The sequence below is a fragment of the Neltuma alba genome, unplaced genomic scaffold (assembly GCF_004799145.2).
Source record: "Neltuma alba isolate B1F8T4 unplaced genomic scaffold, ASM479914v2 tig00011277_pilon, whole genome shotgun sequence".
Lineage (NCBI taxonomy): Eukaryota > Viridiplantae > Streptophyta > Magnoliopsida > Fabales > Fabaceae > Neltuma > Neltuma alba.
Window position 1 is genome coordinate 53631 of NW_021635987.1, and position 122412 is coordinate 176042.

Genomic DNA, 122412 nt, shown 5'->3' on the forward strand with positions numbered 1-122412 from the left:
ATAATAAACAAGACTGATTTAAAATTTTAAATTTCAAAGATTTTTTTTTTTAGATTCTCTAAAATATAAACCTAGTTAAAGAGTTTATTTTTATTCTAAATATAAGACTTCAATTCATTTTGTCTTCAAAATTTATAATATAAATTTGTTTTAAACTATGCATTTCGATAATATATATTAAAGGTTTACATATGAAAATAATGATTGAATGTAGTCTTTTAAAGATATCAACACGTATTGGTAACAAGTATAACTTAACTAATTTTTTTAATTTTTGATTTTCTAACTCTCATTTAGAATTAAATAAATTATTTCTCTAATTTTTTTATTTGTATATTTACGTTTTGAAGATTCAGCTCTAATTACTACTTACTAGTGCACCTTTAGCTTTCAAACACTTTAATCTAGTCAATTACAAGGTGGGCCTTAGTTGAACAACACGATGGTAAAACAGTTTAATTTCCAAATTACATATTTTAATTTGCATTCAGACTGAAAATCATTCAATCTTAGTCTATTTAATTATAATAATATATATTTATGATGTCCCCCACGAGCCACGGAAAATTTATGCAGGTATGGTCATTGTTCAACTTACTTTCAATATATAATTATATAATACTCTTCCAATCCTTAATATAAGGCCTATTTAACTAATTTGATTAGATTAAGAAAGTTAGGTAAATTAGCTAATTATAAAAAACATGACATGTTTTTTCTAAAATACCATAATCATCTTTCTTAATATTCTCCCTCCCTCACTTACTTGATTATGGTTAAGGAATTATCTATAGGGGTAATTTAGAAAAAAATAATAAAAATGAGAAATAGATCTTATATTTAGAACTAAAATTAACTTAATAATTAGATAGAAAGAGTATAATATATATACATGAGCCATCGATAGATGCTTTGGAATTTCGTCAAAGATCTCAATAAATCTTATATTTTACATTTTATGCACTCTAAGATCAATGTCGTCAACATTTCGTTAGAATGGTAGCTGTGGACTGTGGTCAACAAAACATTTAATGTAAGATTTAAAAAAGACGTTTGATGCATGTATGCATGGGAAATATGATATACTACCTCCAATATTTAATATAAGATCCAATTAACTCATTTTAGAAAATTTAAAAACTAACTAAATTATTTTAAATTTTTAAATTTATCATTTTTTTAAAACTAATTTGTTTTATTTATAAATTGATATATAGGCTAACGTTATATATGAGTATTTTAGAAAGATCATGTAACATATATATTATAATTAAGTAATTTTTTGATTCCACCAAATTAATCAACTAGGTCTTGTATTAAGAACTTGATATAGTTTTTTTTTTTTAAACTTGTTGAGTCATTATAAAAATTATTTACAAAACATATGTTATTGAGTTATTATGTGATCCAATATCTGTAAATATAAGAAGATATGCAATGATATTGAATTTTGATGATGATCAACAGCAAAAGAATAATCAACAAATATCTCATTATTCTGGAAGCTAACATTAATTTAAAATTTTAGTAGGAAAATTGATTATCCTTGATTTTTTTGTTACCTTTGTTTTTCATGTGAAGCATGAAATTGATGAAGAACTTCCTCATTTTCGGATAATTCAAAAGTGACTTATTCATTGGATAAACTTGTAGATTATATTGATCTAAGTTGATCACTGATACACAAAACTTTGTCTTCATTAACTTCGCAAGACCCCTTTGTTTGTACTATTAAATCAAATCTTAAATATTCGCTCAAAAATCTTAAACTTAAATACGTAACATAAAATAAAGCAGATTAGGTCAGAACTCTTCTACACGGTTTGTAAGAGCTTTTATTTAAGTTCACATTGGTCTAAAAAGCAATGCTTTATTGAACTTTGAAGTCAAGTTTGATTACTTCAATGGTTTTTGATATGTGGTCCTATGTTGGTACGGTGCCACTGAATTACCAATGTGGCTCTGGGAATTGGCTTCCTCAAGAGACTTTTCAGAAATTTTTTGCCTCTTTTTTTTTAAAAAAATATATACAAGAGACTTTGTACATTTCTAGAAGTAGTAATAATTACTTGTTTTTTAGTATTTTTAATTATGTAGAGAGAGATAAGACTACACTAGTTTAATAAACTTAAAGGAATGCTAATTTTAGAAAATGACTGAAAATATGAGTGTTCTCTTTTTCACTCAAAAAAGAGAAGAGAATACAATTACAGTGTGTGTCATTTTAAAATAAGTTTTCTTACTTAGGAGTTGTAGTCAATACAATTATTTATATTTTTATAATATATTATTCTAACTTAATTGAAAAGAAAATCAAAGGGTTGCGTATCTTTTTTTTTTCAGCATTATCAAAAAATATTTTTAAAATATCAATCAAGTTCAAACTCTTCGAAATTTGAATAAGTTGCCTATCTTTTTACTTTTAATCTTTTTACTGGTTTGAATAAATTGTCTTTTACATTATAGCTTAGTACTACAAAAGCTCCAATAAGAAAAGGGTAAAAGACTATTTTGCATCTAAAATATTTTTCAAGTAACATTATTCACCTCAAAATACACATTGAGTAAGTATCTCGAGTGTCAAAAGCATTATTTACACCAAACCATACACCATTAACTTTAGCGACCATTTTCTTATGCATAACTTTCTGGATGAGTTAGATTCAAGTATTATTGAGCTTAATTAGAAGTAATTTTTTTAAAAGCATTTTTTGTATTTACACTAATTCGAATTCAAGAGTTCATACCTAGATAATCAAAACTCCTTCCACCAAAACTAACACAATGTTGGTAACTTTTTTTTTTTTTTAAGTTACTCATAGATTTTCTCCTATTGAAAGCAATTCTACTTGAGATATTATTGGATAGTAAATGTGTACACTTCTCCTAATAGAGATTTGAACCTTAGTTTGCAATGTTGTGACTAAACAGTTTGATGATTTCACTATCAGTGGTTTATGTTTATGTTTAAAAAGAAAACAGAGTTTCAGGAAATTCAGGGAAAATATGCCTTTAATAATGCTAATAATAACAAAACGAGAAAAAAAGTAGAAGAAACTTCCCATTTTCTTAAATAATTGTTGCAATTATTCCGATTAAGAAAAATTTAAATATTGCCCTTTTCAGGGTGTGAAGCGTCATGATCTATTATTAAATGTTAATCATCATTTTTTGACCACAATGTGATAATCACCATTTAATTTTTAAATTTCGCAGCTGGGTGTTCGAGTTTTTTTTTTTTTTTGCAGATATATATTTTATATATGCTAAACATTCTCATGTCATTATCTTTTTCAGTTGGTCTCCTACACGTGGCTACATTTAAGAAAGGATTTAAGTTTTTTTTTTAATGATAGACCGACACACAGGTTAAAAAAAGACCCAGGTAAAAATGGGATTAAATAATAGGAAAAATATTTGAAATTTAATTATTCCTCACTTCTCCAAGAAATTAGTCACACCCGTAACATTATGATTCATTTACCCAACAACATCAAAATTTCTACTATAATATAAAAAGACAACAATTTCAAATGATGCATTAGAACGAGTTCTTTTTATTTTTTTTTACCTGACTTGTCATTTTATTTGTCAAACGTGGCATAAGTCTTTGAATAATGATTTTGTTTTTTTTGGGTGAGAATACTGACCTTTTTAAATTTTTGACTGGGGTTGCTTCTGTCATACTGCTCACAACAAAGCAATAACTGATTGATCACTGAGAAGTTTAATTAATGAATAATTTTTAATATTTTACATAAAGCAGCCATCATGGAATATAATAACAACCACTCCAAATTAATTGACAAGTGAAGTTTCACGGAAACAACAAATAAAGCTGAAGAATAAAATAATATCATCAATCACTTTAAACTAAAGTCATTGTACATATACATACATAACCCATGTTCACTGATCTTGTGCTTCTATATGCTAACACCAAATTTTAAATATTATAGCTTCCCAAAATGAACCCTAATTTTTCTCCTGTTGAATCAGTTCAACAATACCTTATTGAAGATGACCCTTCCTTCATGGCTCTCTTGAATGGCTTCTTCATGGACAACCATACTCGGAATCTGAGCTATGACGCTGCTTTGCCGGAGCTGCAGGGTGTTAGTAACTCCAGTGATACGGTGTTTTCTGGCGGGATTAATGATGACAAAATTATGGCTCGGCCAGGTGGTTATGATATGGCTGGTGGTAGTAACCCAGGATCTGTGACGTGTGAAAAGAACGCGCCACCTAGATGGAGGATTTACTGAGGCATGAGGCGGCGGCCATGGGGGAAGTTTGCGGCGGAGATTCGGGAACCGAACAGGAATGGTGCGAGGACATGGCTGGGAACTTATGAGAGGGAGGAGGATGCAGCTTTGGCTTATGATAGAGCTGCTTTCAAGATGAAGGGTAGGAAAGCTAAGCTCAATTTTCCACACCTCATTGGGTCAGAAACACTGCCGGAGCCAGCAAGAGTAGTCGCCGGACAGAAACGGCGCCGCCTTCTGGAAGGAAAGCCAGCAGGCTGGTCTACGGAATAAGTTATAGAAACATGTGTGTGTGTGTGTGTGTGTAGAAGCCATGTCAGACGCTTGAAATCGTGTGAATGAATATTCTTAGGTCTGTTTTATTTCTCTCCTCTCTCTTATCATTATTATGTTTCTTTTCTGCTCCTTTCTTTCTTTCTTTCATGCAAAGAAAGGTATAAGGTAGAATTTGAGTTCGGAAAAAAAAAAAAGGTTCAATATTTTTTAAATCAATAAATTCTGTGCAATATATTTTAATTAAATATGATGGTTGATTTATCTCTCCTTTTGGTTATATCTTGTTAAGGTGTGCCTTGGTTCAAGGGCCTTAGGAAAGAAATTAAATGGAGTGTTAATGTTCGGGATTACTATATTAATCAGGGAATATGATATGGAATTATGGTTATTGAGCATTTGCTCTGGTATATCATTGTATTGATGAATCATGAAATGAAATTCACTTTTTACCCGGAAAAAATAAAAATAACTGTGATAGGAGTTTTTTTTTTTGGTAAATGGAGGGTATAAATGTTGATTCATGGACAGAAAATATGTTTATACGTTAATTCATGTAAATTTAGATTTAGATTATACACAGGTAAAGTTATCAATGAGCCAAAAGAAAACCCTTTCAATGATCTTTTAGCGGCAACTCTATAGATAGTCAGTCATGTTGCAAACCATACTCAATCTTATTGTGGTGACTTTCAATTGCTACTGAAAGCTTGACGAAATCAAACTTTTAATTAGATTTTTCGCTGTAATTCTTAAAAGTTATTGCTAAAAGTGATATTTCTATCAGTGACATTAAAAGTCACAACTAAAAGAAACTTTTAACATAGTGCTGTCAATAAGGGCCGGGTTAAAGAGCTAGTTCTTGAAGGGTCAAGGCCTAAAAGAGGGGACCCTTTAAAACCTGCATACTTTAAAATTATTATATTATTAAAGCCCAGTCCTCAGATGTGTGGACCATGTCTACATTCAGCGGGCTATCTAGGAACTCTGACTAGCAGTAGTAAAGAACACAGACACGCAGAATTTTTTCTAATAAAAAACAAGTCATAAATTAGAATTAATAAGATAAAAACAAAATAAACCCCGGTTTTATAAAATAGGAGCATCAAAGTTGAAAAAGAATATATGAAACATTACCCCAAAAAAAAAGAATATATGAAATTTTATCTACAAAAATACATAAAATGAAAATCAGAAAAAGAATTAGTCAATGTAATAAGATTTTATGCAATGACATGCATTATTAAAGTGGAAAAGAAAGTACAGCTTGTTTTGGTAATGATTTTCAGCTTGAAGCCTACAAGTTTCACCAAGTATCTTGCAAATTCCTTGAATTAATGCATATAATTGAGTAAATTATATACCTTACAATTTTAAATATAATAGCAAGTTTTTTAAATTTATCTTAATTCATTTTTGTTTAAAATTCAGTTTATCTTAATTTATCCCATGTTTGACAAAAGCACAGAAGGGAATTAACAACTATCCCGTTTTTCGGATTCCTAAAAGTTTACCAATGAACAGGCGTATATAAACAACTAAAATTAGCAAATTAACAAGTCATATAAGGGAATCAACAACAATACATTAGCAGGATATAAATTAGGAACATAAGTTTGTTACATATACTACGTTTGCACCACAAGATTAAAAGGATTTAATGGCTTGGTTGCATCATACTTTTTGGAGTGTGAAGAGGCATTTATGAGTTCAAACCCCTGACTACCTATTTCTAAGGCTAGCCGTCAGCATTGGAGTTGATTTTTTTTCTTTTAAAAAATAATATCAAAGTTATTTTGATCATTTTACATAAAATTATAATTTTATTTTTATTCTTAGATACTAAATTGAAATTTCAGAACTATTAGGCATTGATATCAAAATTGCTATAGTAATCCATGAATGAAATTTTAATCCCTTTAAAATATCTCCTTATGCGGAGGAGAATTGTGGTGGCTCTACTTTTATTCTTTCATTTGTTTACTTCCTATGCAGCCTCTTTCTCCTCTCTCATCAATTTTGGCGTTTTCTAATTTCTCACATTTCAGTCCCAATCTAAACCATTATGGGTGTGTTTGGGATAGCAGTGGCAGAAGTAACATTTTTTTAATCTGACTTTTACACAAATCAGATTTAGTAAAAGTCAGATAGGGTAATGTGATTTATGATTGGATTGGGAAAAAAAGTCAGTTTGAGAAGGTGAAACTTATTTGGATGATAAATGTAAAAGTAAGTTTGGATGTAAAATGACTTAAAAGGACATGAATCTTATTAAATAGTAAATATCTAATATTATATATATAATGTGAATACTTTTTAAGAAGTAAGGAAAATAAAATGATTAAAATTACAGAAATTTAATTTATTATTAGAAAGAAATTATATGTATAATGTGACCATTTTAAAAGAAGTAATGAAAATAAAATTATTAAAAATAAGGAAATTTAATTTATTGTTAGAAAGAAATTATATATATACTGTTTTGTTTCTGTTTCAGAGTGTGTTTCAAATGGAGGAGTGTGTGTGTCTTTTTTTTTAACTGAGGTGAGAGAAAATTCATGCAAAGGTTAGGTACGTAAAAAATTTTAACACCCAGTTAATTTTTCAACGGTATTATCCCAACACCCTCCTCACCCAAAAAAAAAAAAGCACCTCGAATCAGCTTCTTGTATAAGTCCATTTGGGCTCCACAAGTCAGATTTCACAAACATAGGGTATGTTTGGATTGGCGTTGGACAAAATTGACTTCTAGCTCAACTGACTTTTGTAACTGAAGTTAGAGTAAAAGTCAGTTAGAGTATGTTTGGATAGGTGCTTTTGAAAAGTCAATTAAAAAAGTTGAAAGTTGTTTGGATGATGAATAAAAAAGTTAGTTTAGTTGTAAAATGACTAAAAAAGGCATGAACTTTATTAAATAGTAGTTTTTGAAATTTTATGTTTTTAATGTGATAATAGGTTAAAAAAACATATAAAATTATTATGATAAAATATAAATAGTTTAATTGTGAAATTATGAAATAAAAATATTTGTGCCAGAGAAAAATTAAAAAATACATTGCAAATAATTAATTAAATATACATAATGGACAAACATGAATATAAATCAAAATTCATTTAGTCTGTAATTAAAGTAAACGAAATAACATAACTAATTAGATAGTAAACTTTACATAATTTAGTCTCTAATTGAGTCACGAACACGATTCATTTGCACAGTAGATGTTAAACTTGACGAGGATGCCTCACCAGTTGCATGATTATTGTCTTCATCTATTACACTTCTATGTTCAGCTTCTATAAAGCGATCATCAGTTGGAGAATTTTGCCTGATAAAATTATGGACAGCCATTGTTGCTCAAACTATGGAGACCTGTATTTGAAACTTGAATCTGGGCATATTTCTTAAGATTGCAAACCTATTCTTCCACACCCCAAAAGTTCTTTCAATAGTGGATCTCAAACTTGAATGATAATAATTGAAGGCCTCATTCTAATTTGTATATCTTGGGTGACGATTAAAGTCTGGAAGGTGATAGCGCTCACGTCTGTACGGGCCAAGGTATCCCACTTGTGATGGATAACCAGCATCAACTAAATAATATTTTCCTAAAAAATCATGACTCAATTATATTGAGGTGAAAATAATACAAATGAAGCTGAATTTAAAAATAATTAATTTGGAAATCAAAGAAATATACCTTCAGGTGGATGAGGAAAATTCAGGGATGGAGTTGAGATAGTAGAATGAAAGACACGACCATCATGTGCACTACCTTTCCAGCCCGCCAACACGAATGTGAAACACATATGCCAATCACATACGGCCATGACATTTGACTAGGAAATCCCTTCCTATTGATATATTTGTCTTGCCTAGCTTGACTAACCTTACATTTTATATGGGTACCATCAATTGCTCTAATTGCATCTCTAAAAAATGAGAAGTATCGTGGATCATTTGCTATTTTTGGGTGACAATAGGAAAATGTAGGATCAGTTGGCCTGATATTTTCTCGAGATAAATTGAGGCAAGCAGCTAACACTCGATGAACATGCCGATTGATAGTTTCTCCTGAATGCTGAAACCTTTCCTGAATCATCCTATTACATTGGCCATGCACAATTATATTCAAGAACATGGCAACAAATTCATGGACACCTATGTACTAAGTATTTTGTAACCCATGTTCAACCAATTTAGAACATAACCGATGGAATGTCTTTGTTTCCATTCGAAACATATCCTTAGACCGTCCTTCATGCCCATCTAAAAGTTCTTGAACCCACAAATAACCAGTTTGTTCACTAGTTCTACATGGGTGTTTGCACAGAAAATGTGTCACATACTGACCCATTAACACACTTAGCTCTGATAATTGTGTTGTGTGTTCATGTAAAGAGGGAAGTAATTGAGACCATTCATCTCCCCTATCATCCTCCCAACCCTCGCCCCAACCCTCCGTTGAATCAGACATAATAGATGTTTGTTACTTGTGAATAGATAAACACTAAATATAAGTAAAATTTTCACAAAAAAGAAAAGAAAAGATAATACACAAATTGTCATTAAACTTTAACATAATAATTAAACATAGTCATGAAACACACGTTAAACTTGGTCATTAAACATAGTCACAAAACACAAAACATTAAACCTAGTAATTAGATACATCGTCATAACACATAACACATAATAGTACATTAAGGTAGAAAAACAGAAGTCATAACAAGTATGTTGGCACAACTCAAGGATTCTTGGGTGCAGCATATGGCAGTGGATTTGCAGCATTGTGCTTCAACCAAGCCACTAATACCTCCCGATTTTCTCTCAGACCAACATATATGTCCCTGAAAGTCTTGTTTGCCAGCAGATTACAACACGACACAAAGATGAGTGTCACTGACAATTTCCTTCGTACTCAGTAGATCAATGATCAGCTTAGTAGTGTTATGAATGTTGGCCAATTTGTTTACTGCCACTACTATACTAATTGAAGCCTTCTCAATTGAGCTTACTGGATCTGCTATTCTTCTTTTCGCTAGCATTTTTTGTTTCTTGTACTTATCCAAACCTCCACCTCTCTTCCTCTTCCCTTGGCTCCTTGAACCAATAGGTATACTAGGTGTAGTGTTTGATGTGTTTGCAGTTAAATTGATGCCGTCCAAATCGTCCGAAACTCCTGCAGGGCGTTCAGTGTCAACACCTAGAAGGCCATCTTCACTGTCCCCTGAACCTTCTTCCCAATCCATTGTTGGTCGGTAATCATTTGACTGATCAGTCCTCTGTGGCTCAGGCTGTGGCACAGGCGGGGTTGAAGAAGGTAACCACATAACTTGTCCTAATGCCATAGTGCCCCTATATAGAGTTTCTAATTCAGTCCAGAATTTTAACCCATGCTGTCTAAACTTTTCATATGCTGGATTTTCCTGTAAAGCCAAAAGTAAACAAAGGTTTCAGAAGTCACTAACTGCTTAAAAATTAACAGAAGTTAGTTCATACCCGCTTCTTTCTCTCCCACCACTCATCAGATGCCACCATTGTGTTCCTTTCAGGGTCCCACCCTATGCCAGTCTCCTTACCAATTAGCTACTCAAATAGCTTCCACTCTTTCCTCAAGTTATCCAATCTATTTTTCAGCTGTTTCTTCTAATATCCTCTCCTTGTCTTTTCATTGAATGTTTTGTGAATGCTGTCCCAGCCTGGCTTTGTAAACGAGGATCCTTGATGATGTTTGTTATAAATTTTGTCCATGCATCTTTTGAGAAAAACACCAGTAGTGCTTACATCCCAATACGCTTTGCCTTTATCATTACTCATTGTTCTTGATGAAATTACATATGTATCAAGTTCACAATAAATTTAGAATCAAGCAGTAACACACACGAATAAACCCACAATTAACAGTGTTTGCTTAAACTTTTTATTTAAAAACAATCAATCGATACATTTTTAAACTAATAATGTTCATATGTGTTATCCACTTTATACGCCATAGGACAACCCAACCACATCCCTATTCACTAAGAGCACAAAATTCTAAATGAATTCCATGAATAATAACTCCCACGTATTCTTAGAAAGATTATATTCCTAGAAGCATTTCAAATGAGGCAGATTTATCAGATACTACCAGCAAATTTATCAGATACTACCAAGACACAAGCAAATTTATCAAATACTACCAGGACACAAAAATCAACAAATTATCAAATACTATCAGGACACAAAAATCAGCAAATTTATCAGATAATACCAGAGAATTAAAACCACAAACCAGGAGCAGATGAGTTCGAAGGACGATGAAGCAATACGGTTGATCTCAACATATATACGTATATATGCATCACACATAAGCGACCTTACCTGCGACTTGAAGCTGCGAGTTTGAAACAGGCCCAAGCAGAAGAGATCACAGAGGGAGAAGTGCCAACACACAGTAAATCAAGTGAAGCAGAACAAAGCTGACGACTTGCTTCTCGGTAGCCACTGTTAATCAAGTGGAGCGGAAATCAAATGAAGCAGAGATGGCTGGATGTACGGGAAGCACAGCTACACATCGATGAAGGACGGTGAAGCTCAACAGATCTGGTGAAGCAAACGCACTGAGGATGCAACAAATAGAAGGGGCAAGCTCGGTCGAACAACCGGAGGACCACATTGATCTGTAACAAATACTCCGGCTAATCTCTGGCACATCCAACGGTGAATAAAGTGGCGAGCTTGGTCGAACAACCGGAGGACCACCTGAAATGGAAGAACAAAATAGGAGAGCGTAAGGGAGAAGAGCAGAGCACAACGCTCGATGGTGTGGGAGAAAATGGATAGAGTGAAGGAAGGAGAAGCACCAGCGACAGTCACGGATAGAGACGCACCGGAGAGAAGGAGGGAGGGAGAGCATTCGGTGATGGTGGAGAAGCTCTACGGAGGGAGTGACTGGCGAATGGATTCGGGGAGAGGGAAAATGTAGGGAGGGTTAAAACTGGTAGGTGATATTTTTATGATCTAATAAATGCCCCATAACGGTAGACTTCAATTTCAGATGCTCCAGAAGTAGCTCTCCTTAGCGTTGCCAACGTTCACCGTTTGCCATAAAAGTCGGTTGGATAAGATATTCTAGCCAAACAACCATTTTTCTTCATTTCAGTTGCAAACGTTGGTTTCACAATTTCCTAGGCTCTTTCAGCGTTTGAAACGGCAATCCAAACGTAGCCATAATTGTTGAGCAGCCTAATGACTTCTCCAATGGGGAAGCACGTTTGGGGACCCAAACGTGATCCCAAACACAGCCTATGTGTAGTGGGACATATCGATTTCGAATCTAAACCTAAATACAATGTTTCTAGTTTGACTATGATATGAAGATAATTAAGTGGAATGATTCTTCTTGAATAGCCTAAATATTTCAGAAATGAATTGAGATTTTATATTTATACTTTACAATATTATTCAAAATGTTTCAAAATAAATAATTAATAACATTTAAGACATTCAAATATTAAAATATACAAAAATAATTTTTTATTTATAGAAGAAAATCCAGTTACACTATTTATGATTTATGAACTGTTAATAAGGTACATTTTTATCATAATTAAATTTTATTGGAAAAATGGCAATTAAATCTATCAGAAATACTAAAATTCAAATTGATACTTATACTTTTAATAAATTCATAACAAGATCATTAACTAGAGATTTCATAATGTAGTTAAATGACCACGTTATTTCTCGTTGTCTTTTTGAAGCCATCTCTTTTTCTTTCCCCAGAACCACCGCTGCTGATGACCGGCTGCAAGGGGGATAGTCACCGGAGCGCAATTGCCAACAAGGCAGCAGTCGCTATCGGCAAAAGTGGCTTCAGGGAAAAAAGAGAGATGAAATTGAGAAGTAATGGGGTCATTTAACAAAAATTTGAAATCCCTAATTAGTCCTCTTCGGCTTGAAAAAGAATATGTTAAAAACACATATTTGAATTTGCATTTTGATATTTCAGCTAAATTTAATTGAAAGTTTCCAATTTTATTTTTGTTATAGTAACAAAAGTTGCTTTTTTTAAAGGAAAAAAGAGGGCTGAAGGAATTTTTTAAAACAGTAATACTCGCACTGGCCCTAAATATTAAAGCTACTTAAAAGTTTATTTTGATTCTAAATATAAAATTACAATTCATTTTATTTCTCAAATTTATAATTTTTTCCTCAAATGTCAATGTCACATATTAAAGAGAGTTTCCATCAGTAATTTAAATATCAATAATTAAAGGGGTATTTTGAAAAACAATAACGCACTTTTTTTAAATAACTAAATTAATTTTCCTAATCTTTTATAAATTAGTTATTTAAATTTTATATCTAATAATCCAAAGGTATGATAAAACTTAACTTAAAACACTCTTTGCTGATCCGTAGGTTCCGAGAACTTTAGCTGTTTAGGTGAAAATTTTGACCATGTGATCTTAGAAAATAATGTTGTTTCTGTTTTGGAGGCCATATGCTATTTTTTCTCGCGGGGTAGCTATTAAATATTAATATTTCTTATATCTTTACACGTATATAATTTTCTTTTTCTTAAAACTTAACTGAATATTTCTCTGTTTTTCTTTTTCTATCCTAGTAAAACTAAATATTCTCATATCTTTATCTTCATAAATAATTTTCTCTCTTTACACGTGATGACGGATGATTTTATCCAAAACTATTAAACACGCACAAAAAATGGGATTAAGCAAAAATAGAAATAAATTATTTTTCTTTAACCTTTCCAGATCTCGGGACACAAATCCGAATAATTGTACTATTTTTCATCACCTTCAACATTCTTTTTTTAATCATGATATAATTAGAAGTTAAAATAATTTCAGCAAACCTCATTCTCTTCCAATAAAAGAGTTCAGATAAAAATAGAAATAAAAATATTACTTTCTCCTATTCTTTATGTAAGTAATATTTTCTCACATGGGATTGGTCTTATATATAAGCAACATTTTATATTTGTCTAAAAATTTAATCCCTTTTTTTTCATTGTTACCCAATTACTAGTTACTCTTCTAGTTCTATTCATAGGACTGAGAGAGAAAACATTTTTTGATCCCATTTATAGGGTATTGAGAGAAATTTTTTTGTATGGATGTACAATTTTACCCTTAATTTATTATTGTGTTGACTTTGTTTGTATGAGGTGTATGTTGAATAGGAATAAAGTTAAAAAATTGTTGAATTTTAAATAAGAGTTAATGAAGTTTAAGGTTTTTCTTAGTTTATGTGAAATATATTGGAAGTGACTTATAAATAGGACTAGAAGAATATATGTTTTATTCATTTATTTTCCTTGTCGTCTTCTCTTTTGCTCGTTATCTTCATAAATAATAATATATTTGAGAAAAAAAATTACATCTCTTATATATTTATTATTTTAAACTAATTTTAATAATCTTAATTTGCTTAATTGCCATTTATATACTGAGGGCGTGAGTGAGTAAATATTAAATAATAACAAACGGTCAGATGCATTCCGCACTTTTCCAAGAAATGACGTCCTTTTTTCGTTTGCTTAAAAGCAGGGCATCCAAATTAACGTGTTCAATGTTTGAATAATGAGGCTTTTGAAACCTTTGTCTGGTGATGATGCTTCTGTCCTACTGCTTAACCAATCAAACCATATTTCTTTAAAATATTCTTATATAATATATTATTGTATATATCATCTTATAATTAAATAAATTAATTTTTTAAAAATAATAAATATGAGAGATAATATGAATTAAAATACTATATTTAAGATTAAAGTCAGTTTTCTAAACAAACTAGTTTTAGCACTCATTGCAGTTATGAGCACTAGTGCTCGCTGCTACAATGAGATCTACATCATCCAAATATTCATTGAAAAAAAGTTTTTAAAAAACAAAAATACAAAAAAATAAATCTGGATTATTCATATTAAATCTAGATGGTCCAGATTTTGTAAAATGAGCACAAAAAGTAATTCTTTTCCTAGCTAGCTCCTATATTTTGGATGGAAATTATTAATATAATTAATATCACATATAAATGATGCCTTTATGCTCGCAGATAAATAATATTTGAATTAAGGCCCGTTTGGATTAGCGAAAGAAAAGGTAACTTATTTTTAATTTGACTTTTAAAAAAGTTAAATTAGGTAAAAGTTAGATTAGGTAATGTGATTTGTATTTGGGTTGATTTTTATAAATAAGTCAGTTTATAAAAAATAAAATTATTTGGATTATTATTAAAAAGTAAGTTTAGTCATAAAATAACAAAAAAAAACATAAATTTCATTAAATAATATATATCATATTCTCTCTCTTATGCTATAATCTTTAGTTACATTTCTTCATATTTTCTTTTATCCCATATGTTATTTATTATAAAAGCATATTTAAAATCAAAAGTACTCCATCTTATCCACAATATAAGTCACTTGACGAATTAGTTAAAACGACTTATATTATGAACCAGATGAAATATATTTATAACACATTTACTACTTTTAATTAATTTTAACTAATTTTTTATTATTTACCAATTAATTAATTGAAACTTATAACAAGAATTAGAGAGAGTAGTAAATTTTTTAAAGGCGGGATGCAACTCTTTTTTAACTTTCTCTCTCTCCTTTTTAAAAGCCAAAAGCCATGATTTATACAAAAGTTAAATTGCCAAATCGTGAATCCAAACATCACATTTTGTTCACACAGCACGTTTAGTCATTCAACCACGTGATGGAAGCATGTAAACGCTTTGACAAACAGAGCCTTCACCAATCAAACGCGACGACGAGAACTCCAAATTAACAATTGAAGCTTCATGGAAACAACGAACACAATAATTAAATGGCACAGTCACTTTGAAAAAAAATCATTATACATATATATTCATCTGATCCTAAATATGAGACCCTTATACACACTGGTATAAACGTTTTATATTTAGGACGGGAGGAGTATATAAATACCCAAGCCAAGTTTCACTAATCCTGTGTTTCTATACTGCCACGAAAACTTAATTAGCTTCTCAAAAATGAACTCTAATCATTCTCCTTTCGAATCACTTCAACAATGCCTAGTCGAAGAAGACGATCCTTCCTCCTCCATGGCTCTCATGATTGGCTTCTTCACTGGCAGCAACCGTACTTCGAATCTGGACTGTGACATGGCTTTGCCGGAGCAGGGAGTTAGCAGCTCCACTGGCACGGTGTTTTCCGGCGAGAATGACAACGCTAGGAAACCAGGTGATGATGACAGAGTGAACGGTAGTGACGCCGGATCTGTGGCGCGTGAACGGAACGCGCCACCAAGATGGAGGAATTACCGAGGTGTGAGGCGGCGGCCTTGGGGGAAGTTCGCTGCTGAGATCCGACACCCGAATGGAAACGGTGCAAGGACGTGGCTGGGAACTTATGAGAAGGAAGAGGATGCAGCTCTGGCTTATGATAGAGCCGCTTTCCAGATGCGTGGTAGAAAAGCCAAGCTCAATTTTCCTCACCTCATTGCGTCGCAGCCACCGCCGGAGCCGGCGGCAAGAGTGGTGGCTGGACAGAAACGGCACAGCTCGCCGGAACCTTCGTCGCCGTCAAACAAGACATCTGAGGATGATGGATCTCAAGGGTCAAGCAAGAAGAAGAGCCTGACTGAACTATTGAACAAGTTAGCAGCAAATAGAAGCCATGTCAGATTGGGTTGATATGATTCATTTAAAGGAACACTATCCTGCTCTGTGCTTGCCCTTTCATCATGTAGTTCTGAAGAAAACTTCAAAAGATGAATTCATTTATAATTTATATTATTCTTTTTTTAACTTATTTGTATGGTCCTTCTATGGTATTACTTATAAGGTAGAAAAAGGACGTTATTAAATTTTTCATATGAATGTATGATTTTATTTTTATAATGTAAATTCTTTTAAAAAGATATGGGTAAAATAAAAAATCATTAAAAATTGGATTAATAAAATTTGATATTTTTCTTGATGTAAATTGAGCCACATGAGTATCATTGCCATAAACCCTAACATTATTATGTCTAATCGAGAATGCTTCTCTCAATGTGATTGATCCAACGTTGATATTGCAAGGCCAAAAAAAGCACATGATTGGGAATAAATGAATTAATGCGCATACACATATAATTAAATTAACAAACAATTTTTTCCTACTCACAAATAGCTTCCTATTAAAATAATCCTGTTTAAGAAACTGTACATTAAACATGAGTCTTTCTTTCTTTCTTTTTTTCCATCAGCAAAGAAACTCTTTTAGAAGTTAGCTTCAGAGAAAACAGAAATGATCATACACATCCACGTGTTGCTGTACAAAAGACTTCAATTATTCAATATAGCTCTTCAACAAAATAAAACAGACAACTGTACAAGCCTGGAATGCAGGACATCGTTCTGTCTCGATTTTCAAATAAAAGCATCTTAATTTTTTTTTGGCCAACAAATAAAAACATCTTAATCATGCTCCTTAATTTTTTTTAGCTCTTATATTATATTATACTACTTCTGATTCTAATTATAAGACTTCATTTATAGACTATAAATATGATCTTATAATTAGGACTCTATAAATGAGGTCTTATAATTAGAACTGGAGGTAATATTATCTACTATCAAAATTTAAATTGAATTGATTTCAAATGAAAAAATATTGACCGGTATAATTTTTTATTGACAAAATTTAAATTCAAAACCTTTATTTAATTTAACGATTATTAAATCTATTAATGTATGTCCATTATGCTTGTTAATTTATTTACATATTTGATCATGAAGGCCCAAAAAAAAAAAAAGAGAGAGTATGAAAAAAGAAAGGAGAAAGGCCTAATGATTCCTCCTAGACTGTACTGGGTAGGAATGAAAATCGGCTAGGTTAAGCTAGACTTTAGCTAAATAGACCTGGGCTTGCAATAAATATCTAGAACTCAAGCTTGAGCCTGAGCCCACATATGGGCTCTTTTTAGGCTTAAGCTTGAGCCTTCAAAGGGCCTAACAAGACTTGAAGCATGTTTAAAGGCCTATTTAAAATATGGGCCTTTAGATAGGCTTAAAAATATATGTTTCCAAATTCATATATAAGCCTTCAAATCTATTTAAAAACTTACATTATATCTTAAAAGTTCAGTGAAAAACACAGATAAGGGGAGAGGAAGTAAGCTATGAGCAATTGAAAAGATGAGAGGTAGAGGGGAATGATTGATAAATGAAGGGAGACTCATGATCTTACGTAGGAGTATTGTGATGTGAAACTCATGATCAAACTAGAGTTTATAATTTTATAAACAATTTATAAAATTAATTTATATTAAAAAAAAACTAAATAGGCCAAGCCTATTTGCCTAAATAAGCCTGTAAATAGATCTGACTATAAACTTGACGTATTTACTAAATAGACTAGGCTAAACTTTATATAGGCTGAACTATAGGTTCCTGATACTTTCATCCCATGGGTGGCCTAGGTGAGGAATATTTTTGGAGGATCTCCAAAACTGCTCGTAGTTTTTTTGTTTTTTTAACCTTTGTTAAGTTGGAAGCTAGGATTTTATCCTAGTTGTATTTTTCTCAAGCTTCAATTTACCTATGTAACTAAAAAAAAAAAATACTTTACAAGATTAAGAGATCAAAGGCCATTTAACTGCCTTTTTTTTAATAGGAGGATACTTATATAAAAAAAAATTCCTCCATAGTCTATACCATATCTTTATTTTTTTGGTTGTTATCGGAAAAAAGTTTTTGGACAAATTTTTTTTGCATAGAATTCTCAACTAGTTCTTATATTAAAAATTTGAAGTAGTAATTAAGTTCACATTGGTCTACGTTCAAAGCATTGTTTCATATACTTTTTTTTTTTAATAGTTGAAGTAATGTTTAACAACACTTTGAAGGCACGGGATCACTTATCTTCACCGATTTGGTTGGTGTAGTAACAAGAATAACACTGTAATAAATGAGGGAAACGTATAATATAAATAGATAAAGAATTAGCTAGAGGTATCCGCAACATATTATAATTTAAAATCTCAAGGCTTAATAATTTATAAGTTATTTCACATTTGTATATTTTATTATAAAACTCAGTTCTATTCGATGAGACGTTTTTAATTTTATTTAAATCTATCTTTAGACATTCTTACAAGAGCATGTCCACCCCAAATTATATTTAGTATTTACCCATTAAAAGCGACAACGGTCAAATCGCAGCTATAGTCAGCAGAAACGTGATTCCAAGCTTGCTATTAATATTTCACGCCTTGTTTAATTTCTTGTTTTGAAGATAATTTTTTGTTTTTAAAAATAAAAAATTATTTGATGGTTGATTATTTCAATTAAATGTTTTATAAAACAGAAACTAGAAATCTTTCAAAATTGAAAAAAAATCAACAACGTTTATATGTTTTTTATTGTTTTCGGTTTTGTTATTTTTCTTAATTTCTCTTCCTCGTCACAGCCACGCTCTCTCGCGCTTGCCTTTTGGGTTGTTTGTTTTTGCCTACGTTGTCTCTCACTCCTCCAACTCTCCATCTGTGATAGCTGTACTCTCCACTCTATTTCTCAACTTCTCTCAACTCTCCAAGTCGATTTTAAAAACAATTGTATCATACAAATTTTATGGTTTTTTTTTTTACAAATATAGCTTTTTTTTAGAAAAATAATCCAAACAGATTTATTTTAATCCCAAAACTTGTTTTAAAAAAACAGTTTTATAAAAATGTTCTAAAAACAGAAAAAAGAACCAAGCTAGACTTTTTTTTCTCTTTGTTATCTTATGTAAGTTCGTTCTTGAAGATTCAACACAATACAAGCGCACCATATAATGTTTAGTAAAACAGTTTCCAAATTAATATACTCTTCTGGTCCTAAATATAGAATCCATTTTGTAATGTAAATTACACTACAAAATCGGTCATATATTTAGAACCAGAGGAATAACATGAATGCCCATCACGAGCCATGGAAGGGGATCGATGCTTTATGTTTGGTCGAACATCTGAATAAAATCGTGTGTTTTGCTTTTATACCAGTTTGACATATTATGTAACTTACCTCACATACCAATGAAGTATTAAATTGATATAATTTTTTAAATTTGTCCTTATTAATTTTTTATTTAAATTTATTAATCATTTTCACCTCTTTCTTCATTTTCTCTCTTCCCAACAAAAATTAAATAGGGGTAAAATTGAAAAATAAAGATTAATAACCCTACAATACAAGTTAATTACTTATGTGTAGTATGTGTACTTGAAAATATGGTGAACATTGCATTAAAATATGATTGTTGTCAACAAAACGTAATCAAAGACAAGGGGATGATATTGTATATAAGTTTTTTTTTGGGCCAGAATATGTAAGTTGTTTAATAATTAGAAAATTATTCAGAAAAATGTTGCTAGGTGATTAATGATCCTAAAATATAAGGAATATTTAATGCCTAAATTTTGAGGACAATCCATTTTATTTTTATTTTTTGGGGGTGGAATAAAATAGTTTTATCAATTTGAATTTCGAATTATGATTCGCTGCGTACGTTTGTGGGAAAATTTGATAATCCTTAATTTTTTTTAGTTTCCGTTTTTATGTTAAAGATGTAATTAATTTAAAACGTCTTCATTTTTAAATAATTCATATGTTATTTATTCATTATTAAAATAATCTCATCAGTGTTTCGCATAGAAAATGAAAAAAAAAGTGACTAAAAATAAATGTTAAAAGTAATTTTGTATTTATATTTTAATGTTGCATGAGATTTTTTGATAGGCCGCATTATTTATAATTTTCTGGTAATTTAGTTTGTTATAAAACTTAAGATAATGAATATTGTAGAAAAAATTAAATAGCTTTCTTTTACACAGTATGTGAGAGCTTTAGCTAAGTTCACATTGGTCTACAAAGTGAGGCTTTATTCAACTTTGAAGTCAAGGGATTCCTCCTCTTCACTGGTTTTATGTATCTTTAGATGTATTTCTCTACACTGACTTGAAAATAAAATTTGTTGTTTTAAATTATATATCATAAGTTGATTTGGATTTTTCTATATATGCTTAACTCGCCCTGAGTGAAGAGTGAAAAATATAAAATAATGAGTATCATTATATTGCATTATTCGTAAATCTTGAAACTACTACCTCTTGCCCTTAATATTAGAACTGATTTGACTTTCAATTTAGTTTAAATATAATATTCCAATCTACTTTGATTTACAAAGAGCAATATTTACCTTAGATTCATGATCAACTTTACTTAAATTAGTTAAAATTAATTAATACTTTCAAGACTTCGAAATTATTCTCCATAAAATTTATTATAATTAGAGGATGTTTTTTAATTGGTTGGAACCTGGAAGGTTGTTCAGTTGATTAAAAAATACAAAAAAAGACATAAAAAACTAATACTACATTTTGTTCTTAATATAAAAGCTAGTTTGACATTTAATATAAGAACCTAATTTATTTTGTCTGTAATATTTATCTATTTTATCCCCAAGAAATCATTATAGTAGTTATATATATTGAGGAGTTACGATCAATAGGTAATTCAAATACACATAATTAATAAGGGTATTTTAGAAAAAATAATATTTATTTATTATAAATAAACAACCCAACTAACATCTTTAGTCTTTCTAAATTAGTCAACTAGATCTTATATTAAAAACTAAAGGTAGTACTTTAGATAAAATGTTATATATATAAACTAATTCTGATGATATTTTCCCCTTAAACATAACATTCTATAATAGATTTAAAAACCTTACAACATGTTTTAGTGTAATCAATTAAAAAAATCATAAATTTAAAATTAGAAACAGTACTTTTTGCTGACCCCTAGGTTCCCAGAAGTTAAGCTGAAGATTTTGACCACATGCTGATATTCATTAAAATTAGAGCGTCATCATCTATATTATTAATTCAGTATTGGAGGTCATATACTATTTTTGTCTCAGGCATGTGGTTATTAATATTTCTTATAAATATCCTATATTTTAAAGTTAATATGTTCATGTCTTTATCTTTTTTTTTTTGGCCCAACTCTATCTTGTTATGTGAGGGATTAAAATATAGTATATTCATTGTCAAAATATACTACTCATCGTGTTCTTAATGTGAGAGTTAATTTGAAAGTTCATGTTAGTGTAAGACTTATTTCGTATATTTATCAATTTTTTTTAAACTAATCTTATTGATATTCTTTTAACAATAATCAAGTAAGAGAGGAAGAGAGAAGATTAAAAAAAGATGATTAGAGTATTTAAAAAAATCATATTAACTAATTTAATTAAGATCCTTAATCTACTTAAATTAGTTAATTATGTCTTATATTAATGACAAAGGAATATATTTTAAAAAGTTGCGGCTTCATTGCTTTTAATTAGAGGGATATGCAAGCTTGAGGTTACATATGAGAGTGAATTCACAATTTGAGAGCGAATTCACAATTTCTTCGTCCTTATTGGAGAGTTCTTGTACTACTTGGCTATAAAAACATTGTCAACACGTTACTTTATTCAAAACTCTTAAACGGACATTAAACAAATAATAACAAAACCTTATCCCGCGAGATAGGAATCACATGATATTATTAAGGTCTATCAACTACGAAATCTAATGATATAATTTTAATCAAAAGATTTTGTTTAATAATTTTATTGAATGTTCTCTTTAACTTTTCTCTTTCCTTTTTTCAGATGATTTTATACTACTCCTCCGATCCTTAATATAAGATCCATTTAACTAATTTAATTAAATTAAGAAAGTTAGGTAAGTTATTTAATTATAAGAAATATGACACGTTTTTTCTAAAATACCATAATCATCTTTCTTAATACCCCTCTTCCTCTTCTATTTGATTATAATTGAGAGAGTATCCATATGGGTAATTTAGAGAAAATTGATAAATATGAGAAATGAGCCTTATATTTAGAATCAAAACTAACTCAACAATTAGGTTATATATTAAGGACCGGAGAAGTATATCAGTTTTGCTCACCGATGCATCCAAACCGACAGAAAAATGGTGATTATTAAAAAAAAACATTGCTAGATCGATGAGAGCAATATAAAAAGACTAAAATTTGAGATGTATATTAAAATGCGTTGCTAATTTTATTTTTCAAAGATTAACTTTGAGGTTTGTGCTGTCCTCGAAGTCAAATTTATCTAATTTTTTTGGCTTAGAAAAAAAAAAGACATCAATAGTTTATCTAACGAGGTTTTCAACCTTTGACTAGTGTTGCTTCTGTCATACCGCTTACACAGCAAAACAACTTATCAGCCAGCAGTTTAATTATTAATATATTTAACATCATATACATAAAGAAGCCATTTATAGCATCCTCATAATTAAGCCTTTTATATTCAAGAATAAATAATATTTGTTTGAATTAGCCAATCACACGCGACGACAACAACTCAAAATTAACAAGTGAAGTTTCATGGAGACAACAAACACAAATAATATCATCACTTTAAACAAAAGTCATTATACATACATGCATGCATGCATGCATGCATGCATACATACATACATCTAAATATATATATATATATAGATATTTTCACAGATCCTGTGCTTCTGCACTATCACCAGACTTAGCTTCCCAAAATGATCCCAAATCATTCTCCTTTTCAATCAGTTCAACAAGCTCTCACGAATGGCTTCTTCACCGGCAATGACCCTACTTTGAATCTTAACTGTGACATGGCTTCGCCGGAGCGGGGTGTTATTAGCCCACTGGCACAGCGAGAATGACAACGCTGTGAAACCAGGTGGTGGTGATGACAGAGTAAATGGTAATAACGACGCAGGATCTGTGGCGCGTGAGGGGAACGTGCAGCCAAGATGGAGGAATTACTGAGGCATGAGGCGGCGGCCGTGGGGGAAGTTTGCTGCTGAGATCCGGCGCCCGAAGAGAAACGGTGCGAGGACATGGTTGGGAACTTATGAGAAGGAAGAAGATGCGGCTTTGGCTTATGATAGAGCTGCTTTCAAGCAAGTGGAGGGGTAGAAAAGCGAAGCTCAAATTTCCACACCTCATCCGATCGGAGCCATTACCGGAGCCGGCGAGAGGGCTGGCTGGACAGAAGCAGCACCGCTCGCCGGAACCTTCATTGCAGTCAAACGCTAATGGAACCCAAGGATCGAGTAAGAAAAAGAGCCTAACTGTTCTATTGGGAAATCTAATGGGAAAAGAAAAACAAAACAAAAAAAAAACAAAACAAAAGTGATAGCTTCTTCATCGTTTTCCTGTTCTCCTTTGGCGTTTTATGAAGGTTTCAAGTTAAAGGGAATCCGTCTGAGTTACACTGTCAGGGTCACCCAAATAGTGAAGAAGCTACAAAATAACACTATATCAACAAATTCTATGACTATTGCTGACTGGAAGACGGTGTCGGTTGGGCGGCAAAGTTGAACGGAAAGCTGAACGGAAAAACGCCAAATGGGGGGCCATCAGAAGAGGTGAACTGGCATGCGTTTCCAAGAAAGATGACACAGCAACGCCACGTGGAGTTGGAAACAAATATTTGCCACATAAGATGAGTTATAGATGATAAGGATAATCATATAAAAATGAGAAAAAATAAGGAGTTGAGTAACAGGCAAGTTAAAAATTCGGTTGTGCTAAATCATAGTTAAAAAATTGAATTATAAGTGAGTTAAAAATTGAAGGTTTAAAAGATTAATTTTCCGTTTGAATAATAATAAAGTTTTTATCAATTACTTTTGTTAAAATATTTAACATTTTGACTCTGGATTTGTCTTTGCATATATACACCATAGTTTAAACGAAGCAAAATAAACCATACTTTAAACAAAAACAAAAATAGTTCGCAAAAAACAAAAGCAAAGACACACAGAGAGAGAGAGAGAGAAGAAAAGAAAAGAAAACGAAAGCAAGTGATCAAAGAGCTCTTAAATAAATGTTAGAGAAAAGAAACTATCATACCATATCATATATACATATATAGTATATATCTATTATATATATATAATTCTTTGTATACAAACTAATCACACGCACGAGGACAACCACTGTATATTAACTTAAAACCCTCTTATACTTGAAGTTTCATGGAAACAACAAATTCAAGAATATTACGGTCAAAACACAAAAACTCAAGAATAAAATAATATATCATCAATCCCTTCAAACGAACGTCATTATTTATACATATAAATAACTCATGTTTCAGTATTGGTCACATCTGTGCTTCTGTTCTCTCACAGCATAAACCTAGCTTCTAAAAATGATCCCTAACAATCTTTCTTCTTTCGAATCAGTTCAGCAAAACGATCATCGTGATCCTTCATCTTTCACTTCTCTCATGACGAATAATTTCTCCTTCACGTCAAGCTCTGCTACTTCAAACCCTAACTGCGACAGTACTGCTTCGCTTGAGCAGTCTCTGAGCAACTCCAGTGGCGCGGTGTTTTCCGGTGAGCACGAAGACACCGTGAAACCATCAGCAGGTGGTGATAGAGCCGATAATAATGTTAGTAGTAATGCAGATTCTGTGGCGCGTGAAAGGAACGCGCCGCCTAGATGGAGGAATTATAGGGGTGTGAGGCGTAGGCCGTGGGGGAAGTTCGCGGCTGAGATCCAGGACCCGAAGAGGAACGGAGCAAGAACGTGGTTAGGGACATATAAGAAGGAAGAGGATGGAGCATTGGCTTATGATATAGCTGCTTTTAAGATGAGGGGTAGAAAAGCCAAGCTCAATTTTCCACATCTCATTGGGTCGGAATCGCCGCCAGAGCTGCCGGAAAGAGTAGTCAGCGAGACGAAGCTGCAGTGCCACTGGCCGGAATCTTCATCGCCGTCAGGGTGTGCATCTGAGGATAACGGTGGATCTCAAGGGTCAAGTAGTAAGAAGAGGCTGACTAGTCTATTGAATAAATTAGCAACAAATAGAAGCCAAGTCAGAAGCTTGAAATAATTATGCATTAATGCTGATCATGATCTATTATTTCTCTTCTCCTACGCGCTTTTTCGTCCAAAACATAATTTCATGTAATTTTCAATTTTGTATGTTAGTGTCTAATTATTTTTGTTTGGTTTTTCAAAAGTCTAGCTGCAGTTTTGAAATTGCCATAAAATAATATTTGGGGTGCACTACTACTAAGATTTTACCCAAAGCAAATCATTGATCATCAAATTATTCTATCTGTTAATAATCATTTTCTCTTATTGAGCTAATTACCATTGTTCACATAATAAATACTACCCCCGGTTCTTAATATAAGAACTAATTTACTAACTTGAGTACATTAAAGAAATTAGTTAAGTTGGTTATTTGTAATAAATGGATATTATCTTTCCTAAAATGTCTTTAATAATCTAGTATATTAGCTAAAACTATAATTATTACAAGAACTACCTTAAAAAAAAATATGAGAGATAAAATGGATTGTAATTTTATATTTAGAACCAAAACAAAAGTCAAACAAGCTTATATTAAAGACCAGAGGTAGTAATATCTAAAATTAGAGGCAGGCTGTTAAGCGAAGAGAGATTAGTTTTTGTTATGGATGATGATGTTTGTGGTTAAAAAAAAAAAAACAGACACGGTTGATGCTGAAATCATTAAAAAAAAAAAAATCTTTCATCCAAAATACCTGTGTGTGTGTGTGTGTGTCTATATACATATTATTTCAGGATCAAATAAGCATATGATTACCTAGAAGCGCGTGGTTGTAAGACTTAAACAACGTTTTATTCTTTTCGTAAAAAACTCGTTGAATATCTACTTAATTACTACTCACTCCAGTTCTAAATATAAATGGAAAATTAAAAAAAAAATACTTCTAAAATTTCTAAATCTCAAATCAGGAAGGACTATAAAAATGTATTGTTATTTGATTTTTAAATATTATCAATTATTATTAAAGTATAGTAAATAAGACTGATTTAGAATTTAGAATTTTAAAAATATTTTTTTGAGATTCTTCGAAATATAAAACCTAGTTAAAGAGGTTATTTTTATTCTAAATACAATATTTCAATCCATTTTGTCTTCCAAATTTATAATATAAATTTTTTTTAAACTATCCATTTTGATCATATATGTTAAAAGTTTACATATGAAAAATAATGATTGAATGTAGTATTTTTTAATATTTGATTTTCTAACTCTTATATTTAGATTTTTTATTTATTTATTTGTGTATGTTCGTTGTTGAAGATTAACACTAATTACCAGCACTAATTACTACTTACTAGTGCACCTTTAGCTTTCAAACACTTTAATCTAGTCAATTACAAGGTGGGTCTTAGTTGAACAATACAATGGTAAAACAGTTTAATTTCCAAATTACATATTTTAATTTGCTTTCAGACTGAAAAGCAGTCAATCTTGGTCTATTTACTTATAATATATATATATATATATATATTTATATGAATGTCCCCCACGAGCCATGGACAAGTTATACAGGTATGGTCATTGTTCAACTTACTTTCAATAAATCTTATGTTTCACACTTTATGTACTTTAAGATCAATGCCGTCGACATTTCGTTAGAATAGCAGTTGTGGGCTGTGGTCAACAAAACATTTAATGTAAGATCAGATTAAGAAAAGACGTTTGATGCATATATAATAAGATATACTATATCTCCTATACTTAATATAAAACTCAATAACTAATTAAAAAAATTAAAAAATTATTTTAAAATATTTAAATTTATCATTTTTTTCAAACTAATTTGTTTTACTTATAAATTGATATATAATCTAACGTTACATATAAGTATTTTAGAAATATCATGTAACATAGTTATAATTAAGTAGTTTTTTAATTCTCCAAATTAATCAACTAAATCTTGTATTAAAGACTGGATGTATTTTTTTTTTTGTGGAAGCTATTTAGTCATTATAAAAATTATTTACAAAATATATGTGATTGAGTTATTATGTGATCAAGTGTCTTTAAAATATAAGAAGATATGTAATGATATTGAATTTTGATGATAATCAAGAGCAAAAGAATAATCAACAAATAGCTCATTATTCTGGAAGATAACATTAATTTAAAACTTTAGTAGGAAAATTGATTATCCATAATTTTTTTGGTTACCTTTGTTTTTTCATGTGAAGCATGAAATTGATGAAGAACTTCCTCATTTTCGGATAATTCAAAAGTGACTTATTCATTGGATAAACTTGTAGATTATATTGACCTAAGTTGATCACTGATACACAAAATTTTATCTTCATTAACTTCACAAGACCCCTTTGTTTTTACTATTAAATCAAATCTTAAACTTAAATATTCGCTCAAAAATCTTAAACTTAAATGCATAACATAAAATAAAGTGGATTAGGTCAGAACTCTTCTACACGGTTTGGGAGAGCTTTTATTTAAAGTTCACATTGGTCTAATAAGCAATGCTCTATTGAACTTTGAAGTCAAGTTTGATTACTTCGATGGTTTTTGATATGAAGTACTATGTTGGTACGGTGCCACTGAATTGCCAATGTGGCTTTGGGAATTAGGGTCCTCAAGAGACTTTTCAGAAATTTTTTTGGTCTTTTTTTTTAATATATAAGAGACTTCGTACATTTCTAGAAGTAGTAATAATTACTTGTTTTTGATTATTTTTAATTATGCAGAGAGAGATAAGACTACACTAATTTAATAAACTTAAAGGAATGCTAATTTTAGAAAATGACTGAAAATATGAGTGTTCTTTTTCTTTTTTTTCCCACTCAAACAAGAGAAGAGAATATAATTACAGTGTGTCTCATTTTCAAATAAGCTTTCTTACTTATGAGTTGTAATCAATACAATTATTTATATTTCTATAATATATTATTCTAACTTAATTGAAAAGAAAATTGAAGGGTTGCGTGTCTTTTTTTTCCAGCATTATCAAAAATATTTTAAAAATATCAATCAAGTTCAAACTCTTCGAAATTTGAACAAATTGCCTATCTTTTTACTTGTAATCTTTTTACTGGTTTGAATAAATTTTGCTTTACATTATAGCTTAGTACTACAAAAGCTCCAATAAGAAAAGGGTAAAAGAATATTTTGCATCTGAAATATTTTTCAAGTAACATTATTCACCTCAAAATACACATTGAGTAATGTTGTATTTGGAGTGTCAAAAGTATTATTTACACTAACCCATACCCCATTAACTTTAACGACCATTTTCTCTTACATAACTATCTGGTTGAGTCAGATTCGAGTATTATTAAGCTTAGTTAGAAGTAATTTTTTTTTAAAAGCATTTTTTGTATTTACACTTATTCGAATTCAAGAGTTCATGCGTAGACAATCAAAACTCCTTTCACCAAAGCTAACACAATGTTGGTAACTTTTTTTTTTAAAGTTATACATAGATATTCTTCTATTAAAAACAATTCTATTTGAGACATTGTTGGATAGTAAATGTGAACACTTATTCCAATAGAGATTTAAACCTTAGTTTGCCACGTTATGACTAGATCAAACCTCGCTAGTGACTATGTTGGTAACTTTAGAGAGACAGTTTGATGATTTCACTAACAGCGGTTTATGTTTATGTTAAAACAAAAAAATGAGTTTAAGGAATTTTGGGGAAAATATGCCTTTAACAACCCTAATAATAACAAAAGGAGAAAAAGTAGAAGAAATTTCTCGTTTTCTTAAATAATTGGAGCTCCAGAGCAGAGGGGGCCAGAGCTTACAAGATGAAGATCCAGAACAGTTGTTGCAATTATTCCGATTAAAAATAAGTTTAAATGTTGCCCTTTTCAGGGTGTGAACCGTCATGATCTATTATTAAATGTTAATCATCATTTTTTGACCACAATGTGATAATCACCATTTAATTTTTAAATTTTGTAGCTGGGTGTTAGAGTGTTTTTGTCTTTCGGCTGATATATATTTTATATATGCTAAACATTCTCATGTCATCATCTTTTCCAGTTGGTCTCCTACGCGTGGCCACATTTAAGAAAGGATTTACGCCCTTTTGTTTTTAATTATAGACCGACAAACAGGTTAAAAAGAGACCCAGGCAAAAATGGGATTAAATAATAGGCAAAAATATTTGAAATTTAATTATTCCTGACTTCTCCAACAAATAAGACACACCCATAACATTATGATTCATTTACCCAACAACATCAAAATTTCTACTATAATATAAAAAGACTCCGATTTCAAATAATGCATTAGAACGAGTTCTTTTTATTTTTTGACCTGACTTGTCATTTTATTTGTCAAACGTGGCATAAGTCTTTGAATAATGATTTTTTTTTTTTGGATGAGAGAATAATGACCTTTTAAATTTTTGACTGGGGTTGCTTCTGTCATACTGCTCCCAACAAAGCAATAACTAATAGATCAGTGAGAAGTTTAATTAATGAATAATTTGTAATATTTTACATAAAGTAGCCGTCATGGAATATAACAACTAAGCCTTTATGCTCGCAAATAAATAATATTTGTTTGAATAAATTAACCAATCACGCTCGATGACAACCACTCCAAATTAATTAACAAGTGAAGCTTCACAGAAACAACAAATAAAACTCAAGAATAAAATAATATCATCATATCGCTTTAAACTAAAGTCATTGCACGTATATATACATAATCCAAGTTCACTGATCTTGTGCTTCTCTATGCTAACACCAAATTTTAATTATTATAGCTTCCCAAAATGAACCCTAATTTTTCTCCTGTTGAATCAGTTCAACAATACCTTATTGAAGATGACCCTTCCTTCATGGCTCTCTTGAATGGCTTCTTCATGGACAACTCTACTCGGAATCTGAGCTATGGCGCTGCTTTGCCGGAGCTGCAGGGTGTTAGTAACACCAGTGGCACGGTGTTTTCTGGCGGGATTAATGATGACAACGTTATGAATCGGCCAGGTGGTTATGATAGGGCTGGTGGTAGTAACCCAGGATCTGTGGCGGGTGAAAAGAACGCGCCACCTAGATGGAGGAATTACCGAGGCGTGAGGCGGCGGCCATGGGGGAAGTTTGCGGCGGAGATTCGGGACCCGAGCAGGAATGGTACGAGGACATGGCTGGGAACTTATGAGAGGGAGGAGGATGCAGCTTTGGCTTATGATAGAGCTGCTTTCAAGATGAAGGGTAGGAAAGCTAAGCTCAATTTTCCACACCTCATTGGGTCAGAAACACTGCCGGAGCCGGCAAGAGTAGTCGCCGGACAGAAGCGGCGCCGCCTTCTGCAAGGAAAACGGGCAGGCTGGTCTACGGAATAAGTTATAGAAACATATATGTGTGCGTGTGCGTGTGTATATATATATATACATATAGAAGCCATGTTAGAAGCTTGAAATCGTGTGAATGAATATTCTTAGGTCTGTTTTATATCTCTCCTCCTCTCTGTTATCATTATTATGTTTTTTTCTGCTCCTTTCTTTCTTTCTTTCCTGCATGCAAAGAAAGATACAAGGCAGAATTTGAATACGAAAAAAAAAAAAATCAAGGTTCAATATGTTGTGAATCAATAAATTCTGTGCAATATATTTTAATTAAATACGATAGTTGGTTTCTCTCTCCTTTTGGTTATATCTTGTTAAAGTGTGCCTTGGTTCAAGGGCCTATTCGGAAAGAAATGGAGTGTAAATGTTAGGGATTACATTAATTAGGGAATATGATATGGAATTATGATTATTGAGCATTGGTACTGGTATATAGATTCCATTGATGAATCATGAAAAGAAATTCACATTTTACCCAGAAAAAAAAAATGTGATAGGAGTTTTTAATAAATGGAGGGTATAAAAGTTGATTCGGGGAGAGAAAATATGTTTATACGTTAATTCATGCAAATTTAAATTTAGATTACACATTGTTAAAGTTATCAATGAGCCAGAAGAAAACCCTCACTATTAAAAATATGACTTTCAGCGACGGTTTTTTATGGCGACTTTTTGTGTTGCTGTCAAAAGTTTTGAAAGTCACCACTAAAAATTTTCACTGTTAATGGCAACGGCAGATATCACCGCTGAAACTAATGACAAAACAAAGTCGACGTTAAAAGTCTTTTTTTTCCTCCCAAAAAAACATCATATTTTTTGCAATAATTTTATTCATGAATGTAATATATTATCAATAAATAAAGTATTTTCACATATCGGTGTTTAGAGCGAGAGAGTTTGAGAAATAATGTGATGTTGTTGCATTATTTTTGTTAGAGAGATGATGTAGAGTGAGAGAGAGAGGATGAGAGGGGATGTGCATAAGAGATAGGAGGTGAAAAAATGGATAATAAATATAAATCATATAATTAAGCCTATAAAAGTTTAATAAATTTATCCTCAAGCCATATGGGATATTTTTTCTTCGCACCTTAATCAAGATATCCTTATAGATAGATTAGATATAATCACATTTTTGTCTAAAAAAAAATATTAAATATATTTATATGATATTATATAATTATTTAATATTATCTTAAAATATTAATATAAATGATGCATTTATTCTATAATTTCTAATAAATTAATAGTTAATATATAAAAATAATAAAAGCTGAAAATATACGTAAAAATTTACCAACAAATTTTTAAAAAATTATACAATTAATTTAGATGAAAAATAAATTTTTCAAGCAATAAAAAAATACATGCGTAATCTGTAAATGACTTTTTTTATTTTTATACAATAATTTTTATTTTTAATTAATATATTTAATAATATTATAAACTGAATATAAATAAAAAATTTATTGAATGTGTTATATTTCATTCACTATATAAATATTTTAATTTATTTAAGAAGAATATTATAAATATTTTATCAATATATATTAACATATAAGATATAATATTAATTAGCTGAAGGCACGCTTTAATATCGCCGTCTATTAGTATTAGCAATAATTGTTACTTGTCGCCGCTAAAAACCTTTAGTGGCAACTTTTTAACTTTTAACAATGATTAAAAGTCAAATTTTGTGTAGTGCAGCAACTCAATAGATAGTCATGTTGCAAACCATACTCAATCTTACAGTAGTGACTTTCAATTGCCATAGAAATAAAGCTCGACGAAATCAAACTTTTAATTAGATTTTTAGCAGTAATTTTTGAAAGTTATTACCAAAAGTGCTACTTCGATCAGTGACATTGAAAGTCGCAACTAAAAGAGACTTTGAACGGCAACGGCTACTGTTAAAAATCTAACTTTTAACAGTGACCCTAGATAATTATTGCTAAAAGTGAAACTTTATTTTTTTCACTGATAGCCAAGCACGATCTTTTTACTCCTTTCATTGTCATCATCATGAAGCTGGGGTCCTTAGTGATGATAATACGGTTTTTTATTTTGCATGATTATATTAGTGTTACTTTGAAAAGACTAATTCTCCCCGTTCTAATTTCTTTCATGTCTCCCCCTCTATGAGGGAATCAGTTTCGGTGCTTATCATTTTTATAAACACTTTAAACTCATCAAATCTGAACTGTTTCTATCTGATTTGAATGGTTCAAATTTAAAATATTTAATTATTTATTTTAAATAGAAAAAATTATTTTTTTAAAAAATGATAATTAAGAGATTATCTTTATTTTAAATTTCATCCATATTAAAATAATTATTTTGAACAAATAAAAAAAATCAAATCATGACCATTCAAATATAATTTGGAACTGATTCCCTTCTATGAGTAGTGTAATTGCATGAGTTCGGATTTTAGGAAGGAGAATTTTCTTATTTTCAAAATCTCTTCATATTTGGAGAGAAAATTGTTGGAGGGAATGTAGTGGGTCACGCTACTCAGTTTTCTACTAAAACTTTTTTTCTCTCATTTAAATAAGAAAAAATTCTAATTCTCCATGTTATAATTTCTCCCCATGTTTGCTTTCCTTGCAACTTTTCCTCCCACTGTTAAAATATACTCCCTCTGATCTTATATATAGATAATTTCATTACTTGTATCTTATATATGAGATCGGGAAAACTATATATGTGTGTGCAAGTAGAGGAGCATAATTAATTATGAAGAGGCGATATATCCAACATGTTGAGCATATTTCGCCATGTAATCCGCACATTATTTTGTTACTCTCTAAGTGTGCGCATCACTTTTTTTCTTTTTGGGAAATAAGACAAAATGATAATCGATTAAGTCAAAAGTTTTACACAGGAAGAAGTTAAAGTACCAATAGGATTGTTAAAAATCCTTAAAAAAAGAAGATAAAGCCACAACTTTAACAAATGTATGAAAAAATGCTGAACTAATGACAATTTTCTGCCACTACTACAAAAAATATCTTTTATGGCAGTTAAAAATGACTTTTCACGATAGTTTTAGATGTGTAGTAAATACTGTCAATGTAAAAAGAATAGCTTTCACGGTGATTACTAACCGCGGTAAAAAATTAACTTTTCATTGTGGTTACTATGAAATAATCGCCATAGAAAGTATTCAATAAACAGTGTTTATGGGCTCACATTCACCGGAGTTATATATTTAACCACTGTGAAAAGTTTCATTTTTTTTAAATATAAATCTTTTCTTAATTTGTGTACAATTTTTTGTAATACCAAACCAAACAAACTAATTCCAGCCAGCAAAACAGACCGGCAGAATGTAAAACTAATTTAAAGTTAAAACACAATTTCCTTTAAACTAAAATCCATTTAAAATTCAATAAATTCAATGCTAAAACTCAAATTTAACACTAAGATAACTAAAATTTTCAATCCTTATTCAACTAAACCTAATAATCAACAACTTAAGCAACTAAAATTTTCAATCCTTATTCAACTAAACCTAATAATCAACAACTTAAGCAATTCATAGTTCAACTAAACCTGATAAACATTGAACTAAAAAATCTATAGTCAACTATTAGTGCCAAAATTTTGAACTTCAAAATGTTTATATATCAACCCATATTCTCAAGTAATGTTCTACAAAGGATCTCTTGTTGAGTTGATTTTATGATGTTATAGAGGATAAATGGAGAGAATCTGCGGGGACACAGATAAGTGAGCATTACATATTTCAACGTAGTGTCCCAATTTTCTCCTCTCTTTGATGACAGAGAGAAGCTCACATGAGTTCTCATTTTATTGGTCTTTCTCTCACTAACAACAGTTCATCTCCTCAACAACATAGCTAGACTAAACACAATGAAGTCATATATCCGTGTCCCCCCTCTCTCTACATGTGTATATCGTGTCTACATTCAGGGGTCCATCTAGAACCTCTGACTAGCAGCAGTAAAGAACACAGACACCCAGATTTTTCCTGATACAAATCAAGTAATAAATTAGAATTAATAAGATAAAAACAAAATAAACCCCAGTTTTATAAAATAGGAGCATCAAAGTTCAAAAAGAATATATGAAATGCTATCTAAAAATAATGCATAAAATGAAAATCAGAAAAAAGAATTAGTAAATGTCATAAGATTTTATGCAATGACATTATTAAAGTGGAAGAAATTACAGCTTGTTTTGGTAAGGATTTTTAGCTTGAAGCCTATAAGTTTCACCAAGTATCTTGGCAAATTCCTTGAATTAATACATATAATTGATTAAATTATATAACTTACAATTTTAAATATAATAGCAAGTTTTTTAAATTTATCTTAATTCATTTTTGTTTTATTTATCCCATGTTTAACAAAAGCACATAACCATCCCTTTTTTCAGATTCCTAAAAGTTCACCAATGAACATTCGTGTATAAACAACTACAATTAGCAAATTAACAAGTCATATGAGAGAATTAACATCAAGACATTAGCAGGATATAAATTATGAACATAAGCTTGTTACATATACTATGTTTGCACCACAAGATTAAAAGGATTTAATGGCTTGGTAATTGCATCATACTTTTTGGAGTGTGAAGAGGCATTTATGAGTTCAAACCCCTGACTACCTATTTCTACGGCCAGCCGTCAGCATTGGAGTTGATTTTTTTCTTTTAAAAAATAATATCAAAGGCATTTTGATCATTTTACATAAAATTATAATTTTATTTTTATTCTTAAGTACTAAGCTGAAATTTCAGAACTATTAGGCGTCGATATCAAAATTGCTATAGTAATCCATGAATGAAATTTTAATCCCTTTAAAATATCCCCTTATTATGTGGACGAGAATTGCGGTGGCTCTACTTTTATTCTTTCTTTCCTTTGTTTACTTCCTGTTCAGCCTCTCTCTCCTATTTCATCAGTTTTGGCGTTTTCTAATTTTTTCACATTTCAGTCCCAATCTAGACCACTATGTGTAGTGGGACATATCGATTTCAAATCTAAACCTAAATACAATGTTTTTAGTTTGATTATGATAGACTAAACCTAATTAAGTCGAATGATTCTTCTTGAATAGACTAAACATTTCAGAAATGAATTGAGACTTTATATTTGTACTTTACAATATTATTCAAAATGTTTCAAAATAAATAATTAATAACATTTAAGACATTCAAATATTAAAATATCCAAAAATAAGTTTTTATTTATAGAAGAAAATCCAGTCACCCTATTTATGAACTGTTAATAGGGTACATTTTTATCATAATTAAATTTTATTGGAAAAATCGCAATTAAATCTATCAGAAATACTAAAATTCAAATTGATGCTTATATTTTTAATAAATTCATAATAAGATCATTACCGGGAGACTTCACAATCTGGTTGAATGACCACGTTACTTTTCATTGTCTTGCTCCCCTTTTTGAAGCCATCTCTTTTTCTTTCCCCAAAACCACCGCTATTGATCGATGATCGCCCGCAAGTGAGATAGTCACCGGAGCGCCAATTGCGACAGCTATTGGCAGAGGTGGCTTCAGGAAAAAAATGAGATGAAATTGAGAAGTAATGTGGTCATTTAACAAAATTTTGAAATCCCTAATTAGTCCTCTTTGGCTTGAAAAGTAATATGTTAAAAATACATATTTGAATTTGAATTTCGATAACAAAAGTTGCTTTTTTTAAAGGAAAAAGAAGGGCTGAAGGAATTTTTTTAAAAAATTAATACTCGTATTGGTCCTAAATATTAAAGCTACTAAAAAGTTTGTTTTAATTCTAAATATAAAATTACAATTCACTTTATTTCTCAAGTTTATAATTTTTTCCTCAAATATCAATTTCACTTATTAAAGAGAGTTTCCATCAGTAATTTAAATATAAATAATTAAAGGGTATTTTGAAAAACAATAGCACACTTTTTTAAAATAATTAAATTAATTTTCCTAATCTTTTATAAATTAGTTATTTAAATTTTATATCTAATATCCCATAGGAATAATAAAACTTAACGTAAAACACTCTTTGCTGATCCGAAGGTTCCGAGAAGTTTCGCTGTCTAGGTGAAAATTTTGACCACGTGATGTTAGAAAATTATGCTGGGGAAATTTCAATTAGATCTCACCCAAGAGAATTAAATACAAAAAAGTCTCTTGAAATCATAAAATTATTCTGAAGTTCCAAAGTACCTTATTGTAATAAATTTTATTTGTTTAATTGCCAAATTACCTTCTTTTTTTTTTTTAGTTTGCATTGATAACTGAAAGAGTAACAGTTAACAACTTAGAGTGTAAGGATTGACAACTATCACAATAGATATTGACAACTCATACATTAGATTTTGTGATGTGCTGAGAAAATGTGTTATCAATACTTACTGCGATAGTTGTCAATCCTTACATCATAAGTTGTCAACCACTACTCTTTTAGTTGTTAATGCAAATTTTTTTTAAAAAAAAAGCAATTTGATAATTAAACAAATAAAATTTATTATAAAAAGGTTCATTGAGATTTTAGGATAAGTTCATGATTTTAAGAAACCTTTTTGTATTTAATTCTCTTAAATGGGATCTAATTGTAATTTTCCCAATTATGTTTTTTCCGTTTTGGAGGTCAATTGCTATTTTGTCTCGCAGGGTAGCTATTAAATACTACCCGTACCTCCGATCTTAATTATAAGAGTTAGTTGATTAATTTAAAGAAATTAAAAAAATAAGTTGAGTTAGTTATTTATAATAAATAAATATTGTCTTTTCTAAACTATTCTTAATAATCAAGTATATTAGCTAGAACTACTTTTATTAAAAGAACTATTTTGAAAAAATATATATAAATATGAGAGACAAAGTGGATTGGGGTCTTATATTTAGAATCAAAATAAAAATCAAATCAAATCTTATATTAAGGATGGGAGATAGTATTAATATTTCTTATAGTAACAAATATATGGCATACTTAACTAAAGCTAAATATTCTCTGTTTTTCTTTTTCTATCCAAGTAAAACTAAGTATTCTCGTATCTTTGTCTTCATGTATAATTTTCTCTCTTTACACGTGATGACGGATGAGTTTATTCAAAACTATTAAACATACACAAAAGATGGGATTAAGCAAAAATAAAAATAAATCATTTTTCTTTAACCTTTCCAGATTTCGGGACACAAATTCGAATAATAGTACTATTTTTCATCACCTTCAACATTCTTTTTTGAACGATGATAGAAGTTAAAATAATTTCAGAAAGCCTCATTCTCTTCCAATAAAAAAAAGTTCAGATAAAATTAGTAGTAAAAATATTACTTTCTCTTATTCTTTATGTAAGTAATATTTTGTCACATGCGATTGGTCTTATATATAAGCAACATTTTATATTTTTCTACAAATTTAATCCCTTTTTTTCATTATTTAACAATTACTCATTACTTCTATAATCCTGTTTATAGAGTACAGAGAAAAAATATTTTTTTGTTCTATTTATAAGGTACTGAGAGAAATTTTATGTATGGATGTATAATTTTACCCTTCATTTATTATTATGTCGACTTTGTTTACATAAAGTATAATGTATGTTGAATAGAGATAAAATTAAAAACTTGTTACATTTTAAATGAGAATTAATAAAATTTAAAATTTTTCTTAGTTTATGCAAAACGTGTTGGAAGTAATTTATAAACATAACAAAATAAATATATGTTTTACTCATTTCTTTTCCTTTTCGTCTTCTCTATTATCTTCATAAATAATAATGTATTTGAGAAAAAATTACATGTCTTATATATTTATTATTTTTAATTAATTTTAATAACCGTAATTTACTTAATTGCTATTTATATACAGAGGACGTGAGCGAGTAAATATTGAATAATCACAAACAGTCAGATGCATTCCGGATTTTTCCAAGAAATGACGTCCTGAAAGACGGGTGTCCTAACGTGTAAAAGCTGGATTCTAAGAATTTAGTCTATCTTTTTTCCTTGCTTTAATGTGTGAAAAATGAGGCTTTTAAAACCTTTGACTGGTGATAATGCTGCCGTCATACTGCTTAACTAATAAAACCAAATATTTCTTTAAAATACTATTTATAATATATTATTTAAATATGAGAAATAAAATAAATTAAAATATTATATTTAAACTTAAAACCAACTTTCGAAACGAAGTAGTTTTGATCCTCATTACAGTTCACCGCTACAACAAGACCTACACAATCTAAATATCCATTAAAAAAAGTTTTAAAAAGTAAGAGTACAAAAAATTAAATCTGAATCATTCATAATAATTCTAGATGGTTCAGATTTTGTGATCACCGAAAGCAGTTCCTTCCCTAGCTAGCTTCAATATTTTGGATCAGAATTATTAATATAATTAATATCACAAATAAAGAAACCATCACAGCACGTAATAATTAAGCCTTTATGCTCACAAATAAATAAATAATGTTTGAGTTCACCAATCAGAGGCGTCGACAACGCCAAATTAACAATCGAAGCTTCATAGAAACAACGAACACAATAATTAAAGGGAGAATTTCACCGAAGGGGACCGTAGAACACAATTAATATCGAAGAGCCTCCAAAACTTTTTGAAACCTCACTGCAGGACTAAGGGACCAAATTAAAATTAAAATTTAGAGTAAGATTACAATAATGTCTCTCCCTTTTTATTTTATTAAAAAATAAATATTAACCGGAGATACTGTTTCGGCCACCGGCGTTCAGGTGGCCGCCGCCAGGAGTCCCGCCACCGGTGGCAAGAATTTTTTTTTTGTTAAAACAAGGTGGCCAAGGAGAGTTTGAACCCATGACCCCTTGGCACACCAAAAGATTTACAACTACCAAGCCAAGCAACCCATTCAAATATTAGATGCAAATAAAAATATCTATAACAAAACAAACGCAACTGTTTGAGTATAAGTGAACAAATGAAATTAGACGATTTACAAGTAGAATTCATCAATTTATAACAAAAATTGGGCAATCTACAAATAACATAATAGAAGTCATGATCCTAAATGCAAGTGTTTAAGTGCAAATGAGCAAATGAAATTTGAAGATTTACAACAAAAGTTTATGGATTTACAACCCAAATTTGGCAAACACAAGAGAATTCACAACCCAAAATGTAAGTGTTTGAGTGTAAGTGAACAAGTGAAATTAGACGATTTACAAGTGGAATTCATTAATTTATAACAAAAATTAGGCAATTTACAAATAACATAATCGAAGTCATAACCTCAAATGCAAGTATTTAAATGCAAATGAGCAAGTGAATTCTCCTGTGTTTGTCAAATTTGGGTTGTAAATCCATAAACTTTTGTGGTAAATCTTCAAATGTCACAAATTTGGGTTGTGAATTCTCCTGTGTTTGTCAAATTTGGGTTGTAAATCCATAAACTTTTATGGTAAATCTTCAAATTTCACTTACTCATTTGCACTTAAACACTTGCATTTGGGGTTATGACTTTGATTATGTTATTTGTAAATTGCCTAATTTTTGTTGTAAATTTCTGAATCCTACTTGTAAATCGTCGAATTTCACTTGTTTACTTACACTCAAACACTTACATTTTGGGTTGTGAATTCTCGTGTTTGCCAAATTTGGGTTGTAAATCCATAAATTTTTACTGTAAATCTTCAAATTTCACTTGCTCATTTACACTTAAACACTTGCATTTGGGATTATGATTTTTATTATGTTATTTGTATATTACCTAATTTTTGTTGTAAATTTCTGAATCCTACTTGTAAATCGTCGAATTTCACTTGTTTACTTACACTCAAACACTTACATTTTGGGCTGTGAATTCTCCTGTGTTTGCCAAATTTGGGTTGTAAATCCATAAACTATTGTGATAAATCTTCAAATTTCACTTGCTCATTTGCACTTAAACGCTTGAATTTGGGGTTATGACTTCAATTATGTTATTTGTAAATTGCCTAATTTTTGTTGTAAATTACTGAATTCCACTTGTAAATCGTCAAATTTCACTTGTTCACTTACACTCAAACACTTACATTTTGGGTTGTGCATTCTCTTGTGTTTGCCAAATTTGGGTTGTAAATTCATAAACTTTTGTTGTAAATCTTTAAATTTTACTTGCTCATTTACACTTAAACATTTGTATTTGGGGTTATAACTTTGATTATGTTATTTGTAAATTACCTAATTATTGTTGTAAATTGTTGAATTCCACTTATAAATCGTCGAATTTCACTTGTTCACTTACACTCAAACACTTACATTTTGGATTGTGCATTCTCTTGTGTTTGCCAAATTTGGGTTGTAAATTCATAAACTTTTGTTGTAAATCTTCAAATTTTACTTGCTCATTTGCACTTAAACACTTGCATTTGGGATTATGACTTATATTATGTTATTTGTAGATTGCCTAATTTTTGTTGTAAATTGATGAATTCCACTTGTAAATCGTCTAATTTCACTTGTTCACTTATACTCAAACAGTTGCGTTTGTTTTGTTATAAATATTTTTATTTGCATTTTATGTGTGATTGTGTTGCTTAGTTTAGTGGTTGTAAACTTTTTGGTGTGCCAAGGAGTTATGGGTTTAAACCCTCCTTTGGCCACCTTATTTTAAACAAAAAAAATTCTGGCCACCGGAAGCCGGCCGGAGCTACTGTTCCAGCCACTGGTAGCCGGACTCCCGGCGGCGGCCACCTGAGTGCCGGTGGCTAGACCTCCGACCTCCGGTGGCCAGAACAGTATCTCCGGTGAATATTTATTTTTTAATAAAATAAAAAGGGAGGGGTATTATTGTAACCTCACTCTAAATTTTAATTTCAATTTGGTCCTTTGGTTCTGCAGTGAGGTTTCAGAAAGTTTTGGAGATTCTTTGACATTAATTGTGTTACGCGGTCCTTCAGTGAAAAAAATTCACCATGCATACATATATAAATATCCAAGCCAAGTTTCACTAATCCTGTGTGTCTATACTACCGCGAAAGCTTAATTAGCTTCTCAAAAATGAACTCTCATTATTCTCCTTTCGAATCATCGGTTCAACAATACCTGATCGAAGAAGACGATCCTTCCTCCTCCATGGCTCTCATGAATGGCGTCTTCACTGGCAGCAACCGTACTTCGAATCTGGACTGTGACATGGCTTCGCCGGAGCAGGGAGTTAGCAGCTCCAGTGGCACGGTGTTTTCCGGCGAGGATGACAACGCTACGAAACCAGATGATGATTACAGAGTGAACGGTAGTGATCCGGAATCTGCGGCGCGTGAAGGGAACGCGCCCCCAAGATGGAGGAATTACCGAGGTGTGAGGCGGCGGCCGTGGGGGAAGTTCGCTGCTGAGATCCGGGACCCGAATAGAAACGGTGCAAGGACGTGGCTGGGAACTTATGAGAAGGAAGAGGATGCAGCTCTGGCTTATGATAGAGCCGCTTTCAAGATGCATGGTAGAAGAGCCAAGCTCAATTTTCCTCACCTCGTTGGGTCGGAGACACCGCGGGAGCCGGCAGCAAGAGTGGTGGCTGGACAGAAACGGCACAGCTCGCCGGAACCTTCGTCGCCGTCAAACAAGACATCTGAGGATGACGGATCTCAAGGATCAAGCAAGAAGAAGAGCCTGACCGAACTATTGAACAAGTTAGCAGCAAATAGAAGCCATGTCAGATTGGGTTGATATGATTCATTTAGGGTGTGTTTGGATACCTTAAAAAGTATTTTTCTGCAAATTGAGATAAACTTCTCCACATATTTACTTCGTAGATCGTAAAATTATTTCTGAAACCATGGTTTGGTTTTTATCCAAACACCCTTTTAAAGGAACACTATCCTACTCTGTGCTTGCCCTTTCATCATGTAGTTCTGAAGAAAACGTCAAAAGATGAATTCATTTATAATTTATATTATTCTTTTTTAACTTATTTTTATGGTCCTTTTATGGTACTCCTCCGGTCCTAGATATAAAATCCTTATACACACTATAAAAAAGGTCTTATATTTAGAACATGAGAAATATTACTTATAAGGTAGAAAAAGGACTTTTCGGGTCTTATTCATAATTTACATTATTAAATTTTTCATATGCATGTATAATTTTATTTGTGTAATGCAAATTTTTTTAAAAAATATGGGTAAAATAAAAAATCATTAGAAATTGGATTAATAAAATTTAATATTTTTCTTGAATTAAATTGAGCCGCATGAGTATCATTGCCATACACTCTAACATTATTAGGTCTAATTGAAAATGCTTGTCAATGTGATTGATCCAACGTGGATATTGCAAGGACAAAAAAAGCACATGATTGTGAATAAAGGAACTAATGGTCATACACATATAATTAAATTAACAAATAATTTTTTTTTACTCACAAATATCCTCCTATTAAAACAATCATGTTTAAGACACTGTTTCACGTTAAACATGAGTTTTTTTTTTTTTTAACCCATCTGCAAAGCAACTCTTTTAGAAGTTAGCTTCAGAGAAAACAGAAATGGTTGTACACATGCACATGTTGCTATGCAAAAGATTTCGATTATTCAATATAGCTCTTCAACAAAATAAAAAAGACAAATAATAAAAATAATGCATAGGCGCATTTACATGTGATGTAACTGTACTGTAGGGACAAAAACATTGTTTAATATAATCATTACAGCAGCAGACAACTGTGCAACGCTGGGACGCAGGACACCGCCCCGTCTCGATTTTCAAATAAAAGCATCTTAACTTTTTTTTTGCCAACAAATAAAAGCATCTTAATTATTCGTAGGGCGACCAACATGGGAGAAATTAGATTTTATTCCTCGCACGCTCCTTAATTTTTTTGTTAGCTCTTATGCTATATCATCTACCCCCGGTCCTAATTATAATTAGAACTCTATAAACAAGCTCTTATAATTAGAAATGAAGGTAGTATTATCCACTAATCCGAATTTAAATTGAATTGATTTCAAATGAAAAAAATTATTGACCGGCATAATATTTTATTGACAAAATTTAAATTCAAAACCTTTATTTAATTTAAGGATTATGAAATCTCTTAATGTATGTCCATTATGCTTGTTAATTCATTTACTTATTTGATCACGAAGGCAACAAAACAAAAAAAGAGCATGAAAAAAGAAAAGAGAAAGGCCCAATCATTCATATTAGACTGTACTGGATAGGAATAAAAATAAGCTAGGTTAAGTTAAACTTTAGCTTAATAGGTCTCGGCTTGTAATAAATACGTAAAACCTAAGTCTGAACCTACATATTGACTCTTTTTAGACTTGAGCCTGAGCCCTCAAAAGCCTAACAAGACTTGAAGATAAGCTACGAGAAAGGCCCAATCAAGGAGAAAGGCAGAAAGAGCATGCTTGTTAATTCATTTACTTATTTCATCATGAAGGCCAAAAAAAAAAAGAAGAGAGCACCAAAAAGAGAAGAGAAAGGCCCAATCATTCATATTAGACTGTACTGGATAGGAATGAAAATAAGTTATTAACTTGAGCTTAATAGGTTTGAGCTTGTAATATCTAAAACCAAAGCCTGAGCTTACATATAGGCTCTTTTTAGACTTGAGCTTGAGCCTTCAAAAGGCCTAACAAGACTTGAAGCATATTTAAAGGTCTACTTAAAATGTGAGCTTTTAGGGTTTAGATAAGCTTAAAAATTATATCTCAAAATTCATATATAAGCCTTCCAATCTATTTAAAAACTTACGTTAAATTTTAAAAGTCTAGAATTTATTCTCACTTGTAATATAATAGTAGTTCAGTAAAAAAAAAAAAAAACATAGATCAAGGGAGAGGAAGTAAGCTATGAGCAATTGAAAAGATGAGAGGTAGAGATGAATGATTGATAAAAGAAAGGAGGCTGATCTTATGTAGGAGTACTGTGATGTGAAACTCATGATCAAACAAGAGTTTATAATTTTATAAATAAATAATAAAATTAATTTATATAAAAAAAAAATAGGCTAGGCCTTATGCCTGGTTGCCTAAATAAGCCTATAAATAGATCTAAATATAAACTTGACCTATTTACTAAATAGACTAGGCTAAGTGTTATATAGGCTAAACTATAGGTTCCTGATAAGGGTCTAGCCTACTTTTATCTCCTGGCTAGCCCAGATGAGGAATATTTTTGAAGGATCTCCAAAAGTGCTCCTAGTTTTTTTTTTTTTTAAACCTTTGTGAAGTTGGAAGCTAGGATTTTATTCTGGTTGTATTTTTCTCAAGCTTCAATTTACCTGTGTAACTAAAAAAAATAATTTATAAGATTAAGAGATTAAAGGAAATTTAACTGCCTATTATTTTAATAGGAGGATACTTACACATAGGAAAAAAATTTTCCTCCATAGTCTATACCATATCTTTATTTTTTGGTTGTTATCAGGGAAAAAAAAGTTTTTGGATAAATTTTTTTTGCGTAAAATTCTCAACTGACTCTTATATTAAAATCTAAAAGTAATAATTACGTTCACATTGTCGTACGTTCAAAGCAATGTTTCATATATATATATATATATATATATATTTATATTTTAATAGTTGAAGTAATGTTTAACAAAACTTTGGAGGCACGAAATCACTTTTCTTGACCGATTTGGTTGGTGTAGTAACAAGAATAACACTGTAATAGATGAGGGAAACGTATAATATAAATAGATGAGGAATTAGTGGTATTCGCACCATATTATAATTTTAAATCTCAAGGCTTAATAATTTATAAGTTCTTTCACATTTGTATATTTTATTATAAAACTCAGTTCTATTCGATGAGACTTTTTTAATTTTATTTAAATCTATCTTTAGACATTCTAACAAGAGCATGTCCACCCCAAATTATATTTAGTATTTACCCATTAAAAGCGACAACGGTCAAATCGCAGCTAAAGTCAACAGAAACGTGATCCCAATTCCCAAGCCAGCTATTAATATTTCACGCTTTGTTTAATTTCTTGTTTTGAAGATAATTTTTTGTTTTTAAAAAATAATAAAACTTATTTGATGTTTGATTATTTCAATTAAGTATTTTATAAAACAAAAACTAGAAATTTGTTTTCAAAATTGAAAAAAACTCAACAATGTTTATAGTTCTTTTTATTGTTTTCGGTTTTGTTATTTTTCTTAATTTCCTTTCCTGGTCACAGCCATGCTCTCCATTCTCTCTCTTGCACTTGCCTTCTGGGTTGTTTGTCTTTGTCTCCGTTTTCTCTCACTCCTTCAACTCTCCATCTGTGATTGCTGCACCCTCCACTCAATTTCTCAACTTCTATCAACTCTCCAAGGAGATTTTAAAAACAATTGTATCAGACAAATCTTATGTTTTTTTGTTTACAAATGTAAGTTTTTAGAACAATCATGCAAATTTTTTTTTGTTTTTTCATCCCAAAACTTGTTTTAAAAAAAAGTTTTATAAAAGTGTTCTAAAGACAGAAAACAGAATCAAGCTATGCTTTTTTTTTTTCTTTTTAACTTGTTATCTTATGTAAGTTCTTTGTTGAAGATTCAACACAATATAAGTGCATCATATAATTTTCAAACAAGTAACTATGTAGTGGAGTTGTACTCCTCTAGTTCTAAATATAAAATTCTTATACACACTAGTATAAGAGTCTTATATTTAGGACCAGAGAAGTAGTTCACACATAATGTTTCGGAAAACAGTTTCCAAATTAATTAAAACACGTTATTTCTTTACAGAATGAAAAAGTAGTCAATCTTAGTCTATTTGTAATATGAATGCCCATCACGAGCCATGGAAGATATGTCTGGTCAACTCACTTTCAATATTATATATATATATATGTATAGACACAGAGAGAGAGAGAGAGAGAGAGAGAGAGAGAGAGTAGGTGATCGATGCTTTAAGTTCGGTCGAACATCTGAATAAAATCATGTGTTTTGCTTTTATACCAGTTTAACATACTTATTATGTAACTTACTTTACATATCAATGAATGTTACTAAACTGATATAATTTTTCAAATTTGTTTTTATTAAAAAATTTTCTCTATTTGCATTTATTAATCATTTTCACCTCTTTCTTCACTTTCTCTCTTCCCAACAAAAATTAAATAGAAGTAAAATTGAAAAATGAAGATTAATAACCCTACAATACAAGTTACTTATGTGTAGTATGTGTACTCGAGAATGTGGTGAACATTGCAGTAAAATATAATTGTTGTCAGCAAAATGTGGATAAAAAACAAGGGGATGATTTGGCCACCCAAAAAAAAAAAAAAGATAGGGGGATGATATTCTATATGATTTTTTTTTTTTGCCAGAATATGCAAGTTGATTAATAATTAGAAAATTATTTAGAAAAATGTTGCTGGATGGTTGATGATCCTAAAATACAAGAAATATTAAATGCCTAAATTTTGATGACAATCCATTCTCTCTTTGTTGGGGATGGAGTAAAACAGTTTTATCAATTTAAATTTGGAATTATGACTTCGCTGCGTAAAGTTTGTAGGAAAATTTGATAATCTTTAATTTTTTTTATTTTCCGTTTTTATGTTAAAGATGTAATTGATAAAAAACGTCTTCATTTTTAAATAAATCATATGTTATTTATTCATTATTAAAATAATCTCATCAGTGTTTTGCATAGAAAATGAGAAAAAAAAGTGATAAAAAAATAAAGGTTAAAAGTAATCTTGTATTTATACTTTAATAACAATAACATTTTTTTTTTCATGTGTTGCATGAAAGTTTTTTGACAAGTCACATTATTTATAATTTTTTAGTAATTTAGTTTGTTATAAAATTTAAGATAATGAATATTATAGAAAAAAATTGAATAGCTTTCTTTTACGCACACAGTTTGTGAGAGCTTTAGCTAAGTTCACGTTGGTCTACAAAGTGATGCTTTATTCAACTTTGAAGTCAAGTGATTCCTTCTCTTCACTGTTTTTATGTATCTTTAGATGTATTTCTCTACACTGACTTGAAAATAAAGTTTATTGTTTTAAATTGTATATCATACTCCTTCCGGTCCTAAATATAATACTTATTTTATACTAATAAGTCTTTTCTTTAGGACCAGAGGAATATGTTAATTTGAAATTTTCTACACAGGCTTAACTCGCCCTCAAGCGAAGAGTGAAAAATATAAGGGAGAATTAATATGCGGGTCCTTATTCTTTTTGTTAGTTTTTAATTAGGTCCTTATAATTCTTTTTTCATTTTATTGAATCCTTATTATTTTAAACGTTAAAGGCGTTAGTCCTTCTGTCTAAAATCTGTCAGACTAAGTTAGAGCATCGCTGTAAGAAGTTGATGTGGCTTCTAGTTGGATCAAACATGGTAAGATTGACTTGGAGTGAAGCCATATTTGTTGGTGTCTTTATTTTATTTAAAAAAAAGTAGAAGAGATGAGCGTTGAGGACGAGCTTTGGTGCAAGAGTTTTGTCCTTGGAGTGAATAAAACAGTAACAAGCTTTCAAAATGACATTGCTCATAGTCTCTAAGTCTAACAATCAGGTGAGAGAAATTGCTTCTATCCGTTGAGTATCTGAGCTTCGTCCATTAGGAATTATTTGTAGTTTACTGGTTATATTCTGGGTATATATTAAAACCCGGCACGATGTAGATTAAGTTGAGTAAGGTGATATTAAGGTATTTGAAGATAGTGAATTAGTGATTAAGGAGAGTTGGGTGATGATTATTCTCATGTATTGATGTCGATATATGAAACATTCAAGAAGAATTTTTCAAGCCGAATAATGTCTTTGCGGTTGTGAACAAGGCTCTATCAATTCATTTATAATGGAAACAAGGAAAAAGTAGACTGTTGCTATGTTTTCCTGTGTTTTAGGTCTGAAAAATAGAGGTAAACAAAATAATATAGTAACTACTTAGTTCATGCATTGGCATATAAGAAATAGAGTTAAAAAGCTCAATAGCAATAGTATGTCTTGTGTCTCATGGCTGCGGTTATGATTCACAGCCCTTCCATCACTCCCCATCTCCTTCAACAATAAAAAAATACAGCATTATATATAATGAATTAAATTTTTTAGATTTCATATTTAATGCATAAAAAGGGGAAAAAGATGCTACTAATTTGCCAAACATAAATATGGAGTAGGAGCCTTTCTACTAGGCGGTGGTGGTACCATTACTATCTAGCCAGGGTATTTGCTTAATCTCAGAATAATAACGTGACTACAAGTTGCATCTTTAACTTGAGAATTTAGTACCTAATAAAAGGAAAGTCCGGTCATGTCCTACATGGATTCACTTAAACGGTGCTATAATAGTTTTAACGTTCAGGGATGGATGACCTAAACGGTGGAAACAAGAAGGAGTTCATAAAAAGAAAAAAAGTTGAAGGATCTGATTAAAAATGGAAGGAAAGTATAAGGATCAGCGTATTAGTTTTCCCAAAATATAATATAAAATAATGAGTACCATTATATTGCATCATTCATAAATCTTGAAGAGTGTTATCTCCGGCCATTAATATAATAACTAATTTGACTTTCAATTTGATCTTAAATATAAGATCTCAATTTACTTTAAGAAGAGTAATATTTACCTTAGATTTGTGATCAACTTTACTTAAATTAGTTATGGAATTAGTTAAAATTAATTAATACTTTCAAATTTTTGAAATTATTCTCCATAAAATTTTAATTAGAGGATGTTGTTTAATTGGTTGGAAGGTTGCTCAGTTGATCAAGAGATGCAAAAACAAGACATAAAAAAACTAACACTACTTTTGGTTTTTAATATAAAAATAATAATGATTAATAAGAATAGTTTAGGAAAGATAACATCTATTTACAACAAATAATTGATTCAACTAACTTTTTTAATCTCTCCAAAATAGTTAACTAAATCTTATATTAAAGATCTAAGGTAGTATTTTAGATAAAAAGTTATATATATACACATAAACTAATTTTAATGATATTTTTCCCTTAAACATATATTGTATCATAGATTTAAAAACCTTACAATCATTCATTCCAAAATTAATGTTTTAGTTTAATTAATTAAAAAAATCATAAATTTAAAGTTAGAAACACTCTTTGCTGACCCTTAGGTTCCCAGAAGTTAAGACGAAAATTTTGACCACGTGCTGATATTCATTAAAATTAGAGCGTCATCATCTATATTATTAATTCTGTATTGGAGGTCATATACTATTTTTGTCTCAGGCGTGTTTGTATTAATATTTCTTATAAATATACTATATTTTAAAGCTAATATTTTTATGTCTTTAACTTGTTTTCTGCCGGCTAACTTTATCTTGTTATATATGTTTGTCTGTCTCTTAAGGATTAAAATATACTATTCGTGGTCTAAATACACTACTTCTCTAGTTTTTAATATGAGAGCTAATTTGAGAGTTAATATTAGTTCTATTTGTGAGACCTATTTTTCATGGTTATCAATTTTTTTTCAAACTATTAATATTCTTTCAATAATAATCAAGTAAGAGAAGGAAAGAAAAAAAATTAAGAAATATGACTAGGATATTTAAAAAAAAACTAATTTAACTAATAGAGGAATAAATTTTAAAAAGTTGTGACTTAATTGTTTTTAATTAGAGGGATATGCATGCTTGACGAGAGTGAATTCACAATTTCTCCGTCCCTATTGGAGAGTTCTTGTACTACTTGGCTACAAGAGAAGCGTCTACATTTAGTGCTCATCAGGCGATGAGCACCTGGTGCTCATCAGGCGATGAGCACCTGGTGCTCATCTCCTTATGAGCAATTTGGGCCGTCTAGATTTAATATTTTTAAATAATTATTTAAAAATAGAAAAAATTATATTTTTAAAGAATAATAATTAAAAGATTATCTTTATTTTTTATCCTATACCCATTAAAATAATTATTTTAAAAAATTAAAATTAAAATTAAATCTGGACCGTCCAGATCCAGATCTAATGAGTATTGGGTGCTCATCAAAACTGATGAGCATCCAATGCAAATCCGAACATTGTCGAGACGTTGCTTTATTCAAAACTCTTAAACCGACGTAAAGCAACAAACAAATAACAACACAACCTTATTCTACAGGAGGCTCTATCAACGACCAAATGTAATAATATAATTTTAATCGAAAGATTTTGTTCAGTAATGTTATTGAATGTTCTCTTTGGCTTCTCTCTTTCCCTTTCAGATATTTCATACTATATCGGTTTTACTCACCGATGCATCCAAACTGACATAAACTTGGTGAATATATATTTCAAGCTAAAATAAAAATAATGTTCATACTTTTTAGTTCTATCTTTTAAAATAATAAAAATATCAATTATTAAAAAAATAAATTTAGAGAAATAGTCCATAAAAAAGTTATTTCTAATCTCTCCTAAACGAACAGTAAGCTGCATGCATTCTGGACTTCTCCAAAAAGTCGCATCCTTTGTCTTATGGATCAATTAGTTCACAAATAGCTAAATAAGGATATTTTCAGAACATAAAATACATTTTTTGCATAATTATTATTTTTAAGTAATTTATTAGTCTATATAGTTTGGTTGCTTATATATATATATATATATATATATATATATAACATTGCTAGATCGATGAGAGCAATATAAAAAGACTAAAATTTGTGATCTATATTAAAATGAGTTACTAATTTTATTTTTCAAAGATTAACTTTGAGGTTTGTACTGTTCTTGAAGTCTAATTCATCTAATTTTTTTTGCTTAAAAAAACAAGACATCAATAATTTATCTAACGAGGTTTTCAAACTTTGACTAGCTAGTGTTGCTTCTGTCATACTGCTTACACAGCAAAACAACTTATCACGCTGCAGTTTAATTATTAATATATTTAACATCATACACATAAAGAAGCCATTTATAGCATACTCATAATTAAGCCTTTTATACTCAGAAATAAATAATATTTGTTTGAATTAGCCAATCACACGCGACGACTACAACTCCAAATTAACAAATGAAGTTTCATGGAAACAACAAACACAACAATTAAATAATATCATCACTTTAAACAAAAGTCATTATATATATGCATATATATATATATATCCACACACATACAAACATAAATGCGCGCGCGCGCGCACACACACAAGCCATGTTTTTCACAGATCCTGTGCTTCTACACTATCACCAGACTCAGCTTCCCAAAATGATCCCTAATCATTCTACTTTTCAATCAGTTCAACAAGTTCTCACGAATGGCTTCTTCACCGGCGATGACACTACATTGAATCTTGACCGTGACATGGCTTTGCCAGAGCAGGGTGTTATCAGCTCCACTGGTGCAGTGTTTCCCGGCGAGGATGACAACGCTGTGAAACCAGGTGGTGGTGATGACAGAGTAAATGGTAATAACGACGCAGTATCTGTGGCGCGTGAGGGGAACGGGCCGCCAAGACGGAGGAATTACCGAGGCGTGAGGTGGCGGCCTTGGGGGAAGTTTGCGGCTGAGATCCGGAACCCAAAGAGAAACGGTGCGAGGACATGGTTGGGAACTTATAAGAAGAAAGAGGATGCGGCTCTGGCTTATGATAGAGCCGCTTTCAAGATGAGAGGCAGAAAAGCCAAGGTCAATTTTCCACACCTCATAGGATAGGAACCGTTACCGGAGCCGGCGCAAGTGCTGGCTGGACAGAAGCAGCACCGCTCGCCGGAACCTTCATTGCAGTCAAATACTAATGGAACCCAAGGATCGAGTAAGAAAAAGAGCCTAAATGTTCTATTGCACCAGTTGGCAACAAATAGAAGCCATGTCAGATTGGGTTAAATATCGTATTTAAAGCATATTTGAGCTTTTTTTTTTGGGCTCGATCTAACCCCATTGTTTGTTGCATATTATTTTAATAGTAGGTAATTAATTAAGTTTAAGAATTTTTTTTCTTTATATAATTAAAGTAAGAGCAAATTACTAAATTTTCATTTATCTGTCGGAGCCTACAGGTATCAAGTTTTTTGGCACATACACTAATGTCAAACGGCGGTGGATATATAGTTGGTTGCTTACATATGTTGTCTTTTATTTTACAAAGGGAATTTATTCCATAATATATGTGGTAATATCAAAATAAGATGTTTTATAATAGATTAAATGCAACATAATTTGATTGATTGACCCTGGATAAAACACATGATTGAGAATAAATGGATTAATTATTTTATGCACATCATGACGCTGTCTTGATTTTTAAAAAAAAATTAGAAAATTATTATACTATTATATAGCTTTTGTGACCACAACCTTGAGGTTTGGGTTTGAAGCCTGTAAATAATACTATTGAATACCAATCATATGAGTTTAAATTCTAAATATGCACAAACTTTTATGAGACTTTAATTAATTAATTAATTTAATAAAATCGTGATTAAATGATCAAATTAAATTCTCCCACTATAAGCACCCAAAGATTGTTTTAAGTTAATTTCATATTATAACTCAAACACAATAATGCAAAATTCAAATGATTGTATAATTGCCTAAAACTGATTTTTTCAAATATTTAGACAATTAAATAATGTACAGAACAAATACTGAAAAATGTTTCAGTATGTTAAAATACCCAAAATTAATTTTTCAGAATTTAAACAATGAAGTCAGCGCATAAAAATAAATACGCATTCAAACATGTGATTAAATAAACCATGCAGGGGATAAGACACAATTAAACCCAACTGCTTCATCAAGTATTTAATTTTTGGAAATCCAGAAAATTGTCAAGAAATTAAAAATTAAAGAACAAAATAACAATAAAGAGCCTTTGTTTTTTGGGGAAAAAATTAAATAGTTTAAGCAAAATCAAATCAAATATGAATAGAAAGGAAACCATATTAAGCGCTAGTTTTTAGAGCATAACTTTTGAAGAAAAGTGATAAAAAATTATTTTGGGAATAAATTTTAGAACAATCAATTTTGTGAAAAAATTGACTTTGATAAAATGAGAATATTTAGATGTTAAGTATTAGAATCACTTTTTTACAAAAATTAATGTGATTACATAAAAGACAAATTTTAATTTATATTTTTCTTTAAAATAATAAATTAGTAAATAATATATTTTTTACTAACATATTAAATAATATATAAAAATATAACTAATTAATAATTAATATGTGTGTATTTATAAAATGTAGGATTAAATATATTTTAGAAAAATATAATCTATCACAAAGATTTTAAATATTAAGTGCCGCAATATTTAAAAATAAATAAATAAATATATGTAAGACCAACTTATTATTATTTAATAATTAATAATAATATGTCTGTGCATATATATAAAATATAATATTAAATATATTTTACAAAATTAATAATTTTATTTTAAATATTTTTTTATCGAAAATCATGGTTCAACATGTCAAAAGCATAAAAATTTTGTTTTTAAAAATCATGGTTTTCAGTGAAAAATTGAGATTTTGCCAAAAAAAATCATGTGTTGGATGATGGGACCCCGAAACCATGATTTTGAAGCTAAAACTGTTTTTTTTTTTTTTAAGACGCTAACACAAAGTTATCTACACAAAAGCACTAAAACCCATTTGATGAAAAAATATTCACTAAAACCTAACATTAGAGACAAAAAAAAAAAAAAAAAGACAAAATGAGTAGAAAGAAGCCATGTTAAGAAATGATAGATAGAAACATTTTTGACACGCAATGAACAACAAGTTTTTTGAACAATAGGAATGAAGAATGGGAAGATATAAAGTTATTTGGATGAATCCAACAAGAAGAATCCATATATATATATATATATATATATAAAGAAACAAAGTTAATATTAGGCTGAAATCAATAGAAAGAAAAGAAAAAGGTTAAAAGGACAACAAGAATTCACTACGAGAATCGATAACTTTCAAAGAATGTGAATGAAATCAAGCAAAATCAAACTTGAATAGAAATAAGGCATTGTCAAACATTAATTACACAAAATCACTAAAGCCTAACGTTAGAGACAAAAACACACAGAGGAAGTGAATAGAAACTGAAGCCACATTAAGTGATAAAGAATGTTCTTTTTTTTTAAAAAAAAAACATGATGAATAGATAGTTCTTTAAACATGAAGGATCGGAAAAAAATGAATTTATTAGGACAAATTCAACCAAAAAAAATCATATATACGAAATACCAAGGGCGAAGTCAACATAAGGCTTTTTTGCTCTTCTTATCTGAGGATTACTAATATTATGAGGTTCTTTTTTTTCCCCTCAATTTTCAATCCTTCAAATTCTAATATGGTATCAGAGCCAAGTTCTTTCATATATTTACTAATATTTTTTAAAATTTGTTTATCCATTGAAACATGATTTTATTTTTCTTTATTGAAGGAAGTGGTAGATACTAATAAGGGGAAATTAGAGAACAGAGACAATAACACACGGAAGAAAAAAAATAGAAAATGAAGCCACATTAAGTGATAAAGAGAATGTTCTTTTTAAAAAAACGATGAATAGATAGTTCTTTGAACATGAAGGATCAGAAGAAATGAATTTATTAGGACAAATTCAACAAAAAGAATTCATACATACCAAATATCAAGGACGAAGTCAATATAAAGGCTTATTTGTGCTCTTTTATTTGATGATTATACTAATATTATGATGTTCTTAGTTTTCAATCTTTAAATTCTAACATGGTATCAAAGCTAAATTCTTCCATACTTTTATGAATATTCTCATGTTTTTATTTTTTTAAATTTGTTTATCCATTGAGACACGTGACTTTATTTTTCTTTATTGAAGTGGTAGATAATAACAAGAGAAAGTTATAAATGATATTGAGCTCACAACCTCCTAGTTAAGCGGATAATTTATTCTCCTCAACTTTCAATCTTTCAAATTTTAAGATGGTATCAGTGCCAAGTTCTTCCATATTTTTAATAATATTCTCATATCTTTATTTTTTAAAATTTATTTGTCCCTTATGAGATGCGACTTTATTTTTCTTTATTGAATGGGTAGACCATAACAAGAAGAAGTTATAAGCGATACTAAACTTACGACCTCCTAGTTAAGGGAAGCGTTTATACTACCAAACTACTCTACAATTAATACTATGTGATTTTGTTCTAAACTATTCAATGTAATCATATAAAAATGGAATTAATTCTATATTTTGAGTTAAAATAGAAATAATTTTTTTAAAAAATATTGTGATAAAAGTAGTATGAGTCAATTACTACATGAGATGTTAGTCTTATTCAAATATTTTTTTTAGATATTTATATATAATTCGGTTATTTGTTTCTTATATATAACATTACCATATTGGAGAGAGAAACATAAAAGACTAAAATTTAAAATGTATTAAAATGAGTTACTAACTTTATTGGTAAAAGATTAACTTTGAAGTTTGTCTTGGTCTTAAAGAGTCTAATTTATCCTTTTTTGTTAAAAATAAGGCATGAATATGCGTTCAATTTTTGAATAATCACGTTTTTAACTAATTTTTTATCTAGGTAATTCTGTTAGTTACGAATTTCATATTTCTATCTTGTCTCTATATTAATATTATTCTATAGAATTCTATATATTCTATATAAATATTCTATATAATAATAATTTCTATTTTAATAATTTAAAGTTTAATTATATATTATTATTTTAATTTCACTATATTAATTACTATATTAATCTTAGTATTTATTAATTTGGATTTCAATTTAATAGTTACTTTTTAATTTAAATTTAATTTAATTTTAATTTAATAGAATGACTTATAAATAATAAAAAATTCTAATACTAATAAAAAAATATATTATAGTATTAAATTAAAACTAAATACTAAATAAATAAATATCAGTTGTATGTTAGTGTATCAGTATGTATGTAGTATACTATGTATATAGTAGTATAAATTTTTATAGCCTTTTAATGAATTTATAAATTTCATTTTTTTATTTAATTTCAAATGGAATATTTATTATTATTATAATGATAATCACTTGATTTCGGCGGCACAAACAGAAAAATAAATAAATAAATATACAAATAAATAAAAAATATAAATTGTAATAAATTGTAATAGTAATATTTTACTTATTAATTATATAAATTTTATTAATATATTAATTCTATTTAAAATTTATAATTTTAATTATATTATAATAGAAGCTTACTATATTTTATAATTTCATTATATTTTTATTTTTCTATATATTTTCTATCACATATCATGCGAAGAGAACCCTTTCTATACACTAGAATCTTATTTTAAATGGGAGTATATAATTTTTTTTGTTAGGTTATATGTTATAATATATATAAGATTGCCAGATTGAAGAGAGCAATTAATATAAAGGACTAAATTTTGAAATGTATTAAAATGACTTTTGTAATTTCATTAGTCAAAGATTAACTTTGAGGTTTGTTGTGTTTGAAGAAGAAAATTTAATTTATCTAAATTTAATTATTCGCCGGAGCAGGGTGCTAGTAGCTCCACTGGCCCAGTGTTTCCTAGCGAGAATGACAATGCTGTGAAACCAGGTGTTGGTGATGATAGAGTACACGGTAATAACAAAGCAGGATCTGTGGCGTGTGAGGGGATGAAGGAATTACCGAGGCGTGCGGCGGCGGCGGCCGTGGGGAAAGTTTGCGGCTGAGATCCAGGACCCAAGAGAAACGGCGCGAGGGCATGGCTGGGAACTTATGAGAAGGAACAGGATCCTTAACTTTGGCTTATGATAAATCAAATTATTAAGTACTCTTCTGGTCCTAAATATAAGATAATTACACCACAAAAAGGATCTTATATTTAGAACCAGATACACTACAAAAAAAGTTTATATTTAGGACCGGAAGAGTATTTAATTATCTGTTGGTGAGGTATATATAGGTATCGAGTTTGTACATAGACTAATGTCAGACAATCGACATATATTGGGTTGCTTATATTTTTTTAATCTGTTATTCTTTTAATTAAAAGGTAATTTATTTCATAATATGTATGATAATATTAAATAAGGAATGTATTATAATAGATTAAATGATGTCGAGGACAAGATAATTTGAATGATCGAACATGGATATTGCAAGGCCAACAAACACTATTGAGAATAAATAATGGATTAATTATTTTATATACATATAATTAAATTAGCAAACAGCTCTTTTAGAAGTTAGCTTCAGGAAACAGAGATGATCTTATATACGTCCACGTGTAGGTATAGAGAAAACTTCAATTATTCAATATGATTCTTCGACAAAATCAATAAAAATAAATAATAGTAATAAATATAATAAACATGCAGAATTTACATGTGATGTAACTGGGACAAAAAAATTGTTTCATTATTTTTTTATATATATATATATATATAGCAACAGTGTGAGGCTGTCTCGATTTTTAAAATGAGAGCATCTTAATTAATTATATATCTTTAGGGTGACCAAGATAGGAGAAATTAGATTCATCTATATTATTCATATCATGCCCCTTTATTTTATTTTTGTTGGATCTTATGGTGCTAATATATTATATTTTCCACTAATCCAAATTCAAAGAGAATTTTTCATTAATAAAATTTAAATTCTAAACCTTATATAGGGATTAATAAATCTCTCAATGTATTCTCCAAATTAAAAATAAATAAATCTCTTAATATATGTCCATTCATGCTTATATTATATATATACATATATAATCATGATGTAAGCACATGAGAGAATATATATATAGGACTTGATCGTGGCCTAAATGATGTTAATTATAAAAGTGGTCATTATTTAATTGGTTGAATAAATAAACATTTTTATGCTATTTTTGAGCATTGGTTTGAAAAATAATTATTTTGAAATGTAATTATTCATTTGATAGGAATAGCTAAAGTATGGAGTTATCTAATAATTAATATGAGTTTGTCTCTAAGACTTGTTTCTATACACATATCCACACATACATATTCCCACTCTTACCCTATATAATTAAGCAACAAAATTAGAGAAACTTTTGTTATCAAATATAAGTAATATTACAAACTTGTATAAATAAAATATTATGTTTACAAATATACCCCTCACGGTTATCCACTTCTACTATTCATTTTCTCTTTCCTATGTACTCGACTACAATATACTTTATATTTCTGGGCCGTGGGCAAAATTTGAAAAACAAAAACTTTTTTAAAATTCAATACCATTTCTTAATATGTGTCCAGTCTCATCCATTGCTTATATTTGGTAATGGAAGGAGTACATATAATCAGATAACATAGTATCGGTGGTGGCTTTTAGTTTCAAAGATAATGTAGTAAATTAAAAACAGTTTCCAAACTAAAATATATTGTTAATACAATATACAATTCTAGTCCTAGTTATAAGATAGATAAAAAGAATTTTTTTTCAGCCATACCATTAATTTTTTATCATGATTTTCCATTGAAAAATACTTAGGTCAAGTTACTTATATTCATTATGTCAAATTTTTTAATCACACATGATTATGTGTTTTATTTTTTTTTCATGAAGGTTTATAATTAAATTCTATTAAATGCTAATATCTCAAAAATAGAATATATGACTATGTGTGATTAGAGAACTTGACATAATAAATATAAGGAACTTGATATAAGTATTGCCATTCACTACAAAAAAACATTGAATCACTGATAGAATCAATCCCGTCACAGAAATCCATAAGAAAACTATGGGAAATTCCATCAGAAATATTACCGACGGAATTTGCCATGGTATTCCGTTATAAATTACCGACGGAATTTTTCTGTCAGTAATTCATTTTTTTGACGGAATCGTCGGTAAATAATTTTTTGACGGAAGTAGCCATGGATAAATTCCATCAGTAATTTTTGTCACAATTCCGTGGCAAATTCTGTCGGAAAATCCGTTGCTAAATTTACCCATGGAAGTTTGGATAGATTTTCGACCGAAATTACTGACGGAATGTTGTCCGTGGCTAATTCTGTCAGAAAAGTGAATTTCTTTTCTCCAGAATTTTATATCTTTATTCTTATAATAAAATGCAGTGATTCTATTTTTTGTGAGGTGAAAGACTACAACATTATGTAAGAAAAAAACAAATAAAAATTTCGTAAAGGAACATAGTGAAATCCTAGAAGTGTGGGTGAATCATAATAATTCAATCTATACATTTGATTGCCTTGAGTATGAAAAAGTAAAAATTACTTTTTGAGTTATTGGTTGATTGTGAGTGTTTCAAATTAACTGAATATAATATAGAAGAATAAATGTTAGAGACAAAATTGAATTTTAATTTACTAATCTTGAGATAATATCATATGAAGAATATAATAGGTGCAAAGCAAATATTTACATGGAATCATGTATAACAATGTTGCTAACTTATTAGTATTTAGTTTCATAAAACTGTAAAGAAAAACAAAATTCTCCAACCAAATATTTAACATATATTTTGAGAATTTAGACTCAACAATTTTGATTAAAAAATTATAAGTCTTGTTAATCAACAAAATGCTTGATGATTTGATTGTACATGATAGTGATTTATAGCAATCCTTGTTAAAATGTGAGAGATGTATGAATCCTAAGCATCATCTTTTGTAATTTATTCATGATAACATTATTCTTCTTTTTTACTCCACAACTTCATGTAATTAGATATTGTCAATATTATATTATATATAAATATATTTTCTATTTTTAAAAATAGATGGACATTTTTAAACTAAAAAATATCAAATCATTTCAAAGGATACTAAAAAATAATTAAACTGGTATTTGATAGATCATAATTTAAAAAAATAATATTAACAACTGTTTACAAATAGTACAATTAGAAGGTTCTATTATAACATAAAAAACATATATTTAACGAATTAGTAATAAATAAAAATTAGAATTTATGTAAATAAAAATAGTAAATATGAAAATAGCTTATTCTTTTTTCTTGCTTTTTTTTTTTTAAGTTAGTCCACCATATCTAATAGCCAAAGCACATTTTTAATACAAAATAATATTAATCAAATTATACCAAAAAAATATATCAACAATAATATCAAGTTGGCTAGATATAGATTGAGAAAAGGTTGGTGAAATATTATAATATTATTCTAAATATAATATTATTGTTCTTGTGTGAGAAAAATAGTAAGACTTAAATTTAAACGTAGATTTTATAAAATATAATTTTGTCAATTTTTTGTTTGAAGAAACCATAATTCATTTATTAGAAGGCTAAATTTATTCTCCCTCAAAAGATTTTCACCTTCCCTCCATTAACCCATTTAATTTGAGACTTAATTTTTGCAAATTTTTTTAACTATTTTCTTCTCTTTCTTCCAACAATTAACCCTTCTTTTGTAACACTGATAAAACCATATTTTACCTTATAATTTTATTTAAAAAATTAGAAAGAAGGATCTAAAAAAATAATATTCATTGGAAAGGATCTTAATAATTATGATTGTTTACAGGGACCAAATATCAAAATATAAATTTAAAAATACTAAATTATCCCTAATTAAATCCCTACATTTCCTCTTATCATACCTCCATTTAATATATTTTCTATAATCTTTTTAATTTATACTACAATTCTTTATAGTTTGTTGTCATCAATATTGACAAAAAAATTATTCAAATCAAATAAAAATTATTTATTATTAATAAAAGATATTTTATATAACTAAACAAACAATTAAACGTAATTATTCGTGTCGATGAATAATGCTAGCAGTAGTTAACTTTTATTTTTGCCTTCGTGGGGCTTTTAATTGGACTTTCTTCTTTCTTTATTTTTTTAATAAATTATTGCTATGTATATTTTTTATAAATATATTTAAATGTAAAAAACATATTTTAATTTATTTTAATAAATACAATTGAAAAGTTTATAAATATTTTTCTTAAATTGTTATTAATTTCAGTTTCTTAAAATATTAAATGCTTAGATATACAATAGTATTCAGATTTATTTTTATATCTGAATTTTCCATTCTCTTAATTTTAATAACTTCTATTTTATTATTATTTACTTTAAGTGACATATCCAGATAAAAAAAATTCTGAAAAATGATTAGGGAGAAAAAAAACAAAACCATAAAAAATTTTATGAGTATCATTAATCAATTTGATTTTCATATTATTTGGATTTCACCCTATGTCTACCTGAAAAATGATACGTAGCTAATTTTTTTGGTGGAATTTAAAAAGCTGGAAAAAGTTAAAAAAAAAAAAGAAAATGAGTGAAAATCAAAAGTGCAACGTTGTGACTTTTGATGAGCTCGGCTACTTGCTATGGTACCGTAATCACTTCTTCTTCTTCAGTGTGACTGCTAAGGGCGAAGGTAACGACAGCTTCTTTCTCTGGAATCCTAGCCACCAACACGCCATTAATCATCCAGATTGTTCATCATCGTCGTCGGCTAACATTCACATTCCCTTCATCCACACCAAAAGCCGTGACTTCTTCCTCCATCAAGCTTCGACAGCGACGGCGTCTCTCATTATCACCATTGAGCTCGACTTCTTCCTTCAGTACTTCATCATTGCCGTGCTGTCTTCAACAAAGATCTCTGCTCTTCTCCTTGATGTGGAGATTAATTAACCCCCAGGCCAGTTAAGAGAGTTTGAGGCGTAGATCAAATGCGGCTAGGATTGAGGTACGAAGTCATGGGGTTCAGGCTCCAGGGGAATGCTTTTTAAGCTCAGGTTGCTATTCGTGCTTCAGTCTTCAGTAAGTTATATATATGGTTTTTGGTCCCAACATCTTGCTTCTTCATTCAATCTGTAATAATTTCATATCTCTAATAATTTGAAATATTATTTCTTTTGCTATGTTGGGTGGATGAGAGTTGAGGACAAATTTTCTTGTTGGTTATGGAAGTTTTCTCTACAGTAGCTACGGGATCTTTTCTTGCTTCAAGACCAGCTATTCTCTTCTTGTCACAACCTTTTGCTGAATGTAAGTTATATGATTTTTGGTCCTATTTTGCTGAATACATTGGCTTTGTTTGCTGAATATTGTGGTGTGCAATTTTAGACTAGCAATTCTCTTCTTGTCACATATTCGTGTTGACTGTTGCTTAGTCTTGAGAAGGCTTTCCGTTATGTTAATGCCAATCTGATTCTATGCCCCACCCCCATGACTTTGTAGGATTAAAGTCAGAGTATCTTTGAGTTGAACATTCTATTTTGCTGAATCTGATTCTATTTTGCTGAATGAGTAATATTCTTCTTATCTTAGAGCATCTTTCTTCCCACTAACAGCGTGTCTTCGAGTTGAACATTATTTCAACTTTTCCCCTTAAATGCATATTATTGGGGTAGTGGTTACATAGAAAAAGAGGAAATGCAAAAGTGGTACCTATATATTAACTATATGTTAATGTCCAATAACGTCGGTAGCAGTGTATCAAACTCACGCAATGTATTTTTTATATATATAAATTCATATTCTATCTTTATATCAAATGTTTGGTGGATATAGCCTTAAAGAATAAGTTCTAAGCTTGAGAAAACCCAAGCTTTGAGTGAAGAGAGTCTTGAAGTTTGATACGGTGTTCTTTTTCCAATACTATTAAATAGTTCTTCTGGATTTTAAATATAGTCTTTAGGATTTTTTATTTTCAGTTATCTAAAAAATCATTTAATGAAGGTACAATATCTTTCCTTTTGTTTCAAAACTTCCATGTTCTCTTCCCACTATCCATTTTATTTGGCCCTCACACCCAATTACTTATAGGAACTTCCTATACCCTGTTTTTTTTTTGGATAGAATGGGTGAATATGTCATCATATGCTTGAAATTAATGAATTATGGTATCTATTCTTCCTTAGTGCAATTTTATTTTTGGACTTGACTTGATCTGGGTGTTGTTGGGATTAAGTTGAGAAGAATCTTGCCTTCCACAACATGCACTTATCATATACTCCTATTGTCTTTTTGTTTCTAGGATGAGTTCATGAGAGAAGAAAGGCAGAACTAAGTTCTGAAAGAGGTTCTCCAAGCATACAATCTAATTAGGAAGAATTTAACATATGGTTAGATGTTATAGGTGGCAAGAACAAGAAGGGCCGCATCTATGGATTTGGGTCTGAGGCTGATGATGATATTTGTACCCAGAGGTCTTCTCCTTCCATTAACAGCACAAGTATGAATGCCAATGTTGAAACCGAATTGCGCACAAGGATAACGGAACTTACACAAGAGAATCAGTGTAACATCCTCCACTTACTAACCAGACTAACCATGATAGAAAGGACTAAAACTAGTAAACATACCCTATCATGGTTATTTAAGAACAATCACATCACTAAGGGGATAACCATGATAGAAAAGCATTCGACTTTAATAAGGCTATCATGGTTAAAAAAAGAATAACCTATATTTGTAATCATGCTAACATGGTTATAAAACAATACGCCTTTAAATGATAAATTATAATAGCAGTTTAGATTTGACTATATTAGTCAATACTAGCAACAATTAAACTTGCAAAAATTACCATTATCACATCGTGGATCCACAATAATTCAATCACATGCAATCTAAGGGCCTCAGGCCCACTACCAGCACTCTAGTCCAATGTCCAAACAAAATAAACCAAGGATAGAAAGTATAATACGTCATTAAGTCAAACGACATAAAAATATAAGAAGGTAAAAAAGTCCCAAATGAATGCAGTGCTGATGCGTGGCAATATACGAAAAGATTGCATAAAATAAGGTCCCGAAGCTTTACATTGTCAGCTACAGCTATTAAGCCTCAGGAGTCTTCCCCGAAGGTCCCGCTAACGTATTGTTTCCTGAAAATGGTAAAGCAACAGGAATGAGACAACGTCTCAGTAAACTAAATCCCTACCCATCCCACACCCTAGCATGGGCTAGAGAGGGGTCAGGTGGGATACACAGAGCTAATAATAGTTGATAAACATTTTTTAACATTTTAAACTCACAATAATCATACAAGACAAATTTTCCACCAATCTCATGCAATTGATACATTTCAAAAGAGATAACATACTTGTCATTTATTTAAAAGATGGAAATATCAATGAATATCTCATGTCATATGCAATTCCTGAACCCAAATCCATCCTTATATCCTCCTTATTCCGCCGACTGGACCCATGGGCTAAGTTCTTTCCATTTAACTGGCAACTCTGACAAGCTCACCACACGAATGATGTGGACGGCTAAAGACCACAGGGCACTCGGTGGACCATGAGTCCCCCCTCGAAGAACTAGTGGGGGTCGCAGTCCCTCGAAGAACTAGTGGGACAATAATAGCAGCCAACCATAGAGCTCCGTATGGAGGCTAATACCACGTGGCAAGTATATGAATCTCAATAACTCCAATTACCTCCTTTCCCCACCCAAAATAGATGCACAGGGTTCAAAATGACACATTTATATGCATAATCACAGAATTTCATAATAGCACATCATAATCATGATCACCAATTTCTTGCAATACAAACTATGTCAATCCTTTTTAAAATAGCATCCCACAAGAAAGTTCATACAAAACGTAATATACTTTTATAGAATTAGTTATAAAGCCGCTCACCAACTTCATACTAAAGCATGCAACAGATAGAAATTTAGTTACCTGGTCTCCTAGCTAACAGTCAACTACAACCAGAGTCCAACCTCGAAAATGCCACAATAGAGTTTATATCTACAAACAAATTAAAATATTACCTCTATAGTACTAGAGTAGGCTACTCACAAAAATTCTAGCTCTAACTCCTCCTCTAAAAGCTTTATTTTACTCAGACTCTAGCCTAGAAGACATTCTCTAATGTTTGGAATGGGAACATATATATATATATATGATTTAGACTCAATTCCTAAATTTTCCTTACTTAAGCATCCTTTAATTATTATATTATTTTATAGAATAGTCAAATTCATAAGGTAAACAGAACAAACTGTAAATTTATAACTTATATTCCATCTTCGAATGACTTAGACAAATAGACTTAGTATGAACAGGTTATTCTCACTACAGAAGTAAACCTCTAATCTAACCGTTGAATTTAATTTCCTATCTATCATGATACTATCCTCTAAATTATAGCTCAATCTAACGGTGAATGAACTTTAAAATGCTAATTACTATTGAGGATTCTATTTGCTAAATCCAAAGATATAAGTTAAAAACGTACCTAATAACTTGTAATTCGGAGATCAAAATGATGATCCAACCGTTGAAATTAACGATTTGGATGTGCCAAATGGGCTGACCAACCCCCCAATTCGATCCAACGGTTAATAAACTCACACAACTAGCACTTTTCTGAGACTACCTCAGATATGTGCGAAAATTATTTACTCACTTCAAGCTCCACTCATTATCTCCTATATATAGGCTCCTCAAACTCCTTCACTCTAAAGATTAGTCGATGTGGGACTTCTATACCATGGTTTAATTTTCTAGAATATCATCCACACACACACACAATCACACACAAAAACATTATTAAAATAATAATAATAATAATTTGCCTATATCTAACTTTTTTTTAATTAACTTAATACTAAAATATATTTATTTATAAATTTAATTAAATACTAGATAAAATAAGGATGTTACAATCAGCAAATTAAACAGGAGCATCAACAAATGAGAGAGAAAATATAACAAAATCATGTCTGCATTGGAAGGAATGGGAATTAGACTATCTGAGCCCTTTAGCAGCAATATAAATTTAGGAAATGATAGTTGGCAGTTTTTATTCTTATTTCTAGCTTTTATTTCACACTTGACACTTGAAGCATCTTGGATGTGTGAAAGACTATATATCTTTATAGCATGTTTGATTTTTTTGACAAATCCAATTGTCTTTCGTTCCTCTTAAAAACAATTGATCAAATTAAAATAGCACAAAAATAAAATTTTTTTGACAGAAAGCAATTTGCCACGGAATTAGCCATGGAATATTCCGTGGCAAGTTCTGTGGCTGATCAGCCACGGAATATTCTGTTTGAAATTTCGTGGCTGATTAGCCACAGAACATTCCGTGGCAAATTCCGTGGTTGATCAGTCATGGAATATTCTGTCGCAAAATGTCGGTATTTTCTGACAGAAATTTTGTTAGAAATTACCGACAAAATTTGTGATTCCGTCTCAAATTGATTTAGTGAAGGAAAATTTTCTGACGGAATGCAATTCTTGTCTGTTGCAAATCTGTCAGTAGTTCCATCAGTAATTTTGGCTTCCATCGGTAATTCCGTAGGTAATTCTGTTAGTAAATTAGTGTTTTTTTGTAGTGATTTTTCATTTTACTTCTCATTAAATGTTGGGTATGTTATTTAATCTTTAAAATATATATATTTAATGGGGATAAGTTAAAAAATTCAGGAAATTTTTAGATATAGTTAATGGGGTTTTAGCCAATCTCTTAATGTATTTATAAATGATAACATAATGCCCAGCACAAGGTCCGGAAAACATTGTTATTTAATTAATCAAAGTAGATCTGGACATATAATGTTAATTAGTTCAAGTAATTCACCAGCATCAGTGCTTATCTCAATGTTCTGAGTTAAAGTTTTGTGCTTAAAAAGATTATTGTTTAGAGTGCTTTATAATCATGTGATTGGAATCTGCACAATTGGATTAGTCAAGTCTCAATGTAGCTTCTTGGAACTGGTCAATTACCTTTTTTTTTTTTTTTAATAAAGATAGTTTTGGACAATTTTTTTTTTGGATTATGCAACTATTAGGTACTAAATATGAAAACATGTTTTAATAAATGGTTCATAATGTGAGAGATTAATTTTCCTGCTAAACCTAACCCCTGATTGATATAAAATTTTTGTATCCAACATGTGAGATTTTTAATAACTAAGTTCACACTGGTCCAAAATCTACATACAAATTAGAGTAATGCTTTTTATTTGTTTTATAATTTAAGTAATGCTTAATACAAAACTTTGAAGTCAAGGGATCGCTTCTCTTCGCTGCCTATTGTTAAACCGTGTTCATTGCCATGTTTGGTGCAGTAACAAGAATGACAATTGGCAGATGAACCTCCTCAATTCTCCCCCCCCCCATTAATTACAATAATTAGAATGAGCCATACATGCATATCTACATTTTTCGCAAAAGTAAATTAATAAAGTTATTAAGAGTAGTTATTTCTCGTAAAATATTAAAATTTTCCTCAATAAAAGTTAAGAGAAGCGTAGTTAATTAGTTAAGAAGTTTTATAACTAGTTAGGGGGTACTATTGATATTAAGATCATGATTTCTTATATACTATTGATATTGATATTGATATTGATATCTACTTTTCTGGTCTTATTTATAAGTCACTTCCAGCATGTTTCACGCATACCAAGAAAAACTTTAAATTTCATTAACTCTCATTTAAAATTGAACAACTGTCTAATTTTATCCTTATTCAATATACATTATACCCCATGTAAATAAAGTTAACATAATAATAAATAAGGAGTAAAATTGTACATCCGTGCAAAAAATTTCTCTTAATGCCCTATAAATAGGACCAAAAAATACTTTCTCTCTCTGTCCTATAAATAGGACTAGAGGAGTATTTCTTATATAAGACAAATTTAATAAGTTAACTACTTTTTCTCAATTCTAATGAAATGGTTTAAAGTGACATGTATTTTTAACAAGAGAGTATAGGCGATAACTACCTAAATTTCTTGCTTTAAATTATAAGTGAATTCTACCCACTTTTAGGTGCATTTAATAAAGGTTTCTAATTCTGTCTCCTAAGTTTAAATCAATCAATTGCATCTAACAAAAGTAGTGGGAAAACATTAATAACATGAGCATTTAAAAAAATATATTTCATATATAATTAAGATAAATAACGAACCTTTGCAAATCTTATGAAACAATTGGAGAGAGTGTGATTTACCGCTTAAGTAAAAGGCTTATTAAAACTTAAGCTGCTCAAATTAATTAACACACACACACAAAAGTTATTATGAGTCACATTATTTACAAAGTATGTCAATTAATGTGGCTCTTTTTTTTTGCCATAACTAATGTAGCTTTCAGTTGGCACAAAACTTGAAATCTAGCATACTTCAATCAATTTAATTTTTTTATTTCCTCAAATTAAGCAAATATTATTTCGTTACCAATAAACACTAGTCTCGACCCTTTAAAACAAAGGGGGATTCCCTTTTTATTTATATTATTTGTTGTTTTTAATTAATAATTAATTCAAGGCACTCTTTGCTGACCTGTAGATTCCTGGAAGTTTTCCAGGTCAAAAGGATTAGACCACGTGCTGAAATTATTTCTGATTAGAAAATTTTGTTGTAGCTGATGACTGTGGTTAATTGGCTGTTTCTTCTTGTTTTTCTTTTTATAATGCGAAGCGTCATCATTCATTGTTGCATCATTTTGTTTTCAAGGCAATTTCGGATGTTGAATAAATTTACTAACACTTCACTAAAGAAAAATTATAACATGTGTCTTTTTAAGTTTTAAAAATAAGTAATTTTCAGAATTTTTTTATGAAATTTTTTTATTATTTAAATATTTTGTTTAGTTATTTCGTGCCTTTTCGATTGTGTGATATTATTTTTTTATATTTTTCAACATTCTGCATTTGTTTTTTGAAAAAAAATCTAGAAACTGCTTACATTATTTCAAAAGTATTACATTTTTCTAATTTATTTGTGAAATATATGACATGAGCTAGCGCGCGTGCAATCTTTAATTAATAACGAACATTTTGTCAATTAAATAATTTAAGATATTAAGAATTTTACTTGCATGTCACAATCATATTATAATTTATCTTATAATTCATACTTGTCTTTATACATTTAGAGTACTTCCAATCAAAATTAGGGCACGTGAATTTTTGTATATTATTTATCTTATAATATACTACTATTTTTATTAATATTATCAACAATTTAAAATTCACTTCTTTTTATTTAATTGGATAAAAGTATAATAAGTATATAAAACTAAGTACCCAAGTCTCCTTTTAATTATAACTATAATATATAATGAATGTAATATAATACTCCTCTTGTGCTTAATATAAGACTTAATTGTTAAGTTAATTTTGGTCTTAAATATAAGACTTATTTATCATATTTATTAATTTTTTCTAAATTATCTTTATGAATACTCCCTTAACTATAATGAAGTAAACGAGAGAGCAAGGATATTAACAAAGATGATTATAGTATTCTAGGAAAAACATGTCATATTTCTTATAATTAACTAACTTATCTAACTTTCTTAATATAATCAAATTACTCCTCCGGTCCTTAATATAAGACCCATTTAACTAATTTGATTACATTAAGGAAGTTAGGTAAATTAGTTAGTTATAAGAAAAGTGACACATTTTTCCTAAAACACCATAATCATCTTTCTTAATACCCTATCTCCTTCTTCTATTTGATTATGGTTGAGGGAGTACCTATAGGGGTAATTTAGAGAAAAATAATAAATATGAGAAATGGGTTTTATATTTAGGACCAAAATCAACTTAAGAATTGGGTCTTATATTAAAGACCGGAGGAGTAGTTAAATATGTTTTATATTAAGTATCAGAACAGTAATAATAATAATAAAACGTTTTATGGTCACAACTTCATTTTTTGGGGACCTCTTTATGCTTACAGCTAAACAACATTATTTTGAGTTAAGCAATCACATGCATTGATAACCGCTCCAAACAAACTTTTTAATTTTTTATTTGCCATGCTTCAGATTCTAATACAAAATTTAAAATTTAAATTGAAGTTTCAAGGAAACAGCAAACACACAAGAATAAAATAATATACCATTGATCCCTCCCTTCAAACAAAGGCCATTATATATGCCTATATATAAATAAGCCATGTTTCAATACTCAAGTGTGCTTTCTTCTATACTCTCTCAGATAACCTCATCAGCTTCCAAAAATATGATCCCTAATACTTCTCCTTTAGATTCAGTTCAGCAATATCTTCTTCAAGATGATCCTTCCTCTATGATTCTCATGAATGTCTTCCTCACGTGTAATAATAACCCTAGTTTTAACCCTAGCCGCGACACTTTTTTGCCGGAGCAGGGCGTTAGTAACTCAAGTGACATGGTGTTTTCCGTTGAGCATGAGGATGCTGTGAGATCTCCGGCAGGTGATGATAGGGTTGATAATGTTAACAATGCAGGATCTGTGGTGCGTGAAGGGAACGCGCCACCGAGATGGAGGAATTACAGAGGTGTGAGGCGGCGGCCGTGGGGGAAGTTCGCGGCTGAGATCCGGGATCCGAAGAAGAACGGTGCAAGGATATGGTTGGGAACTTATGAGAGGGAAGAGGATGCAGCTTTGGCTTATGATAGAGCTGCTTTCAAGATGAGGGGTAGAAAAGCCAAACTCAATTTTCCACACCTCATTGGATCGGAACCACTACCGGAGCCGCCAAGAGTGGTTGCCGGACAGAAGCGGCGCCGCTCACCAGAACCTTCATGGGCATCAGGGAATACTTCTGAGGATGGTGGATCTCAAGGGTTAACGAAGAGGAAGAACTTGGCTGGGTTATTGAATAAGTTAGCAACAAATGGAAATCTAAGCCAGAAGCTTGAAATGGCATTGATGAAGGCATAGGTCTTGTCCTTTTTTTCTCTTTTTTTTTCTTCTTCCGAAAAAAAATGGAAAATAAGAAAATCATGGGTTCAATGTGTTGTAAATCAATAAGAAGCTCCGAACAAATATTTCAATTTTAATTTGTATACGAAATATCTTGACGTAAAATTCTGTTCTCTTACACAGTAGTTCCAATGTCGCCCATCATGAACCTTCATTTCTTATTTACTATGTTTGTTTAATTTATTCATCTTTTTCTTTTTCGTTTTTTTTAAGGTTAACTATAGATCAATGGTTAACCTTTGAAGCGAAGCAAAGTATTATTTCTGGATGTTAATTAATATGTAAATTAACTCTCTCTCTCTCTCTCTCTCTCTGATTAGATGAATATTCTGTATCTTACTTCTAAGAAGTGAAGAACACTCGGAGATTTTTTTTTTTTTTTTTTGCCTTAAAGAAGAAGAAAAGGAATGATTTATAATTGCAATGATTACATTGAATTAATTGGAAGACAAGGTGAGGCACAAGCTTCTAACTTTTGAGAGTATTTTTTTTTTCTCTTTATATAAGATGCTTAATCAGTCTCAATAAAGTTCATTAAGACATAATTATGCGTATTGATAATTATAATAAATCATTTTAAGGATAGTTGTTCATATTATAAGTGCTTTTATTTTTTTATTTTTATCTTGAAAAGAAATACATTTAAAATCGTAAGAATAAAGCTTTTTTGGTCTAACTATCTTGTATAATCTACATCCGCATAATGTCGGGTTTAAATTAAGATTAGCATTATTGACATGATATGTTAAAATGTTTGGGATAAGTTTAAAAGAAAAAATTTGTACGAATAATATATACCCTTTTTTTCGGCCCTATAATTTTAAAAGAATCTAATATTCAGAACTACTAACCTAAATTTGGGTATTCCTAATTTCCCAATCCTACACCCCAAATCGTGGATAGTTTCTCTGAGCATGGGTTTTTAAACCATAAGGATTCAATTCTCAATTCAAATTATTATAAATTTAATAAGGCTGAGTTTAATTTCTATACAAACTAATAAAACATAATTTACAATTTTTTAGTTCAGAATTGTTGAACGAGAATTTTGCAATTTTTACATTCAATAGATTATTTTATTTGAATTATTATGACATACATTAATTATCCATTGAGAAGTAGATCGATGTGGTATTAAAAATTATCTGTTGGCTCTATGCAGGAGAACGCTTCCAAGGGAGGAACATGCAGGGATGAATTAAAAGGGGGGGGGGGGGGAACAGAGAGCTTGTAAGCCTCTCTCAAAAAAAGAACTACACACATTTCTCCGTTTATTGAACAAAATAAAATATTTATGCAATACTACCTTCGGTCCTCAAGAGCTCGTTTAATTTTTATTTTGGTTTTAAATATAAGACCCCAATCCACTCTATTTTTTATAAGTATTCATTTTTTTAAGATAGTTTTTATAATAATAGTTCTAACTAATATACTTGATTAACGAGGATATTTGAAAAAAGACAATATTTATTTATTATAAATAACTAACTTATTTATTAGAGATAACTAACTTAAATAGTTTCCTTAATCTACTCAAATTAGTCAACTAGCTCTTATATTAAAGATCGAAGGTAGTATAATATAATTTCTTGTAAACTTTATTTTACAAGCTCAAGTTCAGATTAAAATAAAAAAATAAAATAAAATTCATGTATCCTCTAAACTTCTTCAATTCATCATCATCTAGGAATGTCTAATCCTTCCTTGTTTTGTAAAATCTTAATTGTTGCGTAACAGCTTCAAAACAGGCTGATATTATGATCAATCCATCGAGTGAATCTGACATTTCAACCTGAAACCAACTCAGTTTTCAGCTCACTCACACCAATATTCAACAAACCCAGCATCAGTATCCATCACAGCATGCATATTCTAGCCAAGTACAATACATATTCTTTTATTCGCCAAAAAAGAAAAAAAAAAAAAAAAACTCATCAGGAACTTGCTTGTACATGTCAAACAGATAAAAAAAGAGAACTAGAAGATATTAATCACTGGCTCAACAGTCCTACCAAGCAGAGCATTCCTTCAGAATTTCTTGAGCATCCACATAACAGTGAGAGCTTAAAAGTTGAGTCTATTCCAGTAAAGAAGCCAAGAATAGAATTTCTTTTTAACTGGTAAAGAAAGTTTAATTGGGACGTGCAATTAATTGTCTTCAACAATCTGGAGCCATGAACAATTCATAGGGATTGAGGTAGGTCATACAAACTAAAATAATGACTTCAGAGGCAACAAAACTTTCAACATCATATTTAACTGTCTAACGCAGGATGTAAGGTCTAAATAAAACAGTATATTATTAAGTTTGTACTCGGAAACCAAGTGCTTAAAATTACATTTGTAAACAGCTTTATTTCAACCAGAGACAACGCTACTTAACTTTTATGCATCATATAGGCGAGCGCCAAATAAAGCAGTGAAATATCAAAATCATTGGACAACCTTATACTAACCTAGTGTATTTGCTATCCACTTGACTCATGACCAAAATGGGGGATAAAAATAAGGGAGAAAGTACGAAGGAAGCATAAACCAGAGAAACAACAAAAAGTCCTAGAATCTGATCTGATATTTTCGATCTGAAAAATTCCCAGTGTTCCAAAGTGGGAGGGACGTGTAAGTTTACCTGAGGTGCTAAGCCACTGTTGCCCTTCATCGCTCATGAATTGATAAAATTAGCAGGACAGAAGAAGCCGCAAAAGCTTAACAGAACTTTCATCAATTGGAATTATGATTCCAACAAGATATTTAACGACAAAATGCAACGTTCTATGGATGATCAGAAAAAGAATTTATATTTCAAATTTTCTCATTGGCTTGGACTGCGAGACGATTTTTCCTTGTATAACCTTGCGGTCAAATCAGAAACAAGAGCATACTTATTGTTCTCATAGCACGCTGCCTTAAAGGCGGCTAATGTTACTCTATTGACATGGGGATCCATGTCTAGTAACTTGTGAAAGAATATGGCTGCCATGCCTACTTTTCTCTCACTACTTAGTTTCCTGATCAATGTATTAGCCGTTCGAATCCAGAGTTTTCTTTCCAGCCTTTCGAGGATTACCATAGCAGAGCCACAGTCATCTGTCTTGCAATACTCATAAGCCAGAGTGACCCGAGTAACTTCACATGGGATAAGCCCTTTCTGTATCATGGTGTCATACAAAACACGAGCTTCGTCCAACTTTGACTCTTTGCAAAGGCCACTTATAAGAGCACCGTAGGTAATACTATCTGGAGTACAACCATGGTCACTCATCCTATGAAAAAACTTCATAGCCACGCTTAAATTCCCTTCCCGACAATACCCACATATCATGGACGTATAAGTTTCCTTTGATGGAACTAGTCCACCTCTTACAGCTTCGTTGAAAAACATCTCACTTTCCTTCATTCTCTTTTGCCTACAGAAGGATGAAATTAAAGTGGTGTATGAATAAATATCAGCTTGAATGCCACTCTTCACCATCTTATTGAACAACACCAAAGCCTGATTAATATCTGCCTGTTTGCAATGTTGAGTTATGAGAATAGTATAGGTGACTTTATCAGCTTTCAATCCGTGACGAAAACCATTCTTGAGCAATTTGTAAGCCTCTTGTACCCTTCCCTTCTTGCAAAGGCCATCAACAATAGCATTATATGTACATATGTTGGGGATAAAACCCTCGTTGCTCATTATATTCATCAATTCATATGCTCTATCGAAATTACCTTCTTTGCAGTGTCCATCAATAAGTGTTGAATATGTGTTTGTGTTGGGAACTAATCCCTGTTCCTTCATTCTGTGAAGCAGCATCTCTGCCCGGTTCAATTTTCCATCTCTGCAATACCCACTTATCATTGCTGTATAAGTAAGGACATTTGGTTTGTGATTTTCACTCCGAACAAGCTTAAGAAAGAGTCTGAATGCTTTCTCAGTCCACCCTTTCTTACAAAGACCATCAATCAACGCTGTATGTGTATACACATTGGGCTTCCAACCTTTATGAACCATCTCCTCCAACATTTCAAATGCTTGCTTGACGCTTCCCCTTTTACATAAACCTTCGATCATCGATGTGAAATTAATCAAATTTGGCTTCAAACCCATAACACTTAGTTTATGAAAATACCAAGATGCTCTATTTGTGAAACCCTTGTCACAGAAGGTTCTGATTACTAATGTAAATGTTGTATTATCAATCACAAAGGCCTTCTCAAGCATGGCACTTAACCAACTATCAGCTTCAAAAATATTACCTATTTTACAATATGCAATGACCATCAACTTATAGCTTGCAGAATCTAGGCGAACCCCTCTCACACACATTTCTTCAAGCACTTGTTCTGCATATTCAACCAACCCCATCTCGCCAGTAACCTTTAAAATCCAATTCAACGTTTGAGTACTGGGAATCAAGCCCTGATTATGCATTTCAATCATCATATCTACAGCCTCCTTCAACTTCCCAATCTCGGCAAAAATCTTCACCATAGACCGCAACACTTCATGGGCTTTCTCGAAATTTCTATTCCCAATCAACGACATTGAACAAACGATATAGAGTCGCATAAAATGCCGAAACTTTGGAAATCTAATTGCCCAATTCAAGAAACTCAATGCTACCATTGATCCGGCTTCACTTGCAAGTGAAGCAACCGCCGTAACGGCTTGCTCGTGAGTCAAGGAATCCACATCCACGTTGAGATGAAGACTTAGATGCGACCCTCTCATGTGAGCTTGCTGATAGTAAGAATCACACACTAATGAGCACACCATTTTCACAGTTGATTGAGAAGCAGGATGAGATGTTGGTTGAGGCGAAGACGACGATGTAGTATAAGTAGACGGGTGGTATTGTCTGCGTAAAATAGCAGTGGCCTTGCAAGTGCACAAGAGTTTCTGATGAACGCCATGATTTCTGAGGATCAGAACGGAAAGCATGAAAATTTGATTAATGTTCGATGCGTTGTAACTATGGCATCTCAGGGAACCATATCAGAGAAAAAACGCCCCCAGTCTGTTCAAAATCGAATATGTCTGCCGCCCCCCGCCGGGGTTCCGATTTCCGAGCTACAGTTGAGGATTTATTTTCATAAAATATAAATGTGTGTGTATATATATATAATACCGTAAATTAAATTAAGAAAACATGTGAAAATTAATCCCAAATACTGTCGATATAAGCGAGATCCCTTACATAGTTGAATACAATATTTTGTTGACTTAATTAATCGTGTATTTTAATTCATTGTCGTATTTAATTCCGGTCAATTCATCCAAACGTCCGGTCCCCAAAAAAAAAAAAAAATCCAAATGACAAAATCATTCTCCGGGTACAACTTAGGTTCTGTTTGGATAGCACCCCAAACCATGGTTTGGGAAAAATGCTACCCAAACAGCCTCTCCAAAAACCAAAACCATGGTTTTGGAAAAAGCAAAATTTTTTTGCTTTTGGAGAAAAAAGGGAGAGTGTGAGGGCCTATATGATATGTATCTTGTTATATTTTTTTATAAACATATTTTTTTATAAATATATTTAATCTTATATTTTATAAATATACATAGACATTAATTATTTATTAATTATATTATCTTATGTATTATTAATTATGTTGGTAAAAAACATATTATTAACAATTTTATTTCTTCAAATTAAAATATATCATAAAATTTATTTTTTCTGTAATTATCATATTAACTTATGTCTTTTTTTAGTAATTTGGTAATATAAAAAGTGCTTCTGATAACAACTATCCAAACACTCACTTCTCAGAATCACTTTTTTACAAAATCTATTCTTCATAGAATTTATTTTTTCTAGAATCTATTCTCCAGAATCACTTTTCCAAACCACAGTTTGGTTTCATCCAAACACACCCTTAGTACTGTTCTGTTGACTTTAATTAACTGTCTCCTTTTACCTTTTAATTTGCTGTGGATAAACCTCTAATTGACATAATGATTCTTCAAGTAAATAATTGATACAATATTCAATTTATTTCAATATTATATAACCTTTCAAGCCTCTTTCTCAAACTTTGAAACCATCATTTCAGATTCTTGATAGTACATCCGATGTATTTCGAATACTTCCAAGAGGTATAAGATTCATCAAGTCAGATCAGTGAATCAGGCTGCACAAACACTAGTTATAAAACCAAATGAGTAGAGATAAACAAACAATTGAGCTGCACAAACGGTTTGAGATGTTATGTGATATTTTTGGCATAGGGACACATTAACAATTTCAAGGATTACACAACATTCTTTTGAACTGAGGGAGGCCAAGACAATCTCCTGTGGCTTGAACCATTATCTTGAGGGATCTCACCTGCTTGGCTCTCTTCTCCATCTGCTGCTCCCTGCTGACCCAGTTCTTGCCTCCTCGGGTTTCTGATAGCCAAGTCATCGAAACTTGATTCGTTTTTCCATTGTGGCGGAGTCACGCAATCAGAAACTCCTGGAAGTCTTTGCGAGGGATCTCCGGCAGGAGTCCTTGGCCCGAGGTATCAGAATAACCAACTCTCAGATTTTGAAGAGTTGCAAACGATTCTCTCATTGCCGACATGGCTTCAAAGAACCGAGTGCAAGATGCCAAAGCCACTGGGATTGGTCGAAGCATTTCCTAACAAAAGAACATTGGAATTTAACAAGGTAGACTGTAAATGAAACAAAGAGGTAGGGCCTTCAAGGACTAAAGAATGAACAAGCCACAAATGGTGATACACAGTTAACATCAGCTAGCAATTATTTATTTAGCAGAAAAGATCAGCCTTAGAAAGGTTGAGATGATTGCTTTGCTTCAATGGAATTAGATCGATTCCAGAGCACACAGAATTCTTCCAACAAGAGATCATTTCTGATCATGCTTACTTCAGAATTTGAGGGGGTCAAAACCAGACAATAAAAATAGGTTGAATACAAGGATGCGATTCAATATAACGCTCGGAGTGAAGAGACATCAGGGGAAAACAGTGTGTACTACAATCATTTATATTAGACAAAATAACCTAAATTGACTGAGTATATATTTGATTGTCCTTTAAATTTAAAATTTTCATTTTTATCATTTTATTCTTCAAATATGTAAACATTTTACAGTTCCATTAATAGCAATTGAACATTGAACATTGAACATTCGCCAATCAGATTCTAAAGCAATAACCTCTGGATTGAGACCCATAGTGAATCTCAACTTTCCAAAATTCTTACTCTGATCCCTTTTATAGACAACTTTTAAAAGGTTTTAGTGTTTCTATTAATAAGACATTTTTAAAAATCTAGACAGTAATTATCACGCTCTTTAAAGAACTGCACCTGAAAAAAGGTGCGTTTACTTAATTAAGAGAGTGTGTGTAAGAGAGAGAAGAGAATTTAATGAAGTGTATTTGTATAAAATAAAGTAATTTTAAAAACATCAATTAGTTTTCTTGGTTTGTATAAAATAGGTAAAGTTGTCTTGTGAAAAGGAACAGAGGAAGTAAAAAACATAATAAAGGATGACAGCCAACATGAACTAACACTGCAACGATGACAGCCACTGCTTGTGATGCAAATAGTATCAAAACATGAATAGTCATTATATCTACAAAATCAATTAATCTGAATTTGTCAAAATTAAAGTACAACTGCACAAACATACCCCCCAGACAGAAGGAGGTTCCTTGAAATTCTGACTCCAATGGAAATCTGCCACTGATGCGGTCAAGGCACCATAATCACTAGCTGCCTTCATCAGTAGTTCAGAGAATTGTTTCTGCATAAGTGGAAATATTTGACTTAGCATTAGAATTTGGCATTCCTAAATACTTTGAAAATCACACTCAATAATACTTGACAAACATTTAAAGATAATTTCCACCGATGTTTGAAAATAAACCAATCAAACCAAATAGAATCAACCTAGTATCAGACACTTTTTCCCATAATTCCAGGATATACAAATTTACAATCTTTATTTTCATTCATATTCAAGACAGGTACGCTTCACAAAGAGCATTTTTATATGTTATGCTTTCGTAAAGGAATGCATTAATACATTTCAGCTAAAACTAACTAGCTTGAACTTAACCAATCTGGTCTTCAATGATTGTTCAGCCAAGTCACTTCAAACAAAACAAATTATTTTGGGTTTTTTCAAAGCAATCATTGGCTTGATCCAGTTTGATTTCATTTAGGTGCAAAAGAAGGCCAGCTAGAAGTTAAAGAATTGAACAACAATCCCACAATATGGGCTTCAAAGCAAAGAGCCCATCAACCAACATCACTACTTCCATACTAGTGCTATAATCCTTAGTTGTCTGAATCTATACTGCTTATGACTCCGCAAGTAGCACAGAGAGCTTTCACTAGACTCAAGCCAATTTGACAAATAAACTATTCAATTTCCCTAGTAGAACTCAAGACCAACTGCATAAAAAATCAGTAACTTCATACATTTAAATACCATTAAGAATGGACAATCTTCATAAAATATAAGATCAAGCTAGAGGAAAAACTAGCCTTTGCACCCCTGGGCAACAAGCTAAAGGAAAAAGAGCTTCATGCACAGGATTGTCCCTTTTACCCTCCATTAACTTAGAATGACTGAGATATAGACATATCAGAGTCTACAATCATGTTGCATCCACTTCTGAATTTAATGAATTCCCCGTTAGGATTTTGCAATGCTGCTTTTATCAACATTTATCATCCAAGTAATAACAATAACCACACTACAGGCTGCTTCCTAGAAAAAGCAGAAGCTAAACACCAGATTTCAAGTTTGAACAAAGGGAACAATAAAAATTGTATATTCACTAACCTGATATTCTGCTTCTACAGGAATGCAATCAAGTGAATAAGGTTGCTGTAGGCGAGCTATAATGCGATCCTGCCAATTTTTAAGTAATTACGGCAGATTAGATAATTTTCTAATCTTTCATGCACACCCAAAAAAAAAAAGAAGTTAATCTTCAAATGTCAGCCCCCCCCGGGGGGGGTGGGTTTTGTGGGGGGGGGAGCTCTAGAGGAAGTGTACAAAGTTAGGAAGGAATTTGTGCCATTCTATTCTTAGTAGTTAGCTTATGATTTAATCACTTATCAATCACCATCCCTCAAACAGAATATTAAACTAACAACAAACCATGTCTTACTAGGCGAGGTTAACTACATAAATCGCACAATGCTATTGTGCTCTATCAATAGCCAATAAATTGAATATAGCAACATACTGAACTTATCAGTAGCAATTGAATACACTGACATTTGAAAAAACTAATCAATTTGAAGACACAAGATATTCATAAATAACTTTTTGATATATTTTGTCATCCAGCAAAAAGACCAATGCATGTCTCCACTTTTCTTTTGCTTTTTTTTTTCTTCCTTTTTTTTTTAATTCTTTTTGCAGAAGCATTAACTCATAGATGGAGCACAATGGCATCATGCGATCCATGTAACTGACCTCACCTAATGAGATAAGACTTCTTGTTGTTGTTGTAGAAGTATCAGTTCAAATTTTGAAACTTGATTAAGACAAGACCATTAGTATGGAGCTTTTGTTCAAGTGCTTATGCATGGGCAATGGCAGCAAAATGAACAAAGCAAATTACCTTATTTTGAATAACGTCTTTCAGTATAGTTGTAATCCTTGCTAATGTCTCGATCTTCTTTTCCATTTCACTCACATGGGTCAAATGTGCAACATTTTTATCATCCTAGAAATTTTCAAAGTCACAAGATCAAAGCAAATTGAACACAGGTTAGTAAGTTTTCCATTCATTATGTAAGAATGAATTCTTCAGTTTTTCTATTTAATAGAAAGACCAGATTTGTGGTCACTGTTCAGTGGATCTTTGTCTAAAATCTAACCTTGCGACCCTGAAGTTCCACTTGCAAATCAGCTATTTTTCTTTGTACAGTAGTTAGTTCTCTCAGAACCCTGATTAAGTCTTCACCCTTTTCGCCTGTAGTAGAGGATGAATTATGAAGTTCTTCCTAAAGAAAGAAGAGAACGACAAGATCAGCCTGGTGAAAAATTTGATCCATTCACACTACAAAACGTAAAAATGTTATTGATAGATTTGGTCCGAAACAACAATCAGTAGATAGCAGCACCCAGAAAACTTAAAGATCACTTATATGGAAAGTTTAATCAAAATGTAAACAAGTTGCTCATAGATTTGGAAATTTTACCAGGTGATAGATTTTAAGTTGGTTTTGTCTACGTCATTGCATCATTTATTTTTTGAACTAACAGATCAAACTAGTTTCATTCCTGTGCCAATGTTGCATACAAGGTGCCGCACATATATAATACCCATGCTTGATAATTCACTTAAAAACCTGTAGTATGCTTGGATGGGAGACAGAGTAGGCAAAGAGAAGATTTCTTTGAAAACTCATGTATGGTAATGTTTTATAAGGAGGAGGAGAATGGAGGATTTTCAACTAAACTTCCAAAATGCACCAAAGTCTTCCCTCATCTATCATCATAGGTTCCCCCAAGCTGAAGAATTTGGGACAATAAAGTCTTCCCAAACTACATTAATTGTTCCTTCCTCTCCCTTCTCTAACCTTTTTCTTTGGATTCGTTTCGTTCCCTTCTCCTCCCATCTCCCAAACGCACCCGAGCGTTTCATTTGACTTCTTCTATGGCAGAAATGATCTGGATTCTTCTTTGCCAACCAATTGCCGATTGAACTGAGCTTTAGGCTTAAAAATGACTCTCAAAGTTGAACCAAGGAGAAAGGAAGGTTGGGAATTTAGTGAGCTCTAAATACCCATATCTCCACAGTATCCAAACCTTGCCCACTGGGTCATTTGTGATTACACATTCATAGAACAGACCATTTGTTTTCACGTGGTCTGAAAGCAGCTGTTAAATTAAATATCTGTTTTATTTATTGGGTAATATAAAAATGCAGTACAAAGTCTTGTTCAACGAAACACAGAGACGTAAAATCAACTCAAACAATAACATGTAAGTTTCGAACAAAGACATTATCATGTACACTATTCAAACAGCGTCAATTCTATCACAAATCCCAGGTTCTAGTACCTCCATCTAATTCAGCTCAAATCTCATCTTCGATTGTCACTACTGGGTATTTCAAAGTATGTTTAATTGTGGCAACTACGAAATGCCACAAAAAGGAAAATTGAAATCATTCTGAAGTATAAAAAGCAAAATTACTGAAATCAGCGTGATTTTACCAACCAGAGGTAGAAAAAGTACCTGGGAAGGAGGAGAGGAGACAGAGAAGCCAAGATCGGAGGCAATAGAAAGAGCGTCTGACATACCCCCAATGCGTCTGAGAGGCTTCCTACCAACCCAAGTGGAGTCACCCCCCATCGACATTTTGAAATACAAACACCGGAAGAGGAAAAAGAGTGCACTGTCTCTGAATGAGCACAAATTGAACCGAAGGAGAAATTGGGCTTCGTTGAAGAGGAGGGGCGGAAGAAAATTTGAATGGGAAGAAAGAAACTTGGCTTTGCTTCAGCCGAATGCTTCACTTCAATGACCAAAGTGGAAACTTGGGAAATGCTAAAGGACACGGGGTGAAGAAAAGGCCTCCTGTGGGTCAAAACTCAATTTCGAAGTGCCATTTGGGTATTTGGGGAGAAGTAAGGGCACCAACCGAAAAGAGGAAAAATAGGGGGAAAAAGAAAACATAAAACATAAAACATAAAAAGAGGTGACCGGCTTACAAGATGACTCATTTATGGCTTCAGACGAAGATTAATATTGTATTCAGATTTTGATTAATGTAGATTTATGTGAAATTTGATTGATTTTGAAATGTGAAGATCCGTACACATGCTAGTTTTGAGGTAGGATAAAGGAAGGGAAACAAAGCAAGCCTTACCTTCACTAATGACGTTTCTTTTTGTTCGAGAAATGAAGCCAATAGAAAACAACCAGACCTGAGATGCAAGCGGACTAAGTTGACGGAGAAGAGGATGAAGCTGAGCGTGGATGGAGAAGACGGTGAATTATCACTTTCGGCTTCCATCCCCAAGTTGCAAAGGAGCAATAACTTGAGTTAATAATTTTTAAATTATTTTTTTATGCATGTTCAAAGGTGACGGTTATTTATGTTAGGTAAAATGGAAAAAAAACGCTGAAATAAAAAAATTATACACAGACCGATTTATAAAAATTATTGTCAAAACATATACTCCTCCGGTCCTTATTATAAGATCCCATTTGACTTTTTATTTGGTCCTAATTATAAGACCCCAATCCATTTTGTCTCTTATATTTATGTATTTTTTTTCCAAGATAATCTTTCTAATAATGATAGTTTTAGCCAATATACTTAATTAGTAAGGATATTTTAGGAATGACAACACTTATTTATTATAAATAACCAACTTAACTTACTTCTTTAATCTCCTCAAATAAGTCAATTGGGTCTTATAATTAGGACCGGAAGAGTACTACCATTGTTATTTTTCCTTTTATGTTAACATTTAACTAACTATATATGTCGGTAGAAAATTATAAAGCTTTTTCGATCTATCTTCTAATGCAACAAAATTCATTTCAAAACGTAATTTAGTTTGAAAGTTATAAATAATGAAAGATCGAGCAAAGGTAAGAAATATTTTTCTGTAATATTTCAAATTAAAGCACCATATTTCAAATATCTCTCTTTCATATGAAAACAGTTTTGATTGAAATGTCTTTGAAATTTAATGAGCATACATTTTCATATAAATTAAGTTGCACGTTAAAAGAATGCGCAGTTTGTGAGATATTGTAAAAATATTAAGAAAAAAAATCAAAGCTAGAACAGAGTATTCTTGCAGTGATAAAATAGATTTTACGATAGGAATCGATTTTGTACAATTTGTAGTAACAGCGAGAAAATCTATGAAATCAAGTATAAGGAAGCTCTAATCGACTTTGGAAGAACAAATAATGGGATAGTGCAAATAACCAAGAAATTCGATTTTGAGTCATTGAGGAAATTGATTTTAATACTCCTGACTAACCTTGTTCTTTAAAATTACAGGGAAATCGATTTGAAGAACAAAGTGAAATTGATTTTAAAGAGGTCATATACAAAGTTTATACCAAGGCATATTAAGAACTCGATTTTGGAGACATTTTAGAAAACAAATAAGACAAATTTAAATTTTGATTTGATGGAAGATCAACTATTAGAGTTGATCCCTCAACTATTGAAATTGGAAGGAGAATGTGTTTAGGTTTAGTTTCCTTTTAACTTAACTGTTAGTTGTCCTAACAATAACGTCACTTATCATGTTTGGATAAGGTCCCAAGTTTAAGTTCGGTATTGATATGTTTGTGTGCATGCATGTGTTGAATTGTACTAAATCAGTCTTGTAGACTCAAAATTGTAAAGTTTTTGACACATGGGTTTATCTTTGAATATGATGTTTATAGTCTTAGAATCATGTGATGTTTAATAATATTAAATATTTAGAATTTGAGCAGTGTCAAACTCTGAAGGTATAAAAGGAATTCTTCCATTCCACCTTCATAGTTCCAAACAAAACTTTCATTATTAAAATATTTAGGGAATTTATGAGGTAGTTGGTTTTTTTCCCTCATAATCCATTATTCCACACTTACATAGTTCCAATATGTTTGCACTTCAAGTTTGGTAAAAGCACCAAAAAAAAAAAAAAAAGGTGCTTATCTTAAAACATCTAACTTACCAACAAGCATTGAGTTATGACCATTTAGCAATAAGGTCTCGAATTAAATGCAAAAAATGCCATTGACACAGATATCCCAAAAAGGCATCTAATTAACTTTGTGAAAACAGGAAGAATGGGGAAGTAATATTATCCCTGAAGTTTCTATATCAGCTTATCATAAACACCTAGCAAAAATCGATATAATATTTTTTATATATATATATATATATAATGAACTGGAAATTTAACCATACTATTCATAAAGTCATGACCTGTACAGCTTTTACATCGGGCTCTGGGCAATCCATATAAGCCAGAGATATAGTTGGAAGAACAAGTTCAATGGATAAACAATAATATTATATTTTTTGTGATCATATTTGGAAGGCGAGACGTTGATGAATCCAAAGACACAAAGCTGTGGCAGCAAATGGCAAAGCAGGCATCATATGAACAATATTATTTCAACAGCTTTTACAATTTCTCTCAACAACATAATTAACCAGCGGAGATTCCCATATGTTCCCCATTTGTATTATTCTGCCTCTTTTCCAACTTTTAATAATCTTTTCCTCTCCTTGTTTTCTATGTACAATGTCTTGCCTTGCGTTGCCTCACGTACATTAACTGGAAGAATATTCATATCTATATATACACTTATATTTGTATATACATATATGTGTCCTTGCTTCTATCGTTCCATTCTCCTTTCCATTGTCTCCTTCAAGCTTGAGCTTCTTGTTCTTGAGGCTACAGAGAGGGAGAGGGAGAGAGAGGAAGAGAGAGTTTTGAGTCATTGAAGTTCATCAAATTAAATTCATTTTGATTTTTCACGAATTTAAGCTGCAGGTTGTGTTGTTGGTGGGAAAAGGATTTGGAAGAAGTGGCTCACTGAAAATTATAATCATAAGAGAAAAATGGAAGGAGAGAAATCCGTTGCACTTGATGCTATTATGAAGGAAGCTGTGGATCTGGTATGTGTTTTTTTCCCCAGATTTTCATTTTCCCCCACACACACGTGTGTGCGCGTGTTTGTGATATGTCTCTTAGAAGTATTTCAATTTGAAATCAAAATCACTTTACAGTTTCATGTTCACATTTTTCATAGCATGTTAGATGGTAGCTCAAAATTGGTTTGACCTAATCATCTTCCTTAATATCCTCTCTTCTTCTTCTATTTGATTATAGTCTAAGGAATATCATAGGATAATTTAAGAAAAAATGATAAATATGAGAAATAAGTTTTATATTTAGGATCAAAATCAACTAAATAATTATTTCTTATATTAAGGACCGAATGAGTATAATTTTTTCCCTACATCAAAACTGTTTACTTGTGATAATACATCTCACCCACCTCTCGAGGGGGAGTGCACACATATATATCAACCCACTCTTATGTGAGTTCGTCTTACATGGTTGGTTATACGGTATAAATTTCAGGAGAAAGGTGAGGAAGTAATTTACTATTTATTAAATTTATTATGGGTAATTAATATTGCAGGAGAATATTCCTGTTGAGGAAGTGTTTCAACATCTCAAATGCACAAAGGAAGGTTTGAGCTCTGAGGAAGCAAAGCAAAGGCTGGACATGTTTGGATATAATAAGCTGGAAGAAAAGAAAGTTAGTTAATTATATTTGGAATTTAATAAATGGATTTAACAATTTTTTTCTTGTCATATATATCCACATCATAATTAATTTCCGATAACATTTTGTTAATTTAATTCCATAATTTTGATTGCTGCTACAGGAAAGTAAAATACTGAAATTTTTGGGGTTCATGTGGAATCCTCTGTCCTGGGTGATGGAAGCTGCTGCTATTATGGCTATTGCTATGGCCCATGGAGGGGTAAATTTACTCTCTTCAATATTATCCCTTCTTTGTTTTAAATCTTTTCTTAATTTTTTCCCCTAAAAGTAATAAATGATTCAAGATGCAATAGTGTAAAGTTATGAAATTCAAGTAAATATAAGAATTACAGCTATTGGATATTATTCCTTCTCTCACTTAATTTCCCTTAAATTGCAAGTATAATAAGAAAGCAATTCTTTTGAGTAAAAATGTCATTTTGATTACATTTGGCCTCCATGGGGAAGAACAATTTTAAGTGACTTTACAACTGGATGCCGTGAGAGAAAAGTTAAGAATTACGTTTGTTTTTTTGAAGTGCCCTTATTATCAAAACCTTTTACTTTGTAATAGTTCATTCTCTCTTTTTTGATTTTATACAATTTAAACACATGCACACACAAATATGTCAATGTCAAACTTGAGCTTGAAATCTATCCGAACATAATAGGTAGCGTTGCCACTAGGACAACTTGCCATTGACATAGTAGTTCTTTTTTTTTGTACATCTCACAATGTGGCTTATTTCTGTAGGGCAAGCGTGGAGATTATCAGGATTTTGGTGGTATAATCATGTTGCTTCTCATAAATTCTACCATAAGCTTCATAGAAGAAAACAATGCTGGAAATGCTGCAGCTGCACTTATGGCTCGTTTGGCCCCAAAATCTAAGGTTTTTCTCTCTCTCCTCATTCATCAATCATCACTCAACAATTTATTCTGTCTGGTTGTTTAGTTAAGGACCCATTTGTTTAAGAGTTAAAAAAAAAAAAACAAGTAATTTTAGTTATGCAAAGCCATCATGTTTAGCTTAGGGTTCTCCCAACAACTCCCTCAAAACTTAAACTACTTTTTTAATCTTAATCAAACTGGCCCTAAATTATATTCAGTGGTGTTCATTTGACCTGAAATGACATATTTATAGGTACTGCGTGATGGAAACTGGAGTGAAGAAGACGCTTCAGTGTTGGTTCCTGGAGACATAATTAGCATCAAGCTCGGTGACGTCATTCCTGCAGATGCTCGTCTCCTTGAAGGAGATCCTTTAAAGATTGACCAAGTATACAAGAATTTGCTCCTCCTCAAGAAAAACCTTTTGAAAGTTTTCATGTTCTGGTCAATTGACGTTTTTTCGCTTGTTTGTTTCAGTCTGCTCTGACTGGAGAGTCACTTCCAGTGACAAAAAATCCTGGTGATGGAGTGTATTCTGGCTCAACTTGCAAGCAAGGAGAAATAGAAGCTTTAGTTATTGCCACTGGAGTCCACACTTTCTTTGGCAAAGCAGCTCACCTTGTGGAAAATACCACACATATAGGACACTTCCAGAAGGTTCTTATTCAAAAATTGAATGTTCTTTTTTATAATTCTGGCTCATCAAGTGGTTAGGTGTAGGTCTCTTAAGAACTTTCCTTCACTTGTAATGGCAAACACCTAAGAAGCTGAAGAAATGTTTCAGGTTTTGACATCCATTGGGAATTTCTGCATTTGTTCTATTGCTGTTGGGATGCTTATCGAAATGATCGTGATATGGGGGGTTTATAGGAGACCTTACCGAATTGGAATCGATAACCTCCTTGTGCTTCTCATTGGTGGTATCCCAATTGCAATGCCAACTGTCCTTTCTGTCACAATGGCCATTGGTTCACACAAGTTGTCTCAGCAGGCACGTCAAGTTACCACAGTTGTTGATGAATGGTTTTCTTCTTGTATTGTACCAAAAGTTGGCATGTATTTGGCTTTTGCAGGGTGCCATCACAAAGAGGATGACTGCCATTGAAGAAATGGCTGGCATGGATGTGTTATGCAGTGACAAAACTGGCACACTAACTCTTAACAAGCTTTCTGTGGACAAGAATTTGATTGAGGTTTGAATATTTCTACTCCTATAATGGAGTACCAAAGTGTTTTGCGCATAAAAAGAAGTTACTGAAACAAATTATGCCTAAAACTGGAGCCTCAGTACAAAAAAATTTGAATAAATTCCATCTTACTGTTTCAAATGGAGCTTATGAATTCTGTATACATAAGTTCATAAAGAAATGCGCATATGGGACTATCTATGGCAGGTTTTTCCCAGAGATGTTGACCAGGACATGGTTGTACTAATGGCTGCAAGAGCATCAAGGACAGAGAATCAAGATGCAATTGATGGTGCGATTATTGCCATGTTATCAGATCCAAAAGAGGTAATAGTTCACCCTAACTAATTGAAGGCTGCAATTTCTGATCATTTTGGTCTTTTCAATCACTTCTCTTGCAAATTGTTCATTTATTTACAACTGACCACTGCTTTTAACTCGTTCAGAAAAAGAACTGGAATAACATGTGTAGAATTAAGACTTTGGCTAATCAGTTTATATTTTTCTGAATTTTCAAGGCAAGAGCCGGTATAACAGAAGTTCACTTCCTTCCATTCAATCCAACTGATAAAAGAACTGCACTTACGTATGTTGATGCTGATGGTAAGATGCACAGGGTTAGTAAAGGTGCACCAGAACAGGTACAATTGAATGTCAAAAACCATTGTGATTACAACACACCGAAGAAACTTTTTTGTGTTATTAATCCATTCTCATATTTAATGCAGATTCTCAATCTTTCATATAACAAAGCCGAGATTGCACAGAGAGTTCATACCATTATTGACAAGTTTGCAGAACGCGGACTACGGTCCCTTGCAGTAGCCCGGCAGGTTTATTTTTTAATAAATTTTTTTTATGTTACGAATGCTTTAGCATGTTGCATATATATGTGTGTTTATGTTGAGATATTTGAGTTGTGTGATTAGGAAGTACCTGAAGGAACTAAAGAAAGTGCAGGAGGCCCTTGGGAATTTGTTGGCCTTCTTCCACTTTTTGATCCTCCTCGCCATGATAGTGGGGAAACAATCAAAAGAGCTCTGGATCTTGGTGTGAGTGTCAAAATGATAACAGGTATGTCTTGACATAGCTTGAAATTTTCATGACAACTAATAATGTTTCATGCAAATGCCTTTTTGGCTTTAACCAAAGTGATCATTTTATGTTCTTTTACTTGAAAGTTGTACTAGAAGAAAAGGAAGAAAGCCTCAGAAGCTCTTGTTGTTCTACATTGTGCTTGTTATTATTAAAGAAGATTCAGTTATCGTGTGAAACTGAGGAATGACCTCAAATTCTTGCCACATAACTGATATCCATGAGAAAATTAATAATCCCTTAATACTAGTGTACTGAAAACACTTCATTCATCAACTTATACCTTTAAGGCTTGTATCTGGACTCGTATCATGCTTTTTATGAAAACCCTATGCAGGAGATCAACTTGCAATTGCTAAGGAAACAGGAAGGCGTCTAGGAATGGGTACTAACATGTATCCTTCTTCATCTCTTCTTGGTGAACACAAGGGTGAAACACTTGAGTCTCTCCCAATTGATGAGCTCATTGAGAATGCTGATGGATTTGCTGGTGTCTTTCCTGGTAAGTGAAACAATATTTAATGCGTTAAGGCTTCGTATATTTCAAAGTTTTGTATTTCTAATCATGCATATTTCTTTCAGAGCACAAGTATGAGATTGTGAAGAGGTTACAAGCTAGGAAGCACATTTGTGGGATGACGGGTGATGGTGTAAATGACGCTCCTGCCTTGAAGATAGCTGACATAGGTATAGCCGTAGCAGATGCCACTGATGCTGCTCGAAGCGCATCTGACATAGTTCTAACAGAACCTGGATTGAGTGTGATCATAAGTGCTGTTTTAACTAGCCGTGCTATCTTCCAAAGGATGAAAAACTACACGGTAGCCCTTCTACTATCAATTAATGCTATCCTATGTTATCAAGAAATATTCAGTTTGGCCCTACTTGTTTCCATTAGTGCAAATTGATCCTTCAAGTACAATGTAATCCACTCATGAATACAAAGTTATTGGTGTATGACATTGACGACCTAATGCCAGCAGCGTGTGTTTTAGTTTGGTTGTGTCGCTGACAAGTTAGCTTTAAAAGCAAGTGACATTTCATTTAAAAATTGTCATACCAATTTTTGGATGAAATTGGAGATGTAAGAAAGGATCCTAAGTTGCATACAGATCTTGATTTCCTTCGTCTTCTCTTTTTCTGCAGATATATGCCGTGTCTATCACCATACGTATTGTGGTAAGCTCTTTTTTTTTTTTTTTTAATTTGCATATGGAATACATGTGGCAGTGGATCAAATCATCAATCTTCTTTTCTTTTATTCTCTATTTCTCTCCCTTTTTTGGTCCTTTTCCCTAAAATCTTCATTAATTTCATATTGCAGCTGGGCTTTATGTTATTGACCTGCTTTTGGAAATTTGACTTCCCTCCCTTCATGGTTCTTATAATTGCCATTCTCAATGATGGTAACATTATTGCAATTTTCCATCTCTCTATCTCTATTCTTAGGGGACAAATGCTTACATGAATGCATATTTTTGTTTGTTGGCGCCTTTCTAGGTACCATCATGACAATATCTAAAGATAGAGTTAAGCCATCTCCAGCACCTGATAGTTGGAAGCTCAGTGAAATTTTTGCAACTGGGATTGTCCTTGGAAGTTATCTGGCTCTAATGACTGTGATATTCTTCTGGGCAGCTTATGAAACTGACTTTTTCCATGTAAGTCCCTTGTTTCTACATGGTCATTTTGTGCTTGTCTTCCAAGGAACTTCATGAAATGGAACATTCTGATGCAGAACCATTTTCATGTGGAAAACTTCAATTCAAACCGTCGCGACATGTCAGATAAAGAAGTCGCCAGGGTGCTGAATGAGAAAATGGGATCTGCAGTGTATCTTCAAGTCAGCATCATCAGTCAAGCGTTAATCTTTGTAACTCGCTCTCAGGGATGGTCTTACACCGAACGACCTGGTCTTTTGCTCGTTATTGCTTTCATTATTGCTCAGCTGGTACCACCTTTTTCTCAACCTTCTCATAATTTCCTAAGATACTGTCACCTATGGAAACTTTTTGACTTGAAACAGTGCATAGAGTCTAAAGACTTACTATACTTCATGCTTAATCTTTATTGTTTTGCAAAGAGAACTCACACACACACACACAATTGTTGGAAGTCACCAGTTTCCAAATCAAGTGTCAGTACAGTTTTTCTCTCCAGTTGCATTTGCATAAGCTTTTTTCTCTTTGTTGTATTTTCACATTTTGAAATTCAAATCCCAAAACACAGGATCTATTGTTCTAATTGAAAATAGAAATGATCAAACTCTTGACCACTTTATCAGAATGGTTTTGATACCATGTCAAGAATTACTTAAATAATTAACTTTAAGCTCAGGTTGAAATTGCTCTAGAAAAAACCAATGAAGTTTTCCTTTCAAAAGCTTATTCGTGGATGGAAGTATCATTTGTTATTTATCGGTTAAAACTTTTCTTCCAGTAGATTTTCTTCCGGAGAAAAAAATAATTTAAAGCTTTGACCGAAAAATTTTCTTGGGGTAGTTAATAACAGTTGGTAAAGATATCTAAATGCTGTATTTTTATTGAACAAACACTTAATCTCGTCATTTGGTTTTATATCAAAATTTCAATGAATTCACCATTACATTCTCCCCAGGTTGCAACAGTTTTATCTGCCACTGTGACCTGGAAAGTTGCTGGAATCAGAAAAATAGGCTGGAAGTGGACCGGAGTCATTTGGCTGTACAACATTGTGACATATGTACTGTTGGATCCTATAAAATTTGCTGCCCGTTATGCGTTAAGTGGAAGGGCTTGGAATTTGGTCGTAAATCAAAGAGTAAGTATGATCAAGTTTTCACCGAGTCTAATAACAAGCTAGGTCGAGATTTTTCTTTTTTTCAGGCCAAAAAAAAGCGACTTGTCCATATGATCAAACTTAGAAGTTTTGGACTTTTAGGTGTCATTTTTCCCAATCAAACCAGGATGCCCCGTGATAGTTAGTGATAGTAGAACAAAAACACTGGAGGGTTGAACCACAAACTTTCAAATATGAGGAAAGCAGATTACTCCTTCTAGTCCTTATTATAATAACTTATTAACAACTTTACATTGGTTCAGAAATTCAGTTAAAATTAGTTCATATTTTTTTAAAAAAAAACTTTGGAACTACTTCAATAAAGCTTAGGTTCTTTTAACAAGGATTAGAGAAAGTAATTTCATGTAAAACCACGGGGAGTACAATATGATTTACCCTTATTATTATGCCAGACTCTAGATGATAAACCTACAAATCATGCAAAGAGATTGGTGTTACTATGTATTTCTTGTTTATGTGATTAACAGACTGCATTCACAAACAAAAACGACTTTGGAAGAGAAGCTCGTGAAGCTGCATGGGCAGCTGAGCAGAGAACCCTGCATGGTCTTCAATCTGCTGCCGAGTCAAAGACATTTGCAGAGAAACACACATTCAGGGAAATCAACACTCTAGCAGAAGAGGCCAAGAGAAGAGCTGAAATAGCAAGGTCAATCTGCATTCTCATTCTATTTTCTCTTCATTTTTATTCTTTTTTTCCCCTCCTTTTTGCCTCTTTTTTTTTTTTTTTTTACCCTTTTGTTAATCTTTTTCTTTCTGTGCAGGATGAGAGAGCTTCACACTTTGAAAGGAAAAGTGGAATCATTTGCCAAGTTAAGGGGTTTGGACGTTGAAGCTATTAATGGGCACTACACTGTCTAAAAGACCATGTACCTGATATATCATCAACCTTCATGGATAAATTTACTCATGTTTAAAATTTTTGTCCCCATAATTGGCTATACTCCAATAAATGAAAAGTCTACAATCCTGTCTTCCTTTCCTGGCCAAGCTATCACAATATCCAATATGTTATTGCTTCATCAGGATTGATTAGATGATTTACCTGTAAGCACTGGATTGTGAACTCTTTTTCTTTTCTTTTTTTTTTTTGGGTCACATTTTGCTGAGTGAAATATATTTAAACTTATAACTACGAAGATTACTTATGTACTGCCTATTGGGTCCTCTTTCTGCTTATATACCTAGTGATGGGGTCTCTTATATCTGATTTGAATGTTAAAAATTGCCAAAGTGGGGGAAAAAAAAATTGTTCCGATATTATAACTAAAAGAGCGTGTCGAGTCTAGCAAGAGATACATGCACTTAAAAACTACTCTTTCCTATTCAATTTGGTTACATTTTGATACTTGTATTTTGAACGAATAGGAGTATTTCGAAGTAAAAGATAGAACTTCAAGATATATCTCATTTTGGGATAACTTAACCTTGGGTTAGAAACACATTCTAACAAGAGCCGAATAACACCCAATACATATCACCAAAAAAAAAAACACCCATTACAATGTCACATTCTTAAATTTACATTTAAGCATGTCCAGCAATCTCTTGCTCTTGTCTAAAAGGTTTATTATCAGTATGAAGGATTTTTGGTAATTGCATCAGGTAAACGAACATTTATGGAATCAACAATAACTTTTAGTATTCCCTTCTTTTCAAAAGACATGAACTCCCTCACACAAAGCTTGCATGCTTCCATCTACTTCATAATGTCATTGAACAGCGAGGATCTCTCTGGGCATGACTTATTAAGCAAGTTTAGCAGATCAACTCCTCTCAGTTTCTCTAGAAGCTCATTTTCTAGAGGCTTGGGGACTTGCTGAAGCACAAATGGGAATTTGACAAATAGCTTCAGAAGGTAATCCAACTAACTGCTTAAAACAGAAGGCACAAAAAGAAAAAGAAAAAAGAAAAAGGAAAAAAAAAAAAAAAAAGGATGCACCTACCGTTCTCAACCATAGGATATAACAAGCGGAGTGTTTTGCTTGTGATTGGAGATCCTCAAAGTCATTATCCAAAATAGTTGAGCAAGACTTCGCCAGACATAATTCATTCTCCAGAAATTCTCCAAATTCATGATACTTGCTGGCTGTCTCCTTGGAAGCATTGGATGTATTACTCGACTCTGTTAGAAAATGGTTGATCCAGCATGAGGAAAGAAACCGCCGATGAAGCCACAGAGCCTGTTCAATATAAGCAACATGAAACATCTCAGGTGATAAGAAAATTACTGAAATAGCACAGAATGGAAAGTGAAACTAAGTCCATTGTTCCAGCAACCTGTAAGTATCATCATGATAGGTTAGCTGTCCAGCTCGTGATATTAGAACAAACCAAACCTTATCCCGGCTGACCCATGGATCATTATCATAAACTAATTATAATAATGATAACTGATAAATAAGGCCCCATACCTCTCTTCCAACAAAACGATTTACCAATGTTCTGTTCCAGTCAAGTTCATCCTGTCAACCCAAAAGTGTAAAAAAGTAACATACAGGCGTGAGCGCTTATACTGATGATTAAAAGAATAAAAGATCACAGCTATTTCCATAACTACAAAAGCGCTTGACACACTGACATCCAAAATTATGACCGGTCATAGGTTGATACCTTACCAGGATGGGGATCGTCTGAAGTTGAAGAAGATCCCCTAATGTGAAGTAGCAGCTTCAACACTTTCGCCTTTTTTTTATTTTTTATTTTTAAATTTTTCCATTACAACTTCATTGAATTCAAAAATCAGGTGATATATTTCCCATCGTACCCCAAAAAAAAAAAAAAAAATCCTTGAGGAACCTCTATCACACCTCTGTTAACCTTGTGAAATTTCATAAATACCACTTGCATCCTTTCTATAGATTGCAATGGCAAATTTGCCCATCTTACCATGATATCCGACATCATGGGATCCAAGATACTGTGCAATGCGAGATTACAACACGCCAAACGCCTCCCGTTAATACTTTCCATTTTCAATTTTTTGTAGCATACCTCGTACAATTTTTTATCTCTGGTTAATGGCACGCTTCGAATGTTTTGCCGCTGAAGTGTTGTCACAATCGAGCTATTTCAATAATGACTGAAATAATATGCATCTTCTAAATTACAAGCCACCAGAACGGTGATTGGCTACCTAATGAAATGTGCTTCCTCTGTCAAAGCAAGTCAGCAGTTGGATTCTTAGGCCCTTGGTTAAAATTTTTAATTTTTAAAAAGTAGTCGTGACCTTTATGTAGGACCCATACCTAATCAATGATTCAATATAAACTTCATAGCAAGCATAAAATTGTTGTGGAACGCCCAACCATGTTTGGAGAATGGGTATAGGCAGAGTAGAAGAGAAACCTTTCTACACAAGTCTCCATTTACTATTTCACAAAGAGTTTCCCACGTCTTGTGTCTAACAATGTTTCCGTTTTTGAAACCAAATTGTCCCTAGTAGTTTGCATCATCAAAGAGAAGCACAAAGAGGACTAAAGCTAGCTAAGAATACTGACAATTTGAGTGCAAAATATACGAGCTTTACCTTCCAAAGCTGCTCCATATCAAAATTGTAACCAGAAGATACACATCTCCTACAACTTGAGTCCTCCAAAATCTTCAGCAATAGACGCTGCAATCAAGAAAACTTCAAATATGACGTGCAAATTCTCAAACTCATCACTTGACATGATATCTACATCTCTAAACTAGAAAGGAATAATGATAATAAGTAATAACCATTGATCACCGGGTCCAAGCAAGTAAATCAAAGTTCAAAACTTACTCTGCGGTAATGAAAGCAAGAATTATCAGCAATATGCTGCGCAGCCCAATTTCTGGCTCTCTTCAATTCATGCAGAACCTACAGAAACACAATTTTTTAATCCATTGCTGGAAATTCAACATCACATATAACACCACTCATGTCAGCCTGCTTGTGCATTTTGTTATTGCTCTAGAGTCTAGATCTTAAATTCACATGAGACAGAGAGCCTATGGAACTCCTAATATATTAAAAGCAAACCTGTTCTGTTTTCATGTAAGAAACTAACCAGCATCGGTGATTCCAAGCACGGTAATTCATCTTTGATCTCTGAAAATACAGGATTAAAAAGGAATAAATGAATATTCACCTAAAGAAAATACAGTTCATCGGACATCAAAGTATCAAAGTAGTGATGATAAAAGGTAAATGGATGACAGAAACCTAGTAAAATTATTCATAGCTCTCTCCATCCTGTTTTCTTCAATTTCATCCCTTTTACGATAAAAGGTGGATGTTTTATCCATTATTCCATCTTTATGACTTCTATTTCATTATAATATCAAAAGCAACTATAACTGCAGAAACAAATTTGAAATAGTTCAATTGCCAATTTGACTGCAGAATTTTCTATTATCCATTGTGCAGATTTTGTGCAAACGATCAAGGATAAATGAAGGCAAACACAAGATTTATACTCTTTCTGCGTAAACAAGCTCTATGAACATCCAAAGAGAAAAATAAAACCTTTCCAATTTAACAATATGTAGTTCCTACACAGAATTAAGACCTCAGCTATTTTTTCCACCAGCTCAGATTCTTTCTCTAAAATCTCGTTGAAATTTGAACAGTTTGCAGAGATTGACTTGATTACCCACCGCCTGGCAGTAACACATACTGTAAATTAGAATGCTATTCGATTTTCAAAACTGCTTTAGGTTCAATCTATAGTCAAGAATTAAAGCATGATCAACAAGTATCCTTTAACTGATGGAGACAAAGCCATAACTAGAATATATACAATACCTATGGCTCCAAGCTTGTTCACTTTTAGGCGCATATGAGAGCACAAGTGCTGAAAGGTGAAGTTCATCCATAAACACCGAGGGTTGATTCTTCTTGGAGAGTACATACTTTCTATAACAAGTGTAGGAAAAATTTGAGGGGTTTGCCACAAAAAGTGAAACTAATTGCCTCTTATATTATTTTACCATAAAAATTGAAACTAGTTTCATCTTATATTATTTTACCACAGTTCTGATTTCAATGTACAATTATGTTCTCAAATCCGTGAAAGGAAAATGCAAAGAGATAGCTCAAATGAAAATTCACATGATAAGATTACCATGAGGGATTTCAAAAAAGCATAGAAGACAATTTATGTTGTCTTCAAACTTATGATGTTGACTTACAGATATCAATAAGATAACTAAAGCATACAAATGATTAGAATAGAACCTGCAATTCCAAGCAGTTATGAAGTCACAGCTCAGCAGCAGAAGGGATCTGCTATGTCTCATAAGTATACTTTCAAGATGATCACAGGATGGAAAGGCATATGACGAATCGACAACTTTGTCAGATTGAATATTAGATGCCTTGTATTGTTTAAATGCAGACATAAATGATTGTTTAGCAGATCTATATAATTGTAGAAGAATTTGGGTTGAAATTCCCAGCTTATGATCCCTGTTCCAAAAATATAAGTTCTCTTGGTTGGAAGCATCAAGAAGTGATTCCACAGAGCTTGCCGTCCTTTCTGCTGATGGATGCAAAACTTCTTCAGGTGAATCACCGGGAATACCCGATTCATCATTAAGCAAGGAGAATTGAGACGGATGAATATAGCCCATTTCATCACTAATCCAGAAGCCAAAGATAAAAATCATTAAATAAAGGCAACATATACCAACAGGATGCTATCCAAGTCGAAGTTATATCTTCAGATATCATTCTACGAACCATAGACTTTGCATGAATAGAGTTCAGTACGTCTAAAAATGGTTCCCATTAACCATTCATGAGGCAAATGTAAAACTAATTAACTAAGACAGAAGACAGCATATTAAATAACAAGGAGCCAGTTGCAGGACGTACAAACATCAAGGCACCAACATGTTCACAAAATTGTGCAAAAGGTCATACCAACAATATTTAAAAATGGAAAAAAAAAATTTAAAAAAAGTCCCTAAAGGTTATACCAATAAGATTTAAAACCAAAAAATTAAAAAAAATAAAAATAAAAAATGTCCCTTGTAAAAATTGAGGTATCATTTTGAACATGATATACCAACATAGTAGCTAAACCCTTCTTCAACCAACACAACTTCCAGAAGTTTAGAGACAGTTCAAGGTCCTTGTAGATAAATAAAAGAGATTTTTCCCAAAATATCAGTAGCAAGAAACCAAAATAAACCCTCTAGAAATGAGATAAATGACTAAATATGAGTCATTTCAACAATCTGCAAGTGAAACAACAAAGTATGACGTCAATGTCATTGCAGGCGAAATAACGCCCAAAATTATTGCCGACATTTAATACTGGATAAAACAAACTTGCAGAAAGAATTAACTGCCTTCTATTTTCCTTATCTCATTTAAACCATACAGAAGACATATTCCAAACCTGCTGATTTAGCATTAAAGTGTTCATTCTCTATGAAATGTCATAAATTTCTCAAGTTTATGAACCAACCACTGAGGCAACCATTATATCAATCACACTAAACACATGTAATCATTAAACTTACATTAGTGGGTCATTTTCAAATATGTCTTCCAACTGATGCAATAGATTCAAGCCTTTTTCTTCTGAACATGATTCTTTGCTCATGTTTGCTGTCCTAGTTGCCATAGGCACCAGATTCAAACGTTAAAAAAACACCCAAAAAAAAAAAAAGGGGATCAATTAACAAACCAATTTCATTAATTTATACATGAAAACTCAAGTCAATGAACATAAAATCTCTTCTCAAATATGAAAGGAATAGAAAATATCAAACTATCACTAGCCATAAATGCTTGCTAACTGAATATCAATCAAAATGATCACCAAAAGGCCCTATAATTATGCTTTAAAGTCCTCTCCTATCTTAACATCTCTTTGCAGTTGAAAAGGCAACATTTATCCCTCCTTTTAGTGATCCTCTAAACTTTCATCCCCTCTTTTCTAGATGAGATATTGAACCACATAATGGCCCAAGATGCTATATAAATACGGCTGATGACTGACACTCATGCATTCAAATGTATACATTGAGGAAGGTCTATATGGTAGTCAACACACCAAAATTAGCTAGTACATTCTTTTGAGAGACAATCACCAAGTTGTGTGGTTTTGTTTAACATACGTCCTCCCATGCCTCACCGAGATGGTACCATTGCAAACTTTTCCTGCTTATATTCACCCTTCCTAGGTCCTTCTGATATTTTCCCCACGATAATAAGTTAATAGCCACAACAAAATTTCCTCTAGCGAAAAGAAGATGAAGATATAGCAGCTCAACAATAATCCTCATCCTAGTATCTGAGGTCAGGCATATAATTCGCACAATATCAGTATAGTCAGTCAACAACCAACTATTCAACTATACTATTCACAAGATGAAGATATAGTAGCTAACAAAAATAATCTAATAGCATGCTACGTTCATTTGCGTTGAGGTGCAATTTTAGTCTCTTTCATCATCAATAATAACTCTTTGGAAACTAATTGAAGTTCAGCCATCTTAAATGGAAAAAATTAGATTCAATTGCATTATCCTTTTCACCTAGCTAATCAGCACATCCTAGTTAACCAGATCAAGAACAAAGCACCGCAAGTGCTTCAGACGAACCCCTTTTATATTCCGCACTTATCTGCACTAAGTTCGAATTGTCTATTGTGAATATGCAAACCCCCGAATCCTATTTAATTTACACCTCATAACCTTCAAAGAAATGAATCATGAGTAAAGGAAATGATCGTACAATAAAGTCACAAGGGCTCACCTTTCAAATGCGGTAGCAGGCTCTCTACAATGAAACACCGAGTAAAATCTTAGGAACAAGACAGCGACTTTTCATTTACAGGAAACGATATTAGTCATTAGCATATAAAACTTTTCTCCTAAAGCAGCAATGGACAATCCGGTGCGGATACCAGCTTCAAGAAGGATTCGCCTTCAAAATACAGAAATTTCCCATTCTTGCTGACAACAATCCAGCCCTGCGGCACTTCCTCTTCATTCTTCAGTGTTTGCGGTCACCGACTTACCGTCTTCATCCACGGCCTCAGCAACATGCTTCTGTCTCTACTCTCTCCACCTTCTGCCCGTCTCGGTCTCAGTCTCACCACCTCAGACTCTCAATTTCGCAGCATCTCCCCATGATGGCACTCACTCAGCGCTGAAGAGCTTCAGCGTTGTCTGTCTGGGCTTTTTCTGATCTCTTATGTAACCTCTGTCCTTCCTTTCTTTTTGAAATTTCTAGTTTTTATCGTGATTTGTATATTGATTAGCCTTAATATGAATTTTATTGCCTGGTGAGTGATGAAGAATATTAGGGACTTTTAAGATAAATATTAATCTAAGTAAATGGATTACCTGTAAACCGAAGAAACTCGGATCAAACACAATCCCTTTTTGCCGATTTAAACGGCCCGTGCCCGTTTGAAAATAAACGGGTGCACTATGTTGACTCTCAAGCCAGCCAGTCCTCCCCGTTGCTCCTTTTAGTCTTCACCAATGTTTAATAATACTATTTCTAATTTTTAATATAAAAACTAATTTAATTTTTAATTTGGTTTTAAATATAAAATTCTAAGATAATTTGTCTATCAAATTTATCTATTTTTAAAATAGTTTTTGTAGTAGTTTTACATATTAAATATTCTATCAAATGATATTTGATTAGTAAGAGTATTCTAGAAAAGACATCATCTAATTATTACTAACTCAACAAAATTTTTTAATCTCTTCAAATTACTCAACTAATTCTTACTACCTCTGATCCTGATTAAAAGAGCTAGTTAACTAATTTGAAAAGATTAAAGAAATAAGTTAAGTTAGTTATTTGTAATAAATATGTGTTATCTTTTCTAAAATATCCTTACTAATTAAGTATATTGGTTAGAACGACCATTATTAAAAGGACTATCTTAAAAAAATATATAAATATAAAAGACAAAGTGAATTGAGGTCTTATATTTAATGCTAAAATAAAAATCAAACGAGATCTTATATTAAGAACCAGAGGTAGCATATTGAGAACCGGAGACAATATTAAACTTGATATTTGTTGTTAATAGAGTAGAAAGTAGACCAAAAATATTAAAAATGGACAATCTTAGCTTTTGAGATTGGAAAAGCCTAACCTCCAAATTTGTGAACAAATTAAAGTTCAAGAAATCTCCAAATTTTGCGAGTAAAGTTCAAAAAATAAGCAATTTGATGCCCACATTCTCAAACAGATGAATTTTGTAAGTAGAACAATTTTCGTCTTCTCGCACAAGCTCTTGGTAATTATCACCTTCTCTTTTGTCTTTTTTATGACACGTTAAAAAAAAAAAATCCTCCTGCTAGTGATAATATATCATTGAGATCGATCCCCATAAGGAATTTTTCTTCTTCTTAGACTTATACTAGCACACAGTTCTTTATTTCGTTGAATTTTTTGCAAATCGCTTGTGAAAACACACGCACGACATAAAAGTTTCATGAACAAGAGCTTTTAGAAAGAGAATGCAAAATGTTCTACAGTCAGCCTCATATATCAAACGTGGAGTAAATAGATGCTCATGCAAGTGTCTGGGAACTTTGATTTTTAAAAAACAACTTATTTAGATCAGGGTCGATTGGAATTTGTAGATCAAAATGGTTTACTTAAAAAGGACATGGTTACGTTTATTAAAAAAAAAAAACATGTAATTAAGTTACAAGTGCGTGTCTATACATGGGAAAAAAATTAGAGGGCGACTTTCAGAAGATTTAAATTACTTTTGACAAAAAACTTTAGATCATACTTGGCCTAAGATGTATTGATGCCAGATGTGGTGGATGTGGAAAAAAATTAGAGGACGGCTTTCAAAGATTTAGATTACTTTGGATAAAAAAAATTTAGATCATACTTGCTCTAAGATATATTGATGTCAGATGTGGTGGATGTGGAAAAAAATTAGAGGACGACTTTCAAAAGATTTAGATTATTGACCAAAAGAATTTAGATCATAATTAGCCTAAGTGCTACTGCTTGTATTGATACCAGATGTGGTGGATGTCGTATGTCTCTTCTTTCAAAGGTAGTAATATTCTAATACTCCTTCAGTCCTTAATATATGATCTAATTCTTGAGTTGGTTTTGATCCTAAATATAAGACCCATTTCTCATATTTATCAATTTTCTCTAAATTACCCCTATGAATACTCCTCAACCATAATCAAGTGAAAGAAGAAAATGGGGTATTAAAAAAAGATGATTATGGTGTTTTAAGAAAAATGTGTCACTTTTCTTATAATTAACTAACTTACCTAACTTTCTTAATCTAATCAAATTAGTTAAATGTCTTATATTAAGGACCGGAGAGTATATAGTTTGTGACAATATGAGGTTTGACTTTGTACAAGGATTTGGTATTGCTAATATCCATAAGAAAGATATCTCCGATTCTTAATATAAACATAATTGTTGAGTTGATTTTAATTCTAAATATAAGATTTATTTCTTATATTTATCAATTTTTCTTAAATTATCCTTATAATAGTTTTTCAACTATAATCAAGTAGAAGAAGGGGAGGATATTAAGAAAGATGATTATAGTATTTTAAGAAAAACATATCATATTTCTTATAATTAACTAACTTACCTAACTTCCTTAATCTAATCAAATTAATTAAATAGATATTACATTAAAGATAAGAGGAGTATATGTTTTTGTTTTAATACTTGTGTTATTTTCTTTTGTAATTGTTTGTAATGTTTTTATTTTTTAATTAGTTGAGTTTGTATCTTAGGTTGTAGGGATTATTTCTTGCCTTCAATTTTTTAATGATAACCGATAAAATTGACTCTTTCTGACGGAAAAAAAAAATAGTAACATTTAATTCTGCCTCACAGGCTCACACCTATTTATACTTCATATATGTCTTCTTTCACATTCAATTAATTAGAGGTAATCACATTCCATCAATAATCAATTAATTTTGGCAACACCTAATATTAGTTGGACTGAATAAAGTGACATGTTGCCACAAAAAGTAATGCTCCCCCAAGATCACCAATAACCCCACAATCCCCAGCGCAATCGCCAATCCTCTCGCAGGAGGGGACGAAGTCGGCAGCCCCGAAGAGTTAACAGAATCATATGAAGGATCTCTACCACATCGTTTGATGTTTTCAGATTCTTCGGGTGATTCTTGGCTTCACCATTTGCAGATAAATTTTTCTTCTCCTCCTTCGTGTTCTTTAATGTTTCAAGCAAGTGATCCATGTTTTTGAATCCATAATAAATTATCATTTGCCTGCCAACAAAGACGACTTCTGAAAACCAAGATTCTCTTTCTTTTTTGTCCCTTTGGCGAGTAAACAAATAATAAATAATTTTCTTTCAAAATGGACTATGATACCAAAAAAGGAGGTGGATGAAAGGTTACCAAAAATTGACGCGGATGACAGGTCCTTCAAGCACAAGTTGGTTCTTCCCTTTTGAGCAAAGAAAACCGCCATTTGTATCAATTCATCCCTATTCCATGAACAAAAGGAAGAAAGGCACACCACTTAATTGAGACAGGAGGAAACACTATAGTCACTTGGGCTGAGAACTCTAAACCTTAATGGGTGTGCGCGCGCGCGTGCGCGTGTGTGTTGGACTAATGCTATAGTTACTCCATGGAAATACAAATATGAATTATAGAAGCCTAACAGAAATCTTTACTGAGACAGAGAGATAATAAAACCTGTGAGATATAATCCTCAACAGGGTATCAACGACTTTGCTGAATTCTCATACTTGAAATACTAATCGAGGGCAGTCATGAAATTTCCAGTCCGTGCAATGTATACTTCACCTTGAAAACCAATTAATTCTGGGAATTCTGTGTGCCAGAAATGAGAGTGGAATCAAGTTACAGTGACAGATATTGAGGGGTATCTTCCATTCATTTATTTTTTGATTTTCTCGACATTTTTTTTAAAACCTGAATTTCTCAACAAATCAAAGAAAGAAAAACCAGAAGAAGTCACAAAGCTTTCAACATGTCATTCTTCTTAACTTAATTTTTTGTTTAAGGCTTGGTTTGGATGAAACAAAAAGAGAGAGAGAGGGGGGGGGGGGGAGAGAATATTATGAAAGAAAACTCACAAAAATAATAAAAAAATTTACCACTTTTGACCGTTTTCCCTGCTAGTATTCTTTCTTCTCTAATTTTCTTCCCATCCAAACTAGGAGTAAGAGAACCTTGCGACACTATCCTAAATAGAAACAAACATCAAAATATATTTAGAATGAGTACGAGTGCGTCCTATATACTATTGAAAACTAGGCTATCAAAAAAATTGCAAATCTCCCTTCTTAACTATGCTTTAACATTATTTGCTGATGCCTAGTTTGTAAACTCCATTTACCAGATAGATTGCAGTCTTCTTCATGATATATTAATGTGCAAAATTAACTATAACTTCCACCTCATTATCAGGCTCCAAATTATAGCAACTGAGACCACTCCTCCTTTTTGTATCAAGTATCCAACAGTAATTGAGGATATTCCTTTATTTACTTTCCTCAAACAAATAATAAAAAATAAACAAAAAAAGTGAAGAAAGGGTAAGTCATAAAGCCTTTGACCTCTCACCTTCACCGGTTGTTTAAGCAAAGCCTTGCGAGAAACAAACATCACAATATGCTTAGAATAAGTACAAGCAAATCCTGTTCATCAAAAAAGGAAGAAAAAACAGAGCACACGTGAATCATGAGTTGTGATTAACCCCAATTAACTAAAAGCTTTACAAACAATACCTTCGTGTGTATGCTTTAACTTAACTCCGTGATGCTCAGTTCATTAGTTTCTTCAACATATATAAGATATATTGCAGTCTTCTTCATACTATATTTATGTGCAAATTCAACTTTAACTTTCACGTCATCTCCAGGCTCCAAATTAGATGTTATCTTCTGCCATTCTTCATCAGCAGAAGTGGTTCCCGTTCCAGCATCTCGCTTGTAGAAATCTATGGTAGTTTTGGTGAAATTCTTTATCATAACACCGATGGGATACACAGATGACATGCTATCTTGAAGAGGTAAATAGATAATGTGGAGGACCACTCCTTTCAAGCAACGGCCAACAATTTGAGGAACTTTAAATGATACTGATGATCCTTCATTTACAAAAACTAGCCAATCCGGATAATTGTCCATTGGAAGAGAAAAGTCAAGCCCATCATCATTGCATCCCTATTCCACGAACACAAGAAAAGACGAATCCCATTTGAGAACACAGGAAATATAAAGATAACAATATTTAAAATTTGGCATGCATATTAGATAATGTGATGGACAGTCGATATAATAGCAGTATAAACACATTTATGCACACAAGAACATGACATTGTTGAAAGAATATGTCCATTATTACTCACAGTTATGAGAAGAGATAAATCACATTGCATTGTACATTCAAGTTTCAAAACATGTAGTTAGTCAATAGATTTTTTTTTTTTTTTGGTGCCATGGTTTAATACTTATTTAAACATATATGTTCTTCACATATTCAGAAAAATAGCATTCATTGTAGTAGAAAGATAAAGAGGATAACCTGTGAAATACTCTTTAAAAGTGTATCAACAACTCTGTTGAAGCCGCTGACACGAATAGTTAGAGAACTGATAAATGTTTCCAAGCTTTTAATGGGAACTTGTGCATGAAATTCAATTAATGTTGGAGCTTTTTGACATAAAGCTTGAGCTGTACTTTGCCTTGGTTCAAAACTATCATTGCTTCTAGCAAATAGATGTGATATACCCCTAGTTAGAGATGGCAAGATCTGAAATGCTCGAGACAAGGACCTTGAACGATGTGATGGTGACATCCAAGACAAAACAAGAGATGGAAATACATCTCGCGATGATCCTTCATAACCACATAAAGACACACATTTAATGCTTTTCAATCTCACTAACGAGAATGGAACTTGCGTTATAGCAGTTTGATTTGCAACCAAAGTTGTCAAAGAATCCATCTTCCCAATGTCTTCTCCTAGCTTTTCAATCTTTGAACACCCACAAATATTTAAGGTCTTCAAGGATATCAAGTTATATACACTGCGTGGGAGGCGTTTGAGGCTTTTGCAGTCCTTTAGATTTAACAAGATAATATATTTAAGATTACCAATGGAAGGGTGAATTGTAGACAGACGTGAACAATCTTTGAGTACTAGCTTTTCAAGATATGGTAACTTTGAAAACTTTGGCGTTTCAATCAAGTAATGAGAATGACTCAGATTTAGAATTTTCAACTTCTCCAACAACTGTGCAAAGAGAATGTTTTGACGTTAGTTACATACTAAAGAACAAGAATAAAATAAGAAGTAAAAATAAAACTATTGTCATCATTGTTTAACTTTAACAAATAATTGATGGTGAGTACCTGACAGTTCTCCCATACTTTTATGAGATTACTCCACTTTAAGTCAACGGCAACTATTTTTTGCAGGCACAAGTTCATTGGCATGTTCTCCCGGGTAAATCCATGCCAACAAAGCCATCTCAACTCTGTTGATAGATAATTATAGTCTCCATCAAGTTGTACATGACTAAGCTGTAGCAAACAAAGCCTCTTCATCTCCTTAAATGCTTTTGCACTGCAGGATACTGAATCGTTCTTTGGCATGTTTAAAGCTAGTCCTTTAATAGCTTTTGTTCCCTGTAAAATATAAAAAGGAGAAAAATAATGCCATATTAATTAAAATTTATATAATGTAAATGAGCAATACGTGATAAAACTGTCAACCCACAGTTGGAAACAAAAAGATAATGGAAGCATAATGAATGTGGAAAAAATAGATATTGAATCATAAATTCAAAACCTCATGGGAATAGTGCAATTTAGTAATCAAGAGACATTCTTACAGTGCTCTCTCTCAAAACATCCAGCACATCATCACGATACCATAATCTAGTCCGGTTCTCAGGCTCATCTGGTGCCACCGCACGAATTATTTCTCTTCCCATATCACGTAATAAGTCATGCATTTCAAGCTTATTTTTGTTGCCAACCTTTACAAGACTCAATTCTATTAGACGACTAATTCCAATTTCTGCATGAAGTCTACAACCATTTAATATTTCCACAGCATAGCTTCTGTCCTTTCCAACCAAAAAACAACATATGTCAAGAAATACATCTTTCTCTGTATTGTCACTCAAACCATCATAACTTATTTTCAACTTTTCATGTATTTGACCATCCGGAATTTGCTGTAATTTCTTCAAAACATCTTCCCAAAATTCTATTTCTCTATCAAACAAGTGAGAGCCAAGAATTTCTAGAGCCAGTGGCAACCCTCCAGAGTAAAAAACTACCCTTCTTGAAATTTCAATGAAATCCTGTTCAGGGGTTGCTTGTTTAAATGCATGCCAACTAAAAAGTTCAAGAGATTCATTGTCATCCAATTCTTTCATGGTATATACATGAATTACTTTAAGGATCTTGAGCAAACGTTCATCTCGAGTTGTAATTATGATTCTACTACCTTGGCCAAACCATTCCCGACTTCCACATAATGCTTTGAGTTGGTCTTCATTGTTGACATCATCAAGTACAACAAGTACTTTTTTCTTACAAAGCATTTCTTCTAATAGAGTTTTCCCCATTTCTACATTTGGTAGTGCCCTTCTTCTTGATTTGAAAATGTCTGAAAGCAGTTGTTCTTGCAAGTAAACTTGACCATTATCTTGTTTCCAAACTTCTCTAACATTTGCAAGGAAACACTTTCCTTCAAAACTTTGACCAACTTGATTGTAAATGGCTTTAGCAATCGTTGTCTTACCAATTCCCCCCATTCCCCAGATCCCTGCGATGATAACATCTTTTGTTTTGCTTCGTAGCAATTGAAGGATGGCTTGCATACGAGACTTCAAACCCACTGGATGGCGAGCAACAAATAGGCTTTTATTGTCACCCAATTTCTTTGTAATAGTTTCAATGACTTCATCAATCAGCTCAGTTTCAGTTCTAGCAACAATAAGAAGCTACATAAGAATAAATTATACCAAGAATCCTTAAAATGCATCATAAACAAGTCTATTTCCTTTTCTATGAAACTGTTTTCAATGAAAACTGTATCTCCAAAAGGTACACAAACATATTATGAGGAAAAAAAATGGAATTTAAGAAATTTGACCATTCCAACGATAACCAAAAACATAAAATTAAAAATACCTGTAGTTATGCATATCCCACCCAGATAAATTGGCAACTTCTATGAGGGCTCTCTTTGAATTACTTTTCCAGTTCTCCACTTCATTACCCAAAGTTCTCTTGACAAGTCTTTCCCATGCTTTTCCAAAAGAATTTGTTTGCTTCCGTACTTCAGATGGTCGCACATCAAAAAATATTGGTAACACCTCTTGATAAGTTGTTTTGTAACACTCCATGATTTTCTTTAATTCTTGCAAGCACCAACTAGAGCCAGCATAATTCTTTGATAGTATAATTATTGAAATTTTAGAACTTTCAATTGCTTGCAGAAGTGAAGATGAAATACCTTCTCCTCTTTCAATTCGTTCTTCATCCATGTAGATGTCAATACCTGCTTGCTTTAGAGCAGAGTAAAGATGAGTAGCAAAGGATTTGCGTGTATCTTCACCTCTAAAACTCAAGAACACATCATAACTATATTTGAGCTTTGGCTTGTCAGGACCACTTCTTACTATCTCTTGAAACAAGTCATGAACATAAAGGTTGTCATCTATGACCTTTACAAGGTTACGCTCAAAGAGTACAGGCATTCCCACTTCCACAGGAAATCTTAAGTCTTTTAACAACTTTGTAACATAGGTTTTACTCTGACCCACATAAAAAGAAGCTATATTAAAGAACAAATCTTTTTCTAAATCTGTTAGAAATTCAATGCCAACATAGAGCTTTCTTTGCATTTGACCATAAGGAATTTGATCCAATTCAAGCAATACACCTTGGCACTCCGGTAATGTCCTATTATGCAAAATACTGCCAATAACTTCAAGAAGCAATGGCAGTCCTTCACAAAAAGTAACGACTTTATTTGAAAGATCCTCAAAATCATCCTTTGGAGTAGCTCTCTTGAATGCATGCCAGTTGAAGAGCTTAATGGACTCATCACTATCTAACCTTTTCATTTCATATGATACATCAACAAAATTTTTAAAGACATCCTTATTCCTTGCAGTAATGAATATCAAACTCCCTCTACCAAACCACCTCATATTTCCACACAATTCCATGAGCTGGTATCCACTATTTACGTTATCAAGTACTACTAGGACTCTTTTTCCATGGAGTACTTTCATCATTTGTTCATGAATCACTAGGACATCTTTTTTCTCATCAATTTCAACTTCAGAAATATCTGAAATAAGCTGCTTTTTGAGAACTCTACCATTACGGTTATCCCATACATCCTTGATATTTGCAAGGAAACTTTTACCCTCAAAATTACTGCCAATTTTATCATAGAAAGTTTTTGCAATTGTAGTTTTACCAATACCTCCGTCACCCCAAATTCCAACTATGAACGTATCTTCAGAAGTAAGGTGTGCCTGCCTCAAGATATCAAGCAATTCCTTAAGATGACGTTGTAACCCTGCTTGATGTTGCTGAAGGTCGTGAAACAATTCCTCATGAAACAAGGATTTGTTTAACTTTGCAATAAGATTGCTGATTTTATCCCTGTCACAGATAACCAGTTAAAATTATATCTGAAAACGAAAGGTCTGTCTCAAGATGTGTGAGAGAGAGAATTCTCAACTTCTATATTTGAAATTTTGAATTCCTTTCTTAAGATTTATCTCTCTAGTAAATGTTTTTTTTTTTTTTGACCATGAACCAAATAAGATCTACTGATAAGTGAGAGTTAACGTGAGTTGACTTGTCTAGTATTCCTTTTGCTCTTAATTATAAGCAAAAACTACCCAATTTTAAGTGCATTCAATGATGTTTCCAATTGCATCCCTCATTCGAAATTATAAGAGCGGTAGTTGGTGTTGTTATAATATATGAACATCATTCGCGTTTGAGGAAAAAGCCCAATCTCAAACATAATTAAAAAGAGCAACACAAAAATTTTAATCGTACTACTTTAAAAATTATACTTTTTAGTTCGAAACAAAATCCCGTTTTATTAAATTAAGATTCCTGGTAACACACGACACGGCACATTTGTTTAAAAAGAAATTCTTAGTAACTTGCTTGAATAAATGCAGTATTAAAAAGGTGTGAGAGATCAATTACTATGAAGTCAGTAAAAAGCATAAAATGAAAGAGCAAATTAAAAAGGAATAGTTAAATTACCCCAAATCAGATAACGAAGCAGCTTCAGCGATGGCTGTTGCTGAATCCAAAAGCGAAGCAGCTTCAGCAACGAATCCTCCTGACTCCATATCCAAATCCCAACTATCTAATCTTCTCTGATCCACACGCTCCAACTGCTCACGTACTTGTTCCTCGCTCAATCCACAGAACACAGGCGAAACTTTTATTTGCGCAAGTTTTTGACACTTCCTTATAGTCACAATTCTCTTGAGAAACATGTCGGACTCAAGGAACTGTGGCGTGAAAACAACCACAATCATTCTGCACTTCACTATGTCGTGCACGAGAAACTCCTCCATCTGATCATCTATCAAAGGTTTGATTCCAACATCCCTAAAATATTTTTCCAAGCAGGTTTTCACATTATGTTTGGGATGGCTGATAGTTAAAAATACGTCGTACTCAAAAGTGCATTCCGGATTAGACGACGAAGAAGCAAAGGAAGACATGGTTGATTGCAAGAAGGTAAGCCAAGGAAAAGATATAGGTGCACCGATAGCAAAAGAGCAAATGATCTATTCCTGCAATCGCGCAGAGAAAAACGCAGTTTCTGCTATTTACGCAATTCCAAACTAAACTTACCTTCTGATAGCGGCTGAAATGATGAGTGAAATTTCTTTCCTCTTTCCGAGTCAATGCCGAAGTCTTTATGCAGGGAGCGAATTTTCTTTCATCTTTCGGCGCCAACGCGGAAATATTCTTGCAGGGAGAGAATTTTCTCCGGATATACTGTAGTTGTCGCGCCAGAAGGTGTTCGTGTTTCCGTGTTTCATTTTTGTGAGGAATTCCAAAGATTTCCTTTTTTTTTTTTTTGGCCGGCGATTTCCTTTTTTTTTTTTTAAAGAGTACTATTAAATATTTTTTAATATATGCTTTTAGTATTAGCATTCAATAAAAAAAGTTAGGGAGTAAAAATTAATTCTAAAGTCATAAAAATTTAGGAAAAATCCATATTAAATCCAATTGGAATACCCAAATCCAAATTCAGCACTACACTTTGAATAAATTTTTAATTAGTTCAGGAGGCCTCATTAAGAATTTTTAAATGTTATTAAATAACCAAAATATTCCTCTTTAATTAAAAAGAAAAATTGATTGTTTTACCTCTCTTAAATATTTGTTTTTTCTTTTATGATTATTTTTTAGGACTAAAAAACACATGAATTTGTAATGTTTAAAATTTGTATATATAACTAAAATCTTCAAAAATATTTTAATCAAACATTTTAAATTATAATATAAGTACCCTTCAAATAAATATTTTATTTTCTCATTGTAAATATTTATTTTTAAGATTTTAAAATAATTAATTACAAGAAATACTTTAGGTTAAGTTGTTTTGAATTATGTTTTTCGGTTGGCATCCAATGTTTGCTTATTCTAACATAAATTATAAGACCATAGTATTAAATATTTTTTATAATTAAGATATTTCAAGATTTTAAAAAATATTTACAAACATGAAATAAAAAAATATTTACTTTCAGGCTGTTTATGTTGAAATTTTGAAATGCTATATTAAAATATTTTTGAAGATCTTAGTTATATATACAAATTTTAAATACTATAAAATTTGTTACGTGTTTTTTTGGTCCTAAAAATAATCATAAAAATTGAGAGATCATTTGGAAGAGTAAAATAATCAATTTATATTTTAAGTAAAGAGAAGCATTCTCTTTAATTAAAATTTTAACAACTAGAAGGAAATTTGATAACCGCTTCGCACTAAAATATAAAACCAAAATAAAATTTGGCTTCCTAAGGCAATTTGATGATAATTCCTAATAAAATATAAAAACAAAATCAAATTTTGGTTTCATCCTCAACTAGAAAGAAACTTCCAAAATAATTGGACACAAAAGCAACAATTTATTTTCTTCTAGAGTAATCTTTTCCGTATTTTCTATCAGGAAGCCAAAATGATGGAATTGGCTTCCATCCTCCAAACCCAAGATTAGCATTTCCATGCGACACAGTTTATTTTTGCCCTCCCTTCGTACTTTACACCCACCACCAGCAAGCTTCACACACATGGCCGGCAACCTTACATCCTATCCTTGGCGATAACGTACCCCTTTATAAAAATTATTAATAAACTTATAATGTGAACTAGATAAGGAATTTTTAAGACTAACATGAAATTATTAGGGTTTTAAATTGCTTTGACTTGGTCCACTTAATTTAAATGAATGTGTTAAAAAAAATCTACAGGATCCTTTATTTTGTAAGTCTTTTCCACTAATTTTTCACACTTTTTAGTTTTTACCTTTTTTGTTCTAAGGATCTTCCATTGCAATTTGCACTTCTCAAGAAAATATATTGTTTTTCATCGTTTTGCAGGCCTTCTTGCTGATTTTACCCTTTTTCTACCTCAATTTTCAATGATATTTTATTTGCCCTTTATTCTCATATTTGTTCTATCTTGATATGTACATATAGCCAATGTAGCAAGACACGCGGAACACGAATGAGTGGCAAACCCAACAATGGCTTGATTTGTGGATAATTGGTACTAAAATACATATATTGCATATTAAACACTTGTTTTCAGAAAAAAAGAACGAAAGCAATTGTAGTTGATCTGAACTCTTTCATATTGAAGAAACAACAACCTTCACTTTGATGTCTAGAGTATCAGTATTTTATCATCACATATAAATGCCCATTTTCTGATGCTTCTGTTGAGAGGCACGATCACATTCAGATGGACTTTAAAATGTTTAAGAGAATAAAAGGGCTTAAAACTTGGGACTGCCTTTCAAAGAGTGTGATATGTCATCTAATACAGCAGCACATTTGTAGTCAGGACCTTTAGTATGACCCTGCACAGACTCAACTAGAAGATTACAATTTCAAATTCAATTAAGACCTTATCACAGACTAAACTATTTGGTTCCTAAGAACAAGTACCTCACTATGAAAAGCTACCAAAGTAAGGGTCCCTGATGAGCACCCAATGCCCATCACCTGATTTGGACCATCCAAATCTAATCTGGATGATCCGGATTTAATATTATTAAATAATTATTTTAAAATAAAAAATTATATTTTAAAAAAAAAGATAATTAAGAGATTATCTTTATTTTTTATCCTATACCTATTAAAATAATTTTTTTAAAAAAATAAAAATAAAAATAAATCTGGACGGTTCAGATCTGATGAGTATTGGGTGCTCATCAAAACTGATGAGCACCCAATGTAAATCCCCAAAGTAGAGCAGAAAGAAGCTTCACAATTTAATACAACTATAGCCAAAGGCTGCATCAATGTTTAGATTGAGCTCACAACTCAGGAGAAGAGACCACATAGTATCTACAGTACTTCTGCTAAAAAGAAACACAGAACTTAGCTATCTGTAAGTCATCTAGTTTCATCGGTACACTGCTCAAGGGTCACCTAAAGTCACACAAACACAAAATAGAAACAACTAGAAAAATGCTTTAAACATCACTGTTTACAACAAAAATAGACCTAAAAAGTTAGAGAACTCTCTAAATTCTCCATAAAATGGCTCTCAAATCACTTAGAGGGAGTTAGCAATAAATCATTCAAACTATCATTGTCTGCACATAAAGTCTACATGGGGCCAATTGCTTTATGATCATTAAGCGCAAAACATAGTGATTTCTAATTATGCCAGAACGTTGGAGAGGACGATCCCCAGCTAATTACCACACCAAGTTTGATTCATCAAGTTACATAAGAGAAAATAATGTTCAAAAGTTTCTACACTTGAGCCAACATTGAGTGAATTTACGTTTACGCTAGTTGTCTATTGTGGTAGAAGAATATACTGTGACAAGCATGCCAGAGGAAATACTCCACTTTAGGTTGCTCTTTCAGCTTCCATTGTTCAAATTGCTTCGCCTTTTAATCGGCTAGGAAACAAGTTGCTGTTAAAGCCTGACAGACTAATGGTCGTGATTCTCTTTAAAGATGATTCACCTATAGAACATGATCATCTCCAAATATTTTCAAACAAAAAGCTTGATTTAAGGTAGCAAAATTGGTCACCAGATTATCGCCATTACAATATCAGGTTAGTAACATGGGATTGAGCAAAATCAGTCTGTAGTTGCACCATTATAACTATCACTGTTAACCATATTTGCATCACGCGGTAAGTTAAAAGGCCATTAGCAAATGTATGTCAAATCTTAAGCAGATGAAAACACACTTTCCTGCTATCTATGCAATTTCCTTGGAATTGCTTTCCTCTTTCCGCGTCAATGCGCGAACCATGACAAGAAAAATTAAAAGAGACACATTTTGGTGAAAAAGGCTTATTAGACATTTGTCTTTCCTATTCTGGGGATCATGAGCTGGCAATGATAGTTCATTTTTGGCCACTTGCTTTTGAACGTTGAATCATTGCCTAGGCACTTCACTTCAGTGAAGCTGGTTACAATAATTCTTTCATTCAATTCTATAAAAGCATTTATTTATTATTATAAGGCTAAAACATATATTTAGTCCTGTAACTTATATAAAATTTTAATTTGGTTCCTTAACTTTAAAATATATACATTTGTTTTTTTAACCCTAAAATCGTTAAACTTAAATAATGATTTTTTTCCTAACAATTTGATATTTCAACTTAATATATTAGTATTTGAGAATATTTTATCAACATAAGACCCCAGTGTCACATTTTTTGTTAACAATTTTAGATTTAAAGGATTAAAAGTATACTTTTTAAAATTAAAAGATCAAATTAAAACTCTCTATAAAATTAAAAAAACTAAATATATATTTTAGCCTTATTATAATGTCATAATGTGGTCAAGTCAATAAGGGAAGGTAAGGCCATGAGAGGGACTAATTTCAGTGAGCTGCAGTTCCTGTCAATTTAAAAAAGAAAAGAAAAGAAAAGAAAAGGTAAGTTCAATTGCCAATTTATATAAAAATCATACTCCTCTTGCACAAAGTCTCGTTCTTAAATTCTGGTGGCATGAATACTTCCTTGCAAATAGAAGGGTGGGAGTTTGATTCCACTTATAATAAAATTCTAATTGTAATTGTAATGTAATTTCATGCGGTTAATATATCTATTTAATTAAAAAAAAATTACCCTTCAATGCAAAAATTCCCAGTTTTGGAGGAGGGAAAGGGAATAAAAACTGTCTTCTTTTCCCTCCAGTTTTCCAAACCATAGGAACACTCACTCATTTTCCTTTATCCCCTCCAAAGATCCAAATAATGAAAAATAACCAATTTAAACAATTTCTTTAGTTTTTTTGAATTAGTTAACTAGATTTTATGTTTAGAATAGGAGAAAATCATATATTGAATGATCTCTGCTAAAAAAGACTCATCCACTTCTGATTCTAAGCTTAAATATTAAAATTTGTCATCCATTCATTTGAGAAAAATAACTTTAATTTTTAGATTTTTTAGATTCCAAACCTTATCATGATTGTTCTCTAAAATTATAACTTTAAATGGGGACCAAATAACAAAATCATAGAATTGTTAAGACTAACTTGAAATAGTTAGAGTCTAAGTTGCTTTGATTTGATCTACTTAAGCACGTAAAACCACCACTTTACCTATTAAAAAATTTCTAATAAAAAGAACCATACAAGTTATAAACTGTCCACTTCATTGTATTAAGTTATTTATTTATTTGTTCAGTACTTTTGTGACAAATATTCATATCCATATTAATTATCACATATAGTTTCTAATGTTTGTTTAGAAGCACAATCAAGGGGCTTTTGTTTGGCATCATATGATGTATAATGGAATCAAATGCGCTTAAAATGTTCAGAGTAGGGATCGGCCTAACCTTGAGACCTAAGTAAAACAAAATTGCAGACTCGTTTTCAATGAGTAAGATATGTCTTCTAACACAGCATCACATTTGCAGGCAGGGCACTTAATATGACCCTTCACAAACTCAACTAAAAGACCACAATCAGATTCAACTAAACCTTCATCATAGACTAAATTATTTGGTTTAGTCCTAAGAGCAAGTGCCTCAATTTCAAAAGCTGACGAAGCAGAGCAGAAAGAAGTTTCACATCTAAGGCAATCATAGTCTATTTGGTTTAGAAATATATTCTTTTGGTGGTTCGCGATATATCAAGTTAATTAATTCCTTCATTTTCATTTTTGTTTCGTTTATAAACCTTTCATGTCAACAGAGGTAGAGTTAGAATGGAAAAACCTTTTACTTTTTGATAGCTGGTGTGCAAATTTTCATTAATTACATAATAACTTGGCCACGGTGTCAATTAGAAAATTAAAACTTTTATTTTTGCTTTGGTCTATTAATTTACCCAAAATGGATTTCTCCCATTTCGTTTTATCCCAGAAGAATGAAAAAAGAAACCTGTCTTTGCGTACAAAAGTCTTCAATGGCATAAGGCTTGATCTTGTTAATATCTGGGTATGTGCATATATATGCAGGGATTTCAGAAACTGAAATATGTTGCTTTTTCAATCCTATTTTATCATTAGAAACTTCTTGAGGTCATTTATTCATAACACGAGAATTTCAAAGCTTGATATCCTTTTTACATGTTAAGCTCATCTGTTTAATAGAGAATTCATTTATTTGTAACAGAGAAAGAGGCAGACTTAAGTTGCTGGCTAAGATGAGAGTGAAACAGCCTTTGTCTCAAATGAACTAGTAGGAGAGATCAGCCACGTATTTGCCGAGTGAGACAACGAGATGCTGTTTAGCAAAACAGCCAATCAATGAACCATCAACCGCTTCAGCAAGTTAACATGGTTGCACCCTTCTGACATTTTTGAAGATGGAAAGATCAACGCGACGAACGGCTAAAATTTAAAGGAGTGCTTAAAAAGAAAAAATAATACAAGAACCTGATTCAAAATTCACTATAACTATAAGGACCTGGGGTTTAATTTTCCCTTAGTTTTTATATTGAGTACCTAAGAGAAAGTAAGGCATACAACACCTGCATAATAATGACAAATAGCTAGTGTCCATTCTTGTCGCGTCAAAGGGTTCACTCATTTGTGTTTTTCAATTTTTAAGTCTCCTTAGAGTTTTACTCTCCACACACACTACATAGAATTTTTAAAACTAGCTTAAAATAATTAGAGTCTTGAAGTGTTTTCATTAATGCTATGAACGTGGATTTATATGACGAGTTTTCTGTTTTGGCCACTTATTTATACAGTGGGCTCAGCGACGGAAAGAAATAAAAAATGATAAAAAAAATATTAATATAAAAATAACTCTTAAATTAATTTTACACATTTCTTTTTGTTTTTTTGCCAATAATTTTACACATTTTCACAACATTAAGCCCTGAGAAATTCTTGTATACTCCTAGTGTACCACGTCAGCTCTAACTAATAAAAACCCAACACCTTAGCAACTTTTAATCCTAGTTGTCCCCTCTATTTTACTCTATTTTTAGTTTTCTACCTCTCTATTTTTACGAATTCACTTTTCTGCCCACCTCCCTCTTTCTCTATCCGTAAAACTGTAGAAGCAGGAGCTTCAAATCCCCACTCCTCCTTCTTCTTCGAACCCCTTTTCTCAAGATTTCCTTCTCAAGCTCTGCCAATCTAGGGATCGTTTATTAGCGCCCCTCTTCATCAATGAAGCTCCACCTTGAAACGTTCTCGCTGTCAATTACTATAGGTATTAGCCATCGGCCACGCCGCCCACTGCGCAGGTAACTTCATCAATCTTGCGATTCCCTTCTCTTTCTCTCCTCTCTTCCTCAAATTGTGGGTCTCATCTAATTCAACCTAAATCGAACCCCTCCCTAAATAATCCCAGGAAGTATGCTATGTAAGTAACGGTTGTGGGTGTTTGATGTAGGCGACAATTGTGTTTGGTAAATTAAAGGTGCTTGAAGCTGGCGCATTTGATTAGAAAAACTATGATTTTTGTTTATGATTTTGGCTTCTTCTTTGGTCTACCAAGTCATGCGGCCGATTAGGAGGCCATGATTATTTGTTCTAGCTTTGGACTTTTATGTTGATGGAGAAGTCCTATAACTTTGCTGTCAGGAGATTGGCGGTGTTGCTTTTACGGGAAGAGAGGGAAATAGCAAGATGGGGAGGAAAGTGAATTTGTAAAAATGGAGAGGTAAAAAAGTGAAAATAGAAAGAAAATAGGGATGACAGCTAAGAGTAAAAGTTGCTGAGGTGTTGGGTTTTTATTAGTCAGAGCACAAATGACTTGGTGCAATTTCTCTTAAGCCGTCAGATTTTATATATGTTTTTTAGTTGATTTTTACTAGAGGTTATTTTTCTAATTTTGAAATTTTTTTTAGAATTTGAAAGCAAATATTTATTAATATTTTCCCTATTTTACCCTTATTACTCCAAAAATGTTAACATATTTAACACAAGGGTGCTTTTAATGAGGGACAAATTTGGTAATGGAGTCTGTTGTTTTATCTACTCCTCTAGCCTTATTTACGAGTGACTCGCACTGTGCTTCAACGATAGGAAAAAATATTAAACTTCTCCTTCATGTATACATTTTCCAAACAAAAATATCACTTTGTATAATAATAATTAAAAAACAAAATTATATGTTCATATTAAAAATTTATTACTTATAAATAGGAAAAAATTAATTTATAAATAGGATTAAAGAATTTTTTTATTATATTTCTTCATCTTATATGTGTTAATCTTGGAAGACTTGTACTTTGAAGTGAAAGGAGTTTTTTTTTTTTGGCAACGTAATTGCCTAGAGGTCAACAACGACTTGAATAGTCCGCATTTACCATATCAAGCCCAGATCACTTCACACTCCGCCGACAAGCGTGGACGACGACTTAAATATCCCTTTAGAAGGAGGATCAGTCAAGCCGTTCGCCAAAATAAATAAAGAAATAAATATAAATATAAATATAAATAAGAAAACCCGACAACAAAGAGGGTAAGTCAAGCCATGAACAGTGTCAACTTAAGACTTATTTTTCTCTAGTTTTATTTGTAAGTTAGCAAAAACAAATTTTGTATTTTATATTTATAAGCAATTTTTCAACCATGATTTACAGAATACAAAATAAGTATGTGATAAGAATTTTATGTCGACTTACATAAAACATGTTTATAAATAATTATAAACGCTAATCCAAACAGGGTATAAGTAATATGGTTAAGTTATTTTACTCTGTGCGCATGTGTATACAGTTAAAATTATTGTTTGCAAACTTCAAAATGCCTCACATCAAAATATATGGGTAAAAGCTTCTGAGAAGTTGTCATGTGACATTCCATGATTTTCTCTAATTTTTATAAGCACCAACTAAAGTCAGCATAATTCTTTGAGAATAAAATTATCTAAATTCTCAAACTTTCAATTGAGTCTAATAGTGAAGGCAAAACATTTTTCCCCCTTTCAATCCTTTCTTCATTCATGTAGACCTCAATACCAGCATGTTTTAAAGCACTGCAAAAATAAGAAGTAAAAGATTTGCGCCTATCATCACCTCTGAAATTTAAGAATCCATAGTTAAATACAAGCTTTGGCTTAGTAGGACTGATTTTCCTTCCCATCTATCGCAGCAAATTATGAAGATAAAGCCCGTCGTTCATAACCTTTACGAGGTTACGCTCATTGATTACCGACATTTCCATTTTCACAGGTAGTCTTGAATTTTTTAGCAACTGTGTAACATGGTGTTTACTCTGACCCACGTAAAAAGAAGCTATGTTAAAAAAATAAATGTTTCTCGATATTAGTTAATAAATCACAGCCTATTTTGGGCTTCTTTTGTATTAGACCATGAGAAATTACTGTCATGTTAGTTATTTTTTACTCTCTTTTTTGGGCTGATCATGCAGAAGAGGACCAAAAACTTCAAGAGCCAGCGGTAGCCCTTCAACCTAGCTGGTAATCCTACTTGATGGAGTGGAAGGTGATAAAATGACTCATCGTACAGCATGGGGAGACAAGGGGATGCTGCTACTGATTTTATTCCTGTCACGGTCGTTAGAGTAACCATTAGATTAAAAGGAGAAAGAGTTTTGTGTTATAAAACAATATTATATAGATGTATATATTTATATTTATGTGAAGATTTCGGCCTTCTTTTTGTTTTATATTTAAAAAAAAAAGTTTAAGAGAGTGGGATTCCGAAAACTAACAAGAGTCAGAACGTGCTTACGCAGTCAAAATTCTTATGGAATTACTTATAAATCACCTGCCAACCTCCAATTTGGTTTTCTCATAATCTTTGGGATTGCTGCTACTTAAGAAGGCGTGGGACTCTAATTCCTTCCAATCAAAAAAAAAAAAAATTATGGTTGGAGCCAAGGGAAAGATTAGCTCTGCACTGATGGATAGCATAAAAGCAGATGCTGGATGCCTGCACTTAAGCAGAAGAACCCACTGCCTTCCGGGCAATTTCCTTCAAATTCCAACTAAAGACGCAAGGGGCTAAAAATGATGCGTCAAATTCTTTGCTCTTTCCGTGTCAATGAGAAGAAAAAGAGGCACAAATTTTGGTGTGCCCTACTTTTGATAAACAAGTTAAGAGATGGAGCCTACTTTATGAGCACCTGTCAGTTGGTGGCTGGCTGCAACAATCTTTTCTTCAATTTCATAAAAGCATGTACTCCTCTTTGCAGACAAGAAGCAGACCTTACTTTTTCAATAAATGTGGGGAAAATGGTAATTAGATCCATTCAAAAAATTAAATACAAAAAGATTTTTTAAAATGATGAAATTATTTTAAAGTCTTAAAAAAATTTTTACATTAAATTTTATTTGTTTACTTATCAAAATATCTTTTTTTTTTAAGTTTATATTGACAACTGAAAGAGTAGTGGTTGACAACTCAGGGCGCAAGGATTGACAACTATTGCGGCTGGTCCAGCCGTGATAGTTGTCAATCCTTGCGCCCCCAGCCGTAATAGTTGTCAATCCTTGCGCCCTGAGTTGTCAACCACTGCTCTTTCAATTGTCAATACAAATTTTAAAAAAAAAAAAAAGAAGGGTAATTTGGTAATTAAACAAATAAAATTTATTGCAAAAAAATCCCTTGAGACTTTGGAATAATTTTATGATTTCAAGGGACCTTTTTGTATTTAATTCCCTTGAGTGGGACCTCATTGCAATTCTCCCATAAATGTATGATAATTTCAATATATTTTTTATTATTTTCCTCATCTAATATTTTTGTTAAAATTATTCTCCTTAATTTCATAATGTTTTCTGCTTTATCTCCCACGTTTAATTACTTTAACATTTAATTTCATTTTAAATATAACATCTCAATTCACTTATTTCTCATATTTATTAATTTTTTTAAGGTAATTTTTGTGGTAATTGTACATATTAAATATTTTATCAAATATTAGTTCCAACTAATACACATAATTAGCACGTTATAAATAACTAATTTTAACTAAATTAGTTTGACATTTAATTTTAACTAATTTTCTTAATTTACTCAAATTAGTTAACTAGTTCTTATATTAAGGACGAAAGATAGTACTAGAGAAAGAAAGGCATATAACATCTACATAGTATGACAAATAACTAGTATCCATTTATACCTTGTTTGTTGTATGAAAGGCTTCACTCGTTT

General features: G+C 31.8%; 13 protein-coding genes and 1 pseudogene across 21 annotated transcripts in view; 8 read left to right on the plus strand and 6 right to left on the minus strand.

The window, feature by feature from the left end:
- LOC114711088 (ethylene-responsive transcription factor 15-like) overlaps nucleotides 1-4265 on the plus strand; it is a 7958-nt gene extending 3693 nt beyond the window's left edge. Inside the window, exon 2 of the mRNA XM_028895442.1 lies at nucleotides 3960-4265. Within this exon, the coding sequence (XP_028751275.1) occupies nucleotides 3960-4265 (306 nt within the window). The remainder of the gene's footprint in view (nucleotides 1-3959) is intronic.
- A 3763-nt stretch (nucleotides 4266-8028) lies between these two features.
- On the minus strand, nucleotides 8029-9013 carry LOC114711089 (uncharacterized; annotated as a pseudogene).
- A 397-nt stretch (nucleotides 9014-9410) lies between these two features.
- On the minus strand, nucleotides 9411-10077 carry LOC114711090 (uncharacterized). Its single transcript, XM_028895443.1, has 2 exons — nucleotides 10039-10077; nucleotides 9411-9965 (listed from the first exon to the last, which is right to left on the minus strand). The coding sequence occupies exons 1-2, from the start codon at nucleotides 10075-10077 to the stop codon at nucleotides 9411-9413; spliced, it is 594 nt and encodes a 197-aa protein (XP_028751276.1).
- Nucleotides 10078-15573: 5496 nt separating this feature from the next.
- Nucleotides 15574-16236, plus strand: LOC114711091 (ethylene-responsive transcription factor 1-like). The gene has a single exon (XM_028895444.1). The coding sequence runs from the start codon at nucleotides 15574-15576 to the stop codon at nucleotides 16234-16236; it is 663 nt and encodes a 220-aa protein (XP_028751277.1).
- An 8558-nt stretch (nucleotides 16237-24794) lies between these two features.
- LOC114711092 (ethylene-responsive transcription factor 1-like) lies at nucleotides 24795-25484 on the plus strand. Its single transcript, XM_028895445.1, has one exon. It carries the CDS (start codon nucleotides 24795-24797, stop codon nucleotides 25482-25484), a length of 690 nt encoding a protein of 229 aa, XP_028751278.1.
- A 4717-nt stretch (nucleotides 25485-30201) lies between these two features.
- Nucleotides 30202-30771, plus strand: LOC114711094 (ethylene-responsive transcription factor ERF115-like). The gene has a single exon (XM_028895446.1). It carries the CDS (start codon nucleotides 30202-30204, stop codon nucleotides 30769-30771), a length of 570 nt encoding a protein of 189 aa, XP_028751279.1.
- A 10988-nt stretch (nucleotides 30772-41759) lies between these two features.
- LOC114711095 (ethylene-responsive transcription factor 1-like) lies at nucleotides 41760-42425 on the plus strand. The gene has a single exon (XM_028895447.1). It carries the CDS (start codon nucleotides 41760-41762, stop codon nucleotides 42423-42425), a length of 666 nt encoding a protein of 221 aa, XP_028751280.1.
- Nucleotides 42426-51812: 9387 nt separating this feature from the next.
- LOC114711096 (ethylene-responsive transcription factor 5-like) lies at nucleotides 51813-57316 on the plus strand. The gene is made up of 2 exons (XM_028895448.1): nucleotides 51813-52286; nucleotides 57140-57316. The coding sequence occupies exons 1-2, from the start codon at nucleotides 51813-51815 to the stop codon at nucleotides 57314-57316; spliced, it is 651 nt and encodes a 216-aa protein (XP_028751281.1).
- A 13188-nt stretch (nucleotides 57317-70504) lies between these two features.
- LOC114711097 (ethylene-responsive transcription factor 1-like) lies at nucleotides 70505-71442 on the plus strand. The gene has a single exon (XM_028895450.1). The coding sequence runs from the start codon at nucleotides 70505-70507 to the stop codon at nucleotides 71252-71254; it is 750 nt and encodes a 249-aa protein (XP_028751283.1). The 3' UTR covers nucleotides 71255-71442.
- A 2560-nt stretch (nucleotides 71443-74002) lies between these two features.
- Nucleotides 74003-76241, minus strand: LOC114711072 (pentatricopeptide repeat-containing protein At4g19890-like). The gene has a single exon (XM_028895423.1). It carries the CDS (start codon nucleotides 76224-76226, stop codon nucleotides 74109-74111), a length of 2118 nt encoding a protein of 705 aa, XP_028751256.1. The 5' UTR covers nucleotides 76227-76241; the 3' UTR covers nucleotides 74003-74108.
- Nucleotides 76242-77617: 1376 nt separating this feature from the next.
- LOC114711145 (AUGMIN subunit 2-like) lies at nucleotides 77618-83163 on the minus strand. The gene is made up of 6 exons (XM_028895496.1): nucleotides 82504-83163; nucleotides 81138-81263; nucleotides 80879-80983; nucleotides 80089-80157; nucleotides 78928-79041; nucleotides 77618-77910 (listed from the first exon to the last, which is right to left on the minus strand). Exons 1-6 carry the CDS (start codon nucleotides 82624-82626, stop codon nucleotides 77728-77730), a joined length of 720 nt encoding a protein of 239 aa, XP_028751329.1. The 5' UTR covers nucleotides 82627-83163; the 3' UTR covers nucleotides 77618-77727.
- A 2695-nt stretch (nucleotides 83164-85858) lies between these two features.
- Nucleotides 85859-93446, plus strand: LOC114711142 (ATPase 11, plasma membrane-type-like). Its single transcript, XM_028895492.1, has 21 exons — nucleotides 85859-85915; nucleotides 86446-86565; nucleotides 86696-86794; nucleotides 87329-87466; nucleotides 87719-87853; nucleotides 87943-88122; nucleotides 88250-88456; nucleotides 88539-88658; nucleotides 88860-88979; nucleotides 89171-89293; nucleotides 89381-89485; nucleotides 89582-89726; nucleotides 90085-90249; nucleotides 90330-90568; nucleotides 90894-90926; nucleotides 91072-91153; nucleotides 91248-91408; nucleotides 91486-91698; nucleotides 92364-92546; nucleotides 93053-93234; nucleotides 93350-93446. Exons 1-21 carry the CDS (start codon nucleotides 85859-85861, stop codon nucleotides 93444-93446), a joined length of 2904 nt encoding a protein of 967 aa, XP_028751325.1.
- Nucleotides 93447-93966: 520 nt separating this feature from the next.
- Nucleotides 93967-100813, minus strand: LOC114711140 (protein prenyltransferase alpha subunit repeat-containing protein 1). 4 transcript variants are annotated; one of them, XM_028895491.1, is made up of 11 exons: nucleotides 100324-100813; nucleotides 99084-99171; nucleotides 97792-98193; nucleotides 97360-97470; nucleotides 97081-97214; nucleotides 96623-96663; nucleotides 96355-96432; nucleotides 96115-96201; nucleotides 95000-95050; nucleotides 94532-94768; nucleotides 93967-94404 (listed from the first exon to the last, which is right to left on the minus strand). In XM_028895491.1, exons 2-11 carry the CDS (start codon nucleotides 99164-99166, stop codon nucleotides 94285-94287), a joined length of 1344 nt encoding a protein of 447 aa, XP_028751324.1. In that variant the 5' UTR covers nucleotides 99167-99171; nucleotides 100324-100813; the 3' UTR covers nucleotides 93967-94284. The 4 variants fall into 4 exon arrangements, with proteins under 4 accessions (XP_028751324.1, XP_028751323.1, XP_028751322.1 ...); XM_028895490.1 differs by having other exon boundaries at nucleotides 99084-99176; XM_028895489.1 differs by lacking the exon at nucleotides 100324-100813 and having other exon boundaries at nucleotides 96595-96663; nucleotides 97124-97214; nucleotides 99084-99189.
- A 2589-nt stretch (nucleotides 100814-103402) lies between these two features.
- On the minus strand, nucleotides 103403-116047 carry LOC114711083 (uncharacterized). 6 transcript variants are annotated; one of them, XM_028895434.1, is made up of 11 exons: nucleotides 116035-116047; nucleotides 110855-111457; nucleotides 108746-110233; nucleotides 107434-108538; nucleotides 106952-107227; nucleotides 106122-106832; nucleotides 105323-105760; nucleotides 105159-105232; nucleotides 104690-104778; nucleotides 103962-104050; nucleotides 103403-103829 (listed from the first exon to the last, which is right to left on the minus strand). In XM_028895434.1, exons 2-7 carry the CDS (start codon nucleotides 111322-111324, stop codon nucleotides 105338-105340), a joined length of 4473 nt encoding a protein of 1490 aa, XP_028751267.1. In that variant the 5' UTR covers nucleotides 111325-111457; nucleotides 116035-116047; the 3' UTR covers nucleotides 103403-103829; nucleotides 103962-104050; nucleotides 104690-104778; nucleotides 105159-105232; nucleotides 105323-105337. The 6 variants fall into 6 exon arrangements, with proteins under 6 accessions (XP_028751267.1, XP_028751269.1, XP_028751271.1 ...); XM_028895436.1 differs by lacking the exon at nucleotides 116035-116047 and adding an exon at nucleotides 104265-104504 and having other exon boundaries at nucleotides 110855-111519; XM_028895438.1 differs by lacking the exon at nucleotides 116035-116047 and having other exon boundaries at nucleotides 104690-104773; nucleotides 110855-111519.
- Nucleotides 116048-122412: the final 6365 nt, after the last annotated feature.

Excerpts from the sequence above, each read along its gene's own strand:
- LOC114711090 (XM_028895443.1), bottom strand. The coding sequence starts at position 10,077 with ATGGTGGCATCTGATGAGTGGTGGGAGAGAAAGAAGCGG. Across the intron at positions 9,966-10,038 it reads GGTGGGAGAGAAAGAAGCGG|GAAAATCCAGCATATGAAAA; the intron begins GTATGAACTAAC and ends TTGGCTTTACAG.
- LOC114711091 (XM_028895444.1), top strand. The coding sequence starts at position 15,574 with ATGAACTCTAATCATTCTCCTTTCGAATCACTTCAACAATGCCTAGTC.
- LOC114711092 (XM_028895445.1), top strand. The coding sequence starts at position 24,795 with ATGATCCCTAACAATCTTTCTTCTTTCGAATCAGTTCAGCAAAACGAT.
- LOC114711094 (XM_028895446.1), top strand. The coding sequence starts at position 30,202 with ATGAACCCTAATTTTTCTCCTGTTGAATCAGTTCAACAATACCTTATT.
- LOC114711095 (XM_028895447.1), top strand. The coding sequence starts at position 41,760 with ATGAACTCTCATTATTCTCCTTTCGAATCATCGGTTCAACAATACCTG.
- LOC114711096 (XM_028895448.1), top strand. The coding sequence starts at position 51,813 with ATGTTTTTCACAGATCCTGTGCTTCTACACTATCACCAGACTCAGCTT. Across the intron at positions 52,287-57,139 it reads TGAGAGGCAGAAAAGCCAAG|GGTGCTAGTAGCTCCACTGG; the intron begins GTCAATTTTCCA and ends TCGCCGGAGCAG.
- LOC114711097 (XM_028895450.1), top strand. The coding sequence starts at position 70,505 with ATGTTTCAATACTCAAGTGTGCTTTCTTCTATACTCTCTCAGATAACC.
- LOC114711072 (XM_028895423.1), bottom strand. The coding sequence starts at position 76,226 with ATGCTTTCCGTTCTGATCCTCAGAAATCATGGCGTTCATCAGAAACTC.
- LOC114711145 (XM_028895496.1), bottom strand. The coding sequence starts at position 82,626 with ATGTCGATGGGGGGTGACTCCACTTGGGTTGGTAGGAAGCCTCTCAGA. Across the intron at positions 80,984-81,137 it reads TGGAACTTCAGGGTCGCAAG|GATGATAAAAATGTTGCACA; the intron begins GTTAGATTTTAG and ends GAAAATTTCTAG. Across the intron at positions 79,042-80,088 it reads CTGTAGAAGCAGAATATCAG|AAACAATTCTCTGAACTACT; the intron begins GTTAGTGAATAT and ends CCACTTATGCAG.
- LOC114711142 (XM_028895492.1), top strand. The coding sequence starts at position 85,859 with ATGGAAGGAGAGAAATCCGTTGCACTTGATGCTATTATGAAGGAAGCT. Across the intron at positions 89,727-90,084 it reads GAGTGTCAAAATGATAACAG|GAGATCAACTTGCAATTGCT; the intron begins GTATGTCTTGAC and ends AACCCTATGCAG. Across the intron at positions 90,250-90,329 it reads ATTTGCTGGTGTCTTTCCTG|AGCACAAGTATGAGATTGTG; the intron begins GTAAGTGAAACA and ends TATTTCTTTCAG.
- LOC114711140 (XM_028895488.1), bottom strand. The coding sequence starts at position 99,187 with ATGGCAACTAGGACAGCAAACATGAGCAAAGAATCATGTTCAGAAGAA. Across the intron at positions 97,215-97,359 it reads GAACAAGCTTGGAGCCATAG|GCGGTGGGTAATCAAGTCAA; the intron begins GTATTGTATATA and ends TGTTACTGCCAG. Across the intron at positions 94,769-94,999 it reads ATCGTTTTGTTGGAAGAGAG|GCTCTGTGGCTTCATCGGCG; the intron begins GTATGGGGCCTT and ends TATATTGAACAG.
- LOC114711083 (XM_028895434.1), bottom strand. The coding sequence starts at position 111,324 with ATGTCTTCCTTTGCTTCTTCGTCGTCTAATCCGGAATGCACTTTTGAG. Across the intron at positions 107,228-107,433 it reads ATGTTTTGAGAGAGAGCACT|GGAACAAAAGCTATTAAAGG; the intron begins GTAAGAATGTCT and ends TATATTTTACAG. Across the intron at positions 105,761-106,121 it reads TTTTAAAGAGTATTTCACAG|GGATGCAATGATGATGGGCT; the intron begins GTTATCCTCTTT and ends TTCGTGGAATAG.